A 144,179-nucleotide genomic window follows, 5' to 3' on the forward strand; every position below is an offset into this window, starting at 1 on the left:
CCTTTGGGGATCACTCCTTTTCCTCTGCTCCGGATTGAAGCAGTGGGTCCGTTGGCAGGGGAACTGTGGAGGTGGACTTCCCCACCTGGCCCAGCTGCATGTCTGTTCCACAGCTAAAGGGAGAAGGCACCATAGGATTTGTGCCCAGGGGAGGAGGACTTTACATAGCAAATAAAAACAGCATGACAGGTGAAGAGAGACTATGAAAGAAAAGAAAAAACTTTATATTTTGGTATCTTTAGTGGCACTTTTTCCTGCTTTTTAAAAAGTTCATAAAAGGCTGCCTTTGCTATTATTATTATTATTATTATTATTATAGCTGACACACAATGTTACATTAGTTCCAGGAGTATGGCATATGATTTAACATCTCTATATATTATGCTATGTTCACCATGAGTGTAGCTACCATCTGTCACCATGCAACACTATTATAATACCTCTGACTATATTCCCTATGCTGGACCTTTTATTCCTGTGATTTATTTATTCCATAACCAGAAGCCAAATCTCCCACTCCTCCTTCGCCCATTTTGCCCAGCTCCCCACTCTCCCCCCCACCCCAGCAATCACCAGCTTGTTTTCTGTATTTATAGATCTGCTTAACACTAGTTTGAAAAGATTTATGTGCCCCTATGTTTACTGCAGCATTATTTACAATAGTCAAGATATGGAAGCAGCCAAAGTGTCCATGGATAGACAAATGGATAAGGAATATGTGGCATATGTGTATATATACATATTTATCTGTATATCCATAGTATGTGAAATATAATGGAATATAATGCAACCATTAAAAAGAATAAAATCTTGCCATTTGTGACAATATGGATGGATCTAGAGGGTATTACATTAAGTGAAATAAGTCAGACAAATACCATATGATTTTACTCATATGTGGAATCTAAAAAATCAATTCTTCCTGCTTTTTGAACAAGATGCCTCACATTTTCAATTTACACTGGGCCTCACAAATTCACTTTATCTGAATCATCTCCTCTCATCCTCCCAAGTGTCTCCCATGCTTTTGAACTGATAGTCTGCAACTGTTTTTCAACTTTTTCAACCATGACTCTAGTAAGAAGTATGTTTTACATCATGATCCATACGTATAAATGAATCAAATGTTTCACTAAATAATACTGTTACTACAAATCATAAAGTAAAAACCTAAAGTTAATATCACATATATTTTATGAACACTTAAATATCATACCAAAAAATGCCAATAAATAGTATAAAAAATCAAAACATGGAGGAAAATGTGTTTAATGAACTTGGCAGCCCAGATCATAAGGGGACAAGAATACATGCAGAGCAAGAGCACTGCTGAGCCAGTTTCTAACTAGCTTCTTTTTTAAGCTAATCATAACCTAAACTGATTCCCACATAATTAATGGGGCACTTTCTGCGATTTGAAAAACACTATGTTAAAGCAACACTTTCATATCTCTGACCCCAAAGTCACGTAAAATGTTATTAAGTGTTCCACAGTTAAAGGGTTCAATGGGCAATAAATGTAGGATATGCTGCATATTCATTACCTTCCTAGACATTCACAATGCATACTACCATATTGTGGCCTCTGAGAAATCCCATAGTGGTAAGAAATATGTATGATTTTTTAAATTCAGTCTTTACCAACCAGTAGCATATAATCCTTCCTATGTAATTATTGGGTCAAAGAGAAAATAAAACCACAGTATGTGGATATTCAAGAGTGAGAATGACACTGTATCTCAGATTTTATAGAATAGGGTGGAAATTATCCTCAGATGTAAATCCATAGCCTTAATAGATTCTGTTATTTAAAAGTGGATTTTACAGTATTAAAAATTTAATGCAAGAAATTTGTCAGGAGATAGCAAAAATGATCCTGGGGAAATCAAGATGATAGACATCATAGAAAATCATAAATAAGTTAATTGAAAATAAGGAAAATAGAATTGTTCTAAAAAAATTAGACAAAACTTTACAAAATACAACTTTAGGAAGAGACGAAATACAAATAAATAGAAGTATAGTGGACAAAAAAAGAACACAGATATGTGGGTTTAACAATCCTGATGACATGGAGAATTTTCTGGAAACATAAAAAAGAGAGAAAATACAAACAGACCAATAACTGATAAAGTTCACAAGGAAGCACCTTCAAAGGAAGGCCGGAGCACCAAATAGTTTTGATGTAGGAAAGATGTTAGGGTTCGAAGCCGATGGCCAAAAAGAATTCTTGGGACATCTTTGGTGCAAAAAGGTGGTTTTATTAAAGCACAGGGATGGGACCTGTGGTCAGAGAGAACTGCACTGAGGCCCTGAGGAGTGGCCCATTATATACTTTCAAGTTGGGAAGGGGTTAGGTATAGTGTAAGTCTCTAAGGAATTTGGAAGCAAGTTTACCAGGACCTTGAGGGGGCTTGCTATTTTTGGGAAAAGATCAAAGATCATTTATTACCCTCTAATAAAACATGAGTCATGAGACCCTTCAGATGTATATCAGTGAGTCATATGCTTGGGGGATAATTGCCAACATGTATGTTGGGGGAGGGCAGAGATAAAGGAAGTTTCCAAAGGAATTTTTATATGTTAAAGTAGACTGACAGGATCCTTGAGGGTGGGGCTAAGATCACCTTTTGCCTTTAGCAAGTATAACCATGGAGGCAGCTGAGTTCCTAAGAGGAATATCACTCTGCCTGTTTCAAGGATTTGTGTAAGGGCTGTTAAGTAGTAAGGAAATTTAATAATTTTTCTTTTGCTTTGTTTCCCACATCAGTTTCACCAGCGAGTCCTTTTAAACTCTCAATTAGCTAATTTCTAATGCTTCATAAATTGCTCCAGGAACTAAGAAACAAACAGAAACAGGAACCTATTCAGTTTGTCTCATATAACTAGAATAAATCTGACACTAAATCTGACAAATACAGCTAAAATTCTATAGATATAGACCATGAGCACTTTTTTTAAAAAGCCAAAATGCGTAAATACGTTAAAGGAAAACCAAACTCAAAATGGAGTCACTTGTCCCTCATGACAGCAAACCAAGATTTAACAAGTTTCAATCTCTCCCAGGAATGTGACCTTGTAACAATCAATCTGAAATTTCCTGGTCAGCATTAGGGAGGTAATTTGCATGATAAAAACCTTTCTGTCCCCCCCACCCACCAAAAGAAGCTATCCTTGCCTGAAACAATCCTTTCTCTTGCTGACAACTTCCTTGCCTCACCCTTCTGGCCTATAAAAAACTTCCATTTTGTGCAAATCTTCAGAGCATCTCTCTACTTGCTAAATAAGATGTTGCCTGATTCCTGAATTGCTTAATAAAGCCAATTAGATCTTTAACTTAGTTAAATTTTGTTCTTTTAACACATATAAAGTCAAATGCAACAGAGTATTAAAATAATAACCTAGCATATCTGTAGTTAATTAGAGTTTGTTCCAAGTCTACAGGATTTAATTTATAGTGGGAAGTCTATAAATAGCAAGTCCTATCAATAGGTTAAATAAGAAAGCTCACCACTAAAAATGTTTTTAAAGCATTTTAATTAAGTTCAAATCCAACTCATGATTTTAAATATCAAAACCCTTTAAGACTGAGAATCAAAGGATATTTCCTTGATATCAAAAGTTCTTAACTTAGGGTTCTAGGGGGCCCATGAATAGCTTAGGGGGGTGACCCCATGAAATCCTATGCAAAATTGTGCCTGTGTATCTGCAAGTATGTTTTAAATCATTTATTTATTTATTTATTTTTAAAGATTTTCTTTATTTATTCATGAGAGACACAGAGAGAGGCAGAGACATAGGCAGAGGGAGAAGCAGGCTTCCTGTAGGGAGCCGTATGTGGGACTCCATCCTGGGACTCCAGGATCATGCCCTCAGCAGACGGCAGACATTCAACCGCTGAGCCACCTAGGCATCCCTGCAAGTATTTTTTAGAAGTAAAATTCATAATGTTGTGCCCAAGATTGCGAATCCGAGAAGCCACCAAAAAGCCGACACCGATGCAAACACACGAGGGTTTATTTACAAGCTCGAGCTTGGGTCCAAGTATACCCGACACAGCAGAGCAGGGACTTGGACCCCGAGGTGGGTTTCAGCTTAGTTTTTATAGGCTGGTCTAGGGGATCTTCAGAAGGGGCGGAGCAATTCTTCAAGTTCTGTTTACATTTTGATATGGGGCCTTCAAGGGCTGTTTTCTTCCTGTAACTGAAGTAAGGTAAAGTTCAGCTCTTATTCACAGGGGCCTGGGGTGGCTGTACTTGTGATAACGCTGAACTCAAAGTGGAATGGCCTTAATTTTCTCGGCCTCCACATTTCCCCCTCTCAGAGGAACCTAAGGAAGGACCCAATCATGGGTCCAGGTTGCTCTCAGAGTGAGCCAGGGGGAATGATTAAACCAGGATTCGAACCAAGCTTGTTGCTGTTCTCGCTCCCATTTACATTTCAGGGAAGAAGCAACATCTTACTTTTAAGGCAGCACATAACCATCCCCCCCCCCCACCCTTTGTTGTAAGAAGACTAAGTCTAATCCCCTTCTATTTTGAAAGACAACCTCAGACTAGGGAGCCTTGGAGGTGGGAAATAAGTGAGAACGGCGCAGTCTTAGCTTTAGGGGATGGTCCTTGTCCGGTTGGCTTTTCCATTCTGGAACAAAGTCCTTGAGAACGGCGTGTGCGTCAGCTGGCCGGACGTGGGTGTAGTGGACCCAGGGAGTAATCCTGTCGACCTTGAGAGCGGTGGGAGTGGTCAGGATCACGAGGTAGGGTCCCTTCCTTCCAGCGAGGTTGAAGGGTCTGGTGTTGGTATCTCCGCACATATACCCAGTCACCTGGCCGATATCGATGGGGGTCCGGGGGTGGCCCAGTCTCGTAGAGGGCCCTCAGCTTAGGCCACACCTGCTCATGGGTTCGTTGTAACATTTGGAGGGAGAAAAGAAGTTGGTGATCATCAAATTCAGCAAGCACCTCAGGTTTTAAATTGGGGATAACAGGTGGAGGAAGACCGAACATGATCTCATGATCTCATAGGGAGTCAGTCCCATCTTATATGGGGAGTTCCTCACCCTATACAGGGCGAAGGGGAGGAGTCACCCAGTCCCCGCCAGTCTCCAGGGCTAATTGAGTTAAGGTCTCCTTTAATGTTCTGTTCATCCTCTCTACCTGTCCTGGGCTCTGGGGCCTATATGCCCAATGTAATTTCCAATCTGCCCCAAGTACTAGTGCCACCCCCCGTGTTACCTAGAGACGAATCCTGGGCCATTTTCTGACCCAATCTTAACAGGAAAACCATACCTCGGTAAGAGGTCTTCCAGCAGTTTCTTGGTCACGGTCTGTGCTGTTTCATGTTTGGTGGGAAATGCCTCTGTCCATCTTGAAAAAGTATCTACAAACACTAGTAAATACCTGTATCCGTATTTTCCAGGTTTTACCTCAGTGAAGTCCACTTCCCAGTAGGCTCCTGGGCGGCACCCCCCCCCCCCCGGAGCCGGGTGCCTGGGTTAAATCCATGGGCGGTGGCATTAGTTAACTGGCATGCGCGGCAGCTCGCCACAATCTGTTCGATCTTTGCTCGAGAGTCTTTAATAGTGATCTTTGCATGTGTATGAGGTCTCCCATCTTCCTCGTTCCCATGTGAGTGCTCCGATGCATTCTGGATAGGACTCGCCGTCCTAGTTCCTCTGGCAGGATGATGCTGGAGTCTGCGGCCCTCCACCAGCCAAACAAGCACTGGGTCATGGGCAAGCGTTTGATCCAGTGTAAATCAGCATCAGTATAGTTGGGGGTGTCAGGCAGGGTCGGTGCCCCCGGAGCAGGTAGCGTGGTTGCTAAGACCTGGGTCACCAGAAGGGCTGCCTCCTTTGCTTTTAAATCGGCTCGCTGGTTTCCCCTGCTACTGGCGTGTCTGCCTTTTGGTGCCCCGGACAGTGGATGATGGCCAGGGCCTTGGGCAGCCGGAGGGCCTTTAGGAGTTCAAGAATCTTCCCTCTGCTGTCAGGAGCCCTCTCTCTCTGTAAAGGGCTCCGTGGATGTGAGCGGTGGCGAGGGCGGACCTGCTGTCGGCGTAGATGTTTATGCGTTTACCTTCCCCCATGGCCAGCGCCTTGGCCAGTGCGGTCAGTTCTGCCGGTTGAGCAGATGTTCCGGCTGCCAGTGGCCCCGCCCAGACGGTCTCCGTCTCCGTGGTTCCGGCTGCCCCCGCATGTCTGACTCCTTCTTGGACAAAACGGCTGCCGTCCGTGTACCAGGTGACGTCCCATTCGGCAGTGGCTGGTCCTGGAGATCAGCTCTGACTCCGTGCACCTGTGCCAAAATTTCTTGACAGTCATGCAGAGGGGGGGTCCCAGTCTGGGTTAGGGAGTAGCGTTGCCGGATTCAGGGTTGTTGGTGGCTTAAATAAAATTCTGGTGGGGTTTAGCAGCAGGTTCTGATAATGGGTCAGACGGGCATTGCTGATCCAGCGGTCTGGGGGCTGTTTGAGTACCCCTTCAATAGCATGTGGGGGGGGTAACATGAGTTCTTGCCCCATGGCCAGTTTGTCTGTATCCTTGACCATAGTGGCCACCGCAGCAATAATTTTTAAGCATGGGGGCCATCCAGCGGCCACCGTGTCCAGCTTTTTGGAGAGATAGGCTATGGGTCTCTTCCAGGGACCTAAGTACTGGACAAGGACCCCTTTTGCCACCCCATCTTTCTCGTCCACATACAGGTAGAAGGGCTTGGCTAGATCGGGCAACCCAAGAGCCAGGGCAGACAGTAAGGCCTGTTTAAGGTCATTGAAGGCTCTGTTCATGGCCTCTGTCCATTCAAAATTTTGCTGGTGCCTGGTGGCCGCTTGCACCCATGAAGTCTTGTTTGCCAATTTCCCTTGGGGTTGTAATACATCCGAATGTTGTGCCCCAGTGTCCACTAGGAATTCAACAGGTTGCCCCTCCACTTTAAGAGTTACCCTGGGCTCGGGGAGGGGTGCCGAACCCTGACTCCCCTAATTGTCCAGGTCCTCCATTTCCAAGATCTTGGCAGGGGCCTTAGATCTTTTGTTAGGGCAGCTTTTTACCCAGTGGCCCTCTTCTTCGCAATAAGCACATTGGTTTTTGTTCAGCTTAGGGTGCTCCCGAGGGGGACCAGGGCCATCCTCCTTACCGGTCCCTGAAGCCAGCTTCTTGAGGTGCCTCCGTCTTTCCTGTGGGCCGTCCATGGTTGTGGCCAGCAGGATCTTGGCCAGGTTTCGGGTCTGCCGGTCACTTAGTTTGGTTTGTTGTTCTTCCGGACTTTCTCTATTATTATAGACTCGTTCTGCCACTATCACTAAGTCCTGCAAGCTCTTCTCTCCCAGCCTCTCTACTCTTTGCAATTTCTTTTTAATGTCCGGAGCGGCCTGGTTAACAAAAGCCATGATAATTGCGGCCTTTGTTTCCGGGGCTTCTGGGTTCATAGGGGTGCACTGCCTAAAAGCCTCTATGACTCTCTCTAAGAAGGCTGCTGGACTCTCATCCTTACCCTGCCTCACATCATAGACCTTGGCCAGATTGGTCGGCTTGTGCGCGGCAGCCTGGAGACCTGCCCCTAGAGTCTGGCGGTGGACCCGGGGTCTCTCCTTACCTTCAGCTGAGTTGTAGTCCCAGGTGGGGCGGGATAAAGGGAAGGCAGCATTTATGAGGTCTGGGTTTTGAGTCGGCTGTCTGTCCTCTCCCAGGACAGACTTCCGGGCTTCCACCTGAATTCGTTCTCTCTCCTCGGTGGTGAAGAGAACCTGTAAGAGCTGTTGGCAGTCATCCCAAGTAGGCTGGTGGGTAAAGAGAACAGTATCTAAAAGCCCGATTAGATCTCTCGGATTATCAGAGACCTTTGCATTTGGGTTTTCCAATTATATAAATCACTGGTGGAGAACGGCCAATAGAACATTAGCTGTTTGCCAGTCTCATCGGGGGGCCCCATGGCGCGGAGAGGAAGGGCGGTGGAGTCGGCTGGCCCGGCATTCGGAGGTGGGGCCGTCCGGTGGGTCCGACTGCGTGTCCCCGCTGCTGGCCCGCGCACAGGGACTCCCTTGTCAGGGAGGGGTGGCGCCCCTTCTGCAGCCCCCGGTGTCTCCAATGGAGGGGCGGAGGCTGGAGGGGGTGCCCGGTAGGGCGGCAGGAAAATTAGGTCCTCCGGGGAGGAATCCTGGAAGACCGGATAAAGGGGCGCTTGGGGCGTAGAGTTGGTCTCCTTCTTGGCTTTCCGCAGGGCTAGAATCTCGGTGGGTCCTGCTTTGGGGGATAAAAATGGTTTTAGCCTAGGAGGGGGATTTTCGGTCATGTCCTGCCAGGCCAGGATGTAGGGCACCTGGTCAGGGTGGCCGTCCGGTTTGTCCCTGAAGATCACGGCCTTAACCTGGAAGATAATAGGTAGGTGGAAAGTTCCTTCTCGGGGCCGTCCCACGCCAAAGGTTGGCCATTCTGATATGCAATAGATTTGAAATCTCCATCTCCTTATGTAAACAGTTATGACAGTTAACAAAGACACAGTAACACAGACAAATGCACAGTTAACAAGGACATAGGAACACAGGCCAACGTTCCAGTGCGGCCGCAGAGACAAAACAGAAAGCAACCCGAAGGGCTGGCAGTCGGCCCTCCTTACAGATGAGGACCCCACCCTCCTTACAGGTGAGGACCCCGCCCTCCTTACAGGTGAGGACCCCCGTCCTCCTTACAGATGAGGACCCCGCCCTCCTTACAGGTGAGGACCCCGCCCTCCTTACAGGTGAGGACCCCGCCCTCCTTACAGGTGAGGACCTCCGTCCTCCTGGTGGGGGCAAGGGACGTCTCCTCAAGACCCCCGGTCGACAGCCCGCCAGCGCGTCCGCCTAAGCCAATGCCGACCTAATACAGATTGGAAGTCCTTCAGGTTAGAGCTCTCAGAAATATGCGCACAAAAGGTGGAAAAAATTGAGGGCACTCACCACGCGTGAAACCCTCCGGATGGGGTCCTGGAGGTTTCTTGGATCCCGGACGAGCCCCCAAATGTTGTGCCCAAGATTGCGAATCCAAGAAACCACCAAGAAGCTGACACCGATGCAAACACACGAGGGTTTATTTACAAGCTCGAGCTTGGGTCCAAGTATACCCGACACAGCGGAGCAGGGACCTGGACCCCGAGGTGGGTTTCAGCTTAGTTTTTATAGGCTGGTCTAGGGGACCTCCAGAAGGGGCGGAGGAATTTCTCAAGTTCTGTTTACATTTTGATATGGGGCTTTCAAGGGCGTAGAGCTCTGTTCTTATTCTAATAGGGGCTTCCTGCCCTTGGCTTGGGCTCTGTTCTCATTCTAATAGGGGCTTTCTAGGACGTTAAGCTGCAAGCTGTTTTCTTCCTGTAACTGAAGTCAGGTCAAGTTCAACTCTTATTCACAGGGGCCTGGGATGGCTGTACTTGTGATAACGCTGAACTCAAAAGTGGAATGGCCTTAATTTTCTCGGCCTCCACACATAAAACTGTCATCAGACCCTCAAAGGTGACCCCAAAAAACAAACAACCATTACTTTCTAGGACACTTTTTTAATCTCAATCCAATTGACTTTATACTCAACTGAAATAATGGGAGACATTTGTATCAATAGCAGAAACAAAATAATGATGTTCACTACCCACTGTTAATTTTAACATTGTAGAGGCTGCTTTTAGGCAAACAGGCTTGAGCAATGGAATACAGAAAGGGCTGGCAGCGACCCCCTGGCTGAATATGGACAGGCCCATCAGGCGATTCCTCATCAAGATATCCATAGGCCTTAACTGACCAATGGGCTACTTACAACCAGGCACAGTTACCAAAAAATAGGGAAGATTCCATGTGTTGCCATACCTCCTCATCTTCCCCCTTTAAAAACAGCCCCCACCCACTGCCTCATGGCAGACAGCCTCTTTGCTGTCCTGCCTGTCTGTCCCTCCCTTGTGCTGTATTAAATAAACTTCTATCTCCTTTATTCTGCCTCAGGTGAATTCTTTTTGCCACCCACACCCCTGGCTTACACCCAATCATTGCCCCACATTTGGGGACTCTTAACTGATAATGTTGGAAACCCCACTTAGACACCACAAACATGACTCTAGGAGCTCTGACCAAGGCAATAAATAATATGTAAAACAGAAATAAGAGCTATAACTACTGAAAGGAAGACACCACTTTATCACTATATAATGGGCTACCTGGACTCTAAGAAAATCATTTAAAAAATATTGGCCACACTAATCCACAAATTATGCAGGGTAGATCATCACAAAATATCTAGTTATCAGTTTGAAAATAGAATTGGAGCATCCCAACATAATAGTTGTTAAAACTTAAAATAACCAGGAATAAACTTAACATAAGTCTAAGAAATTCTGTGGAAGATTCCCAAGCATTGTTGAGATAACATTTTAAGGGCCTGAAAAACATACCATTTTCCTAGATGACAGATGATGATGCCTCTGTAGTATATAGCTGTCAATTCTTCCCCAATTAATTTAAAAGTCAAACAAAATTCCAATTAAAGTCCCAATGGGATTTGGTTTTGAATTTTTCAAAAAGACTTTTAAAGAACACCTAAATTAATAATAGGGAAAAAAATATAAAAACTATAGGGAGGGCACCTGGGTGGCTCAGTGTTTGAGAATCTGCCTTTGGCTCAGGTCGTGATCCCCTGGGTCCTAGAATGGAGTCCTGCATCCAACTCCCTGCAGTGAACCTGCTTCTCCCTCTGTCTCTGTCTCTGCCTCTCTCTGTGTCTCTCATGAGTAAATAAACAAAATATTTAAAAATAAATAAATAAAAATAAAAACTATAGGGAAAAACTTTTAACGCTAATAAAAAAAAAACACAAAGAGAATTGATAAATTATTTACCCTTTCAGATATTAAGACATTATAAAACTATAACAATTAGAACACTATGTTAGTGATAAAAGTGCAGACACATTCATCACCAAAAATAAACAACTAATCCAGAAGTTTCCTAGTATAATATGCATAATGAAGGATCACATGTCAAGAGGAAGGAACCACTTATTGAAGAATCTGATAATATTCTCATTATTTTGAAATAATAAGATTTTTTACCACTATTGAATACAGCATGCTAGATACAAAATAGATATTGCTAGTCTCATTTTACAGTCAATGAAATCGAGGTATAGGTTATCAGACTGAGTCAGTGGTCAAGCAAAATTGCAAATCCAGGTTGGCATGAGTCCAATGCAAAGCCAAATATATTTCATATGTATGGAAGAGTTTTATTTCTTTTAAAATGATATAGGCATCTACATTTCTGGTAAGATGGAGTAGACACATTTTCCTTTATTCTCCTGCTAAGTACAACCATAAACCTGGGGCATTATTCATATATATATATATATATATATATATATATATATATATATATATATAGTTTTTAGACACCAGAAGCTAGAGAGAAGACGAACCAGCTAGTGAACTTGGGACTCAAGGACCAACACAATAGAGAATTCCTTGAGTTTTCTTTTTGCCTTATATATCCCAATCTTCATACTGAACAGGCTCACAACAATAGATACAGACCCCCCCCAACCAAAAAAACCTGCATTCCCTACCCGAAGAACTAGGAAAGGAATAGCCAAGCAAGACAGAAAAGTTTTAGAGGATAACGTATCTACTCTAGGCAGACACTACAGAAAAATCTGCACCTCCGCTCCAACCCCCACCATTAAAAAAAAAAAACTAGAGGAGAGTCCAGACCTCCACCCCCACTAGACTATAAGGATGCACCCTAACTCCTATGGCAGATAGTGTCAGACAAAGCCTAGTGGAGGGTCAGAGCTTTCACCACCACTTGAGCAGAATGTTGGTAGAAGTATGGATGTTAGGGGCCCCTGGGTGGCTCAATGGTTGAGCATCTGCCTTTGGCTTATCCCAGGGTCCTGGGATCGAGTCCTGCATTGGACTCCCCACAGGGAGTCTACCTCTCCCTCTGCCTATGTCTCTGCCTCTCTTTGTCTCTCGTGAACAAATAAATAAATTCTTTTAAAAAAAGAAGTATGGTTGCTAAAGTTGCTGCGAGTGAGGACTGAGAAGGACATGAAACTTGAGAAAAGATGATTTTTGTTATATGGAGCAGAAAACTTAGCAAAGTTATACCAATGGTTGTGTGGAAAGTAGAACTTGGAAGTGATATTACAAGAACTTGCAAGGGATAGTAGAACTCAGACCTTTAGCTGAGGAGATTTCCCAACAAAATATTGAAGGTGTAGCCTGGTTTCTTCTTCTGTTTCCAGTAAAACGTAAGAGGAAAGAGATAAATTGAAGAAAGAACAGTTAAGCCAAAAGGACTCAGCACTTGATAATTCAGGAAATCCTCAGCTTTTCCAGATTGCAATGGATGTTAAAATTAGGAGATTCACTGTCAGGAAAGCATGCTCTGGAGAGGAGGCCAAAGGTGTGGCTGGAAGGGCTTTTACTAGTACTAGTACTTAAGAGATTGGGTGTGTAACTCCTGGATCCCCTCAACTATCTCAGCAGAAGCCAGGATATAGATGGATGATCCAGAAAATATCTGTGGATAACCTTCTTGTCTAAGGGTGTGAACCCCTGTGATGTGCCCAGGAAATTCACAAACTCTTTGAGAAGGTGACTGCTGCAGAAATACTACCAGCTTGGAATGAGTGTGGGAGAGACAGGACAAAATGAAAGAAAGCCATTGGACTCTCAAGACTCTACTACTCAACTGCAAAATGTACTATCCTTCAAGAAACAGTGAAGAAGGGATGCCTGGGTGGTTCAGTGCTTGAGCATCTGCCTTTGGCTCTGGATGTTATCCCGCATCGGGCATCCCTGGAGAGCCTGCTTCTCCCTATCCCTATATGTCTCTGTGTCTCTCATAAATAAATAAATAAAATTTTAAAAAGAAGAAGAAACAGTGAAGAAGAACTTCAAAGACAGACCCCTAAGTTCAGAGGGCAGAGCTTTGGGCCCAGATATCAGAGCTATAGCATAGTGAGACAAGAGCCACAGGCCCAGGGGACGATGCCTCAAACCACTGAAGATTATTCCCAGCCCTTAAAGCTTAATGAGATTTGTGCTGGCTGATTTTTGAAGTTCCTTGGGACCAGTGACCTCTTTCTTTCTTCCATCTCTTCTCTTATCTATAGGAATGGGACTATCTATAACTGTTGTCCTATGCCTATCCCACTATCGTACTTGGGGATCAGACAATTTGTTCTTTAGTTATACAGGTCCAGAGATGGAGAGGAATTTTGCCCCAGGATGAAGCATATCCAGAATCTCACTCATACCTGAATTAGATTATTTAGATAATGAGATTTGGGTTTTTTGAGCTGGTGATATTTATATGAGATTTTTCAATTTCAAGTGAATGCTATAATAGGTTGAGGCTTTTAGGAATGTTGATATGGGGTGAATGTATTTTGCACGTGGGATAGATATTAAACTTTGAAGGGTAGAGGGCAGGCTGTAGTGAATTGAATGGTGGCTCCCAGCAATCTTATAAATGTTAATCCCCAGAGTTTATAAATGTTACTTATGTAAAACAAAGACTTTGCAAGTGTGATTAAATTAAGGATTCTGAGATGGGGAGATTGTCCTAGATTATCTGGATGGGCCCTAAATGAAATCACATGTATCTTTAAAAAATGAAGGCAAAGAAAGACTTGATAAGACACACAGAAAAGAAGGTGATGTAATGATGGAGCAGAGAGAGAGATCTGAAGATGCTGGCTTTACAGATTGGAGCTATATGGCAACAAGCCAGGGAACACTTACAGCCACCAGAAACTGGAAGATTCTCCCCCAGGGCCTCCAGAGAGAGCACAGCCCTGCTAACATCTTGATTTCAGCTGAGTGAAAGTGATCTCCTACTTCTGACTTTCAGAACTGTGGGTGAATAGATTTCTATTGTTCTAAGCAACCAAGTTTGTGGTAATTTTTTCACAAATTTCACAAGAAACGAATACACTTGGTGAGAATGTGTGCTCTCACTACCCTTATTCAACATAGTGCTGAAAATCCAAGCCAGCACAATAGGGCAAGAAAAGGTAATAAAACGGACACAGAGGGGCACCTGGTGGCTCAGTGGTTGAGCATCTGCCTTCAGCTCAGCTCAGGTCATGATCCTGGGGTCCTAAGATTGAGTCCCGCATCAGGCTCCTGCAGGGTGCCTGCTTCTCCCTCTGCCTATGTCTTTGTCTCTCTGTGTCTCTCATGAATAAATAGATAAAATGTTTTTAAAAATAAAAAGCAAAAAAAGAATAAAAGGCATACAGATTGGAAAGGAAGAAATAAAACTCCCTATTTGCAGATGACATGGCAATCTATGTAGAAAATAAGGAATCTACAAAAAAAATCTAAGAATAAGTCAGTTCAACAAGGTCACAGGATACGTGATCAACATACAAAACTCAATTGTGTTTCCATATATTAGGAATGAACACATAGACACAAAATTTAAAACACAACACCATTTGCAATTGCCAAAAAAAATGAAATATTTAGGTGTAAATATAGATAAATAAGTACAGAACTTGGATACTGAAAACTACAAAATTTATTTAAAACAAAAATCTAAATATATGGAGACATACACTCTGTTTGTAAACTGAGAGACTCAGCATAGTAAAGAGGTCAATTCTCCCCAAGTTGGTAGGCAGGCTTAAAGCAATTTCTATCAAAAATCCAGCAAGATTTTTTTTTGTAGATATTGACAAGAATGGTCTAAAATGTGTATGGAAATACAAAAGATCCAGAATAGCTAAAGCAACTTTGAAAAGGAAGAATAAACTGGGAAATGTCACTCTAGCCAATTGCAAGACATTATATAGCTACAGTAGTCAAGACTGTGTGGTAGTAGCAGAGGGATAGACACATAGATCAATGGAGCAAGAGAAAATCTAGCCACATACAAGTAGAGAGATCTTGTGCACCCCTCATCTGTTTTTATCTGGGTGACAATTCATATCTAGAGTAAAGAACTCTCAAAACTCAACAGTTTAAAATTTTTATTCTTTTAAAGAATAAAGAAGGGGAAGAAGGCATGAGGAGACATTTCATCAAAGAAGATATATAGATGTTGAATAGACATGTGAAATGATATTCAACATCACTAGCCTTTCAGGAAGTGCAAAATAAGACCATGATGAGATATCACTGCAAACCTATTAGATACCTAAAATAAATAATAATGAAATGCCAAATGCTGGCAAAAATGTAGAGAAACTGTATCTCTCACACATTGTTGACAGGAATACAAAATGGCACAGCCACTATGGAAAACAGTTTGGCAGTTTCTTAAAAAATAAAAAAAAGGCGGGGGGGGGGGATGCCTGGGTGGCTCAGTGGTTGAGCTTCTGCCTTTGGCTCAGGGATTGATCCCAGGAGTCCCACATCGGGCTTCCTGCATGGAGCCTGCTTCTCCCTCTGCCTGCGTCTCTGCCTCTCTCTCTCTCTCTCTCTGTGTCCCTCATGAATAAATAAATAGAATCTTAACAAAAAAAAAAAAAAAAGAAGGAAGAAGCAAACACAACTACCATATAGTCCAGCAATTCACTCCTGGACATTTATCCCAGAGAAATGGAAATTTATATTCACACAAAAACCTGTACACAAATGTTTATAGCAGTTTTAATACTACTAAACAAAAACTGGAGACAACCCAAATATCTTTCAAGGGTGACCAATTAAACTGTAGCGCATTCATGCTATGGAGTACTACTCAGTAATGCAAAGGAACAAACTATTGATACATACAACAACTTGGATGGACTCTAGAGTGTTATGTTGAGTGAAAAAAGCCAATCTCAAAAGGTCTCATACTGTATGATGCCATTTACATAACATTCTCAAAATGATAAAATTATGGAGAAACAGATTAGTGGTTGCCAGGGTTAGGGACAGAAATATAACTATAAAGGAGTAGCAGGAGAGAGAGCGTTGTGGTGATGGAACAGTTTTGTATCTTGATTACAGTGGTGGTCACACAAAATCTACATATGATAAAATTACAGATCCATACACACATACATTGTACCAATGCCAATTCCCTGGTTTTCGTACTATACTGTAGTTACGTAAAATGTAACTATTGGAGGAAACTGGGTGAAGGGGGCACAGGATCTCTCTATGCCATCTTTGCGATTTTTTGTGAATTAAGAATTAATTCAAAATTAAAAGATTCTTAAAAAGGAAAAAACACAGAAATCAATGAAGAAACAATGTAGTATATCCATGCAATGGAATACTACTCAGTGATAAAATGGAATATACCAGTATGCACAACAGCATGTATGAATCTCAAAAACATCAGGCTAAATGAAATACACTTTACACAGAGGATTGTATTTTGCTTGATTCCATGTAAATGAAGTTCTAGAATAAGAAAAATTAGCCTATGGTGAAAAAAAACCAGAACAGTGGTATTTGGGAGGTGGAGATGCACTGGAAAGGGGCATGAAGAAGTTTTTGGAATTATAATAATAGTATTCTGTATCTTGATAAGGGTTTGGGTTACACAGGTGTATAAAACAAGAACTCAATAAATGATACTGAGATAATTCATGATTCTTACATAAAGATAAAAGTAGATCCCAACACAAAAATTATTTCCTGATGGAATAAATACCTAAATAAATCTTTTAACTTTTAGAAGTTAATATAGGAGAATATATTTATAAATTTGGGGCAAGGAGGAAGTTCTTGATAATGACATAAAAAAGAGAAACAAGAAAGAAAAACCAAGGGAGACTGGGTGGCTCAGTGGTTGAGCATCTGCCTTTGGTTCAGGTGGTGATCTCAGGGTTCTGGAATTGAGTCCCACATTGGGCTCCCTGCAGGGAGCCTGCTACTCCATCTGCCTGTGTCTCTGCCTCTCTCTGTGTGTCTCCCATGAACAAAGAAATAAAATCTTAAAAAAAAAATTTATGAAGTTTAAAGACTCACCATAAACACAGTGAAATATAAGCCACAGTTTGGTAGGAGATTTTTTTCAGCACACATATCTAACAAAAGATTAGTATCCAGAATACAGCTGATCCTTGAACAACATGGGGATTGGGGCACCAGCCCCCCCCCCCACACAGTTGAAAATCAGCATCTAACTTTTGATTCTCCAAAAACTTAACTACTCATAGCCTACTGCCTTCCTGATAGCATAAGCAGTAAATTAACACGTTTTGTATGTTCTGTGTATTATATACTGTACTCTCACAATAAAGTAAGCTAGAGAAAAGACAGTGTTTTTCAGAAAATCATTAAGAAAATAAACTTACTGTACTGTATTTATGGGGGGAAAAACCCACATATAAACGGACCCACACAGTTCAAGCCCATATTGTTTGAGGGACAACTGTATATATAAAGAACTCCTCAACCAATTAACCAGTGAAATAGAAAAATGGGCACAAGATATAAATAGATCATTTGAAGAGGAAGAAGCTGATATGGCTAACGAACATCTGAGACGATCCATCAAGACAATAGTATTGAGGACAATAAAAGCTAAAAAGAGTGAGACAGTGTTTCACACTCCTCATGTTGGAAAAAAAAATGTCCGATAACTTCAAGAGTTGTGAAGATGGAAGGGAAGGAAAACACAATTTTGTGCTTGTTAAGACAAGAAGCTCATACCTCATGACCTGACAATTCCACTTCCAAGTGTTTAACCTAGAGCAACTCATGTATGTGAATAGACAGAAATGAGAATGTTCTTTGCAGCAGTGCTTGAAGTAGCAAGAAATGAAAACCATCTGTTAGCATTTGACACAATCAATCATTCCCTCTTTCTAGAAACATTTCTCTCATTTGACTTCCAAATCTCTTGGCTTTCCTATTATCTCACTAGCTGCTCCTTTTCATTGCTGGATCCTCCTCTTCCTGACCTCTGCAGTTTAGAGTGTCCTAGAGGTTATTTGATACCTATTCTCTACTTGATCTTATAGATAATGTTGGCTATTTATTTATTTATTTATTTATTTTTATTTAAATATTCTACTTATTTATTCATGAGAGACACAGAGAGAGACAGAGACATAAGCAGAGGGAGAAGAAGGCTCCCTGCGGGGAGCCTGATGTGGGACTTGATCCCAGGACCCCGGGATCATGACCTGAGCCGAAGGCAGATGCTCAACCACTGAGCCACTCAGATGCCCCTTGGCTTTTCTTTTTTAAAAAAGAGTTATTGGGCAGCCCCGGTGGTGCAGCGGTTTAGTGCCGCCTGCAGCCCAGGGCGTGATCCTGGAGACCCTGGATCGAGCCCCACTTTAGGTTCTCTGCATGGAGCCTGCTTCTCCCTCTGCGTGTGTCTCTACCTCTCTCTCTCTCTCTCTGCATCTCTATGAATGAATAAATAAAAATCCTTAAAAATAATATTAAAAAAATAAAAAAGATTTATTTATTTATTTATTTATTTATTTATTTATTTATTAGGAGAGAGAATGAAGGGAGAGGGGCAGAAGTAGAGGGAGAGAAAGCCTTAAGCAGATTCTGCACTGGGCATAAAGTCCGAGGTGAGGCTCAGTCTCACAACCCTGAGATCAGGACCTGAGCTGAAACCAAGAGTTGGATGCTTAACCTACTGAGCCTTGATAATTTTGGCTTTTAAACACAATCACCAATCACCAGCCTGGACTTCTCCCCTGACTTTGACTTGGATATCTCACTGCCAATACATCATCAATTAGCTATCAGATTGACAGTGTGACTTGTTAACATGTCCAGAACCAAAGTTATCATTTCCCTTCACTCTCCAGTCCTCCCCCAGGCTTTCCCATTTTAGTAAATGACATTCCCATTCACCCAGTTGCTCAGGATAAAATCTTGGAGTTAAACTTGAGTCTTCTCTTTTGCACACATCCTTGATATTTTTCTTCCCTTCACAATCTCCATTGAGTCCTGATTCAAACCATAATCGCCTCTTATCTGGACTGCTGTAACTACTTCCTTCCTGTCTCCTAATTTCTCCTCTAGCTCTCCTACAGTCTGTCCTCCCCTGGCAAGCATAGTGAACTCAGAAACATGTAGGCTCTCTGTGGCCAGGGAGGGCCTATGACTTCCTTATATGTGGTTCAAAATCCAAACTCTGCTGACCACTGAACTCTCTGAGTTCATCTCCTATGTAACACCCCACCCAAGGTCACAATGCTCCAGACACACCGGCTTTCTTGCTGTTCCCTGAATACGCCAAGATTATGCCTACCTTAGGGACTTTGCATTTGATGTCCCATCTGCCATGGATGTGGGTTATTGACTCCGTAGTACCCTGCTGAAAATCCTGGAATAATTCCCATGTGCTTCTACAGACTATGAGATCTCAATAGAGAAGGAATTTGGAGTGACAAGAGCCCTCCATAATGTTCTGAATCTTGCATCTAGAACAACACTCATCTTTGACTTAAAATGTGCTTCTGCATATGCATGTCCTAGAAAACTCATGGTTAGGGCAGGGAATGAATCCAAAGTCAAGATCAAACCCCAGGCATGGCCTCTGTATACGGAATGGAAATTCACACAATGCAGCATTAAAGAAGCTTTTCTTTCATCTATTTCAAGCTTTAATTTAAATTCCAGTTAGTATTAGTTTCAGGTATAGAATTTAGTGATCCATCACTTACATACAACAACCAGTGCTCCTCACAAGTGCCCTCCTGAGTACCCATCACCCATCTAGCCCTTCACCCACGCACCTCCCTTCCAGCATCCCTCATTTTGTTCTCTATAGTTAAAAGTCTGTTTTCTGGTTTGCCTCTCCCCCCCCCCCCACGTTCATCTGTTTTGTTTCTTAAATTGCACATATAAGTGAAATCATATCATATTTGTCTTTCCCTGTCTGATGTATTTCACTTAGCAAAATACACTCTAGTTCCATCCATATTCTTGCAAAGCAAATGATTTCATTCTTTTTCATGGCTGAGTACTATTCCACTGTGTGTATATACCACATCTTCTTTCTCCATTCATCAGTTTATGGACATTTCAGCTCTTTTCACAATTTGAGTATTGTTGATAATGCTGCTATAAACATCGGGGTGCATGTGCCCCTTCAAATCTGTATTTTTGTATCCTTTGGGTAAACACCTAGTAGTATAATTGCTGGATCCTAGGGTAGTTCTATTTTTAACTTTTTAAGGAATATCCATACGGTTTTCCAGAGTGGTTGCACCAGTTTACATTCCCACCAACAGTGTAAGAGGGTTCCTCTTTCTCCACATCCTTGCCAACACCTATTGTTTCATGTGTTGTTAAATTTAATTATTCTGACAAGAGTGAGTTATATCTCATTGTAGTTTTGGTTTGTATTTTCCTGATGATGAGTGATGTTGAGCATCTTTTCATGTGTCTGTTGGTCATCTGGATGCCTTGTTTGGAAAAATGTCTATTCATGTCTTCTGCCCATTTCTTAACTGGATTATTTGTTTTTGGGGTGTTGAGTTTTATAAGTTCTTTATATATTTTGGATACTAATCCTTTATCAGATATGTCATTTACAAATATCTTCTTCCATTCTGAAGGTTACCTTTTAGTTTTGTTGATTGTTTCCTTTGCTGTGGAGGAGCTTTTCATCTTGATGACGTTCCAGTTGTTCATTTCTGCTTTTGTTTCCCTTGCTCCAGAGACCTGTCTAGTAAGAAGTTGCTGTGGCCAATGTCAAAGAGGTTACTGCCTGCATTCTCCTCTAGGATTTGGATGGCTAACTGTCTCAAATTTATGTTTTTCATCCATTTTGAATTTATTTTTGTGTATGGTGTAAGAAAGTGGTCCAGTTTCATTCTTTTACATGTGGCTATACAGTTTTCCCAACACCTTTGTTGAACAGACTGTCTTTTTTCCATTGGATATTCTTTCCTGCTCTGTTGAAGATTAGTTGACCATATAGTTGTGGGTTCATTTCTGGGTTTTCTGTTCTGTTCCATTGATCTGTCTGTTTTTGTCCCAGTACCATACTGTCTTGATCACTATGGCTTTGTAATATAACCAGAAGTATGATGTCTTCAGCTTTGTTTTGGTTTTTCAAAGGTGCTTTGGCTATTTGGGAGCTTTTGTGGTTCCGTACAAATTTTAGGATTGTTTGCTTTGGCTCTGTGAAAAATACTGGTGGTCTTTTAATAAGGATTGCATTAAATGTGTAGATTGCTTTGGGTAGTATAGACATTTTAACAATATTTGTTCTTCTAATCCCTGAGCATGGAATGTTTTTCCACTGTTTTGTTTCATCTTCAGTTTCCTTCATAAGTGTTTTATGGTTTCAGAGTACAGATCTTTTACCTCTTTGGCTAGCCTTATTCCTAGATATCTTATGGGTTTTGGTACAATTGTATATGGAGTCAATCCTTTGATTTCTCCTTTTTTTTTAAGGATACCTTTTTTTAAAAGAATTTATTTATTTATTTATTTATTTATTTATTTATTTATTTGAGGGAGAGAGCACAAGCAGGGGCAGCGGCAGAGGGAAAGGGAGAAGCAGATTCTCCACTGAGCACGGAGCCCGATGCAGGACTTAATCTCAGGGCCCCGGGATCATGACCTGAGCTGAAGGCAGATGCTCAACCACTGAGCCACCCAGGTGCCCCTACCCCCCTTATTTCTCTTTCTGAAGAAGCTTTTCTTTCAGAAAGACAGACCTGGCCGGGAATTGGACTATGTCCCTGTAGGTATAGGGCCAAGAATCAAGGTGTATCCCTATTTAAGAATTAAGGTGTCTCCCTATATCAGTTTGCTGGGGCTACCATAACTAAGTAGTACAGACTGGCTGGCTTAAAGAACAGACATTTATTTTCACACAGTTCTGGAGGCTGGAAGTCCAAGATCAAGGTACCGACAGGATTATTTCTTTTGTCTTCAGAGACCTCTCCATTTGGCTTGTAGATAGCCATTTTCTCCCTGTGTCTTCACATGTCTTCATTCCTCTGTGCCTGTGCCCTAATCTCTTTTTATACCCACACCAGGCATATTGGAATAGGGTCTACCCTACTGATCTCACTTAACCTAATTACCTCTTCAAAGACCTGATATATACATACAGTCACATTTTGAGGTACTGAGTATTAGAACTTGAACATATAAATTTTGGGGAACTCAAAGCCAAAGCACTTACCACATTTTCCTTTGCGCTGCAGAGAATCTGAAACATTCCAAAGAAAGTGTCCTTTTCCCCACATTCATGTCTTTGTTGACACTAAGAGGTAGGGAAACAGCAAATGATGAAGGAGACCATGTCCAGGAGCTCCTGCTCGGGGCCCACATGATGGGGTATGGGGAAATTCCCTTGGAGGAGCTGGAAGCCATGAGCAGGGGCAGGAACCCCAGTGCAGCGCGGCTGTGGAAACAACTCAGCCTTCAGCCATGTGAACCCAAGCCTCCCTCCCCACTATGTGCCAGAGCAAGGAGACCAGAAAGGAAGGGGGTCATGTGATCTAAATTCATTTATTCTTTTAAAATATTTATTGAACACCTATCATGTGCAGGACAGTGTACTGTTCTGGGATATTTAAGGAACAAAACAGACAAGATCCCTGCCTGGCCTGTGATGAAGAAGAGAGCCAATGATGAAATAAATATAAATGTGGGTAGTGGAAGAACAATGTAGAAAAAACAAACTCAAATAAGGGAATAAAGAGTGAATAAGGGATGATATTTAAGTCATAGTGATGAAAAGAAGTCTCCCTAAGGGGGTCACTTTGGGAGAGATCTGAATGAAGTGCCAGAGTAAGCCACCTAGGGGTCATAGGGAAGCTTCCTGACGCAGAGAGAGAGAGGCAGGGAGACGAGAAAGGATTTCCAAAAGATTTATATTCATCCTCAGAGAGTATCACCTAGGTTTTGTGTCAGACACAGAGATCGGCTCCTTAGACCCCCTTCAAGGAATAACTTGCTGTCCAGTTCTCAAGAATGTAGTTAACTTACAGCTTCCACCAGTTTGCTTCATCAAGGTTCACCTCGGCTTTCAAAGTGAGGTCATACCTTTCTCAGGGTATGACTGTCATTGTTCCCAGTCAGTGACTAAGGAGGTGGTAGCTGAGGGCACATTCTTCTTGGGCAGCCCCCAGCAACTGACCACAGCGCAAGGCGGTAGTAACAAGCCCTGCCATCTCCAACCAATGCAAGATTCCCAGAGTTGGCACTCTTTGCCCCCAGAGCTCTCCACTGGACTGAGAGAGGTCTCACCACAGTCTGATGGCTTCCCCTGCCCAATTCTGCTTCCTCCTTTCCCTTGCACAGGTGCTACTCCCCAGTGGAACATCTGCACTGCTAACTCAGTCTAACAAACTAGTCTCAGCATCTGTTTCCAGGCAACAGCAATCTGTGACAGCTTTAAAGTAGAACATTTTTCCCTAAATTCAGAGCAGTCTATGAGAGCAAGATGTTGACTGGAAATTTCATCCAAGACCATAAGGTGATAGCTACCATACTCAAAGCAAGTTGTGAGAACCTGTCAAATCACCACGTTGTGCTCTTGAAACTAAGATAATAATGTATATCAATTATACTTCAATTAAAAAAAAATGAGCTGTGGGATTTCAAGATAGGTTCTGAAGATCAGTTCAATGATTCACCTTCACTGAGGGCACAGGAGAGTTGGGTTGTTGGAGATTAAGAGAAGGAGGATTTTAGATAGGATTTTTCTAGAGGTAACTGTGTTCTGAGTACATCCCCAAAAGCAAAGTCGGGGATGCCTGTTCTTCACCTCAAGCCTGTGAAAGGTTTCAACAGGACCATGTAGAGTGTTTGAAATATGCCCCTGGAACTTGGAGAAGACACAATAGCCTGGTGTCCAATTCATGATAAAAAAGCTCTCGCAGGGGGCACGTGAAGGCATCTGCCTTTGGATCAGGTCGTGATCACAGGATCCTGGGATTGAGCCCCACATCAGGTTGCCTGCTCACAAGGGAGCCTGCTTCTCCCTCTCCATCTGCTCCTCCACCTGCCTGTGCTCTCCCTCACTCTCTCAAATAAATAAAATCTTAAAAAAAAAAAAAAAACCTCTCACAGGAGAGAGATTTGGTAGGTGGGAAGAGTTTGCTGTGTTGGGGGTAGCCCACATTCCTAGAATTTGCAGACACAGAGAATGGCATTGGAGAAATTATGTGATCTGGAACTATTTAAATCTTGCCCACGAGGACCCCCAAGAGGGGCAATAAAACCTTTGCAGGGAGAATCTAACGTCACTGGATTGTAGAGTAGAAGGGGATGCAGACACAGGAAAATGTGTTACTCACATATGGAAAGTACCATTAAATGTCTTCATTGGGACCTCTAAAGAGCCCCCACCCCCACGGCGCAGAGGAGTCAGATTTTAAAGCCCACCAGCCAAGTTTGGAAGACCTTAGTTAAAAGCTCCAGTGATTTAGAGAGAGGCCAGCCTGGAGGGATGTTTACTTGCTTTTCCTATTTGCTGCCATGCCCGCACTCCACACTAGGTGGTATGTTTTTTATTAGGATCTCACCAATGCAGGATATACGCATTTAACGCACTTACTAAAATAAAGCCACATTTTCAAGTGATGACATTGCCTAGAACTCATCCTGTCTCATAAACACCTAGAAGGTAAGTAGAGGAGGTAAAGGGCCAGAAAACACAGACCATCACCAGACACCATTGACATCACTGCTTACCATCTTCCCAAACCAAGGCCTCATTAGTCAGGTCAGCAAATCTCTGGACAGTTGTAACTCTGAAAAATTACTATGCCTTGATGAAACCCAATTGCATTTTGATCACAGTTGGGGGTTTAGGGAAGTGTGAAAAGCATCTCATTTCTTCTCAAAGACACATATCCCCCTTTCTTTAACCGCAGCTGCTTTGGGAAATACTTTAAAAGCCTATTCATCCCTGGCTCTGAAAGCAGCACCCTTTCCAGACAACCACTCAGCTCTCCTTCTCCATCCCTCACTGATTTAACAAGCTAAGGATGTCTGAACTTGGCCTTACTACCAATGGGATCTGATGGTTTACCTCAAGGAGCAACAGCTGCCTTATGAAGTGCCACATCTCCTTTTCCTCACGTTGTGAAATCTTTTTGCCAAATCTATATGGCCCATGACTAATGGAAGTGACATAGAGTGCAAAGTTCTTTCCAATCACAAATTGTAGTTGGGCCAACCTTACAGGTGATAATAAGCCATGTTAGGAGCACGTACCTGTAACCATTAGCTAGGGGATCCCCACACAGTTTATGTATCTGATAGTTCAGGCCTTCAAGGACCTGGCTGAGGCAGCCCACTTCACTCCAACTCTTTCTCTTCCAAAAAGAGTCAAGGCACAGAACCCAGCTTTGCTCCTCCATGGCAAAAATCTGCCACTTTTGACTGTGTCCCAAGAAAGGAAAGGAAACAGCAGTTTGAAAATGTTTGGGGAATGAGAAGATTTCTGAAAAAAAAAAAAAAGTACTGAAGGCCCATCTGAGCCTGACTGACGGTCTGCTGCTAAGGATCACAACCCAGCCAACCTTGGCGACTTTGCAGGGCCTTGCAAATAGATGACTGATCTAATGCAGACCACAGAAGTCTTTTCTAAGACAGTTAGGGGACACAAATTAAAAGAAGCCAGAAGGATTGTTCCCAGTCCTAGGCTCTCAGGGGCTATTGACATTTGCTCCACTGATTGGAACATAACCTCTGTGGCTCATGTGATTTCACATTTTGCTTGGTGTTGGTCATCTGGTTTTGATCACAAGACAAGCAGAGTAAGCAGCTATAGCTGGATTGAAATAAGCCCTCCACCCCTCATGGAAAACTAAGCAAAATCATACTCTATGACAGCATCACTAATTACCACATCCTGCTGGGAAAGAAAACATAGCCTAGGCCTCAATTCCCCATTCAGAGCTTTTCTTATTACATGATGAATCAGGCAATCTAAGAAGTTCACAGGAAGACTGGTTAGGTGGAGACCATATTAGCATTTCCAAGGGGAGAGTGTGTGAGGAACACTAGCCTGTGAAAGTTTCTGCTATAATGCATCCCTTGTTCGAAAAATTGTAGGAAACAATGGAACAATGAGAGCACCACAAGTAAACCTACACATATATTGTCAATTAATTTACAACAAAGGAGCCAAGAATATACAACAGGGAAAGAACAGTCTCTTCAATAAATGGTGCTGGGAAAACTGGACAGCCACATGCAAAAGAATGGAACTGGATCACTTTCTTACATCATACACCAAAATAAACTCAAATTGGATTAAATACTTGAATGTAAGACCCGAAACCACAAAACTCCTGGAAGAAAACGTAGGTGGTAAGCCCTTTGACATAGGTCTTAGAGATGATTTTTTTTTAATCTGATACCAAAAGCAAAAATAAACAAATGGGACTATATCAAATTAAAGGCTTCTGCACAGAAAAAAAATCAAGAAAATGAAAAGGCAACTTACAGACTGGGAGAAGAGAATTGCAAATCATACATCTGATAAAGGGCTAATATCCAAAATATATAAAGAACTCATACAACTCAATAGCAAAAAATCAAATAATTCAATCAAAAATGGGCAGAGGATCTGAATAGACATTTTTCCAAGGAGGACATCCAGATGGTCCACAGGTACAAGAAAGGATGCTCAACATCATTAATCATCAAGGAAATGCAAATCAAAGCCCCAACAAGATACCACCTCATACCTGCCAGAATGACTAGTATCAAAAAGACAAGGAATAACAAGTGTTGGCAAGAATGTGGAGAAAAGGGAATTTTTGTACACTGTACTCTGTTGGTGGGGATGTAAATTGGTGCAATCAATATGAAAAACAGTATGGAATTTCCTCAAAAAATTAAAAATAGAACTATCATATAATTCTGCAATTCCACTTCTGGATATTTATCTAAAGAAAACGAAAACACTAACTTGAAAAGATACATACACTTTCATGTTCATTGCAGCATTATTTACAGTAGCCAAGATATGGAAACAACCCAAGTGTCTGTCCATTGATGGATGAAAGGATTGAGAAATTGATACAGATATAGATATAGATATAGATATAGGTAGATATAGATATAGGTAGATATAGATAGATATAGCTATAGATACAGATATAGGTATAGATAGCTCACAATATCTATATATCTAGATATCTATCTAAATATTATTCAGCCACAATAAAAAATGAAATCTTGCCAGTGGAACAACATGGATGAATCTCAAGGGCATTATGCTAAGTGAAATAAGTCAGACAAAGAAAGACAAATACTGTATGATCTCTCTTACATATGAAATCTTAAAAAATGAACAAACAAAATTAAAAAAACAAGAAACCAAGCTAATAGATACAAAGAACAGATTGGTGGTTGCAAGAGGTGGAGGTGGGGAGTGGGAGAAATGGTTAAACTGGGACTTTTTTAGTTTAAATAAACTAAACTTTTTAAAACTTTTTAAATTATAGGAAACACTTCATACTATTTTCTTCTCTTGGCATTTCATAAAACAGTTTGACATCTCAAGAGCTCTAAAAAGCCTTGCAGTTAAACACAACAGAAACAAAAAAACACACTTATGCAACCATAAAAGTCTTTATTCTGTTTTTAAAAAATTTTTATTTCAGTATAATTGACACACAATGTTACATTGGTTTCAGGTGTATGAAATGGCGGTTCAACATCTCTATATGTCATGCTTTGCTAACCACAAGTGTAGCTACCATCTGTCACCATACAACACTATATGTATTATGCTTGTAAAACCTACGAGCATTCTTGCTGATTTATTTCTACAGACCCCCCAAAAAAACCACTTCAAGAAACACTGAACCACATCCATGTGTGCCCCAAATACATGTTTAGTTAGGTTACTAGTCCTCCCAGCATTCCCATCCCAAGATCTGCATTCACTGACACCGAACTCATCGATTTACCTCTTTTGGCCTCAGTTAAAATGGCATAGGAAATTAACCTAGTCTAGATAATTACCAAAATTGCTTCCAAGTTATAGTTCTATGATTCCTTCTGCTATATTGAGTAGCCTTAGTCTTCAGCCTGACACTGAAGGATTAAAAGCTCTCCTTTAGCAATTCCCTAGGTGCCTACTGTGGTATACATTGTTGCCTTCTCATCTTAGCAGACACTGTGGACACCCAGCTCACACACCCTTGGCACCTCCTTCATTCCCATACTTGCTACTTAACTGATGGCTTCCAACTTCAAACACGGCAATGCTTTGCCCGAGGCCTTGCTTTGAAGATCACTGTCCACTCAACCTGTGTGGGGCAGGCTAGAAGTACCATGAAGCTCATATCCCTCAGAGCCCTCCATCAATCACTGATAAGAATGTGCCACATGTGCCATGTGTCCGGAAATACCCCCAACCCCTTGCTCTTCCATTGGAATAACTTGCGTGCAGTCCAGTGTCTCTCAGAATTCCCCAGGGGATTGAACCCCAGCTGTCCACAGTAGTAACTGACCTGATAAGGCCCTCTTTACTGACTTCTTTCATTTCCCTATTTTTCCAGCTCCTTCCTCCCCTACCAGTATTTCATGGGATCACCTCCCAAATAATCTACTTGCACTCAAATCCTCAGAGTTTATTTCTGGGGAACTCAAACCAAGACGCTTGTCAGCATTTATGCTGAATGCTCCACGTTCTTCCTCCTCAATCATGCTTTCTTTCGGTTTACTGTCTACCCTGCCAGAAAATGTATTCCTATCTACATCTCTGAAGATCAAGCCAAGCCAACCATGGTAATCTCAGTCCTCTTCCCAGTGATGAAGTAGGATTTGATCTGATTCTAGCCAATGAGATCTGAAGGGAGAATTCTGAGAAATTGTTCTTTGCTCCAAAAAAGGAGACATCCCCTATTCTTTTTTTTTTTTTTTTGACAACCCCTATTCTTCCACAGGAAGTCGCCATGTCAGAATGTGATGCCCAAAACTGAAGCCAGCCTGAAAGGAAAACTGACTCCCCTAATACACAAAGTGGAGAGACGGCAAGATCCTGTCTCCTTGATGACATATTTGGGCAGCCAGAGCCCACTGAACCTCTGGACTTCTTACATGAGATAATAGATTTTGTAATATTTAGACCAATTTCAGTAGGAAAATTCTGTCACTTGCAGTTAAAGATACTCCTATCTGATATACCTCCCAAAGCTCTCAGGGAGCCAAACTAAAATGTCTTGTTTTGAAAACATGCCACTTGAAAAATCAAATCATGGATAATTTTTAGCAGATATCTTAATAATAGGGACTGGTTCAACAGCTTATGGCACATTCCATACACCCATGGAAAATCCTCTAAGAAAATTGTTTAATGACACAGAAAATTACTTCAGTGTATTTTTAAAGTGAAAAAGCAAGTATGGTATAAAAGCCCTGAAAAATATTAATGTTAATACTCAGAACTGTTAAGACTTACCTTATTTTTTTTTCATCTTTCAAGTTTTCTATTAAGAAGGTGCATTGTGGAGTGCCTGGGTGGCTCAGTCAGTTAGGTATCAGACTCTGGATTTCAGCTCAGGTCATGAGCTTGGTGTCATGGGGTCATGAGGTCGAGCCCCATGTCAGGCTCTGCACTGGGTGTGGAGCCTGCTTGGGATTCTCTGGCTTCCTCTGTCCCTCCCACTCCACTCACACGTGCCCCTCACTCGCTCTCACTCTCTCTCTTTCTTTCAAAAATACATAAATAAGTAAAAGAAGATGCATCGCTTTTATATTTGTTTAAAGATCTTATTTATTTGAGAGGGAACACAAGTGGGGGAGGGGCAAAGAGAAAGGGAGAATCAGACTTCCTGCTGAGCAGGGAACCTGATGTAAGGCTTGATCCCAGGACCCTGGGATTATGACCTCAGCTGAAGGCAGACACTTAACTGATATTTGTTTTTTTAAAGATGGTATTTGAAAAAAATAACCTAGGGTACTTCAAGTGTCCTTTTTTCTCTTTCTTTCTCTCAGGGAAAGGACCACTTTTCCATCATCAAAGGACATACCTAGAGGCAGGAAGTGGCCAGGACTATGTTTAAAAAAATCAGCTTCATGAACTGTTCAGGGCACAGTTGTCAAGGAGACCATAAAAGGTAACCATTTCTCTTGCTACAGAGTGTTATGGGCAATGTGAGAAGGCTTCCCCCGGCCTGATAGGCAAATCCAGGTTTGCCTTCCTGCCTAAGTCACTCACCACTGGGAACATGACAGGTACAAACCAGCCTCCTGACTTCAGAAGAAGTGGCAGTGTTTGAGGAACATCTTCTACAAGCTAACTTACTGGCGAGGAAATAAGGGTTTTTTGCAGGATGGAAAAAAAAATCCAAAAGGGAAGCCAGAATAAGAAAGCAGAAAGAAAGTAAAACCAGCATCACAAGGAGAAGAATAACATAGAATTAAGAGGGAAGCGAAATTAGAAGCCTGGTTGCTGGCAACCTCTCCTATGGTGAGTCCTGGACATCTGAAGTTGCTGACACTTCATGACAACATACGGGTCTTCGCAAGCATCGATAGCTCATCCAGTGGTGTCTGCTGTGTAGAGTGGGCAGGACATAGGCTAGTCCCACATGGCCAATTCAGAAGTATACCATGCTGCCATGTGTATGTTGCCAAAATATGTGGAAAACCTTGTGAGAACCCAACGCCACTTATGCACACCTGGGGATACAAATTAGACTCACTGAAACCACCAGTACAAACTCAAGCCACATCTTGAGAAGTTGTGTGGTAGAGTAGATGCTGCACTGTGTTATGCTTTGGAAGAGGGGAGTTCAAGTCTCAGGTCTGGTAGTACCAGCTATGTGACTGCTTGCCCATTAAACATCTCTAAACCCCTGTTTCCTCCATCTATAAAATTATTATTGTTATTATTACTATTATTATTAAATAGCTTTGCAGCCTACTTCACAAGTTGGTTATAAGAATCTAGTGGAATAATAAATGTGAAAGTGCTTTATAAAGCTACAGAAGTCTCCACAATGTAAAGTATTATTAGTGATGTGAAAGTCCTGGTTAGGAAAATTAGAAAGTAGAGAACTAGGGACTAGAAAGATGCTCAGGGGCAATTTTTTAACCATGTTCATCTAAAAAAGAACCACAAGAGAACAGATCTACCCCTTGGTGCAGATGGTGCTGACAAAAAAAAAAAAAAAAGCTGAACCTTTTGGGGTTGCCATCTTTTATATCAAGGGGGACAATTTTCAAATATTAAAAAGTAGGGCTAATATTGTTGAGGAATAATGAAAACTCACATGATCTAAAGGAATTAGATCTTTTCCTTGGGACTTTATGCTGAACAAATTATTTCTGACCCAACTTAGATGTTGGATCCCAGGACCAATGTCAGGACAGCACAGAAAAATCACGTTTCTGACAGTGGGGTCTTCTAGGAGGCAGACTCAGAGGTGCAGTTGGGAGTGCAAGAGATTTATTGATAGGAGATGCTTGGGAAAGATAAGGGGAGAGGAAGCAGTTTGGGGCAGGGAGAGCCTCAAACCGTGATGCAGATCTGACAAAGCCTCCACCAACCCAACAGGGAGCTCTGGAAGCAAGAGTCCTCATTAAAGGTGTCCATTGATGGGCAGAGATGGACAGACCCTACTGCCTCTGCCATTGGCTCCAGCCATTGGCTGGGGGTCCCCAGGAATAGCGTGGCCTCAGCTCAAAAGATGGGCCCTGAAATGCAAACACTTGGAAAGTATCAGCTAACTGCGCTCCTTGTGGTTGATGCACACTTTCTTTCATGAAATGTTATATATAAAGCAGCATCTTGAATGGTGGAGCTGTCAGGAGACCGAAGATGTTTAGACATACTGTGGATTTTTAAAGGTAGCCTCTGCAGAGTGTAGACTGGACTATTGAGAGAGACAATAGAGATCACTAGAGGCTAGTAGAGGTTTGCCAAGAAAATGCCATGATAGCTCATCTCACTTCCTATTTTTAGCATTATAAGTCTGGCACACCAGGAGAATGTTGATGATATAGCATCACTGGATTTCAGTAAGATATTTATCAAAATCGTTTTTATAGCCTTATCACTGATATAGAAGTATGGGCAATACTTCAGTTGGGCAAATTCTGTTATTTTAAAGCTATCATATCCACAGAGATCAATTGATAAGACCTGTTAGCAGCTAATATTTTAAATTCAAAGGTCCAAAACCAGGCCTTCTATCTTCTTCCAACACTAACTCTCCTTCCTGATTCCCAGTTTCTGTCAATAGTATTCTATTTTCCTAGACAGCCAGATTTGAAAGCTCTGAGCTTCCATGGATTCTTGCTACCCCTTCATTCTTTTCACTGACTCAGTTTCCAAGTCAGGCTGACTATACTTCTTCTTATCTCTTACATTCATCCCTTTGTTTTCATTCCTACTGCTATGTCCCCTGGCCCTGGGCAACATTTCGTCAAAGCGACCCCATGTCCTGTCCTGCTAAGTGTTCTCCACATATTAATCCATCATATGCCACCCACATTGACCTTTTCTGCCACTCAAAGCCATTGACTTGCTAGCCAAGGCTCCTTTGTCCATGCCCCTCCTCGAACCATTTATTTGCCCACATGTCCTACCCCTAAGATCAGACAAATCGAAGTTCTGCCCTTACTGTGCCTCTTCCTGTTTGTCAGCTGCCTCGCAGATTTCCTCAATGCTGAACTACACATTTAAAAAAAATCTTCCAATGCTTCTAAAATCAGGAAGTACCTTATATCTAAGATCAGAAGAAACTGTCTGCCTCAGAAGTAAAAGAGAGGCTACGAAAGGGCAACTGAGAATTCTGCAAAGTGTAGAAGGGACCAATTCTTCTAATTGTCATTGCAACTGTACTTTAACTTTGGATCACTAATTTTTACTCACAATGAGGCAGCATATGCTAGAAACTGCTCTTGATGCTTGAGGCAAAAGAGATAAAAATCTCTACCCTGGTGAAACATACATCACGAGGGACTGCTGCCAGGTTCTAAAAAATCTATCTGTCACTGGGTCTGGTTGAGTTTTAAGAAAAGCTCTTTAACTTCGAGTGACAAATAACTCAATTGGGGGGGGGGAATTAAACTAAGGTTCCAACCAAATAGTACATGTAGACAAAACCCATTATACTTCATGTGACAGAAAAAAGAAAAAAAAAACATTTGGAGATGGTAAACTGTGCTTTGGTACCCCTGGATTTCCCTCTTTCTGCCCCTCACCCCCCCCAATCAAAGAGTTAGTCCCTTTCTTATTTTCTCGGGAGGAGAATATGGCAGGTTAAAAAATAAACACAACCTAAGAAAGAGGGAATCTGGGCTCCACCTCTTGGTAGTGCCAGGAATGCAGGAGAAAGGGAGCAGCAGAACCCCAAAAAGGAAATGGCACTCGACATACATCTCCAGGTATGTGGTGGCTAGCCTTGTAGGCTGCAGCATGTGTCCCAAGTGGAGCTTGAAGGTCCCGAGAAAGAACTGGAACTGGACAGGAACAGGCCACGTGGAAAGGAAACACTGGCACCAAATATTCCCATCCAGTGGCTGCATGTTAAATAAATCTCCCAAAATGAATTTCCAGAACAGAAAACAAGAACTCAAGAAATAATCATGCTAAGATTTCTCACCACTCCAGGATGGAGGGCTCAAAATAGAAATGAAGTCATAAAAATGTAAAGTTACATGTCTTACACATCTAGATGTACAGACTGAAAACTTTACCTACTCTACTTGCCATGTCATGAAATTAAAGGTGCCAAAGAGACCAAGAATCATGAGAACAGGATGACAAGTAGCAAATCACTTGGAACACTTGAGGAGAAGAGCAAGTCAGGAAAATCTTCAGACTCGGAATGTGAAAAACACACTCAGAATTTGGTGATGATTCTAAAAAGGAAAGTAGCATATATTAAAAATTCCAGAGATAATTTAGATCACTTTTTAATGGATGCTTGACGTAGTGTTTCTTGTATTTTTTCCTGTAAAAGCTGCTATTTAAGTTTATGGTGGCTCTTACAATTCTTGGCATTTTGGAAATGAGAAAAAAATTGTTTTTCATCATTTTAAGGAGTTTCAGCTGTCAAAATCTTATCCATCAGCAACCGAAATGTCAAAAATAAGGGCTTTGTTAAATAAATCGTGCTACATCTATATAATGGAATGCAGTACTTATAAATGGTCTCATGGAAGAATATGTAATGGCATGAGAAAATGTTAACATTAAGTTCTTAAAAAAGAAAACTTTGTGCAGTGTCAGCCCTCTAACCCCAAAGGTTATGTTTTAATCTAATAGCCAAATGACACACCTGAGATCCCATCTCATACACCTCATATGGGAGGTCTACAAGTGCTACAGTGATCAACTGTCCAAGTTTTCCCAAGATTAAGGGGTTTCCTTGCATGCCCAGGGCTAACCCCAGGACAGTCCTCGGCATACTGAGAAAGCTGGTAACCCTAATCGGTGCTCTTCCTAATGTCTCAGGAGTTGAGTCAAGTCCTCTCTGCAACAACTCTCTGCTGCACTGGCCATGAGCAATTTCCCTGGGCTCTTGGCTCCCTCACTGCAGAGCCCACCTATAGGACGTAAAATAAGGCCATAAGGCAACAGGACCATAAATATTTTTGCTAAATCACATTGGACATGGAACACCATTCCCAATACTTTGTCCAAGGCTCTGTAGTTAGTCCTGCACATTTTTCAGCATTTCTATACTTTTTATGAACACAGTGGATAAAGACCTACTTGCAAATACTGTAAATGACAAGAAATGAGTATTAACCAACTCTCAAATCCACAATATCTCTAAGACTGAAACTAAAGCCAAGCCCAAGATACAGGGAGGGACCTCAGCTGAATAAGAAGTTTCCTGGTCATGTTCCCTTCATCGACAACAATTTGGTATCCACTCACAGACAGAAGTGCCTTTGTGGGAGCTATGGATTCCAGCACCAGACACCAAAAGACTCAGGAGAAGTGTCGCCCACCCACAGAACAGGCAAGAGGCATACAGACCTCAGTCCTGGCTATGGATCCTTCAGTAACCTGTGGACTGGCTTTCCAGGCCCTCTTGGCCACATCCCAAGATTCCCTAGAAAACACTGTCTGAGACATTCACCCACAGATGACAGAGATTTTGTGGAACTCCTGTTTTCCAGCTGAGAAGTTCCAGCATACTGGTAGACCAAAAAACAAGTTTGGAATCACTGCAGAGAGTAAGAGGAAGAGTTCTACTTTACCTGCATCACCCCTCTTCTGAGGCAATACAACATGGGCCAAAAGGATCTCAGCCTGTGACTTTTCCCACAGGGGAAAATAAGAGCATATGAGTGAGCATCCAGATTGCCCAGTTGTGTGAGACACTGCCGAAGAGGCTCTTTTCACCCTCACCCCATCCAGATTACTGAATAGTGAGCTGCATTATTGAGGGGTGGGGAAGGTTTAGGAGAGCAACAGATAGGACTCTTGGAGAGTATTAAAAGGATACAGATCCTACTAACTGCATCATTGACTCCATCAAGAAGCCTGCCTATGAGCCACTAGGGGCACCTCAACCTCAAATCTTTCCAATTGACCATGGTACCACCAGCACTCCTTGAATCTCACCCACACATGCCTCCACCCTGTGACTGGCTGCTTGTGCATGCTTCTGATGGTGACAAGAGCAAGATTTGGCAGGTGACCAGTGAGCACATGTAGAAAACTGACCCAAAACTGTGGGCCGGGAAAAGACCACAAACTTGAGGTTTAGTGCTGCCTTTGGGGGAAAAAAAGTGAGGCTGTCAACACTCTCTTTGGTGCTTTGCAAGATGAAAAGAAGACATACCAGTTTAAGAATTCTGCTACAAGAGGGAGCAAGGAGTGTGGAGAAGGTGTATCCATCCATACAAGCTTCAGAATCCCTAGCGAGGTTGACAGAAGGTATTTCTCTCCCAAAAGCAGTTAGTGAAGACTGGAGAAGAGGACTGCTACTCCAAATGCGAAGACAGTGATGCAAAACTTCAAGGAACATCAAAAATCAGGAAAGCATGACACCAACAAAGGATCACAAAATCTTCCAGTAACTCATCCCAAAGACATGGAGATCTGCAATTTACCCAGTGAAGAATTCAAAACAGCTGTATTAAGGAAACTCACTAAGGTACAAGAAAACCAGAATGACAACTCAATGAAATAAAAACAACACATGAACAAAACAAGAAATTTAACAAAGTGATAGAAATCATTAAAAAATTCTAAAGTTGAAGAACATAATGAATGAAATGAGGGAAAAATGGACTGGAGAGCATCAACAACAGAGTGGATTAAACAGAAGAAAAAAATAATTTAGAAGACAGGAACCTTGAGGGGTACCTAGATGGCTCAGTCGGTTAAGCATCTAACTCTAGATTTTGGCTCAGGTCATGATCCCAGGATCATAGGATTGAACCCTGAGTTGGGCTCTGACTCAGCAGGGAGTCTGCTTGAGATTCTCTCCCTCTCCTTCTGCCCCTCCCCTCGTTCTCTCTCTCCCTTTCTCTCTCTAAAATAAATAAATAAGTCTTTAAAAAAAGACAGAGGCCTTGAAATAATCCAGTTAGAGAAGAGCAAAGAACAAAGAATGAAAAACAGGATCTATGAGATATTATAAAAAGAAACCATTTGCAAATGATCATAGTTTCATAAAGAAGAGAGGGAGTGGGGGCCAGAAGGCTTATTTAAAGAAATAACATCCAAATCACGGGAAGTTAATGAAGTTCATATGTCACCAAACAAACTCAGAGAGATCCTCTACAAGACATAATCAAATTTTGAAAAATCAGAGAAAAAGAATTTTAAAAACAGAATGAAAAAATACGTTTATAACCTAAAAAGAAACACCCAAAAAGCTATTAGTAGGTTTTGCAGCTATAAAAATATACAAACACTGGTAAAGGTAAGCATGCAGTCAAATTCAGAATACTCTAGTGCTGTAATATAATGGTGTATTAGCCAATTAACGAATATAAAGATTGAAAGACAGAGCACTAAAATAACTGTAACTAAGGCAAGGTGGCCCTCAGGACCTCAATACTGTGTGAGGTCTCATGATGACCATCATTCAGGCTCCCTGGACAGTGGCAGCATGAAGAAAGTTGCTGGCCTTAGGATGATGGCCTGGTGGGTGAAGATGGGCCCTGTTCAGCAGGCTGGGAAGGCTCCATGCCTGAGGGTAGGAGTGAGCTGTGCACATGACTGCTGCATGACTCGACATCCAGACTCCTTTGGATCAGTCCCTGAGTCAGGACCATGAAGGGATAGACCAAACCAAAATTTTAATTAATTAATTGATTAGTTAATTAATTAATTAATTATAGCCACAACAATTATTAATGGATAAATAACATAAAAAGATAAATTTTGACATCAAAAACATAAAAGGAGGGATGCCTGGGTTGCTCAGTCAGTTAAGCACCTGACTCTTGATTTTGGCTTAGGTTGTGATCTCAGGGTCTTGAAATCAAGCCCTGCCCCTCCTCTGCTCTCTCTCTCTCTCACTTTCTTTCTCAAATAAATAAATAAATATCTTTAAAAACATAAAAGGAGGGAGTAAAAGAGTAGTTTTTGAATGTGATCAAAGTTACATTGTTATTGGCATAAAATAGACTGTTATATCAATAAGATGTTTTATGCAAACCTCATAATAACCACAAAACAAAAACTCACATACAGTAGATTCACAAAACATAAAGAGAAAGAGAATCAAAGATACCACTACGGAAAATCATACATTTACAAAGGATGGCAGCAGGGGATCTCTGGGCAGCTCAGCGGTTTTGTGCCTGCCTTTGGCCCAGGGCGCCATCCTGGAGTCCCGGGATCAAGTCCCACATCAGGCTCCCAGCATGGAGCCTGCTTCTCCCTCCTCCTGTGTCTCTGCCTCTCTCTCTCTCTCTCTCTCTCTCTCTCTCATAAATAAATAAATAAATCTTTTAAAAAAGAACAAAGGATGGCAGCAAGAAGGGAAAAAAGAACATGGAAACTTCAAAACATCCAAAAGAAATGAATAAAGCAGCATCAATAACTCCTAACCTATAAATAATTATTCCAAATAAAAAGTGATTAAATTCTCCAACCGAAAGAAATAGGATGGCTGAAAGGGGGGGGGGGGACAAGAATCAACTATATGATGCAAACAGGTGACTATTCAGCCTTAAGGACACAAATAGGTTCAAAGTGAAGGGATGGAAAAAGAAATTCCATGCATGAGGAAAACAGACAGCAGAGTAGCTATACCTACATCAGACAAGTAAGTCGAAAATGGTAACAAGACTAAAGAAGGTCATTATATAATGATAGAGGGATCAATTCATCAATAAGATATAATGATCATAAATATGTATGCACCCAACATCAGAGTACCTAAATATATCAAGCAAATACTAACAGATCTGAAGGGAGAAATAGAAAACAATACAATAACTGTAGGGGACTTCAATGCCCCACTTTTTGCAATGGCTAGATTATACAGAGAAAATCAACAAGAAAATGTTGGATTTGAACCATATATCAGACCAAATGGACCTAACAGACATTTATAGAACATTCCATTCAACAGCAGCAGTATATGCATTCTTCTCAATAGCACATGGACCATTTTCCAAGATAAATCACATAATAGGACACAAAACAAGTCTTGGCAAATTTAAGAAGGTTGAAATCATACCAAGTATCTTCTTTAACCACATGGTAAAAAAGCTATAAATCAACAACAAAAGGAATGCTGGAAAATTTACAAGCATGCAGAAACTAAACAACACACTTCTTAAAAACCAATGGGTCCAAGAAGAAATCAAAAGGGAAATCCAAAAAAATTCAAAACAAATAAAAATGGAAATACAACATACCAAAACCTATGGGATACTGCAAAAGCAGTTTTGGGGGGACTTTTATAGCAATAAATGCATATAGATCTCAAATGAATAACCTAACTTTGCACCTCAAGGTACTAGAAAAAAGAAGAACAAAGTCCTAAGTTAGTAGAAGGGAGGAAACAACAAAGATCAGAGCAAAAATAAATGAAATAGACACTAGACAATAAATAAGATCAGTGAAACTAAGCTAAGTTTTTGAAAAGATAAAATTTACAAACCTTTAACAAGAAATGAGAAAAAAAGAGAGAAGACTCAAATAAATAAATCATAAACAAAGAGACATTTCATTGATACCACAGATATGCAGAGGATCAAAAGACAATACTTTGAACAATTATACACCAATATAGAAGAATTTGAACAACCCAGAAGAAATGGATAAATTCCTGGAAACAAAAAGAAAAAGAGAGAGAGAGAAACTATAAGAGACTCTTGGGGGCACCTGGGTGGCTCAGCTGGTTAAGCATCTGCCTTCAGCTCAGGTCATGATCCTGGAGTCCTGGGATTGAGCCCTGTGTCGGGGTCCCTGCTCAATGGGGAGTCTGCTTCTCCCTCTCCCTCTGCCCTTCTGCCCCACCCCTGTTCATCATTGATGCTATCTTTCTCTCTCTCTCAAATAAGTAAACTCTTTTTAAAAAAAAAACATAAAAGACTCTTAACAAGAGAGAATAAACTAAGGGTTGATGGAGGGAAGTGGGTGGGGTATGGGCTAGATGGGTAATGGGTATTAAAGAGGGCACTTGTGATGTGAGTAGAATTTAAATAAAAATTTGAGAAGAAAAAAAAATTCCTACACACATACAACCTACCAAGCCTCAAACAGGAAGAAATAGAAAATGTGAACAGACCAATAACAAGTAAAGATACTGAATCAGTAATCAAAAACCTCCCAACCCAGGAAAAATCAGGAGCAGATGGCTGGTGAATTCTGCCAAACATTTCAAAGAGAATTAATACCAACCCTTCTCAAACTCTTCCAAAAACTTGAAGAGAAAGAAATGCTCCCAAACTCATTTCATGAGGCCCTCAGGATTGATTCCAAAGCCAGATAAGGACACTACAAGAAAAGAAAACTACAGGTCAATATCACTGATGAATATGGATGCAAAATCTCTCAGCAAAATATTAGCAAACCAAATTTAACAACATATTATAAGGGTCACATATCATGATAAAGTGGGATTTATCCCTGGGATGCAAGCATGTTTCAACATACACAGATCAGTAAATGTCATACACAACACTAACAGATGAAAGATAAAAATCACGATGATCACCATAGATGCAGAAAAAGCATTTGACATAATACTGCATCATTTCATGATAAATATGTTCAACAATTTGAATATATAAGGAACATACTTCAATATAATAAAGGTCACATATGACAAGCTAACAGCTAACATCATACTCAACAAGTGTGAAAGTTTGAAAGCTTTCCCTTTAAGATCAAGAATAGCACAAGGGTACTCATTCTCACCACTCCTATTCAGCATAATACTGGAAGTCCTAGCCAGAGCAATCAGGCAAGAAAAAGAAATAAAAAGTATCCTAAGTTGAAAAAAAAAAGTAAAATTATCTTTGTTTGCAGATGATATGATCTTACATATAGAAAATTCTAAAGGCTCCAACAACAACAGGAAAAAAACATTTGAACTAATCAACAAATTCAGTAGAATTACAGGATTCAAAACCAACATACAAAAACCAGTTGCATTTCTATACATTAACAATGAAATAACTGAAAAAGAAATAAAGAAAACAACCCCATTCACAATGGTATCAAAAGCAAAATTAATACAGTATATGTTAATTAAATTCAATTTAAATTTAAAAATTTTTAAAGAAGAAATATAAAAATAATAAATTTAACTGAGGAAGTAAAAGATCTGTATGCTGAAAACTGTAAGACTTTCTCTGAAAAATATTGAAGAATACACAAATAGATGGAAGATATCCCATGTTTATGGATTGGAAGAATTAATAGGGTTAAAATGTCCAGACTACCCAAAGCCATCTATGATTCAATGCAATCCCTATCAAAATTCCAATGCATTTTTCATCAAAAATTAAAAGAAAATCCTAGTATTAGTATGGAACCAAAAAAAAAAAAAAAAAAAAAGACTCCAAATAGCCCAAAACAATCCTGAGAAAGAACAAAGCTAGAGGCATCACACTTCCTGATTTCAAACTATACTGCAAAACTATAGTAATCAGAAGAATATGGTTCTGGCATAAAGACAGACAATAGAACAGAATCAAGAGCCCAGAAATAAACCCATGCATATAAGATCAATTAATTTACCACAAAGAGCCAAGAATATGCAATGAGGAAAGGACAGTCCCTTTAATATATGGTGTTGAAAAAACTGGACAGTCATGTGCAAAAGCATGAAGATGGATCACTGTCTTATACCACACACAGAAATCAACTCAAAATGGATTAAAGACATTAGCATAAGAGTGAAACCATAAAACTTCTAGAAGAAAACATAGGTGGTAAGCTCCTTTAGATCAGTTGTCAATGATTTGTTGGATTGACACCAAACACAAAGGCAACAAAAGCAAAAATAAACAAGTGGAACTACATCAAACCAAAAAGCTTTGGTTTGCCAAACAGCAAAGGAAACCACTAACAAAATAAAAAGACAACCTATGGAATGGGAAAAAATATTTTCAGATCATATATCTGATAAAGGGTCAATATGCAAAATATACAAAGAATTCACACAGCTCAGTAGCAAAAAAACAAAATCTGAATAAAAAATGGGCAGAGTATCTGAATGGACACTTTTCCAAAAAAGCCATAAAGATGGCCAGCAGATACATGAAAAGGTGCTCGACATCACTCATCATTAGGAAAATGCAAATCAAAATCACAATGAGATCTTAAAATGGAGATCAATTAAGTATATCATTGGTTCTCAGCATGCATCAGAATCACTAAAGCACAGATTATGGGGCCCCACCACACAGTTTAAGCTCAGTAGGTCTAGGGTAAGGCCCAAGAATTTCCATTTCTAGTAAGTCCCCAGATAAAGCTTGTCTTAAGACCATACTTTGATAACCACTGAGTAAGAACATTGTCGGAGGGTATACCTAATGGAAAGGCAAATGTTCTGGAAGCATTATGATAGGAGAAAATGTTCAAAGAACTGGATACATTTAGCTTAATATGAGTTATATGGTAACTTGCTACCCATATTTGAAGGCTTATGTGGCAGGACAAGTGGACTTGTGATAGTTTGAGAGGCAAAAGTGAAGCAAAAACTAATTAGAAATTACGAAGAGGCAAATTTGAGCTCAATACAAGGACATGCTTTCTGTTAGAATCATTCAAAAATAGAATTGGTAAGTTTCAAAAAAAATCAGAAAATTGATTTGTATGTATGGATATCTTTATGACTGTATGTATCCTTTATTAAAACCTGTAATATTAATATATACCAAAAGTTTAGCAGTGCTTATCTTTTGGTGGAGGTAGGACAGATTTTTTCTTTTGGTTATTTGTATTATCTAATTTTACCACAATAAATATGGATTATTTATGTCATAAAATACTAAGAGCTAAAAAATGAAATAGACTGTTTTGCAGGATAGTTAGGTGGCTCCCTGTTACCTAAAGTAATAAGGCAGAAGCTAGTGAAAAATCTTATTAAGTACTTAGAGAAGTGATTCTCAAACTTTAAAAATACATCAGAATCTCCTGCAGGGCTTTTTAAAATACAGAGTCCTAGGCCCCACTCTCAGGGTTTCTGATTCAGTGGGTCTGGGTTTGAGCCAGAGAATTTGCTTTTCTAACAAGGTTTCAGTCATGTGGTTGCTGCTGGTCTGGAGGCCATAATTTGAGTAGCTCTGGTGTGGCAGGCATTCTTCTAAAATGGCTCCCAATGATTCCCATCTTCTGGTATCCATGCCCTTAAATAATCCTCTTCTTTTATGTGTGAGCTGGACCTAATGACTTGCTTCTAACAAATAAAATGCAACAATAGTGATGGAACATCACTACTGAGATTAGGCTATAAAAGACTGTGAGGGACTTCTGCTTCCAGAATGATGTATAGAAGTGCATTTCCCTATCACTCCTACTAAGTGCAACTAAAAATTCTAGACATCATAAGTAAATCAAACATAAGAAGACACTTTAAAGTGGAAAGGAGAAGACAGGAAGACCCATTAGCTAGGAAGTTGGGACCTGAAGAATGACATGGTGGTGAGCTCCCTGTATTTTCTTATTGCTTCATACATTCAAGACTTGGTACCAGAGAAGCCAATGACCTAGAAAGGCCAATTGAAAGAGATTTTTTTTAAGCCCCAACAGATCAATATCTCTTAGCCAAAGGACTAGGAAAAGGCAACCTAGAAAGACAGAAAAAACTGTGACCTTATCCCCACCAGCAAGGCCAAGAGGAGAACCTACATTTCCACTCTTGCCAGTCTATAATGGGGTACCCCAACTTCCCTCCTCCATTGGGGTGATGTCATAGAAGGTCAAGTGGGGAGCCAAGACTTTCATGCCCAGCAGGCAATAACAAGGCATACTCACTCTCCCTTCACCATCAGTGGAGACCATGTGGGGAATCTGGACTTCAATCCACACCCAGTGGTAATGAAGTACCTACTTTGTCTCCCTGACAGGGCTGTATCAGAGGGCTTAGTAAAGAATCAGGACTTTTACCACCATCCAGTGGTAATAAGGCCATCATCCCCCTGTAGTATCAGTGGAGACCACAATAGAGAGTAATAATGGGGCACTTGTGACTCCCAGCCAGGGTGAAATTAGTAGAGGCCTAGTGGAGATCAGGAGCTCCCATAGCTCCTCAGAAGCAAAAGGAGATCCTCCTTCCCAGGTGTCAACAACGGCTGAGTGGGAGCTTGAACTTCCCTCTGGAAGTAATGAGGTGGCTCTCTCCCCACTAGTCCCTTTCCGATGCTATGTCAGAATGTCAGCTAAAACATAAGATTTTTTTTTTTTATTTATGATAGTCACAGAGAGAGAGAGAGAGAGAGAGAGAGAGAGAGGCAGAGACACAGGCAGAGGGAGAAGCAGGCTCCATGCACTGGGAGCCCGACGTGGGATTCGATCCCGGGTCTCCAGGATCGCGCCCTGGGCCAAAGGCAGGCGCCAAACCGCTGCGCCACCCAGGGATCCCCCATAAGATTTAAATAAGATCTTGACTCTCATAACATAATGTCAAAAATGTTCAGATTTCAGTTGAAAATCACTCATCATACCAAAAACTAGGAAAAGTTCAACTTGAATGAAAAAAGATAATCAACAGATGCCAACACCAATATGACAAAGATGTTGAAATTATCTAACCAAGATTTTAAAGCGGCCATCATAAAAATACTTCAGTGATCAATTACTAAAACATCTGGCACAAATTCAAAAAATAGACTGAGTAAAGAAATATAAACCCCGATAAAAAGAAATAAGATACAAAGAACAAAATGGAAATTTTAAACTGAAAAATAGACTGAAATTAAGACTTAACAGAATGGAGAAGTCAAAGAAAATAATTGGTAAACTTGAAGAAACACAAAACATAATAAAAATTACCCAATCTGACAAGAGAGAAAATATGCTAAAAGAAAAATAAACTTGGCCTCAGTGACCTATGGAAATACAACAAAATATCTAACATATGTGTCATCAGATTGTTGGTAGGAGAAGAGAAGAAGGGAGGGGTTGAAAAAAATATTTAAATAAATAATGGCTGAAAAGTTTTTAAATTTCACAAGAGACGTAAACATACACATTCAAGAACTTGAGTGAATTACGAACAGAATAAACCCAAAGAAATTCACCCCAAGAGACAAAAGTTCCCAAAACTAAACACGAAGAAAAAATACTGAAAGCAGCCAGAGACTAACCTATAGGCAAAAAAATAATGAGTCAAAGTGGATCTCTCTATTAGAAATGATATGAGCCAAAAGGAAATGGAACATTTTCAAAGTGCTAAAAGAAAAAGAATTGTCATCTCAGAATTATATATCTACAGAAAATATCCTGCAAGAACAAAGGGCAAATAAAACATTTTCAGATGAAGGAAAACTAAGAGAATTTGTCACTAGCAGACTCACCCTAAAAGAATAACTGAAGGAAATGCTCTAAGCAGAAAGGAAATGACAAAAGATGGGGGCACCTGGGAGGCTCAGTGGTTGAGCATCTGCCTTCAGCTCAGGTCATGATCTCAGGGTTCTAGGATTGAGTCCCACATCAGGCCCCTCACAGGGAACCTGCTTCTCCCTCTGCCTATGTCTCTGCCTCTCTCTGGGTCTCTCATGAATAAATAAATAAAATCTTTTTTAAAAAAGGAAATGACAAAAGAAATCTTATATCATCAAGAAGGAAGAAAAAGCAATGGAAACAGGGAAACAGTAACAGTATGGGTGAATACAACATACTTTCCTTTTCCTCTTAAGTTGTCTAAAATACGATTTTTTATAAATTTTGTTTTAAGTTTTATTTATTTATGATAGTCACAGAGAGAGAGAGAGAGAGGCAGAGACACAGGCAGAGGGAGAAGCAGGCTCCATGCACCGGGAGCCCGATGTGGGATTCGATCCCAGGTCTCCGGGATCGCGCCCTGGGCCAAAGGCAGGCCAAACCGCTGTGCCACCCAGGGATCCCAAAAATACGATTTTTTAAATGAAAATTATACCACCATCTGGTGGGGCCCTAAATGTATATAGAGGGAATATTTAAGACAATATAAGTGGGAGAGACTAAAGAGTTAAGATTTCTACGCTTCTACACTTACATTTCTACACTTTATTTATTTATTTTTAAAGATTTTATTTATTTATTCATGAGAGACAGAGAAAGAGAGAGAGAGAGAGAGAGGCAGAGACAGGCAGAGGGAGAAATAGGCTCCATGCAAGGAGCCTGACATAGGACTCGATCCCGGGTCTCTAGGATCAGGCCCTGGGCCCAAGGCAGTGCTAAACCGCTGAGCCACCTGGGCTGCCCGTCTACACTTCATTTAAACTCGTCAGCTGTTGACACTACTAAACTGGGATAAGTGGCGCATATATAATGTAATACCTGGAACAACTACTACTAATAAAGCTATGAAAGAGATACACTTTAAAAATACTACAGATAACTCAAAGTGGGAGTCTAAAGTGTTCAAGTGGTAGGACAAACAAAACAGAGAGAACAAATAAAAGTAACATTGAATGGCACACTTAAGCCCTAACTTTTCAATATTTGCATTAAACGTTATAGATCTAAAAGTACTAATTAAAAGACAGGGATTGGCATATGTATTAAAAATAAAACAAAACGTAATCCAACAATACTGTCTACAAGAAACACATTTAAAATATAACAATAGAATTAGGTTGGAAGTAAAGGATGGAAAAACATATACCATAGAAACATTAATCAAAAGAAAATGGGAATAGCTGTATTAATATCATATTAAGTAGACTTCAGGGCAAGGAAAATTATCAAGGACATAGAGGGACATTACATAGTGATAAAAGGGTCAATTCATCATAAAGACATAAATGTGTCCACCAAACAAGATGGCTATAAAATATGTGAAGCAAAAACTGATAAAATGGAAAGAAAAAATTTTTTTAATTCACAATTATAGTCAATCCACAACTGATAAGCAACGAAATAGAAAATCACCAAAGATATAGAAGAACCAACAACACTGTCAACCAGCAAGACCCAGTCAACATTTATACAACACTCTGCCCATCAAGAGCAAAGTGCACATTCTTTGCAAGAGCTCATGAAACATACACCAAGACAGACTACATCCTGGACCATAAACAAACCTATACAAATTTGAAATAAAAAAATTGATACCAAGGACACCTGGGTGGATCAGTCAGTTAAACCTCTGACTTCTACTGAGGTCATGGTCTCTGGGTCCTGGGATCGAGCTCCGAGTTGGGCCCCTTGCTCAGCAGGGGAGTCTGCTTGTCCTTCTCCCTCTCCTTGTGCCCCTCCCCCTTCGTGTGTACATAAAAAAATCTTTAAAAAATACTAAAATCATATGGAATGTGTTTTCAGACTGCAGTGGAATCAAACTAAAAGTCAATTTCAGAAAGAAAAACATCGAAACACTTAGAAACTAAGCAACACACATTGAAATAATTCATGTGTCAGAGAAGAAGCCTCAAGGAAAAAATTTTAAAGTACATCGAACTGACTGCAAATAAAAATACAACGTATCAAATTTTGTGGGATACAGTTAATAAAGTGTCAAAAGATAAATTCATAATGTAAAATGCTTACATTAAAATGAGGAAAGTTGTCAAATCATCTAAGATCCTGTCTCAAGAAACTAAAAAATGAAGAGCACCATAAATCCAAAGCCAGCAGAAGGAAAGAAATAATAAAGATAAGACCAGGAATCAATGAAATTGAAAATAGAAAAACAAAAAAGCAACTCACAGTAAACATGTAAAACCCAAATCTTAAAATATAATACCATTTATAGGACTCGAATCTTGGAATATACAAAATACTGATGAAAGGAAGAAATAAAACTCCCTATTTGAGGATGACATGATAATCTACATAGAAAATACCAAGGAATCTACAAATAATCTCTTAGAACTAATAAATAGTTTCAACACGGTCATAGGATATAAGATCAACATACAAAACTCAATTATATTTCTATATAATTGCAATGAACACCTAGGCACCAAAATTTAAAACACAGCACCATTTACAAATGTTCCTTCAAAACTACAATACTTAAGCATAAGTCTAAAATAATGTACCAGACTTAGATCTGAAAACTACAAAATGCTGATGAAAGAAATAAAAGATTCAAATAAATAGACATAAATGTTTACGCAACTGAAGACCCAGCTTAATAAAGATGTCAATTCTCCCCAAACTAACATACAGATTTAACTCAACCCCTATCAAAATTGCAGCAAGTTTTTTGTAGATATAGATTATTCTAAAATTTATATAGAAAGACAAGTGAACTAAAATAGCTAGAATAATTTTTTAAAAAGAAGAAAAAAGTTGTGGGTATCAGTCTACCCAATTTCAAGACGTAGTCTATAGCTACTGTTATCAAGATTGTGTAATACTGACAGAGAAACACATAGGTCAATAGAATGGAATTGAGAATCCAGACAGAGCTGCTTACAATTACAGATAAGTGATTTTTGACAAAGGTACAAGAGCAATTCGATGGAAGAAGGGTAGTCTTTTTAATAAATGGTGCTGGAGCAGTTGGATATCCATTGGTAAAAATATGAACCTTGCTTGACCTAACCACATCTTACACAAAAACTGATTCAAAATGGGCCATAGGCTTAAATGTAAGATATAAAACTTTTATAAGAAATCATAGAAGAAGGGCACCTGAGTGGCTCAGTCAGTTGAGTGTCTGTCTTTGGCTCCGGTCATGATCTTAGCGTTCTGAGATAGAGCCCCACGTGGAGCTCCCTGCTCAGTGGGGAGTCTGCTTCTCCCTCTCCCTCTACCCCTTGCCCCTGCTTATGCTCTCTCTTAAATAAATAAATAAATAAATAAATAAATAAATAAATAAATAAATCCTTTTTTTTAAAAAAAAAAAGGAAATTATAGGAGAAAAGTCTCTGGGATCTAGGTTTGGGTGAAGAGTTCTTATACTTGACACTAAAAGCATGATTCATAAAAGGAAAAATTGACAACAGGGCAGCATCAAAATTAAAAATGTTGGGCAGCCCGGGTGGCTCAGTGGTTTAGTGCCGCCTGCAGCCCAGGGCCTGATCCTGGAGACCCAGGATCGAGTCCCATGTCGGGCTCCCTGCATGGAGCCTGCTCCTCCCTCTGCCTGTGTCTCTGCCTCTCTCAGTCACTCTCTCCCTCTCTCTCTCTCCCTCTCTCTCTCTCTCTCTCACCCTGTCTCTCATGAATAAATAAATAAAATCTTTAAAAAAAATTAAAAATGTTGACTCTGTGAAAGACCCTGTTCAGAAGATGAAAGACAAGTCACCACTTGGGAGAAAATATTTGCAAGCCACATATACAACACAGAACTAGTATCTAGAATATATGAGGAATTCCTGCAACTCTAGAATCAAAAACAAACAACCAAACATTTCCCTGAGAAGGACAGACAGTGAGCTTAAAAGCACTCGTTTAGTCATCAGAGAATTGTCATTAGTCCACTCTTCCTGCCAATCTTTAACAAAATTCCCCAATTCTCCCTAGACCATCCTGGCCCCCTCTTATCTGGTTCCCCCTCCCCCCGGCCACACACACACCCCTCTCTTATCCCAAGCCTGCCTGCCCCAACTTGGTCCTCATTTGCTCTCTCTATTCCTAAATTAGCACACCCTTCCACTTGGTGCTGTGGCTCTTATCTTGCTGTCAGGATGAAGGCAACTGTGTGGCAGTAAATGCCACCAGGTCAGGCTGGCCATGGAGAAGTGCGGCGGGGTGCTAAAGGAAAGAGGGACTTGCGGGCAGAGGAGGTAGAGACAGACACAGCTGTGGGCACGCAGAAGAATCTTTCTGGTGCTCCCTCAGCACCTCAGAGGCCACCAGATTCTTTCCCCTCCCTTCTCTGGTCTGTAAGAGGAGCTGAGATACGAACTAACTTACATTTTTTCTATACCCGAAGCAGTCAAAAGGTTTTGCTCTTCGAATCAGTGTTCAGTGTGCCACCTAATAGCCAGCAAACTGACCTTGAGTTATTTCCCAGCCAAATGGAATCAAAGTGGGGCTGGTATGGTTAGTCAAGAGGCAGGCCAAAGTATCCACTGCAGAGGGGGGAGGTTGGTGTGTGTGTGTGTGTGTGTGTGTGTGTGAGATCCATAAGGACAGATGTGCCCAGAGCTGAAACAGTAGAGGGTGGAGGACTTCAGGATCCTTTGAAACTCCCAGGTGGAATCCAGGTTGGACACACATCCTGCATGGACCTTTCCTGCCCAGCCAGGATATCCTGTGTTTGTCGAAAGGACTGCGCAGGGAAGCCCTGACCATTGTCCTTCCCGAAATCTGCCAGTCAGCCCTTCCCCAGCGTGTGGCAGCCGCCCCAGACAGAGGAAGAGTAACTCTGGAAACGGTGTTATCAGCATCCTCCATGGACTTCCTCACCTCCTCTCCAGCCCCATTAGCCCCAAGCTCCTTAGCATCCTCAAACAGAAAGTGGGGAAGCTGGGATGGGGTCAGCGTCCTGAAGCCGGCCCCCTCTCTTTTGCCAAGACCTACCTCTGCGCAGCCCTGAGTGGGCAGCTGAAGGCTGCAGCTGGAATCCCGAGCGAGAGATGGAGCCCCAGCTGGGGCCTAAGGCTGCCAGCCTCTGGCCAGGCCGGCCTGGCCTGCTGCTGTGGGTCTCAGCCCTGAGCTGTTCTTTCTCCTCGCTGGCTTCTCCCTCTCCTTCTCTGGTGCCCCGAATCAGAACCAGCTACAATTCTGGAAGGACTTTCCTCGGTCTTGATAAATGCAATGCCTGCATCGGGACATCAATTTGCAAGAAGTTCTTTAAAGAAGAAATCAGGTCAGAATCTCCATTAGATAACTCGGAGGGGCAAAATCCGGTTCCCTTCACGTGAGGATGTCCAGGAGTTTGATGAAAATGAATCGGGATGTAATTAATGGGTGGGAGCTGATGCAAAGTCATTTAATCATAGTGGTGATGGGTTGAGGTTGGGGTGGGGAGGGGTTGAGGTATGAAGCCGAATTCTAACCCTAAATGCTAAATCCAAAGTTTTCTTTTGAAGTGGGAGCTGAAAGTGTTCTTTTCTATGAATGGAGTAGCCCAGGATTATTGAGGTTACCAAGTTCATTTCTCATAAAAAGAGGGAAATAAAATTAATTAGAAGGCCTACCAAGTGCCCGACATTTTACTCTTTTTATTCACTCTGCATCACCATCCTGGAGTTAATGTTATACACTCATTACTCAGACAGTGAACATGACAAGATTAAGTGACTTGTCCCAGGTCACCACCTAGTAAGTGGCAGATCCGGGACTCAAACCAGGGCAGTTTGCTCCAAAGTTTCTGAACAAATTTTCTGATCAGAGGAAAACCTAACTTTGGTAAATGGTGATTCACATGGATCTCACCAAAGGATGGTATCGCAGTCTGGAATTAAACCTGTCAACACATAGTCAATGAGTCTTGACCACAGCCAAGACCTGGCAGGTGCTCTAGTGACATTGTTATAACTCTGGCCATTGCCCTCGAGGAGTTCGGGAGGAGGGAGCCATGTTAACAATAATAAGATAATTTGTTTATATAACAATAATAAGACCTGGTCTGATGCAGGCCAGAAGTGAAATGTAAAGGACCTCCAGGAGCTCCACGGAGGGGAATATTAATTCCAAATGGGGACCAGCGAAGGCATTCAGAGCAATGCCTTTAAAGAATGACCTGAAATTTGGGAGAAGGGCTTAAGGTAGAAGGACCAGCTAAAGCAATGGCCCAGAGTGCGGAAAGAGGCAAAAAGCACTTAGTGGCTAGAGCATGGGGCCCATGTGGAGGCGTGGCAGAAGGAGGAGATTGGAAGAGGCAGATGGGGCAGGCGTCTTGAAAGCCATGCCAAGGATTTGAGACCCTCACCTGTGGGCCAGTGGTTCCACACCTCTTTGATACCAAAGACCCTTTGTAATAGGCTGTTTCTCCTCAGCCTTCCTCAGGGACCTATCTTAGGCATGTAAGATTTGGTGACCAAGCAAACAGCATTAATTTACAATAATTGATTTCCAATCTGTATTAACCTAAGATGTATTTGATTATCCAACTAAGTTTCTAAACAGATATAATGAATAGAAAGTATGAGTCAAAAATGTGGAACTTTTGCTAGATGGTAGATATCGTATTGATGTGGACTTTCCTCGTTAGACGTTTTTTTAAGTATTTCAAATGGTGAAAAGTTGAAAGACCTTCTCAACTGGGGAACCTCTATTTCAGGCAATGGTGAAGGAGTTTGGTGGGGTAGAGACACGATGAAATTTGTGTTTTGGAAGGATCTCCTGGAAAGTAGTGTGTAGGAAGGGGCGCCTGGGTGGTTCAGTCCATTAAGCATCTGCCTTCCGCTCAGGTCATGATCTTAGATGATCTCAGGATCCTGGGATCAAGCCCTGCATTGGGATCCCTGCTCAGTGGGGAATCTACTTCTTCCTTTCTTTCTGCCCCTCCCTCTGCTCATACTCTTTCTCAAATGAATGAATAAAACATTTTTTTAAATAATAATAATTTTTAAAAAGGAAATCAGTGTGGCAGGATGGACTGGTTGATGCTGGCAGGGGCGGCCAGATCATCCTTCCTAGTCCAGGAGAAAGGTCAGTGGGAGCAAAGCAGGGCAGGAAGGATGCCAGTCAGTTCAGCTAGAGAGTCGTTTTGCTGACCAACTCAACCCGACGGAAAGTAAAGATGGAAATGTTGAAAGTGAACGCAAGATTTCCCGCCTAAGAAATGGGGTGGAGAGGACCAAGAACATGGGTGAAATGGGGCGGATTCCTCAGAGAAAGGAAGCAGGGAGAATATGGACATATTTTCCAAGGAGGGTGAACATTATGGAATTCGACAGAAGGAGAGTTCTGGGTTCACATCCTCCTCGAGGTAACTAAACAAGAGTGTATGGATCTTACATTTGACTCTTCGCCAAGTGGCAATAAATGAAGGTTTTTCTCACCAGGCAGGTATTGGCCAAATCCAGGAAACATTTCCCCAAATAGGTTTGTGTTCCCATTCGAGTTCAGGATATTACCTCAGCTCCCTCAGAATTTATTTTCCATGTGCGCCTGAAAGGGACGTGTGCAGATACAAGCAGGAAAGCACCGGGAGGGCCAGGTTGGGGTTTAGGGCTCTCCCTGTTGAGAACGCACATTCCTGAAGCTCAAAGCAGCAGAGAGAGGCAGTGAGTGGGTCTGGGAACCTGCACTTGTTTATAGTTCTTTACAGAGTCAGCAACTGTTTCCTTATTTCAAAAGTCCTATCTGTTTATTTTAGAATTTTCAAGAAATACCAGAGAAAGCACAAAATGAAAATCATGTATAATTCCTCCACCAAGAGACACCTTGGTGTATATCCTCACCACCTTTTTCCTAAGTATGGATTTAAAATTTTTTTCAACAAAAATGTGATCATAGTGTGTATACTTTCCTGTACATTTTCATGTAACAATATGTCAGGAACACCTTTCCACATTAGTAACTGTTCTTTGACATCAGCCATAGAAACGTTTTTCTACATATGTCTCCTTTGGCAAGGGAAACAAAAGTAAAATTAAACTACTGGGACTGCACCAAAATAAAAGGCCTTTGCCCAGCGAAGGAAGCCATCAACAAAACAAAAAGGCAACCCACCAAATGGGAGAAGACAGTTGCAAATGACACATCCACAATTTTATTTCTAATGGCTTTGTGGTATTAGATTGCATTGATCAGCCACAATTTATAAAACTAATCCACTACTGTGAGACAACTAGGTTTTTTCTTCTTTTCAGTATTATAAGCAGTGTTATGTTTGAACATCCTTGTTGCTAGATTTTTGTGTGCATCAATCATAAATTCCTATGACAAACTCCCAAAAGTGGAATTTCTGGGTCACAAAATGTAGCACAGTTTTAGAAGATTTTATATATGTACATATCTCCAAATGGAGACTTCTTCTTTTTTTTTAAGATTTTATCTATTTATTCATGAGAGACACAGAAAGAGAGAGACAGAGACAGAGACACAGGCAGAGGGAGAAGCAGGCTCCATGCACCAGGAGCCCGATGTGGGATTAGATCCCGAGACTCCAGGATCACGCCCTGGGCTGAAGGCAGGCGCTAAACCACTGGGCCGCCCAGGGATCCCCCCAAATGGAGATGTCTACCCATAGTGCTCACTTCTTGCACACTCACAAATATTTCATATTACTACTATTTTTAATTTGTATTTCTTCTGAATTGAAGACTTTTTTCAAGCTTATTGGCCATTTCTATTTCTTGTTTGCTAAACTGTCCACAAGTTCATATCCGTTGCCTAAGAGTTTGTTCATCTTGTTCACCACCAAATATTTTCTCACTTCTACAAATGACTGTGATGATACCTTAGGGAAAAGCCCAGCCCAAACTCTCAGATGTTTGGCCAAAATGCTATAACCAGGGAAACATTAGCATTCCAGGAGAGGACCTCAGTAAGGATTGGACAATACTTGTTTGTCTGGCAGCAGAGAGGGAGTCTGGGAAGCTGAAGACACGTAATTGGTAGATGAATGTCATCTTTCCTTCTATCCTTTATCTTCTCTGGCAAGAATGCTAAAGATAAACTGATGCTTCCCATACCCAGCCTATAACCTTTAAACATTTCAGTGTTTTCAGTACCAGTTTTCCCATGCATTCCTTGTTGACTTTCAAATCCTGAATGAAAAAGTTAAGGGAAACCAGAGAAAAAGAGTAAACCTGATTGACATAGTCTTCCTACTAAAAACATACCTAACTGTGAAATCCTAAGTGATCACACCAACTGGCAAGATCTACCAGGAACTTATTGATCGGTATTTGTGTATGTGAAGGTAACAGGTTGGGGAGAAAGGTGGAGGTGGGGGTTATTCTGATCAGAGTCACTCCTAGGGATACCTGGGTTCTCACCAAGACAGGTGCTTTACCTCACCTTCTGTACTGTATTCACTTGACCTTACATCCCCACCTCCCACTCCCAAAGTCTTAAAGGATGTTTATTTTTTTAACGGCACTTAATTTTTATTTTTTCAAAATTTTATTTAAATTAAATTAATTAAGATATAATGTATTACTGGTTTCAGAGGTAGAGGTCAGTGATTCATTCATCAGTCTTACATAATACCCAGGATTCTAGGCACCTGGGTGGCTCAGTGGTTGAGCATCTACCGTTGGCTCAGGTCATGGTCCTGGGGTCCTGGAATCGAGTCCCACATCAGGCTCCCCTTGAAGAGCTTGCTTCTTCCTCTGCCTATGTCTCTACCTCTCTCTCTGGGTCTCTCATGAATAATAATAATAATAATAATAAAAAACCCAGTGCTCATTATATCACATGCCCTCCTTAATGTCTACCACCCAGTACCCCATGCCCCCACCCCATCCCCTCCAGCAAAAATCAGTTTGATTCCTATTATGAAGAGTCTCTTATGGTTTGCCTCCCTCTCTGATTCAGTCTAGTTCTATCCACGTCGTTGCAAATGGCAAGATTTCTTTCTTTGATGGCTGAGTAATATTCCATTGTGCATATATATATATATATATATATATATATATATATATATATACTGCATCTTCTTTATCCATTCATCAGTTGTTGGACATCTGAGTTCTTTCCGTATTTTGGCAATTATGGACATTGCTGCTATAAACATTGGGGTGCGTGTGCCCCTTCAAATCATTATTTTTGTATCCTTTCGATAAATACCTAGTAGTGCAATTGCTAAGTCATAGGGTAGTTCTGTTTTTAACTTTTTTGAGGAAACTCCATACTGTTTTCCAGAGTGGCTGCATCAGCTTGCATTCCCATCAACAGTGTAAAAGTTTCCCTTAAAGGATGTTTAAATACTTCTGAGTAGTAGAGGGCTCACAGTAAAATAAGTAAATCATTAGACCTGATTTTGCCTTCTCTTCTCCCTTGCCCTTGTCTGTCTCTTTCATTTCAGAATATGATAGTAAGTATTGCTTTAACTCACATCCTTGAATCAATTCAGAGGCCTCAAGATCTGTAGGGCCCCAGAGCTAATGGCAAAAGCATCCACGTACACATTCAATCATCCACACATGCACCCATCCATCCATTTACCAATTCATTCAGGCATCCATCCGTGCATTCTTCACTCTGCAGCCAGCCAGCCAGCCCTCCATGTATCCCTCCACTCACTTATCATTCATCTATACATCCAAATAACCATCCATCCATCCGTCTATTCATCCATCCAACTAAAATGCATCGAGCACTAACTTGGCACCAAGCAAGCTGCTAAGCACTGAGTGATCATGTTGAAGGAAGCCCAGTCCCAGCCTTGAGGAGTTTACTTTCCACCGGGAAAACAGTGATTACACTGGGAAGGTGGAAGGAAGTATCTCAGACAAAGGGATGGGCACATGACAAGGTGAGTGGAGGTTCAGAGGCCCAAAACGATGTGGCTTTAGCCGAGAATGATCAGTGGTTTGGTGAGAACAAAGCAAGATTATAAGGGGAGCAGCAGGAGATTGGCCCAGAAAGGACGCTGTGAACTGCTCTAAGTAGTGAGAGCTTTGGGGAAGACGCTAGATATTTTAAGGGTCTTGGCAGAGCTGAGGAATGGAGAAGAGGAAAGAGAGGTGAGAAATATTTAGGAAGGCATGTCTACAGACTGTTTGGATGTAAGCATGAGGAGCATGCATGAACAAAGAGTGTTCCATTCTCATTGCGACACTGTCACTCCCCCCACACCTCCACTCTGTCCTTCATGTTGAGGGGCTGTGGCCAATTGGACCACATGACCTTTTTGCTTGCTTCCACCTCTGGAAACTATGATACTTATTGTTCATCTCTCGAACTAACAAGGAGTTTGGCCAGCCTCACTTTGAACATGCCCATGATCTCAGTTCAGAAGGAATATTAGAATACTCTGTTTGGCAATTTTCCAAATTCTAGGATTTTAACATTTTAGTGAAAAAAGAGCAGGGTTCATTTTCTCACCGACACCTTTCTGCTCGATAAAGTAGGTAATCAAAGTTGTCAGCACACACATTTTTTTCCATTCAATACCATAAATTTATTACCACTTTGAGTCGGGGAGAAGTGGCCTGTAAATCTGTGTATTTGTGCTCAGTCAGTTTTTATGGGATGCCTTGAGCCACCTCTGAATGTGCACCAGGCATCCGTTACAGGTCACCTCTCATTTCAGACCCTGTTAGCAACCCCTAATAATGTTATCTGTTCCCCAAAATGAAGTCATAAAAAGGATGTCAGGGGACCAGGAAATGGCAAAGTGCTTGAAATTGCAAGCTCTGGAGACTTGAATGCCACTTCCTCCAATCTCTGGTTGTATGACTTTGGACAAATTACTTAACTTCTCTGTGCCTCAGTTTCCTCACCTGTATGGTTACGAATAGTACTGACTTCACCAGTTTGCTGCCAGGTTTAACTGAATACTACCCACGAAGCCTCGAGCAAAGTGACTGGTGTGCTTAAGTGTTTCATACACTCGTTGCTACGATCAGTATCTAAGAGAGCTACCTATTATAAATTCTCAGTCACAGGCCTTCCAGGGGGTTGAACCCCCATGAGCAAGAGCAGTTATAAGAAACAAGCAGACAGGTCTGCCTCAGGGTCCTCTGCCCTTCCTTAACCCCTCAGAGGGGAGGATCATTTCCATGAAAATGCCCTGAAATGGACTCACTGCTAGTTTATAATGATTCATCTTTTTAAATAGATTTGTGGCAATGTCTTTGAACAGAATTCTTTGGGCCTACTTCTACTGCACTTTGAATAGTACTGCTGCATTCTGGAAGGTGCTAATTGACAGTTTCTGCTGGAGTACCTTCTCTGAGAAGCTTGCAGTCTCTTAGAGTGAAGTGGTGTCATTTAAGTGAGAAAACAAACCAGTGGAGCCTTCAGGGCCAATCCAAATGCTAATTCTTCCAAAAGTCATGATCATGAGGTGGTCCCATAATGCCCAAAAATAAGAAGTTAAAGATTCTTCCTTAAATATAGAACACATCTTACTTAGAAGCTGAATTTTATTCATCAGGAAAGTAAACGTTACCTTACCAATCTTTCATACATAAATCAGAAGACTCCCCATTCTTCCCTAATGGAAATGTTGGCACGCAGCCAGAAGAATGGAGAAAAGGCTCAAGGTGGCGCCCAGAAGACCAGCAAGTGGTCATAGACCAGTGCTGCTCCCCTGGGGAGGATTAAGGACCGAGCAGGCTGTTGTGTGGAATTATACACCTCTTGGATCCCAGGGGGCTTTGAATTTGGTGACCATTTAGCAGCCACTGTTCCCTGTGACTTGGTTGGTACAGATGTCTTAAATCTTTGGACAGAAAGGAAAATTGATGGGGCTGTGTAGGGTGAAGTATGGAGAGGCAGAGCTCCGCCAGAAGCCTCTTCTCGAACTATGGTTCCAAGACCCAGCCATTTGAGGGTGGGCTGTTTCTAGAACCAGGGTAGAGAAGGGGAAAGATCATGGGCTCTGCTGACATAGGGCCCTGCGTTTGCCTCTCTGCTTGGCAACATATTGTTGGAGCTTAGGCAAGGTCCTTAAGCTTTATAGGCCTCAGTTTCTCCATCTGTAAAGTGGGGACAGGGTATGAGGAGAATCTAAGGTACCAGCATGTGTAAAGCTGCTGTCTGTACAAGGAGAAGAAGCCAGAAAGCCATGGCTAGCCCTGCTGTGCCAGCTGCATGACAAGGATCAAGTTTGTGTCTGGCTTGTATCTCCCTCACCTTTTGTGACATCAAAGGTTTACTTCCCTGAGTTTGGGGAAACAAAAATTGTCTTCTCTCCGAAAGAGTCTGGAACGCCCCAGGCTAAGGAGGAGAAATGGGACAGACGGGATGCTGTCCCCTGTCTCCTTGTCCCTCAAGGCTCTGCTGGCTCTGGCAGTACAGCTGGTCCCTCCTTGTCCGCCCCCCCCCACACACACACCCAGACTTCATCCCTCCAGCTCCAGCCAGATCCTAAAAGGGTTCTTCTTCCAGGTTTGACAGCTGGCTGGCCTCCCACCTCGAACTGCCTCCCGACTACTTGCCTTCTTACCCTGCAAATTACTCAGATGATTCCAAAACCTGGCGCCCTGTGGAGGTCTCCAGGCTGGTGAGCAAACAGCAAAGCGACATCTCAGACAGGAGAATCTGCGCCTCTGCGGCAGCCCCGAAGACCTGCAGCATCGAGCGCATCCTGCGGAAAACCGGGAGGTTCCAGAAGTGGCTGCAGGCCAAGCGCCTCACACCGGACCTGGTGCAGGTGAGTGTGCCGCCCAGGGCCGGAGACAAGGAGGCGGGGGTGGAGGGAGGTGTCTCTTCTCGTCTCACCAGCTCCAAGTAGGGAAAAACAGTCACCGTTTGTCTGCAGTGGGACCAAACAATGTCACGGAGCAGGGTGGCTTGTGACAAGACGGTAACTAGACGGCTTCGATGATAGGGACCCTTCCCCTTGTCACCCATCGGTCTCGGCAGCTATTCGGGAAACAGGTTCCTGCTGCTCCCTCTGTTCTCAGGAACTGATGGGAGGACCCTCCCCAACCCTCCCCCTGCCGGGGTTTTGGTTCACCTGCGGCCTTCTCGGGGGACCCTTGCCAACCTCCCAACTGTGTCCTCTCTTGGAAGCTCTCACATACACCCCGCGTCACCATCCAGAGAGCCCACTTGGAAAATCAGCTCCCTCATCAGTTTCCCAGCACGGAGAAGAACTAATCCTGAGTCATGGGAGAGGCGGCCTCTGATAATACAGCCCCCCCCTTCCCACCTGAGGGCTCCCACTCCCTCCCACGAGGAGGCGGCCTCCGGAACTTGAGCACATCACTGGTGCATCGTATCCTGCATTCATCCCCACTACCCCGGCTTCTTCCTCCAGACCAGCACAACCACCTACCTCCACACACACACCCCCGCTGGGCCCCTTCTGCTGAAGACGCCCCCTCAGAGGACTGGGGAGTGACTCATCTGCAACAGAAGTGGAAAGGAGAGGCTCACCCAGCCTCCCTGCCGTGACAAGGTTGGAGGGCTTGAACTGGCCCTCTGGGTGGGTGGGGGTGCTGAGGCTGCTTCTTGCACTCCCCAGGCCACAAGCCCCCTGCGCATGGACTTCTGAGCGCCCAGACCTTCCCTGGGCCTCTGCAAGATGAGGGGCACAGAGCAAAGATATCTCATCCATGTCACAGGGCCATCTGGCTTTGCTCTCAGGTGATGGGAAACTGCTTTGCCATCAGGAGGAATTGAGCTGCCGGTAACAGGGCTGCCATCTGACACCGAGCCTTCCAGTGGGAACCCTTTGCACTCTACCCTCTATGAATGTCTCGGCCATGGCGTGGGAGAGAATGAGCCAGGGGAAGTCACGCTGGGCCCAGGCCGGGGAGGTGGTGGCAGGATCCAACATACGGGTCTTGGAGTTGGTGCAGGAGACCTGAAGTGGAGGCCCAGGTGGAAAGAACCCCAGTGGGGGCTGCTCAACACTTGGCAGTGTCCAACAACACAGGGCAGATAACAAAGCCCTCGCCATGGTCCACACCGTAGGTGTGATCCCTCTGTCACCTCTCTTTGTGCATCTGCAGAATGACCCTCTGCACACTGGCCTCGGTACCTGCCACAGGCCATTTGCAGGCTGGCCGCAGCACAGGAAGAACCAATATGAGACCTTTTCTGCTTTGCCTCAAATATGTGCTCAGCAACAAATAGAAGTCCGCGGGAAGAGCAAAACAAGATACACAAGGAATTGTTTCAGAACCGCTTGAAAATCCCATCACCTCTTTCCGCCCCCATCATTATCAGGTCCCATGCCGAAGGACACAGTTCCCTGCAGACACTGGTTCTAGACGAGCTCTACTTGAGAGCTGGACAACATACCAAAGGACATCCTGGTGTTCAGGATATCCTTGAGATCCCACAGAAAGTGGCCGGCCTGACATGAGGCTTTGAAATCAGGAAGGCTCCCTCTTTCCTTCAGCTTCTAGAGATTTCCATAATAACAACACAGTGGGGATTATCCCAGCGGGCCTGGCAAGGCCAATGGCAACCTGCTCCATACATCTAGTGTCACCTACCATGATGAGTGGTACAGACCAAAGATCTCTGGGACCTGCCTAGACACTATGCCTGAGTCCCGGCTCCACCACTAAATTCTGTGGCAACACGAGGAAGAGCAGAGACCCAGGAAGACCCTCTGGTCAACAAGTTTCAACATTGTGCTTTATCTTGGGGACACAGAGATAAATCTGACACAAGCTCCACTTCCAAGAGCCTGTGGCCCACTAGCGAGGACAGGTCAGAGCACAAACCACCACAACGCAACATAGTGCATGTTATGATGACACTCGGTAAGGGAAGAAAGGACAACCTATTGATTGGGTCCTTCACTCATTAACCAGTTGACCCTGCATGCAAGCCCAGGACTTTCTCACTCTGCCCCGACGTCCCTCCACCCAAACTGGGTTGTGGGGAAGAGGGCTTGTGAACCATCCATAAGAGCCTCCCGGCTCTCCTATTCTTTGACGTGGTATGACTGCTTCACTTATTATCGAACAAATCCTGATGGTGCCTACTATCAGCAGGTGTTGTGCCGTGTGCCTTGATGTCCTATTTCTCCAAGGGTGGCAAATAGTGCCTGCTCTACCTGAGTCGGGCATCCTCACGATCTTACACAGAGGAAGATGCTTTAGAAGAAGCCCATCGCCACAGACATGCATGGCAACGTTATTGTAACAAGAGGAGCCCTTTCGTCGGTGTGTTGTGCTAAAATTTGCTCAACCGAATTTGTCCTCTCGCATGAACATGCAGCCAAAAAAGCTATCTTTCTTTCTGCCAGAAACAGATCCATTAACAACACCCCGTTAAGACACATCCAAAGCCACAACAATTTCACTTTTCTGCTGACTCAGCTTTTCATCCCCACCAGAGGTTTTTCCTTTCCTTATAAAACAAACAAACAAAAAACAACCGCAGAAAAATATCAGCATTTTATAAATGCTGAACAAACCCCATGTTTTCTCTATCTACCAAAGCCCAAGGTTATTGGCATCCCATTTGGCACCACCTCCTCCCTCTCTTATCCTCCTTTCCAGAGACACTTTGCCCTTAGGATTCCACAGAATGCCCTCGGTGTTCTGCAGCCTTTCCCTCCAAGGCCTCATCCCTCATCCAGGCAGCACCCAAACTCCTGCACTTCTCTTCTTAGCGAAAACTCGCCTCCCAGACAGTTTCAAATGGATCCATCATCACCAAAGGTGGTGGGGTTGGGGATAGGGGGTGGCGGCTAGGAACTCACCTACTCTTCCCAAGAGACTTGAAAAATGAGCGTTCAGGGACACCTGGGCAGCTCAGTGGTTGAGCGTCTGCCTTCGGCTCAGGTCATGATCCCAGGGTCTGGGATCAAGCCCCACATTGGGCTCCCCGCGGGAAGCCTGCTTCTCCCTCTGCCTGAGTCTCTGCCGCCCTCTCCATGTCTCTCCTGAATAAATAAATAAAATCTTAAAAAGAAAGAAAGAAAGAAAAGTGAGTGTTCAGGCAAAAACTTGAACCTTCACAGCAGCACTCTTCACAAGAGCCAATAGGTGGAAGCGACCCACACATCCCTCAACTGAGGCATGAATAAACAAAACATGTTATATCCATACAGTGGAATATTATTTGACCGTAAAAAAGAATGAGGTACTGCCTACTACAACATGGATGAGCCTGAGAACCATTAAGCTAAGTGAGGGGAGCCAGGTGCTAAAAGACAAATATTGGAGGATTCCATTTATAGGAAATATCTAGAAGAGGTAAATCCATAGATACAGAAAGCAGATTAGCGGTTGCCAGGAGCTGAGGGGGAGAATTAAGAGTGAATGTTTAATGGGTACCGGGTTTTTCTTTTGGGGGTGATGGAAAAATTCTGGAGTTAGAGAGTAGTGACAGTTGTACAACCTTGTGAGTATACAAAAAGCCATTGAATTACATAACCTTAAAATGGTTAGAATGGTCAATTGTATGGTATGTGAATTTCACCTCAACTTAAAAAATAAAAAAGGAAGAATAAGCCCCAAAGAAATTGCACCAATCCTGTGATTTCATTCCCTAGAAGACCCGAGACATGATGGGCAGCTAATCCAATAATTTAATTCATGCCAAGATGTGAACAGCTAATAGCATTTCACTGTTAGCCCTCCAAGAAACCATTTGTGTGTAAAGCCGATATGGTAATACTCGTACTCCTCCAGCCCCTGACTATCTTGCACCTTCCTGATACATCCCTGCATTCTTCTCCCCTGCCCACAAAATCCAGATGTGCCCCCCCCCCCTCCGACCAGAATCCTTCTTGGTGATGTTCTGAGCAAGTAGCCCATTTCTGGGTGATGGTTCATGATATCTGCCCGCCCCGGGAATTCTCTAGATCATGACTTGAATGGTGTTCTCTGATTTTCTCAAAAGCCACTTTCCGACAGGGATGTGAGCCAAGACCCTCCAGAGTGTGCGTCTGTGTGTGTGTGTGCTGGTGCATGTGTGGGGAAAGAGAGAGGGGCCATGAGAAACACAGATTCGCTCAGAGAACTGGCAAGGGAGAGAGAGAAACAGTCAAAGAAATGAAAGAAAATTTAAGACAGGGGACATGTGAACAGCATGGGGCCCTCAGAACCTTGACTATGAGTTCTGCTTCTGAATAAATAAAGTCAGCTTGGATGAAAAGCCCTAGTGGCCACCATCAGAGGCTGAGCCAGGGAGTCCGTGGCTTCCTCTCCTGCAGGACCAAGTGCTGCTTTGTATTAAGGACACTCTCGAAATAAGTCAGTCAGAGAAGGACAAACATTATATGGTCTCATTCATTTGGGGAATATAAAAAATAGTGAAAGGGAATAAAGGGTAAAGGAGAGAAAATGGGTGGGAAATATCAGAGAGGGTGACAGAACATGAGAGACTCCTAACTCTGGGAAACGAAGAAGGGGTGGTAGAAGGGGAGGTGGAAGGGGGATTGGGGTGACTGGGTGACGGGCACTGAGGGGGACACTTGACAGGATGACCACTGGATGATATGCTATATGTTGGCAAATCGAAATCAGAAGAAGAAGAAGAAGAAGAAGAAGAAGAAGAAGAAGAAGACGACACTCTCTTGAGCCAGGGAGGCAGCGAGGGACCAGAAATCAGCCAGAGGGTGAAACAATGCAGTGTGTGTGTGTGTGTGTGTGTGTGTGTGTGTGTGACTTATGCTAATAAAACCCTGACTTTCCTCCTAAAAACTACATTATTCTGATGGGAATACCCTACAGCCTAAATTACTAGCCCACAGATAGAAGCAGAGCCAAGAACACCACCCAGTTTATTACGATTGCTTGTTCGAAAAACCACAAAGAAGGCTTCCTCTGCTATTATGCCAAACGCAAAGAGGCAGCAACCCTCGGCGGTGCGTGGCTAATCGGAGGAAAACACATATCCCCCATCCCCTCAACTACCAGCTGCTTCTGACAATGTTCTAAACACAGACCCTATTTTTCCCTGGCGTGGGAACGGATTCCATGGACGGAAGGCCTTTTATCCCACTAGATGGCAGTAGAGAGTGTTCAGGCAGCTTCCTTCAAACAAGGATGGCTGGCAATTTTACTTCCTCTGCTTCGGTTTTGTTTTTGTTTTTAAGAAAGAATTTTAAAAATACAAATAAAAATAAATAAAATGAAGAAAAGAGAGAGATAATGAAAGGCAATAAGCAAATTAAGCAAAATGCACGTTGACCATTTAACCAGGATAGGGTTGTAGAGGTAAATACTTAACTAAATTTCATTTTTGCTTGAATTTAATTCAATAATACTTAAGAGGGTGTTTGCAGGACCTATGCTAGGCCCCAGGCCCACACCTAAGGGTGTGGAGACAAGGTCCCTGCACTCTGGGAGATGACACCCCGCTGGGGCAGGGACCCATTGTGATAGGAGACAGGGTATGATAATGTGTATGCATGAAGATGAAAATCTTGTATGAGAGTCACAGCTAGTTTTCAGACAATAAATATTTTAACCTCTCACAAGCTACCAGGTCAAGGACCCTTCTTCCAAAAAGCTACATTTGTTTTTAGTTTTTTTTGTGTGTTTTTTTTAAGAACATGTCCAGCTTGATGCTGGAAAAAGAAAAGCAGCTAATGGGTGGCCATTCCATTTTCATATTGATCTAATATGGGAGTCAACGAAGAAATGAGCATTAATGGAAAAGGAAATGTGAGCTACGGAAAGTGCCTGGCCAGTCCCACATAGGCCAGCATTCCCAGAACATCAGCACACACCCTCTGGCTAAACCGTCTTTGGAGATAAGAGGTCCTTCTAGGGTACACTGTGATCGTGAGTCCCTGCTCCCCATGACCCTTGGGAAGTAGTCACGGCGCTTTGTTCGTTGCCCATGGGAGTTTCAGGAGCCAACTGGAGCGAGATCACAGCCTGGATCTGAGCCCCGCCCAATCCACTTTCTCCTTCCAGTCACGGAAATTGGCAGTTGAAACAACGAGGACTTTGAATCATGGTATTTGTTGACGGTTACAACCACGAAGACTTCATCATCTCTGCATGTATGGAGAACACGAATTGTGATAGAGACTAAGCTATTAATTTCCAGGCCTCTGTTTCATCAGAGGCTCATAGAAAAGGGACGAACAGATTGCTCAGCCTGTCTCCTAAAATGAATCCTAAATTATTCCTGATGGACCATGAGTGAAAAGAAGACAGTGAGAGGTGTTCCCCACCGTGGTTGGGCAATTAAAGAGGCAAGAAAAGACTCCGGAAAGGTAGACGTGAGATGAGTCCCCAGAGGTTCCTTCCTGATGAGCTCAAATGCAGAATAGAGAAAGCCTGCAGCCCAGGCATAGCTGAAGGCTGGGCAGCCGTCAAGAGGGACCAGCCAAAGCAGGCTCTGCTATCACACGTGCTGAGCTTTCCCTGAACTTGGATGTTGGCCAGCCAAACCCGTTCTTAAATAAACCAAGCCTCCTTTGTTCTTGCTATGATTTCTTCCTTTGCTATTTCAGTATCCCTATTTTGTAATCTGCTAGAACAAATGCTTTTGCTTGGTTCAGAGGCCTGAGCATTGGCTGTGCCTCTGCATACATCCACATAATATGAAGTCCACAGAGGTTAAACTATATAGTCTATAACAGACATCTATAAGGACATTCATTCGAAAAAAAAAAAGAATGATGAAACTTATATATTGCTTGTGTTCTAGAAACAGTTTCTTGGACCACAAAACCTCTCACCAAATTTTAAAAAGTAGAAATACCACAGACCACTTTCTCTGATTAAAAGGCAATAGCATTAGACAGTAACGGTAATCAAACAAGAGAGGAGAAAAAAGAACCCTACCAAAGTCTGGAATTTGCTTTTGAGCCACAAAGCAAATAACTGAAATTGTAATTGTATCAAGAAAAGAACAATAACAAGAACTCTGTATACCCCCAATCTATGATTTAACCTTTGCCAAATCACTACTCGGAGGGAAACTGGAAGCCAGTCCAGTGTCGTATTAGGCGGCTGTCAGTACAAGTCTGGTCATTGATATGGAGAAATAATACACAAAAAGGTATAAAAGTGAGGAATGAATGTCACTGCGGTCCTGACTCAGGGCCACCTATTGTTTCACCTAACAATAAAAAAATGTCCAGTTTTGCTAGCCCTTTTCCCTAAGGGTCTTCCATTCTATGGAAGACTTGATTTGTAAGCCTTTTCAGTGAATTAAGTGCAAAATAAATGTATTTATCCCTGATTTATATATTATACGGCAAACCACAGAGCAATGTAGCAACCTGTGAAACATCAAGATAGATTTCTACCCACTGAACCATACATGTGTCATAGACTCTTGGAGTTGAATAAACTTGAAAGCTTACCAATGGAAACTCTCGAAATATTTGCATCCTTCATCTTACCATACAAAAAGGGGAACTCACCACCTTCAGAAGATAGCCTATTCCTTCTTTGAACAGAAAAAATCATCAGAAAGTTCATCTCAAATCTGGCTTCTTGTAGCTTTCACTCATTTAAATTATTAAATTCTTTTTACTCCTTGGCATTGCGTATGACATTTCCCCCTCCCATATGTTTGCCCCCTCGATTCTGGCTTCCTAGTCTAGGTAATCCCCAATTCCCTTTTCCATCCAGGTCATTCCTCTCAAATCAATGCATATTAAACATTGTGGCAGCTAAAACCCTTGCTACAGCCAGATTTTAGTTTTCAAGAACAGAGCCTTTTATTTATTCTGTTAAATATGATCTTCTTTTAAATCCATTACTCTAAGAGCCTGTCATCTTGATTCTGTTCCTTATTGTAGTCACTATCTTCCCAACTACATATCACCATCTTGTGTTGATGAACACAATTTTTATCTAGGTCCTAGTCATAAATAAAAATGTTAAACAGAACAGGGAGAAAGAGAAAGTATTCTTTCTCTATGGGGATTAATCTGTTAAGTCTCATTACTGTTGAATGCCTCACTAAAGTCTATATATTCCATTTCTCAAATTAAAAATCAAATAATCAAGTCAGAGAAAAAAAGTGAAGTTAGTTTAAAATGATTTGATTAAATCAATCTTATATCGTAAAAGATAGCTATTTTCAAAGGTTTTAAATCAAAGGAGAAATTATATACTTAAATGCAAAGATCTTAAGTGTACAGCTAGGTAAAGTTTCGCATGTGTTCACCCATGTAACCATGATCCACATCAAGATCGTGAACATTTCCAACCCCTCAGAAGGCTCTTTCATGTCACCTCCCTAAAAAGAGCCCCCGCCAAAGGTAACCAACGGTTCTATTTTCTTGAGACTTTCCCGGGTTTAGCACTGAAAGACCCACATCCCAGGAAACCTCTCAATCCCAAGCAAAGTGGAACCATTGATCACCCTATCCGCTCCAATGGTAGCCACTGTTCTGACTTAAATCACCATGAATTAGTTTTGCCTGGTTTTAAACTTCATTTAAATGAAATAGCACGGTATATACTCAGCATGGTGTCATGCTAATTATCCATGTTGTTGCATGAATCAGTAGTTGGGGGGTTTTTCATCACAGTATAATATTCCGCTGTGTGATGATGTCACTATTCATTCCACTGTTGATGAACATTTGGGTTGTATTTATCTTGGGCGATTGCAAATGAAAGCTGCTACAAACATTCTTATATATGTCAATTGGCGAACATAAACAGACTTATGGAAGTAAAGTATCATGCTGATGATAGCATGTACATAGGGACTCATTTTAGTAGATATTGCCGGTTTTCCAAAGTAGTTGTACTGATTTCCTCCTATAAGCAAAGAAAGAAGGAGTTCCATTGTTCCACATTTCCATCAACACTTAAAATCATTAGCTTTTCTTTTCTTGTCCTCCTGGTGGATGTCTGGCAGTAATTCATTGTATGATTTGAATTGGTATTTTTCTCAAGACTAATAATATAGAGACTCTCTTCACATACTTTTTGGCTGCTTTGGTTTCATCTTTTGTAAAATGCTGAGTTAACTTGTCCATTTTTTTACTGGGTCATCTGCCTTTCTTACTGTTTGTAAAAGTTACATTTATATTCTAAGTTAAGAGCTCTTTGTTGGATATATGTCATATTACAAATGTCTTTTCCCAATCCACACCTTGGCATTTCACTTTTCACTCTCTTGTTTTTTTAAAGAATTTTATTTATTTATTTATTCATTCATTCATTCATTCATTCATTCATGAAAGACACACAGAGAGAGAAGCAGAGACCTAGGCAGAGAGAGAAGCAGGCTCCATGCAGGAAGCCTGATGTGGGACTCGATCCCGGGACTCCAGGATCACACCCTGGGCCAAAGGCAGGCGCACAACCACTAAGCCACCCAGGTGCCCCCCTTTTCACTCTCTTAATAGTATCTTTTGATGAACTGAAATTCTTCATTTCAATGTAGTCCATTTATTCACTGTTTAAGATTAATGGCTTTAGTGTCCTGATTATCCCATGGTCATAAAAATATTCCTTTGTTTACTTCTAGAAGCTTCCATGAATTATCTCTCATACATAGCCCACTAATCATATGCTCTGATGTGCCCAGTTTGGTGTTAAATCCAATCAGTAAGTTCTTAATTTCGGATACTGTCTTTTGTATTTCTAAATGTAATCTGTTTTTTTTAAATAGATTCCAATTCTCTGTTGAAATTCTCTCTTAATTTTTCCTCTTTTCCCTTAAAAATCTTAATCCAAGTTACTTTGACTTCCATACTTGCTAACTCTGGATTATCTCTTCTTCTCCTTCTGCTTCTGCTGGTTGTTTTCCTTTTTCTTGATAGCCAATTAGTTTTTCTTGCTTCTTCACATTTTTTTGGTTAATTTTTTATTGTACACTGGATTTTAAGGATAATACATGGTAGAGGTTCTGAAATACATTATCTTCCTCTAAAGATTGCTTTCATTCTACCAGCCAATTACATTGCTCACAGATTACCAAAATCCAGCGTTTCCCAATCTCAGAGCTATGAACATTTTGGGTCAGATTATTCTTTGTTGGGAGGATGAAGGTGAGGCTGTCCTGTGCATTGTAAGATGGTTAGCGGCATCCTTGGGCCCCACCCACTAAACACCAGTAGCATCACAACCTCCAATTGTGACAATTCAAAATGTCTCCGGCTGTTGCAAATCATCTCGTATGGAGCAAAATTGCCCCCCCCCCCCCCGCCCCAGTTGAGAACCACTGCCTTAATCCTGTTGAGGCTTGGTATTAGACTTTGTTCATGTAGATCTTCAGTGCTGCTCTTACTCCTGGGACATGGTCCTTGCTGGTAGGACATGATCCTTACTACTGGAGTGTGGACTTTCTGAGGTCCCATTCAAAGCCCAGCGTGCTAAGATGTCTGGCTCAGGCTCCGGCCTCCATCTTGCCAGCAGTATGCAGCCTCTGAAATCTCTTTTCAGGAATACAGCCTTCTACTGTGGGTCTCTGCTACGCCTGGAGTCCCACTTGCTTCCATGCAGCTTAGGAGTTGGCAAAAGACTTGACAGGCACTTTTACATGTATTTGAGGGGCTCCTTCTCTGTAGCTCTCTCCTTGATAGGACCCTGCCTCCAAATACCAGCTACTCTGGAAGCCCCATAGTGTTTCCTTTACCCAGCAAGACTTTGCGCTGCAGCTTGGAAAATGCCCTTGAGGGATAAATAGTATGAATATGGGGCTTGGCTCATGTGCATTCTTTTTCTCAACAACCATTGCCCTGTGCTGGTCGTGGTCCAATGCCCACAAACCGTAATTCTATGTATTTCATCCAGGTTTTAGAGCTATTTTATGACAGAGAGATAAATCTGATAGCAATTGCTCTGCCATGGCCAGAACTAGGAATCTCAGAATAATCTACTTTCCAGGAGACAAAAAAAAACTGGTCCCGTTGCACTCATATTATCCAAATACTAAATACAGCTATTAAAGCCATCTTTCCGGCTTTTGAGAATCTCACCTTACTCTTAAAGGATTCGGCATTTTGGATACTATTTCAAGGCTGAAGGAAGTGCAGGGAATTCCTGTGGCTCACAGCCTGGCAAAAATGCGAGGAACCAAGCCTGGTGTGAGAGACAGAGAAGAACGCGACTTAATAACACACTTACAGCAGAGCAGAAAGACACTTTCTCCAGAGTACATGGCCTTGGTTTCTGTTCTTCTGGTCTTTGCTTCTCCGATCAGCAAGGTGCTGCTTGAGGGCAGGGACTGCTTCTTATTCATCAGTGTCTTCCCTCACAGGTGTCTGACATGGAGTAAACACCTCACAAATATTTGGGAAATGAAGAAGTGATAGAATGAGTGCAAGGATGGGACATCATTCATCACTCACTGTTCATGGCTTCTGGGTGACTCTCAATCCCTACCAGTGCTAACTACCTGGGCAGCTCTGGAGGCCATTGGATTTCAGAGTCTCTGAAAGTCCTGACTTTCCCCAAAAGAACATTGTTACTGGCTTGACCCAGGTGTTAACAAGTCTGAAAGCATCATGGTTCCCGCTCCTTGGAATATGACTCTTTTCTTTAAAAAAAAAAAAAATTTATTTACTCATGAGAGACACAGAGAGACAGAGACATAGGCAGAGGGAGAAGCAGGCTCCCCAAGGGGAGCCTAATGCAGGACTCGATCCCAGGACCCTGGGATCACGACCTGATCTGAAAGCAAATGCTCAACCATGAGCTACTCAGGTGCCCCCGAATATGACTCTTGATACAAAAGATATCTAACGGATTCGAGTGAGGAGGGATGGTGACGCAGTCATCCATTAACATTCTCTAGAGCTTTATCTCGCCACTGTTACCTTGGAAAAGAGACAACTAAAGCATTTTGATCCAGGGCAGGGGAGGAAGAAGTAGATGGAGAGCCTCTTGCTCAGAAGAAGAAGGGGTGACTCCTCCAAGGGGGTTGCCTGATAAACTGGGCCAAGCACTTCTGAGGACCGTACTTCAAAGGGAAAGTGAGGCACCAAAAGACCAATTGCCCTCCCATCACTATTTCTCCTGGGGTCAGCAGTGCCTCTCTATCGAGAGGTTCTGGGAAGGTCAGTGGTCCAGGGTGACCTTGCATCTAGGGGCCCCCAAAATGGCACTGGATGTGGTAGAGACCTTTTGCCCACCATCATTCAGATTCAGCAGGTGCTCATTTACATGTGGTACTTTCCAATTCTGGTGACGAGACAGCAGAAGCACATATGCTTTTGGTAGGGAGTGGAGTTTCTAAAACATAAATGACTTTTTTGTATTAACCAACAAATACAACTACCTTCTAGTATTTTGAAATTGGTGTCTTCTTTTCATCCTAAAACGACAGTCCTTTGCGAGGGCTCTGGGTCTAGGGAACTCTATATATGAAGCCACCTGATTTTTATATGGCCACATGGCTGCAGTGATATGGGAAAAGTCACAGGGCTCACCCCATTCTTAACATTCATTGTTTTGGGGTCCATCTGATCTCTCTGTCCTCCCTGAAGTCCCTGTAGTGAACAATCTGTGGCCTCCCCTTTTAGTTACATGTTTAAACTTAATACCTCAAGCCCTCGAGGCTCTGGAGGCCATCTTGCCTGAGCACATTTTCCCACAGGAAGTCCCCGTGACAGATCTTCCCTCTGCGTAGACCTCCCAGCTGTGCACAGAGAAGTCTTCCAACCAAGTCCTTCTACACAGAACCCTCGGCACTTCCCCGTCCACTGATGTGGCAGGGCACCACTTCTGGCCTGCTTCAGAGAGCCCTGTGACCTGCCTCCTCTTCCCCACCTGTGCTTTCCGAGACACATCCTCACCCCGGCCACCTGCCACCACCAATCCACTCCTCCCCCGCCCCCTCCAAAAAAAACCCAGGTCCCCTTCCTGTTCCATTTTTAAATTTTATTTTTAACCATCAAAGTAACATATATTCATTATAAAAAAAATGTCTAAAGTCTCTATATTTGAAAACCCATAAGCCCCTCCCCGCCTCTGGTTATCTCTCAAATAAAAATGTCTTTAAAAAATAATAAAAGAATTAAACCCATAAGGAGATAAAGGGGGAAAAAAATCACTTACGACCTACTGCCCTCCCGGAGGCAACCACGGCAAACACATTAGAGCTCTTCCTTCTAGTCTCTTTTCTAGCCGTATTAACTTAATTAAAAATAAGTTGGGGTGACAAAACATGAGAGACACTTAACTCTGGGAAATGAACAAGGGGTAGTGGAAGGGGAGGTGGGCAGGGGGTTGGGGTGACTGGGTGATAGGCACTGAGGGGGACATTTGGCGGGATGAACACTGGGTGTTATGCTATATGTTGGCAAATTGAACTCTAATAAAAAAATAAGTTGGAAGAATTATAAGGTGAATAAGTCGAATTTAACCATATGAAAAATTCAATATATGTAATGTTGCTCGTTCCTCTGTCACTTAGTATAGCATCACGTATTCTCCCCTATGTCATTAGCGAAGAGAAAAGTTGCCATGAGAGACACAAAGAAAGGCCAAGGTGACAAGGCAGCTTTGTCAGGTGTCACTTTGGCTGGGCTGAGCTACATTTCCCAGAATTCCCTTTCCTGTTAGCTTCCATTTCCAGGAGGCTACAGAAAGATTTCACTGGGAGTTACGGAGGGCAGAAGGGAAGCAGCGACCACGTTGTAGCTCCCACACAGCGTGCCCTCTGCTGGCTCCCCTTGCCCAGGTGAGGCTGCAGCTGGGCCTGTGGCTGTTCTCTCTTCCTCCCTGGAGCCTCGTTCAGCTTCTCTGACTCCTGGGCTACCTTTCACTCCACACCAAAGGACCCGGGCTTCTGCAGGTCACCATAACATCAAGCTCAAGGGCAATAAGATCTGACAAGGGTTGCAGTCCATCCTCGTGGGCTCCAGTCTGTGCCTGTGGGTACAGCCTTGTCCTTGGTCTTCCCTCGCCTTGCCTTCCCTGTTCTTGTCTGCCCTCCCAACAGCCTGCCTGTGGACTTCATCACAGAGGGGCTGGTGAGAAGAAGCCTGGCAGCCCCTCCCCCCAGGCAAGCACAAGGCTACTTTGAAGGTTTTCCTGACAACCTGGACTCTGTCTGACCTTCCCTGGACCACAGGACCTTTGCACAGCAGCTCCTACGGAAGGTTCTGCAAGCTTACGTGCACAACTGAGTTGTCAGAAGCACTGGCGTCCTTCTTCTGATTAAACAAGAAAGGTGGGGGTTGGGGAGCCCAGCAGCCCATAACATGAAATGGCCCAGTGGAGAATTATGACCGGCCTTGGCATACCTGATTCAAAATGACAGACCTTGAAATCACGTGTCCCGTCCCTCCCAACTATCGGCTCAATTGCCTGCCACAAAGATTATTCCATCTGCCACAGTGAAAATCTTGGAGTAGCTCACAAATTCCGCAATGGCAAGGCTGGGCGCCCCAGAATGGCAGAAGATGGAGGAGAAGGTGGGAAGAGAGAAAGAAAGAGACTCCAGCAGGAGGACGAAACGAGCCACCCCTCCCATAGGCACGGTCATCCAAGACGTTGGCTACCCCCATGGGAGAGAGGCCGTGACTGCTACCCAGTGAGCTCTGGCTGCCGGAGTTTTGACAGCAAGGAGCACAGGGCGGCAAGGAAAGGAGTGGCCCTGACCACAGCTTCTGCTCACACAGCTCCCATAAGTGACACTGTGGGGGATTCAGCGAAGGTGGTCACCTGCGCAACCACAGCAGATGCACGTCTTCTGAAAGCAAACAGCCACTTGGAACTTATTCAGGGATCAGAAGTTTCAGGGATCAGAAACCACGTGGCAACAATGAAAGTTAAAGGGGGGATGGTGTGGTGCTGGAAGTCCATCCATCTGGACCTTATGGAAACCAGGAGGTCCTAAGGCACCTACTCAGCCCATCTCCGCCTGCGGGGCGGCATTGTTGCTCAGCCTTGTTTTTTTCTGGATGTCTGCCCCATCACCGTCTCGGCGGGCCGGATCTCCCTGTGCGGTCATGCTCCCGGCTCCTCCCCAATGCGACAGGACATTACCCTTCCTGGACGGGCCACCAGCTGCCCGGCTCAGCCTCCTGGGAGTGGGGGTCGGAGCAGACACCCCGAGTGAGTGCGCTGAGCAAGGACTTGCTTGTTAAGGACCTCCTGGACGCCCACACCGGACTGGGAGCTGAGGAGGTTACAGAAGTGTTGTTATTCAACGTCCCTGTCCACAAGGTACCAGAGAGCTGAGGAGGGATCCAGCACACACAGCGCGAGGACCAGACTCCAGGAGAGGGAAGGAAACGAGGGCATGGAGAGGCCAGGAGAGCTGCTTAGAGGACGCGTGAGCTGAGCGGGACACGAAGGATGGGCTGGGGGAAATGTCCCTGGCAGATCCTCCGAAGAATAAAAGAAAAGCATGCCGGGCAAGGATGGAGAAGTGAGAATAAGGTGTAAGTGTAGAAAGTAGTAAGTGTCAAGTCCCACGACCACGGTCTGTGTCCACAGCAGTGGGTGGCACTGCAATGGCAGGCCCAGGAGGCAGGAGTTCTCAAACCTGAGCCCGCATAGGAATCTTCTGGAGGGCTCGTTAACACAGGCATGGCTGGGCCCCAGGTTCCAGGGGTTCTGATTCAGCAGGTCTGGCGCAGGGACTAAGAATTTGCGTTTCTTTTTTTTTTAAGATATTATTTATTCATGAGAGACACACAGAGAGGCAGAGACACAGGCAGAGGGAGAAGCAGGCTCCCTGCGAGGAGCCCAATGTGGGACTCGATCCCAGGACCCCAGGACCATCACCCAAGCCGAAGGCAGACGCTCAACCACTGAGCCACCCAGGCCTCCCAAAATTTGCATTTCTAAAAGAAAAGTGACTTGAGAATGGGGGATCTATCCACAAATGGGCTTAAAAGTAGCAGGCAGGGGAGATGGACAGGGATACACAGTGGGGCCCTGGGGGGGCTGTATAGCAAAAGTGAGGCAGGGCTGTACACACACCACACCTGCTGGTGAAGAGAGGGGGGACAGGACACAACCAAAAGGCTCTGCACCTGCTACAGGGGGGAAGGCAGTTCTTGGGGAAGCGAGGACGCCTGGGATCCAGGCCCTGTACTTGAGGCCCAGGACGACCAAGGAGCGAAAGCAAACAGAAGCCCTGCCCAAGGAAAGGACGTCACCCAGAGTTTGAGGCCCTGCTTTACATGGAAGCCAGAGCTCTGCCAGAACCGGGCCTTCCTGTGCCGGGGAAACATCTGATAGCCGTCACCCTGCTCCGTGCCACCAAACCTGTTTCTTTCCTTTTCTTTCTTTTTTTTTTTTTTCAATTGAATGTTGTGTTCCTGTCTACACAACCTTCCCGGGTATGTTACCCACTCAGAGGTGATCCAAAGCAAACCAAATTCTGGACCTGCTCCTGGCTCATTTCCTGTCCCTGCTTCTCCCCTTCAAGCAAACGGTAGCAGAGACAAACCTCCTACTGGGGGGATGGGGTGTACAATAAATCCACCACCTCATGGATTTCAAAGCCAAAATGAAATGATGAGAGGGCCAACTATACTGTGCGAAGTTCCCTCCATTCTCTGTGCCAATTACAGTGAGTGGCTGAGGATGAGCTGTGCCTGTAAAGGAACATAACTGAGAATTATGAGGACATTTTTAAATGTCTAAAATTTGGAGCCCAACATAGGGCTTGAACTCATGACCCTGAGATCAAGACCGAAGCTGAGGATCATGAGTCGGACACTTAACTGACTGAGCCTCCCAGGCACCCCTAGATGCCTAAACTTTTTGAGTCATCCAAATGGTTTCTCCCAAATAATCACTGCGGCAACCAGCACTTGCAGAATGAAAAGTTAACAAACCAAGAAGCCTCTAGTTGGGTCCGGCTTCCAGGTGAAAAAACAATCAGAAAGCATTTCAGTAAAAGGGGGTGGTGGTGGAAATCCGTGTACTGGAGGAGGAAAGAACTGCGAGCTATGTCTCATCATAACAAAAACCAAATGGATTTTCCTGGTTTTGAATACAATGCAGCTTGAAGAAACATTCTGTAACTTTGGACTTAATTATCCAGAACAACCAGCACAGTCAGTGAGTCATCATTGTTTTAATTACGACACACTGATTAACTCTGATACATAATTAACCTAAACCCTGCTTCGTAAGCATATTTAACAACTGAATCATGTAACAGGTGTTGGGATGTGTAACCAGAAAGTCAACTCGGAGGTTTATTAGCACTCAAACTTTCTCTTTCTCCCTGGGTGCCAGGAGGGCTTGATGACAGTAAATTCACTAAGAGTGACACTCATTTGTTCAAGATTTCCCTCAGCCCTCCAAATCCAGCCGGTCAGGGCAACTTTCTCACTGGAAAAGCTGACTTCCATCCATCCTTCCCCCTAGTACATACGCCTATTCATGCATCCCCACACAGAACCCTGGCAGTAGCCTCTGTGGGCAGTAACAGGAGCTTGTATTCACTTTCACACTGTACGACTCTATATTGTTTGAATGTCTGACAGTGAACATGCACAGAGTGCACAGGATGGCCCACTTTGGAAGCCTCTTCCTCCAAGTGCATGGAAAAAAGTGCACCGGTTAACCCTTCTGTATGAACAGTGCGGGCCCGATCCGTTGATGGGAAAGATAGTGGTGATCCTTGAAAAGGTTAAAAGGGGAAATAAATGGGGACCCCTGAGTGGTTCAGCAGTGGAGCATCTGCCTTCCGCTCAGGTCATGATCCCAGGGTCCTGGGACTGAGCCCAGCATCAGGCTCTCTGCTCAGAGGGGACTCTGCTTTTCCCTCTCCCTCTGCCCCTCCTCTCTCTCTCTCTCTCTCTCTCGAACAAATAAAATCTTTAAAAAGGGGGAGAATAAATAAAAAGGGGGGGATAAAGTGACTTGAGTTAGCACGTCTGCTGTATTTAGCACGTGTGTCATAATTTGTGAACATAAAATATTTGTTTGCCTTATTTTAATATCTGTAAAGCCTTCGAAGAACAGATTCTGAGAAGTGAAAACTAATTCTCATTTCAGTGTGAAGCTCTCCATTGGCCAGTTGACTATGCCCTTGGCAAGAGAGGTGAGCCCTGAATCCAACTGTGCCTTCAGCGATCTTCACAACCTCAGATTGCTGACTTCTAATCTTTAAGAGAAGAGCCACCCTTCTTGCCCTTAGATTGTCTTTCTGAGAGAAGTTAGGGTTCTTTCTTCTCCACATTTATTTCCATTGGAGCAAGTGCTCAGATATGTTCAGTCATGGTAAATCTTTGTCTTCTGAGCAATATTTGCTCTTGGGCAACAGCCCAAGTCATCCAGAAACAAGTGGGACGATTAATATGGGAAATGAGCTCGGGGCTAGGATGGCTCTAAGGGGCCCCGGCATTGAGGACTTAAAAGAGATCCACGTGCACACACACATTGTCTTCCTGAATCCTCCTGCCATTCCTGTGAGGTAGAAGAGGCACCATCACCTCCTTTTACAAGAGGAAGAAACTAAGTCTCAGTGGGGCCCAGATTCCAATCCAAACTCTTTGCCCTTCCCTGGTGCCTCAAGGAGGTCACCTTTCTGTGGGTTGCTGGGCTGCTTGGCTTCCCTGGGGTTCAGGAGCAAAGACTCAGCAAACCCACTCTCTCTGGCCTACAGCTGGGCCTGGAAGCTCCTGGAACCTGAGGCAACTCTGCCATCCAGCAACCATGCATTTAGCACTTCAGTCTCTCCTGGCCCCCATTCACCCTGGCTCGTGGCATCTCTGCTTCTTTCCACAGCTCTGCCCCATCTCCTCTTTCTCAGATGGATCCCACATCTAAACTCCAAAAGAAAGAAAAATCGGCTTAATTCTTCACTGATACCCCATTTGCACCAGGCCCCCTATCCCATTAAAGATGGCCTCGCCCTGTTTGGCTAAGCCATGGAAGGGGAGGCCTCAGCTACACAGGGATATAGGGCATGGAGAGTACCATGTTGCTTAGAAGACAAATCTATAGCATGGCAGTGATGACGCTAATACTGATGACAATGATTTGTGCCATTTACTGAATGCAAAACACACGCCTCTCACCATGCCAAGCCTTTTGCACGCACATTCTGCAAGGCTTGTAAACTGGCTCTGTGCTCCATTCTCACAGAGATGGCGGAACAGGCAGTAGTGCGGAATCTAAACAATTTCTTCAGTCTTTCTACCATGTGAAGAAGGACAACATAGCAGCGTGACTTCTGGCACTATTTCCCGGCCAAAATAAACAAAGGGTCAATCCTAGTATCTTCACCCAACTCTGACCCAACACAAGAAGCATAAAAGTGGAGGCATCTAGAAGTCCAGTTCTCCTTCTGGTCCTGTTCCCCTGGGTTACAGCTTGAAGCCTCTTCTTGCTCCACCTAGGCATGAACACTCTTATCTCTAGCTTCTAGAAAAGAACAAGCATCTAACTCTTTTACATTGTAAGTCCCTGCAACGGAGTCACAAAATCGTTTGTCTAGACAATTTACCATCGATGCTTCTGTTCTGGTAAGAACCCTTTGTGTGAGGACACTGTTGGTGGCTGGTGATGTTTTTTGAGCCAACACACTCGAGAATGTGGGTAAAAAGCCAACCGAAGGTCAAACAGCACATTGGGGAAGTTACGGTCTTGTGTATTCCGCTTTCACTAGAAGCTTCAAAAGTAAAAGCAGGGATCCCTGGGTGGCGCAGCGGTTTATCGCCTGCCTTTGGCCCAGGGCGTGATCCTGGAGACCCAGGATCGAATCCCACATCGGGCTCCCGGTGCATGGAGCCTGCTCCTCCCTCTGCCTGTGTCTCTGCCTCTCTCTCTCTCTGTGTGTGACTATCATAAATAAATAAAAATTTAAAAAAATTAGAAAAAAAAGTGAAAGCAAATCTAGATTTTGATCTCGATTGCTGTCATTTCCGCAATGAACGAGTGCTTGTCCTTTAGCGCCAGTTTACAATCTGTGTGTAACGTATCTTATGTGTTATATTAATATATTAAATACAATGTTAATAATTTATCAGTTAATATTAGTTAATGGGATGTAAACATTAATATGTAAATATTTTGCATAATGTATAATTATATATAACATAATATTTTATATGTGTATATATATACATATATAGGTGTATGCGTATATATACATACATATAAGCAGCTTTATTTCAAGGAATTGGCTTATGCGATCATGGAGGCTGCCAAGACCCAGATCCAGGGACTTCCAGGCAGGCCGGGAAGTGGAGTCCCCTGGGAGGGAACTGACGGTACAATCCACAGGCAGAATTTCTTCCTCCTCAGGGAAACCTTAGCTTTGCTCTTAAGGCCCTTCAACTGGTTGGATGAGGCCCACCCACTTTATCAAGGATCATCTCCTTTCCCTTATGTCACCTGACTGTAGTTGTTAACCACATCTACAAAATATCTTCACAGCAACACCTGGATTTTTTTTTTAAGATTTTATTTATTTATTCATGAGAGACACACAGAGAGAGGCAGAGACACAGGCAGAGGGAGAAGCAGGCTCCCTGCAGGGAGGCTGATGTGGGACTTGATCCCAGGAGCCCAGGATCACGCCCTGAGCCAAAGGCAGATGCTTAACCACTGAGCCAGCCAGGTGCCCCAACACCTGGACTCATGTTTGACTGAATAACTGGGCGCTATAGCCTGGCCAAATTGACACACAAAACATCATCCTACCCATTAAATTTTGTTGACTGATGTACAAATTGTTAGGGATCGTGGAGGAGGAGTGTGACCATCGCTCTCTGTACCCGCCTGCCACAGAAAGGCCCCTGTCGGGTGGCAGTAGAGCAGAGCAAAAGCCCAGTCGCTAGCACCATACTGTGAAGACTCTGATCTGCTGGCTGGTTCCCCAAGAGATTGGGAAATTAGAAGGATGAGGAATCCCGGCCGGCGTGGGAGGGGAGGGGAAACAGGGGACCAGGATTTGGTTTTCCTTCTGCCTCTTGTTGGAAGGTGCTGATTTAAGCTTGCTGCCCATGTTTGCAGAAGGGAGTAGTGACTTAGAAGCTCCAGAGCAGTGGGCCATTCCCAAAAAGGGTGTTATTTGGCTTCGGAATGAATCATGATTTTATTGAACAAATGTTTACTGTCCCAGTTCTGTTTGCCATTGGCCAATATAACTGTGGGCTTGCCCTTGGCCAGCACACACCAAACAGAACGAGATGGAGTCCCACTGTGTGAGCGGGACCTTGAGCAGCAGCTGCCTCCAGCATAAAGGGGGTGGGGGTACAAGGCAGTTTTAAAGCCTTTTCTGACTATAGTTCAAGAGGTGGCCCAGAACCCTCTCTGCAAGTATATCAGTTACCGATTGCTGTGTAACAAACAGCTTCAAAACTCAGCGGCTTAAAACAACAACAATCATTGGCTTTGCTCATAAATATGCAATTTGGGCAGGGCTCAGAGGGGAAGGCTCACCAAGTTCCACGAGGCATCAGCTGGGGTGGCTCACTGCAGCACCAGAGGAGCCATATTTCCAAGATGGCTCTGTCACGTGGCTGGCAAGTTGGGGCTGGCTGTCAGCCAGGCTCTCCACTGGGGTGAGGATTGGGGATCTTGCTATCTCTCCATGTGGCTTCCTTATGGCATGGTGGCTGGATACAAGAGAGAGCCAAGGAGAAACTGAATCATCTTTCATGGCCAAGACTCACGGGTCATGTAGCACCACTCCTAGAAACGTGCCAGTCCCTAGACTCAAGTCACCAAGGCCAGTCCGTATTCCAGGGGAGGGGAATTAGACTTCACTCCTTGATGGGAGGAGTGTCAAAGAGTTGTAAACACATTTTAAAACCACCTCATGAAAATAAATAAATAAATAAATAAATAAATAAATAAATAAATAAAATAAATAAAATAAATAAATAAATAAATAAAACCACCTCATGGGGTGCCTGGGTAGCTTAGTCAGTTAAGCATCTGCCTTTGGCTCAAGTCATGATCTCAGGGTCCTGGGATTGAACCTCACATCAGGCTCCCTCTGCACCCCTCTCCCGCTAGTGCTCACTCTCAAATAAATGAATAAATAAATGTTTAAAAAATAAAATAAAGCCACTTCAGCAAATGATACCTCTGGTGTCCACCTTCATATGGGGTACTACATCTGACACCTCCGTTTTCCTTGCCCCCATCCCTCATCCAGCCAATCACCAAGGCTTACAAATTCTACCACCAACAAATATATTTTTTTTAATTGTTATTTATTTATGATAGTCACACAGAGAGTGAGAGAGAGAGGCAGAGATACAGGCAGAGGGAGAAGCAGGCTCCATGCACCGGGACCCCGACGTGGGACTCGATCCCGGGTCTCCAGGATCGCGCCCTGGGCCAAAGGCAGGCGCCAAACTGCTGCGCCACCCAGGGATCCCATACCACCAACAAATATCTTTAAATCTTTTCACTCTCTCATCTCACACCAGGATCACTGCATCTTCCCAACTTTCCTGCCTCCATTCTTTTCTTCCTGTGACATGTAGGATTAGGTTCAGTTGCATATGACAAAAAAAATCCAAATAACAGTAGCTTAAACAAGATCAAAATATATGTCTCTTTTACATAAAAGAACTGATACATAGCTGTCCAGGGCTGATGTAGTGGCTCTGTGATTCCCGGGAATCCAGGCTACTTTCATTTTGCTGCTCTACAACACTTAGTGTGCCCTGGTCCAAAATAGCTGCCTAAGCACCAGCCATTGTTTCCACATTCCAGCCAGGGGAGGGGGGAAAAAGAATGAAGATAGATACATCCTCTCCCTTTTAAGGATCCTTCTAAAAAATTTCTACTTATATTTCATTGATCATACCTAGTCACATTATGACACCTAGCTGCAAAAGAAGCTGAGAATGTCATCTTTATTCTGGGCAGCCATATGCCTCACTAACATCCAGGAGTCTGGAACTAGCAGTCTTGGACACATTCCCCTGAATCCATACACTGTGCTGCACCCAGAATCATTTTCCTAAAATGCGTATGAATATAGCACTCTCCTGTTCAAGGCCTTCAGTGGCTCCCCATCCCTTCTGGATAAAATTAAAATTCCTTAAAATGACTCCACTGTTCCGGCTATCTGGGCTTCTTCTCTGTCAGCTATTATAAGCGATATTTCACCTTTAAGCAGTACTAAGCTATTTGCAGTCTAGCATAGTCTCTCTCATCTCAAGGTTTACACAAGGTGTCCCTTCTGTATAGCATCCTCTCCCACCCTCTTTACGGGCTCACTCTGCCCACGCTTCAGACCTCAGCCTGGACATCACTCTCCTCCAAGAAGATTCGGAGGGGCCCGTGGACACGTTGTCATTTCATTTAGAATCAGAAGGATAAAGTGAACTCCTAGGTCCAAGAAAATGTTGGGATTTATCAATATCAATAGTACCTACCTCACTAGGTTCTTGTAAGAGGTGAACAAAAGAAGACGCTACATTTGAGGGGGCTTAGAAGAGTTCCTGTCGAATAATAAGTGCTCAGTAATTATCACCTATTATTGTTGTTGTCGTTATGGCCAGTTGGAATCCTGCCTCTTCCAGAGGTATTGTCACTTGAGAGTTGGTTCTCACAGAAGAGAAAAGATTACTTACCTCCCTCGGTCCCCAATGATTATCTGTAATGGTGGCATTTCAACCTGCCTGGGAAAGACTATCAGAAGCAAAGAGCTGTTCTTGAAGCTTCAAATCACCTTCTATGGTCTCCACCTGGGTAGTCTATGCGGCCAGAGGTATAAAGGGGCAGGACTTATTACAGGGGAAACTGCGTGGACATTCACATCTAATGGATCAACATCCAAGTCTAACTGTCCTAGCTCGGGCTCCTATAACAGAGAACCACAGACTAAGCGGGTTAAAGAAGAGAAGACTATTTCTCACTCTCCTGGAGGCTGGGAAGTTCAAGATCAAGGTGCCAGCCAGTTGGTTCCTAGGGAAGCTCTCTTCCTGGTTTGCAGACAGCTGCCTTCTCATTGTATCCTCACGTGGTGCTCTCATGTTTCTTCCCATAAAGGCACTCATCCCATCGTGAGGGCTCCACCCTCCTGGTCCAGCTACTTCCCCAAGGCCCCACCTCCTGAAACCATCGCCCTGGGGATTGCGGTTTTCAACATACGAATGGAGGGGGGCAGGGGAACAAACACGCAGTCCATACCAGGTTCAAATCCCGAATCCAACCCTTACCTACACTCCGCAGACTTCCAATTCCTCGGTTGCAAAAGGAGGCTCATAATGGCACCTACATCGTGGGTGCCCAGGAGGATTAAATGAGCTACTGCATGGGAAATCCACAGCCCAGTGCCTGGCACATGGTGGGTTCGTGCCCTCTCCTCCCATCTATATGCACTCCCAAAGGATGGAGCACACATGAATTGGACACTCACAGACTCAGAGGTGCAAGCATGGAATGTTCTTTAATTTTCTCTCCCTGAGCTCAGCTCCTATGCCCTCACCCCTCTGGGGAGTACGAAGTGCCATCCAAACACTTCCAGGCCACCTTGGCCACATTTCATCACTTCAGAATTTGGACCAGCCCCCTCCCTACCTGGGGCTCCCTGGGTACCCCGGCCATGGTGGTTCAACAAGCATCCACACTGGCTTCTGCCAGTTGGTTCCGATCCTTGTCTGGGAGCGTATGTGGCCATGGTCTAGCTGTGACCCTGTGGTAGAGTGGCCAGCTCTCTCGGGTTCCCGATTGTAGCTCCAAAAACTCCATGTCCCAGGAAACCCTCAGTCCCGGGCAAAGCGGGATGGTTGAGCATCCTACCCCGAGAGCCTATGCATGCCCTCGGCGACCTCCACGACGCTCAAGACTTCTCAAGGCGCCCAGTGGCCCTTCCACACTCTGGGGTTCTGGCTGGGGAGATGGACGGCGCCAGGCTCGGGGGTCCAGGGCTCTGGAGACTAGCCCTCGCCACCTACCCCAGGCTCGCAAACACCATCTCCAGATACCTTCGGGCACACTTTCTGCCCTGGGTCTTGTGTTCTTGGAAGCCAGGCTCTAGAACTGCGAAACCCTCTTCTCATCCACAAAGCCTGACTCCTGCTGTCAGGGCGATTACTGGCTGTCACCACCATTCTCTGAGCTGGGACTTGAAACTTTGTCAATTTAATAAGAGTGGGTAGCATTGCTTACGCCTTGCCAGACACCCTTCTAGTATTTTACATCTAGTAGCTTTTGAGATCCCTGTGATCTTTTAGTGTGCTGTTACTGGCACCCTCGCTTTAAACTGTAACCCTCAAGGGATCCCTGGGTGGCTCAGCAGTTGAGGGTCTGCCTTTGGCCCAGTGCGTGATCCCAGGGTCCTGGAATCAAGTCCTGCATCGGGCTCCCCGCGGGAGCCTGCTTCTCCCTCTGCCTGTGTCTCTGCCAATATCTCTGTCTCTCTCATGAATAAATAAATAAAACATTTAAAAATAAGTAAATAAACTGTAACCCCAAGTTCAGAAAGACTCGTAAGAAACTTTTCCAAGTTCACACGGCTAGCTGGTAGGGATGGAGCTGGGGCTGAATTCTGGCTCACTGGGGCCCAGGGCCCTATGTTTAATCATGTTTCTTTTATTCTATTAGTAAGTTGGGTTCATTGTCTTCATTCAGTGTGCAGAGAAAGGTACAGGGGCGGGATGGAAGGTCGTGGAAAATAAACATAGGTTCATACCTCCCGATTTTATCCCGAGAAGAACAAAGCGGCACACATGAAGATGCTCAGGTGTAGCATCCCAACTGCGATGACGGTGTCGTGATGTGGTGGGAGGTGCCGAAAAGGTCAGTGGCAGAGGGCTGATCTGATTGATTCGGCCCGAGCCTGGCTCTCGGTGGAGAGGCAGAGTGGGGGTGCGAGGGTGGTGGAGACGCAGGTGCTCCAATGCTTTGAGTGCTTGCTGGGCTGCACCACCTGCCCAGTGCCCGCTTATCCTGCCCCTAGGATGGCTCAGTCCATTCCCCTTGGCCCTTGGGATCTCGTCCCGAGCCCCCAGCTCGTGCCTGCACAGCCTTACACTCCACCCTCGGATTGTGCTCAGAATCCCCCTTCCTGGCCTGAGGTCTCTTCCCAACAAGGTCCATCTTGTTCGCCAACCCTGGTGTCCCCCCCGCCAGCAGGGGCTGCTTGTGTCCCGTCCTGACACCCCCCGCAAGAGCTCAGCCTCCTCTCCCGCTCCGGGGTCTCTCCCCGCCCCCCTGCAGGGCCTGCCCAGCCCCTTCCTGCGCTGCCCGTCGCAGCGACTCCTGGACCGCGTGGTCCGGCGCTACGCCGAGGTGGCCGACGCTGGCAGCATCTTCATGGACCACTTCACTGACCGCGACAAGCTCCGTCTGCTCTACACGCTGGCTGTCAACGCTCATCCCATCCTCCTGCAGGTACGGAGCGACCCTCGCCCAGGGAGGGGGGCTCATGTCGGGCTCCAGGGGCGCCTTCCCCTTTCCACAAGCCTCGGGGCCACCACCTGGAGATGGGCACTGCAGCCATCCCTAGAAAGGAGAAAAAGATGGAAGTAACCTAGATGTCCATCGGGAGGGGAATGGTCAAACAAATGAGGATGCACCAGAACCTGGGGATGCACTGGTCAACGAGGCCATCATGATGGGATTTTTTTCCCCCACATCCTAAGGGTCAGGGAGCTCCCAGTGTGGGCTCAAAGGAAACTAGAAAATGGGAGGAAAGATCGGGTAAAGGAGGAGGGCAAGAGAGGAGAGAGAAAGAGGAGGAGGAGAAGGAGGAATAACGGGAGGGGGAAGAAAAGAGAAGGAAAGGGGAGAGAGAAAGTGCAAGTAGAGGAGGAAGATGCCACAAGGAAGACACTTAGTATTTACTATCACAAGTCATCATGTGATTATTAATTTCATCATTTCAATTTAATTTTAAATATCATTATATATGTAATATACATAATCACTAATCTTTGATATACGGGATGTCTGGGTGGCTCAGCGATTGAGCATCTGCCTTTAGCTCAAGGAGTCATCCTAGAGTCCTGAGATCGAGTCCCACATTGGACTTTCTGCATGGAGCCTGCTTCTCCCTCTCCTCTGCCTGTGTCTCTGCCTCTCCCTCTCTCTCTCATGAATAAATAAATAAAATCCTTAAAAATAATAATAATCATCGATATACTAATTGTTATGTTACATATTTTATTCTATATTATTAATTAACTGATATAACTATCTTATATATAATTTCATTATTCACTAGATATAATTATATGATGTTTAATTATATAATTATATATAATTAATTATATATTATCAGTTGTTATATATAACTATATAATATATAATCAATATATATTAATTATTATATAGAACATATGTAATATATAATATAATATATCAAATGATATATAATAATCAGATTATAATATATTATAGTAATCAGATTATAATATATCATAAATATAGTGTATATACTACATAGCATATATTAAAGATTATAAATAATTAATATCATCAATAATTATATATACTGTCATATATTAATATGTATTATTACATATAATAATATAATGACTATATTATATACTATAATACCATTATATATTTAATAATATATTAATAATATGATGTGATCTATAATTATTGATGCATTAATATATAACTTCTGTGTGATTAATGCATATTTATTAGTATATGAGTAATTAATATATATTGATATATAATCAACGAGGTGCTCTTACTTATTGAGCACCTGCTATGTACTGGGTGTTGTGTTGAATGTTTTACATCTCGACAACCCCACAGAAATATTATTATGTCCCCTTTTCCAGATGAGGTCCGTGGGGCTCAGAGACGTGAGGTGACTTGAGCACAGTCATATAGCTCATGTCAGCAATGGGACCCAAACCCCGAGGTGTCCGAATGCAAGGTCCACACTCCAAAACGTGCCTCGTAACCACGGCATTTTAAACCCTAGAGAAGGAGAAGGAATTGCTGGGGGGGGGGGGGGCGGCGGGGGTTCCCATCTCCGTTTCCCAATCCATTCTCCGTTTCCCATTGTTTCCCATCGCTCTGAGCTCAGTGGTGGCAGCAGAGTCCCCAGAGGCCCGGGCCAGAACCCTCCACCCATCCTGGGCCCCACCCGGGGGGAGCCTGGATCTGCCACCGTCCTGCATCCAGGGCACTTCATGGGAGAGGTCCCCGGTGGGCAGGGGAAGCAAGGGAAGGTTCTTCCCAGCAGGCGGGTGGGTTAAAAAGGGCAGAAGACCAGAGCAAATTGTTAGAGAGGGGGATAACTTCTTTTAAAAAAAAAAAAAAAAATAGAAGGAACGTAAGGAAAAAACAGTGGCATTTCTAGTTTCTGTCGTTTCCCCCGGTCCAAGGACACAGCGTGCTAGATACCGCTGCTTCAAGAAGCCGTCAAGGGAGGAGCAGCCAGGTTCCGACCCTCCTCTCGCGGTCACGAATCCTCGCGCGCCGCGCTCCTAGGAGGGGCCGGAGGGGCCGGAGGGGCCGGAGGGGCGCCGGCAGCGCGGCGGGGCCTCCCTAGATCAGGGCTGGGTAGGCAGCGGCCCATCCCCTGGTCCTACCCTCAGGGCCTCTTCTAGGCGGGGGGGGGGGGGGGGCGCTGTGGAATCCCAAATACCAGTCATATTTGTTGGACTCTTCAACTCTTACGATAAACACATTCCCCCGAATCCTGAATCCCGTGGAAAATCACCCTCGCTCCAGATGCGCTGCATGGAATTGGGAGCTTCCTTTAATGAACCCCTTCATGAACCGTGGCATGAGGGGCGCCCGGGGGGCTCAGCGGCTGAGAGTCTGCCTTCGGCCCAGGGCGTGAGCCCGGAGATCCGGGCGAGTCCCGCATGCGGCTCCCTGCGAGTGCCTCTGCCTCTGCCTCTGCCTCTGCCTCTGCCTCTGCCTCTGTCTCTCTCTCTCATGAATAAATAAATCAGATCTTAAAAAGGTGGACAAACGATGGCATGAAGGGGGCGCGGGGCACCGGCGGAGCCCAAGAGGTCAAGAGAGCCGGAGAGGCCGAGGCTAAGGCAGCGGGGGCAGCAGGGGGCGCCGGCGGGCCTCCCGGCTCACCGTCTGCCACGGCCGTCGCCGCCCCAGGTCTTCCCGGGGGCCGAGGGCTGGCCGCTGCCCAAGTACCTGGGCTCCTGCGGCCGGCTCGTGGTCAGCGCCGGCACCAGCCCGCTGCGCGACTTCTACGCGGCGGCCCCGGACCAGGCGGCCGACCTGGCCTACCAGCTGCTCGGGGTCCTGGAGTCCCTGCGGAGCAACGACCTCAACTACTTCTTCTACTTCACCCACGTCCACGCGGCCACGTTTGGCATCTTTGACAACGGGCATCTGTTCATCCGGGACGCCAGCGCGTTGGGCGTCATCGACAAGCAGGAAGGTACCAGGGGAGGTCAGGGCGACAGGAGCCAGGGAGGGGGTGACCGGGCGGGCGTGGGGGGTGGGCCTTGGCGGTCTGCGCGTGTCACCGTGGGAGCCGCCCAAGTTCCGGCGTCAGCCGTCACGTAAAACGTCCCCCTCGCTCTTTGGAGTCTGTGCTCCGGGGCAGCGTCCGAAGGGGAAGTGGACTCGGCCTTGCCCGGGGGGCCTCAGGGCGCTGCCGTGCTCAGTGCAGTCCGCGGGCCCGGACACCCGCTCCCGGTGCTCCTCCTCCGAGCCTTCCCGACGCTTCTAGCCTTCATCTGAAACTTCCAGAACTGGCTGCCGTCCATTTTGGCACCTTTGCTTTCTCTAGCGTCGTCAAACTAAAAACGGGTGGCATCGAATGTGGTATATGAGGGAAATCAGGGTTGGCGCCGCGCGCACTGGCTCGGCGGGTTCTAGAACCCTTTGAGCATCCCACCGCCTCTAGCGGTGACAAACTTTCTGAGCCCAATCACGGGACACAGGGTTTTCTTCTCTGATCCCCAATTTTGCTGACATGACAAGGCCTCTAGTTAAATCACACTGGCTGGTTTCCAGAGTTGCCTTGATTAAGAAGAATCCAGTCAGAAGGAACGAGGCTGATTCCAGAATATCGGGGCTACGGAGACCACTGCACCTGAGAGCCCCACTGCACCCCGCTGAATGCATATTCTGCAGCGCCTGTTGTTTCTCCCAACTTTGTAGTCCAGGAGGGCAAATGAGACCGGCAATTTCCTGCCCTCACTCACTCCCTAATAATAAATGACAGAGGGCAGCCCGGGTGGCTCAGCGGTTTAGCGCCGCCTTCAGCCCAGGGTGTGATCCTGGAGACCCGGGATCAAGTCCCACGTCGGGCTCCCGGTGCATGGGGCCTGCTTCTCCCTCTGCCTATGGCTCTGCCTGCCTGGTTCTCTCTCTCTCTCTCTTTCTGTCTCTCATGGATAATAACATCTTTTAAAAATATAAAAATAAAAAAATAAATGAGAGAATCACGGTGTGGATGAGAGCCCTACAATTACAAGGCCGACTCCGGCAGTGATCCGTGTATTTTCCATGCCCGAGCTTCTCCTTCCATAGCACAGAGTCCCTCCCATGTTGTTCCCGGCGGGGACTACTGTGTCCCCAAGCTCTGAATCTCCTGATGAGGGCACCCGGGTAGCTCACTCAGTTGGGCCCCTTCTGCCTTTGGCTTAGGTCATGATCTCAGGATCCTGGAATGGAGCCCCAGGTGGGGTTCCCTGCTCAGCGGAGACTCTGCTTCTCCCTCTCCCTCTGCCCCTCCTCCTGTTCATGCTCACTCGCTCTCTCTCACTCTCTCTCTCTCTCTGTCATGTAAATAAAAATCTTTCTTAAAAATCAAAAAAATTATAATAAATCTCTTGGTGATCAGAGATGCTAGGACACCAAACATTCACCCCGCAATTCTAATTAGTGGTCCACCCCCGACCCCCACCCCCGGCAAGAAGCCCAGGTTGTAGGGCACGTAACATTGTCCATCTCTCTCCCAGGTAGCCCAGCGGCCGCCGGGGCAGCAGAGACTGAAGACGTCTTTAGCTGCCTGGTCTCCGGCTGCCAGGCCGAGCTGCCCTCCTGCTACACCGTCCCGGAGAAGCAGAGCCTGGTGCTCGTTTGCCGGCAGCTGCTGCCTCAACTTCTCCAGGGGAAGTTCCCCTCCCCGGTGCAGGACGAGATAGACGCTGCGCTGGCACAGTGTGGGGACGATGCCCGCCCAGACTCCGAAGTCCTGGGGGCCGCCCGCCGGCTGAAGGACCTCTTGAGGCCCCTGAGAACCTGTGACCCCAGATTCGCCTATCGCTACCCAGACTGCAAGTATAATGATAAGTTCTGAGGGGCTGGAGCCTTGCGGGCCTCCGGGGACAGCATCCTTGGCCCTCCCTGGCCGAGGCGGGTCGCTGCAAGGTTGACAGGAGCAGCTCTGTGCTTAGACATTCGGAGAACTGCCCCTTCATCTTCCCCGGGGAACTGAGCGACACCCCGACAAACAGGGGAGCCGTGGCGGCCCCTGCGGCCACAGCGTCACCGAGAAGAGGCTGGACGCTCGATGGGCCTCCCTGAGCCTCGGGGTCCTCTGTCCTCCACCGGACTCTCGAGTTAGTGAAAGAAGACAGGGCTGTGAAGGGCCAGGACGCGTGCAGGTGGTTACGAAGAGTGTTCCAGAAGTCTGCACAGACAGGACTAATGGGACAGAGCCGTGGCGGTGGAGGCTGGCGTGGAGGGAAGGGAGTGGGGAGGTGAGGCCTCTGGCCAGGACGCTGTCACACTCAAACCCAAGGGTCTGCCTTCCGGCCCCCTGCGCCCTAGCACTAGCCCTCCTGCCCTGCTCCCCACAGCGCAGGGGTGCAGGAGACCGAAGGCCGAGGAAGTGCATGGACAGGTCCACACTCTGGGTGCCCGGCGTCCCATGCGCTCGTGTGAGGCACCCCGTGGTGTGGTTAGAGAAGAGACCAGCGGTGGGCTGGGGGCCAGTGTGTTCGTCCGGGACCTCCGAGAAGCAGGCGTTACGACAGGGTGAGACGGGCAAGGATCGTATTAAAGAAGATGCCTGCATGCAATGGGGGAAGGAGGTGCTGCCGGTCTGAGGCCCGGTGAGGGAGAGCAGGTCAGTGGGAGCATTCTAAGACTGGCGTCTGCGCTACCTACAGGAAGCTTCTACAGGCCTGTCAGGGTGTCCTGGAGGCCAGGCCAGCCACCAGAGGAACCCCGAGCCTTCCAAGGCTGGATGGCCTGGTGCACTCAGTGGTTGGCAGGGAACGCCCACGGGAAGCACCGCTCCGGCCTCATGGCACAGATGGATTTCAGAGTGGGGTGCAGGGCCTGCAGCCAGCTCTGCTCTCCCGTGCAGGACATGGCAGCCGCAGCCAGGGCCCCAGGCCAGCCCTGTCCTCCCTGCCGCCTCCACTGCAGGAGTGGAAGGAGTCTGAGAATTTTCATTCAAACTTGGCCTTACAGGTCATTATGTCGGTATTTTGTCAAGGTCAGCCAACAGAACGGATTTTATTCAACAGTTTGCTAGTTGTTTGGTATCAAAGGTACCTTGATTCCTTATTTAGCCATATGAGATGTGGGCCTCCGTGTGGATTCTTGCCATGGCCCATCAAGTCATAGTGGGGGGAGAGGGTTGTGGACCTTTGTCCAGCCTCCCTGTCAGCCCTCTCCCCTTAGGGACCTCCCAGGTGGCCTCCTCTCTTCTCCCTCAGAATCACCACTTTTAGGTCAGAATGCCTGACTTAACAGGCCTCATATTGCAGACGGGGTAACTGAGACCCAGGAGGAAGAACGACTTGCTGAGAGAGCCCACGATCCTCTTGCCTTGCCCTTTGGCTACTGATTCGCACCCTGTCCTACCCAGTTTGAGTCCCTTCACTCACATTTAAAGAGGGGCCCAGAAGAGTCCTATTCCCTTGTCCACTAGGTTGCTTGTCTTTGGGGTTTGCCTTTTGACTGCTCCAGACACTACCCCTGGGCCAACCATGATAGTGAGGATGGCAGGCCAAGATTCTGGAAGGGCGGGCTTGGGCTGCCTGAGAGTCTTTGAGACTGTTGCCTTCTGGCTGGGTCTGGAGAGGCGAGGATTGACCAACCTTTCCCAACACCTTGCTTTCAGCCCAGTGAAACTGATTTTTGACTTCCGGCCTTCAGAACGATGGGAGGAAACATTTTTAGTGGTTTAAGCCACCCATCTTGTAGTAATTTGTTATGGCAGCCCCAAGAAACTGACACACACCCCCAACCCCCAACTCCGTCTTAGTGTCTGCTTCGAGAGAACCCAACCAGCAATATTCCCCAACTTCAAGCTATAGTGATGGCTTCAAAGGCCAGACCCAACCGTGAGGGAGTGTGTTTTGCCTCTGTACCCAGGGCTGCGGCTCAGATGATTCCATTTCTCCACTTACTAAGTCCCACGCCTCATTTAAGATCCTGTCTGAGTCCTACTTTGACCTAGAGCGTTTCCTGACAGGCTGGCCTCAGTGAGCCCTTTCTGAATCCCATCTCTGTACCCCTGAATCATAGGTTTGTGCTCATTTAAGGCTAATCCTAACGGTATTCCAGAGAGATCTGTGTCCCATCCTGCCATCCAGCCTCGGGCAGCCTCAGGATGGTGGTGGAGTGGGCCCTTTGGGTTTCTCCACAACAACCTGACTGGGCACAGAGCAAGTGCTCAAAAAGTGTTCTTGCTATGATGAGTACATCCTTTAGCCCTTTTTGCTTGGTGTTTGTCACATACCATGTGCTCTAGGCTCAATGTTTGTGTCTCCCCAGAATTCTTTCGTAGGGGATCCTAACCCACTGTGTGATGCTATTAGGAGCTGGGGCCTTTGGGAGGTGATTGGCTTGTGAAGGTGGAGTCCTCATATATGGGATTAGTGCTCTTCTAATCCCAGAGAGTCTCCTTGCTCCTTCTGCCACGTGAGGACACAGGGAGCAGATGGCCATCTATGAGCCGGCAAGAGGGCTCTCTCTCAACACCAAATCTGCCGGCGCCTTGATCTCAGACTTTCGGGCCCTCAGAACTGTGAGAAATAAATGTCTGTTGCGTATAAGCCCCCCCGTCTATGGTATTTTGTTATAACAGCCCCAACAGACTGAGACATTTTGCTGGCCATATGCAGGACAGAGCTGCTTCCTTGAGAGTTTTGCTAGCTACTGCCTTTTTACCTGCAGAACCAGCGACATCTTTTGCAGGGTCTCGTGCAAAATGAAAATGTGGAGCCTCCTGTTCTTAAGATTCGCCAGACAACAGAGCATAAAATGAAGCACAAGCCCCGTGAGACTGTGCAGCTTGCATGCCGGTGAAGCCGGCCTTGGGTGCCTGAGAAGTCCAATTTTTAACCTTGGCAGAGAGTGTTCCTGGGGTTTGCTGGGGTCTCCTTTGACCTCCACCACTAAGGGGATTGGGTGTGGGACCAGAGGTGATATACAAAGCCCTTAACAACCACCATGGCAAAGGAACCAATTTACAAGAACGCACTCCACCCACTGCAGCCATGATGTGGGCATAACCAGAGCCTGGAGGCCAAGTCTAACTCTTGGAATGAGGAAACTGGTTCAAGCAATTCTCTCAAAGTGACAATTTTTAGGTCTCTGGCTTCCCAGTCCTTCCCTGTAGCATCTGACTTCCTCTCGTCAGTGGTTCCATGAGCCTAAACATCTCCTCTAGGGTTAAAAAGTAAAGTTTGTTAAATAAATAAATGAATTTTGTTGGATTTGTATTCTTTTTGGAAAGATCTACATACAGCCCTGGAATCAGACAGACCTAGTGTCAAGTAATGATTCTGCTGATTCCTCTGCAACCTGGGCAAGTTGCTTAACCTCTTTGAGCCTCCCTAAAATGGAAAGGAAAGGATTTACCCTTGCAGAGTTACTGTCCTATTTCAATAATACAATGTCTCTCAAGAGCCTGGCACATAGAGGCATTCCGTATTCAAAGGCAAATACAGGGCAAGAACAGAGGGTCTCCTGGCAAAAAGCGTTCTTCACACAGCCCAGGAGAGTGCCACAGCCCCTGGGAGGCCCTCTGATCCCTGTCCCAAGACTCTACTCCAGCCCAGAGGACCTGTAAGGATGCTGCAGGCTGGTAGACAGTCTGACTGGGGCCAGTGTTAATCCCCTCCTGCTAACCAGACTCCGGGTTGATCATGAATGACAGTTGGGCAGCCACGATATTCACCTCCCCCAGCCCAGCCTTCCACTACACTCAGAAGGGAATCCTCCTCAAGCAGGTAATGTTGGGAGCCTTGGGAAGTCCATCCATGCTCAGTATTAAAGAGAAATGTGGACGCCATCGTGGTCCATTGAAAGCTGTTGTTCCTTTGCCTATGTACAGTGATGTGGCTTTTCTGGCCACTTCAGGCCTGTTGCCCACAGATACTGGTGCAGCTGGGCCCAGGTGCACACAAGTATACTCCTCGTCTGTCTGCAGCTCTTCACGGCACTAAGAACAGTTGCAGTTGCAAGACATATGGGAGGGTCAACGGCCAGGCAGGGGGCCGTGAATTTGCAGATACAATGACCCTCCAAAAGGCAACTTAGAGGAGCAGGCCAGCAGAGGGGAGCTGGGCAACCAGTTCAAGTGGCCTGCCCAGTGTAGGTCTTTGTAGGAGCAGACAAGGAGAGGGAGCATTCCCATCCCACTAGGGTGTCAGATCCTGCACCAGCCCCTCTCGCAAAAGTCAGCACATCAAAGTTACTTATTGCAGTGTTGTTTGTGATTAAAAATACTGGAAACAACTTTAGTGTCCGTACATGGAAGACTGGTTGAGTAAACCGTGGTATCTCCACACAATGGAGTGCTATGCAGCTTTGCAAACGAATGAGTAAGATTTCTCTGAACTGATATGGAATGATCTGCAAGATATACAGCTAAATGAGAAAAAATAAAAGCAAAACACACACACATTTAGAGGATGCTAAAGAAAGAAAGAGTATAGGGATGCCTGGGTTGCTCAGCGGTTGAGCACCTGCCTTCAGCTCAGGGCGTGATCCCTCGGTCCCGGGATCGAGTCCCACATTGGGCTCCCTGCACGGAGCCTGCTTCTCCCTCTGCCTGTGTCTCTGCCTCTCTCTGTGTCTCTCATGAATAAATAAATAAAATCTTTTTAAAAAAGAAAGAGTATAAGAAACATTTATGCATCTGCTCATTTGTAATACAAATATACATTACGTAAATATGTGTGTGTGTGTGTGTGTGTGTGTGTGTGTGTGTGTATGTGTATTCACGGAGAGACAGAGAATAAACCAGAAGCTAATAAGATTGGTTACCTACAGGGAGTAGTGGCAATGGGGCAGAAAGAAGGGAGGAATGGGAATGGAGGTAGGGATAGGTAGAGGATGAACCCTCTCCGAGTATACCTTTTTGTATAAATGTGACTCTTAGGGGGCACCTGGGTGGCTCAGTTGGTTAAAGATCTGACTCTTGATTTCAGCTCAGGTCATGATCTCAGGGTTGTGAGATGGAGTCCCACATTGGGTTCCTCGCTCAGCATGGAGTCTCCTTAGATTCTCTCTCTCTCTGCCTCTGTCTCTCCCTCAGCTCCTTCTTTCTCTCAAAATAAATAAAATATTTTTAAAAATATGGCCCTTAGAACCATGGGGATTCTTCACACAAACCACAAATAAATAATTAAAATCCACCAGGATGTGGGTTGCACTAAGATATAATACAAATGACAACGAGTGGACTTAACTGTGTTACAAATGAATAAGATAACCACACCGAAGAACTAGAGTAAGTAACTTGAAAAGTAAGCATTTTGACTACAACAGTACAAAGCAGTATAAGGCTAAAGACAAAAAGAACTGCACACACAACTTAAAATGGTTCATTTTGTGCTATAGAATTTAACTTCCATTTAGAAAAAGAGAAGAGACAAAGAACCAAGCACAAAAAAATTGTGCTCTGGTTAGTAAATATTTTTCCCATGGGGATGTGGGTTAGCTATTCCAAAATTATTTTAACTGTTAACCAAATAAGTAAATACATTGTGGATAATGAGAGACAGGCTCTTACCATTGGAGAAAGGAGTTACAAGCAAGGAAAGAGGGAAGGCAAACTTGAACCCTTCAAGGGTTCAATTCCAGTTCTGGAGTGGGAGGTATCACTAAAAACACGGGATTTTTGCTATATATACACAAATGGATAGATATAGAAACAACAATGTGAGTGTTAGAAATATATTTCCCAGCTCTGTCTCTGAGAAGGCCTATAAGCAGTGACACCCCCACTACTTGGTGTCCAGGTCTTGGTTTTTTCCAGTAAAAGAAACAAGAGCTCTTTAGAGAAATGGCTGATTCCAAAACTAAGAAAGCAAAAAATGAGTCTGGAATAATCTTGTGTTGCCAAAAAGAAAAGAAAAGCTCAAAATGGGGGCAGCCCCGGTGGCCCAGCGGTTTAGCACCACCTTCAGCCCCAGGGTGTGATCCTGGAGACCCAGGATCGAGTCCCATGTCAGGCTCCCTACGTGGAGCCTGTTTCTCCCTCTGCCTGTGTCTCTGCCTCTCTCTCTCTCTCTCTCTCTCATGAATAAATAAATAAAATCTTTAATAAATAAATAACAGAAATGCTCAAAACGTTGGGGGCATGTCAAAGGGACACAGAAGCCAACTTCAATCAGGTTCAGCCTTAGCAGTGATAGGTCACATAGACATCGTGTGCCCCCAACATGATGCCCTGAGAAGGGCACAGCAACACATCTGCAGTATTCTTGCCCAAAATACAAAACCTCAATGGGATCATGAGATAAGATCCAACAAATTGAAGGATATCTTGCAACTGACCATGAAAGACGAGGAAGGACCAGAGAATTATCACAGATTGGAGGAACCTAAGGGAACATGAGCACTACACGTAATGTGGGATCCCCGATTGGATCATGGCTCAGAAAAAGGACATCAGTGGTGTTAATACCCACCAGCCAAGAGTTACCAGGAATGTACTCACAAGTTGAGCACATTGGGTTTATGGCTTATGGCAATGAAGAGGGACGGAATGCACACCATGGACCAACATAAGGTGTCTCAGTAAGAGGGGGTCAGAAAGGACTTGTTGGGGGATTAGAGCTTGTTCAGAGTTTGGGGAGGGTTCAAGGAAGTGGGGCTTTCCTCTGGGTTGGATGCTGTCAAGCAGTGGTGGTAAATCCATGACTGTACACCTCCATCAATCTTATCTCTAGGGCAGGGGGAATGAAGCAGGCTAACACTGTAGTTAGTAAAGCAGCGGTCACTCATCGTAGCCAGGATGGGCGGGGAGGGGGGGTTGTTCCGTTATTTTTGGTTAAACAAAGCTCATGTTGTTTTTTTGTGTTCAGACGTGAGTACAGAGTGGCCTTGTTTTATCTGATTCATTGTGGGCACAGAGTGGCCTTGTTTGACGTTCGTGGTCTGAGCAATTGTTTCTGTTCAAGGAGAACGTGGAGGCCCAGGGATGAGGGCCAGGCCAGCTCTGAACACCACCAAGGGGAAAGTCTGACAAAGCCAGACCAGTTCCCAGCTAGCGGGGGCTTCCCCTCTCTTTCTCGGTGGAATGTTCAGTAACATCCCGGGTAGGTCTCTTCCATTAGCACATAGGATTTCATCAATGTTAATTTCTTAGTTTTAATAATTACACTATGATTGGTAAGATGGTAACATTGGGGGAAATCAGATGGGAATTCTATATACTTGTTTGGAACTTTCACAGAAGTCGAAAATAATTCTAACATAAAATGTAAAAAAAAAAGCAACTCTGTGAATGAAGCAGAAATTGGTTTGGCACCTGGTGAGGAAGCTGGCTTGCCTAGTGGAGCTGTGCTGTATAAAACAAAAGAAATATCTCGAAACATGAAAGCGTTACCTGTGTGGTAAGATGGTCCTGACTATGAAAAACACAACACGGAAACTGAGTTGGATTAAAAGGAAGACTCAGATCTCCCATTTGGGGCTTACTCTAGGGCAATGCTCATGGAGTAGAAGCATTCTCATGGCTACTGCTCTTTCTCTGCTCTTAGCTCTCTCTCTTAGCCAATTTGCCCAAGCGAATGTGCCCATACTCGAGCCAGGGCTGCCCCTGCCACACTGGAAGCAGTAGAGACCTGGGTCTCACGTACTCACTTCTGATCCCCTCTCTCCTACACACACACCACAGTGTCTCATGTAGAGAGAGCATGTAGCAGAAGTTAAAAACCCCCCTTCACCCGCTTGTACTCCTTTCTATTTAGTTGAATCCACCTTTCTGCTTCACCCCCCTATCTGGAGCTTTTCTCTGAAAACTCATTCTCAAGGGGGAATATGTGCTGAAAATGAGTTCACATTCCCCTTGTTAAAACAACACGTATTTTTAACATTTTTTTTATTTATGATATTCACACACAGAGAGAGAGAGAAAGAGAGGCAGAGACACAGGCAGAGGGAGAAGCAGGCTCCATGCACCGGAAGCCCGACGTGGGATTCGATCCCGGGTCTCCAGGATCGCGCCCTGGGCCAAAGGCAGGCGCCAAACCGCTGCGCCACCCAGGGATCCCAACAACACGTATTTTTATATTTTATTTGTTTTCATAATCCAACCCAAGGCAGAGAAAAATTCAAGTCATGGAAAGTAGGTGAAAATATCATCTTATTGAAAATTAATTTGGCAACATTCATCAAGAGCCTCCAAAAGGATTGTGTACTCGATCCAAGAATTTCACTTCGGGGATGCTACCCAAAGGAAGTAATCAAGAATGCAGAGAAATTTATGCACAGACTGTTAAAAATCACAATTGAATACTCGTAACCTCTACAAAAATGACAGTAAGTCGAACTTTTAATAAGTATAGACTATCACCCAGGAAGAAATGAGAGGAGAAAAATAGAAACAAAATTTGGAAAGCTGGAAAGCAAATAACTTCACAGGACCAAAAGAACAGAATCCTAAACTGGCAGCAAAGAATACTGGGAACCACCACCATTTACACCACAAAATCTCTCAAGAAGTTGAGGAATCCGTGGCACTAGATCCTTCAGTAAGTGAGGGGGAAGGCTGAGATAAGGATGAGTCCTAAAGGCCATTTGAAGAAGCAAATGGTCAGTCAGAGGAAGACAAGTACCATGTGATCTCACTCATATGTGGAATTTAAGAAACAAAACAATTGGACATAAGGTAAAGGAAGAAAAAATAAAAGATGAAAAGAGAGAGGGAGGCAAACCATAAGGGACTATTAACTGTAGGAAACAAACTGAGGGTCACTGGAGGGGAAGGGAGGTAAATGGGGGGCAGGGTCCCCGGGTGATGGGCATTAAAGGGGCACGTGATGTAATGAGCACTGGGCTGGGCGTTATATGCAACTCATGAGTCATTGAATTCTACCCTTGAAACTAATCATACACTGTATGTTAACTAAATTGAATTTAAATAAAAAAAAAAAAGAAGTAGCAAATGGAACCTGATCCCTCTGCCCACCCCACCCCCACCCCAGGCATGACCTTCAGAGTCAGGTAATGGCCAGGTGACAGCCCTCCAAGATCCAACAAAAGATCAGAAACTCCTTCCCCAGAGAGAGTAAGTCAAAGAGTCTTCAGGGACAGCACAGAGATTAGAACAGGAGGTCACAGTGAAGACTGGGGAATCCAGGGCACATGTGCACAACGGATGCTCCGTGCCCTGCCCTGTACTGGCAGCCTGTCCTTCCACCCCCCACCTCAGGCAGGAGATCAGACCAATGAGCCCCCAGGGAAAAAGCTAAAAAATCCTGATGTCGGAAGCTCCTCAACCACCTCACTCAGGTCTCTGAAAGGAAGATCACAGCCAGCAATCCCCACTGGGTGTCCAGAGCACCTGGTTATCTCTTTAGTTTCCCACTCCCTTTCTTTTTCCTTTTTTTAAAAATATTTTTTAAAAGAGGGATCCCTCTTTTTCCTTTTTTTTTCTAATATTGTTTTGAGATAATTTCAGGTTTTCAGAAAAGATGAAAGAAAAGTACAAATAATTTCCATATACCCTATATCAGTATTCTCAATTGGTTACTTCTTTCCATGTTTGCTTTATCATTTTCTCCCTCTTCATTTCTCTCTCCTTCCCTCCCTCCCTGTCTCTCCTCTTGCATCTCTCTCTCTGTCTCTCTCCCCCTTCCCCACTCCCCAACCATCTTTTTTCTGAACCTTTGTAGGATAAGTTGCAGATATGCTCCTAAAAACTTCAGAGTTTATATCCTAAAAGTAAAATAAAGGCTTACATAACCACAGTACAATTCTCAAAATCAGGAGATTAACATTGATACAACATTGTTATCTGACTGCAGCCATTATTCAAATTTTTCTAATTTCTCCAGTGATGTCCTTCATAGAAATTTTTTTCTGGCCCAGGATACAATTCAGAATCATATATTGCATTTAGTTGGCATGTCTCTCATCTCCTGAATTATCTGGAACAATCCTCAGCCTGTGTGTGTGTGTGTGTGTGTTTCATCAGCTTGTCATCTTTGAAGAGGAGAGGATGATTATTTTGTAGAATTTCCCTCAACTTGAGTTTGTTGTTCTCTATCAGAAAGCACATGAGGTCAGTTTGTCCCATTATTCGTGATGTTCACTTGGTCAACTTGAGGCCTACCAGGTCTCAGCACTGTAAATTTAATCTGTAATTGGAGAATAAATTCCTTGAGATTGTGTAAATATCCTGTACTCTCCAAAATTCCTCCCACTTGTTTTAGCATCCATTGATGATTTTGCCTAAATCAAGTGTTACTATGGTGGTTGCCAAATGCTGACTTTTTAAAAAATTCTATTATTCCTTTTACATGTATTAGTAGGCATTCTATTGTAAAACAAAGGAACTTTTCTTCTTCCCTACTAACTTATTAATACATTTATATAAATATGGACTCATAGATTCTTATTTTCTTTTTTTTTAAAGATTTTATTTATTTATCCATGAGAGACACAGAGAGAGAGAGAGAGGCAGAGACACAGGCAGAGGGAGAAACCAGGCTCCATGCAGGGAACCTGACATGGGACTCGATCCTGGGTCTCCAGGATCACACTCTAGGCCGAAGGCAGCACTAAACCACTGAGCCACCCGGGCTGCCTGGATTCTTTTTTTTTTTTTTGCTTTCATATCTCCATTATGCCCAGAATAATACTGGAAGGATTTATATTTTGTTCAATGGGTTATAATTTATTATTATCACATATTTTGGTGCTCCAAATTTTCCCAGGGTTGAGCAGTAGAAAAATTCCTAGGAAGTAGAGCAAAAAGTCAGACTAAAAATGAGGGAAAAAATTAATTATGGAATTAGTCCAGGAGATCCAATATCCAACAAGAGTTCCAAAGAGAACACACCCACACACAGACACAGATACATATGTAAACATAGACACCACACAGCGACATAAACACAGACACAAAGACGCATACAGACACAGACACACATAACCAAACAGATACTGATATAGACATGGAGATATATATGTGCACACAGTCACATAGACACACAAACAGAAACACACAAATAGACGCACATTTATCAACAAGACAATTAAATTTCCCAGAATGAAACATCATTAGTGTTTACATTGGAAGGACTTCGGGAGGGCCCATTACCATGCACGAGTGTTTAAAGCCCTAGGGACAAAGGAAAGACAGTACAAGTTTCAGGAGGCTGGGGCTGGGGCAAATGGTCACATAAAAAGGGTCAGAAGTTAGAATAGCCTCAAATTTCTCACAAGCTTAGAAGCCAGAAGATAAAAACTTCAAAATTCTGAAAGAAAATTATTTTCCACCTTCAAGTCTCTGCCCAAAATTATCAATTAGTCCTATATCCAAACTATGAATTTCAGACATTCAAATTCTAGAAGTTTCTATTTTCAAGCCTCCTGTCTTAAGAAGCTATGGGAGGATGTGTTCTACCAAAGAGTGCAATAGACCAAGATAAAGGAGACCTGAAGTGTAGGAAACAAGGGCTCCAGCATAGGAGATTGGGGGAAAAGAGTCTCTGATGCCAGGAGACAGCTGTGCACCAGGCATGGGACCACCCAATCCACAGGGGAGCAGGCCAGAAGGCTTCAGCCATTCTGTCAGAAAGATGCAACTCCTGCTAATCTGAAGCACCTGAGTGTTTGGAGAGAAGATTTAGACCACTGGTGAAGACTCTGAATTTGAGTTAACAATAAATACATAGAGAAACAAGCAAAAGAATGAACAGAATTAAGAACTTCTGAGAAAATTGTAAGTTATTCAGGAAAGGAAAAGTGAGCATTGTATACTTGTGGCTCATCTTTGAATGGCATTTACATAGATATAGTTACCTAAACACTGGTAAGGTCATCAGATTAGGTGCAAGATGGAGTCACTCATGCTAAGCCCTGTGTCAGCAAATCAAAATTTAACTAAATTTCTATGCTTAACTCTCCTGGGAATCAAAGGCCTAGATCAACCAAACAGCCCTTAGCCTCTCAGCATAAGCTTCAAGACTTCCTTTTTTTGGGGCGCCTGGGTGGCTCAGTTGGATAAGCACCCAACTCTTGATTTTGGCTCAGGTCATGACCTCAGTGCTGTGAGATGGAGCCCTGTGTTGGGCTGCACACTGCCCATGGAGCCTGCTTAAGATTCTCTCTCTCCTGAGGTGTCTGGGTGGCTCAGTTGGTTAAGCACCTGACTCTTGGTTTCAGCTCAGGTCATGATCTCAGGTCCTAGGATCGAGTCCCATGTCCAGGTCCCTGCTCAATGGGGAGTCCTCTTCTCTCCCTTTCCCTCTGGCCCTCCCCCTACTTTTCTCTCTCTCTCTCAAATAAATAAATCTTTAAAAATATATATATATTTTCTCTCCTTCTCCCTCTGTCCCTACCCCCCAGTTGCATAAGCGCTCTCTCTCTCTCTCTAAAACAAAACAAAAAACAAAACAAAACAAAAACCCTAAAACCAACTTCCCTTTTCGCTGTATATCTAAGCAGCAAATGCTCAGTATAACTCCCTTTTTCCTGGTCACTTTGGTTTTTAAAAATATCTTGCTTTGTACAGTTCTTTGGAGATCCTTTCTATCTGCTAGATGGATACTGCCTAATTCATGAATCACTGAATAAAGCCTACCAGACCAGTAAATTGTCTGTGGAATATTTTCTTTTAGCAACACTAAATATTGATTTAATGAGAATGATGGCATATCTACATTGGGAGTATGGGAAGAGAGTGCATGGGAAGAGGGGGCCAGGGAGAAGAAAAATAAAGCTAAAAAATAAATCTTCATCTTCCACAGTGCAGATTCAATGATGCTTACAACAGAAAAATCAAGAGCATCTATTCAAACCTGTTATTTAGAGAAGTTATAGCAGGCAAAAGAACTAGCTAAAAGATGTTGTTGCCTGTGGGCAAGGCAAATAGAGGGAAAAGGGTGAGGGCAGCTGGTTTTTATAACAAACCCTGCAGCACTATATGACTCTCTGAACTATATAAATCTATAACTTCTCCCAAAGTTTTTAAAAATATTTTATTTCTTTATTTGAGAGACCAAGAGAGACAGAGCACAAGTGAGGGAACAGAGAGAGGGAGACAGAGAGAGAGAGAGAGAGAGAGAGAGAGAGAATCTCAAGCAGACTCCATGGTGAGCACAGAGCATGACATGGCATTTGATCCCAGGACCCTGAGATCATGACCTGAGCCCAAACCAAGAGTTGGATGCTTAACTGACTGAGCCACCCAGGCACCCTCAAAAGGTTTTTTTTTAATGCAACACCACAAAATGTTAAATAAAAGAAACAGAAGATTTATGCACTAAAATTATAACCATACCATTATTTTAAATAGCAAAGAGTTGTATATAATTTAAATTCCCAAGAGCAGAGAAATGGCTAAGTAATTTGGGTTGCGCCCACACAATTATATACGTCACTAAATTAAAGTACTGTTTATGGAGAAGTTACAACGCCATGAGAAAATGCCTATGAACCAATGCTCAGTGAAACCAACAGATCACTACATGTGTTGAGTGATCTGTATGTGTTGAGCTTTTTCTGGTTTTGTTTGTGTTTTTTCTTTTTCTTTCAATAAATAAAGGTTTGTGTATAAATAATTCTGGAAGTAAAGATACTGAAAAATAGCAGTGGTTGGATTTAGATAATAGGGCTTTGGTTTCTTTAAAAATCATTTCTACTTCTCTATATTTAACAAAATATTCTTTGGGAACTTCAAGAAAAGATCTAATAATAATGCCAAATGTGTGTTCATTGTAGAAAAATTGAAATATTAACATGGACCAAGAAGAAAATAGAAATCATCTAGATGTATTGCTTTTATTATGAAAAAATGGAGACATTTTTAAAGAGGAGGGATTTTTCTCGCTTTCCACAGTCTGGCCAGCCAAGCTTCCGAGTCTTGGCCTTAACTTTGAGACAGACTTCATCCGAGGCACCAGGATTTGCTATTTTCTTGAACTGAGATAAAAACTTATTTTTAAAAAGTCTGAACCAGTTTTGATGAATATTTCAAGTTAAGTCCCAGGAATTAAAAACAAATCAACACAAAGTTTCAGAAGAATTCCAGAAACTGGGTGACTAACAATGAAAGTTGGAAAAAAAATCATTTCCACATTTATCATCCTTTTTGTTTTATATGCTACAGTCCTAAATCTGCAGCCTGCTTTCTCTCAGATTCCATTTGAGTTGTGTGCTGCTCCTTGGAGTCCTGAGTTATGTGGGGGAAACATAGTTCTTATGGCCTTCATGGCCTCAGAGAAAAAGAGGGTATCAATACATAAATAATTTTTGTCTACGTTGCATGTGCATAATTTTTGGCTGCTGTTATGGTAAGAGTAATTGTCCACCCAAGTGCCCACAGTAGAGCTTTCCATGGACAAATGCATGAACGCTATATGTTGGAAGTCAGAAGAGCCATCCCTTTGAGATTAGGAGGAGACTGAGCCCAGCACAGAACTTCACTGTGAGTTTGGGATGCACTCTGGCCCTTCAGTAAAGCAGTCTTGGCCTCCAACTGTTTTACTATTTCTTTGCCTTTTTTTAAGTCGCCATTTCTCTTCCTGTTTGGCAGCAAAAGTGTGGGATTAATGCCCACTCTGTTTCACTCTGGAAACTGTCTCAACTGGCTCTGTGACGATCCTTGAAGCAGCTGCCAAAAGGTTAAGAGGCTGAATGGAGTTGGCAAAAGCTCCTGTAATTTTTACAAAATTATGTGTCTTCCCAGAAGGAGTGTGCGATAACCATTTCTAGAGGCTGAGGAGCACTGGCCTGGTAGAGCCAGATCGTGACCTTGAGGTCAAATCAAGCCTAGCCCCTTGGGCCAGCTTCACAGCAGGCACCCTTGGGAAGCAGACCAGAACACTGGCTCCATTAACAGGCCACCACACTGCCACTGCCTGCCTCCCCTCCGCAGAGGACACGCGGACATGGCACTTCCTGCTAGTCTCGTTTTGTACTTTACTGGGTTTGTTGATGACTTCATTTCCAGATTCTCACCCCTGTTCTTTCTTTTCTTCTTCCTTTTTTTTTTTTTTTTTAAGTTGGCTCCACCCCCAACACTGGGCTTGAACTCACAACCCTGAGATCAGGCCCTGAGATCAAGAGTGGGACACTCTAACAACAGAGCCACACAGGCGCCCCACTTCTTCCTATTTTTAAAAAATTATTTGGGATCCCTGGGTGGCGCAGCAGTTTGGCGCCTGCCTTTGGCCCAGGGCGTGATCCTGGAGACCCTGGATCGAATCCCACGTCGGGCTCCCGGTGCATGGAGCCTGCTTCTCCCTCTGCCTGTGTCTCTGCCTCTCTCTCTCTCTCTCTCTCTCTCTCTCTGTGACTATCATAAATAAATAAAAATTAAAAAAATTATTTTATTTATTTATTCATGAGAGACACAGAGAGAAGCAGAGACATAGGCAAAGGGAGAAGTAGGCTCCCTGCGGGGGCCTAACACAGGACTCGATCCCAGGACCCCAGGATCATGCCCTGAGCCAAAGGCAGATACTCAACCACTGAGCCACCCAGGCGCCCCTACTTCTTCCTATTTTAACTGAGGTATAACTTAGACACCAAAAAGGCACACACCTTCAGTGTACAGTTTCATGTGTTTTCCAGCTATATACACTCATGAGAGTACCTTCAAGTTATAGAACATTTTCATTCCCCAAGAAACAGCCTCCATATAACTTTCCATTCAATACTGAACCCCACCCACCTGCAGTGAAGTGAACCATGATTCTGGGTTCTCTTCACCATAGATTTGGTTTGCTTATTTTTGAAATTCACATAAATGGATTCGCACGGTATTTACTCCTTTGCCTCCAGCTTCCATCACTCAACATGTTTTTGAGATTTATCCATGTCATATGTATTTGTACTTTGTTTCTTGCTATTGCTGAGTAGACTTCCATCATGTGGAGGTATGTATGGTTTATCCATTAATCCACCTGGGGACATTGGGTTGTTGCTAGCTTGCAGCTATTACAAATAAAGCTGTTATGAATGTTCTTGTATATATTTTCATGTGACATATCTACACTCCTGTTTTACTGAAGAATCCATTTCTCTGGGGGAGGACCAAGGCAATTAAGCATGGGGTCTGAAGGCTTCATCACAAGCAACAGGAATTTGGAGGGATGGCCTCATCTCCAGAGGCCTGGCTCACAGATAAATTTCAAGCATCAAAGAAGCTGTCCCAATTTTGCCCAATTCAGGAAACTGTTCAGTGCTTTGAACGGTCCAAAGAGGGATGTGTCTGATGGCAATGAAACACAATAGCAATGAAAGCCATGACTGGACTCAAGTTTTTTTTTTAAGGTTTTGTTTATTTATTCATGAGAGACATACACAGAGAGAGAGAGGCAGAGACACAGGCAGAGGGAGAAGCAGGCTCCATGCAGGGAGCCCGATGTGGGACTCGATCCTAGGACTCCAGGATCACACCCTGGGCTGAAGGCAGGCACTAAACCACTGAGCCATCCAGGGATCCCCTCAAGTTTTTATTTTTAATTAACATTTTGTGCTTGGCTGAGTTTCTTCAGACTCTGGCCTGACAAATCTAATGTAAATGACTTGGATGCCATCTGTGTGGTTTGAACTACGTTGTCATGAATGACTGTCATATTCATTCATCCCTTAGCTGTCCTATGGCACTCAGGAGGGGTTGGTAGTGATGAGTCTAGAAAAAAAGACTAATGATTCCACCCCGTGGAGACCAAGGAAACTGATCTGGTCTCCTTTGTAGAATTTATGATGGTAAAGAGGGTTCCCTGTGGTTATGATGATATGTTTGCCCTGCCCCTATTTCCAACTCCTAAGGGTAATTGCACCTCATTTCCTGTAGCAGATTTGTTGAGTCTTTACTGTGTGCCAGGAAACGTTATGACTTTGTGATGGAGGAGATGCTGCTTGCATTTACTTCTCACAAGAGCCTTGGGATAGAATTCTTTTCATGGGTGAGGAAAGCATGGCTTAAAGAAGACAGGAGTCATAGTCAGCTTGAGCTGCTATAACAAAATACTGCAGATCAGGAGCCTTAAACAACAGAAATTTATTTCTCACCATTCTGGAGGCTGAAAAGTCAGAGATCAGGGCACCAGCATGGTCGGGTTCTGGTTAGAGTTCTCTTCCTTGCTTGCAGACAACTGCCTTCTGGCTGTGTTCTCACATGCCAGGGAGCAAGCTCTCTGATGTCTCTTCTTATAAAGGTACTAATTCAATCATAAAGCCCCATCCTCATGACCTCATCTAAATCTAATTACCTCCCAAAGTCCCCACCTCCAAATAACATCACATTAGAGGTTAGAACTCCAACATTTGAATTTGGGGGTGGGGCAGGAGGAGAAACAGCTCAGTGCACAGTGTAAGTTGCTCCATGGACACACTCTAGTTAAGCAGGAAACTTGGGATTTGAGCCTAGGTCTGACTCTAAATTCCATGCACTTAACCGTCATGCTATACTTCTTTGGTGACATCAGGACCTTTGTTCACTCTCATATCCTACCATCAACCGTTAGGATGGGTTCTGGCCAGGCAGATCCTGCGTGCCAGGCCATAAGGGCAGATTGCAGAGGCAATAACCACCAACCTGAATGTCCCACCAGACTCTTAGCTCAAGTCCACCCCTGCATTGGCTTTTTCCCCTGGTTGGTATTCTTGAGGCCTAACCATCCTTCAAAATCCAGCTGAGGACTACCTCCTGCTAGAGGCTCTTCCTGTTGATATTGCCTCTCCGTAGTCCCACTCCTAGTAAGCACTTCTTGACTTTATTATTCAGATTGTTCGATCAGCCTGTTTCCTATCTTATTTACAGTCTCTATAAAACATTTTGCTGTGTCATATATGACTGTTAGTAACTTACTGTTTTATTTCTCCAAGGACCAGATCCCACAACTACATGAGACAGGTAAATCATAGTAACTTTACTAGGGTAAAGCTTACTTTGGTTAAGTTAGATACCAAAATGAATAATAAGTGCAGAGATGGTCATTCATCCATTAAGCCAACATTTATTAGTAACTTACGATGTACCACTGACCAGAACACATACTTTGTGTGGGGTGGATTTAATTGTATTTTAACAGACACTCATTGAATACCTACTAAGTGCTAAGTACCAGGAATTCAAAGATGACTATGAGAGAAGCAAGGTCAAGGTCATTGATAGAATAGAAAGATCAGAGTCTGTGAAGGGAAAGGGGGGAAGATAGGGCAAGAAATTCGGAAGGAGCACAGCCTGCCAAGAGATTTAATGACACATCAGTATGTTAAAATTTTATTCTTAAAGCCATGGGAAATGTGAGTAGAATTGGAAAGAGGGATGTTATAATAGATTCAGAATTTTAGGAAGAGGTGAGTGATGTCATTCTGTATGAGAGGTGTTAGGTGAGGCAGGGAAATCTTCATTGCAAGTGAAAGGGAAGATCCGAACTATGTTGATTTAATGAGAATGCAGGAAAGGCGGAGAAGTGCCAGAGAGTGCACATTTGAGGGCCTTGATTAGTACATGGGGGAGATAATAGAAGATCACTGCTCATGCAAGGAGATTTAGCCGCTTGAAAGAGGCTAATAACCTGGATCCCTATCTCGCATCTTAGATAAACACACTGGTGAATTATAAAACTGAATGTGGGCAAAAGTTTGAAGCCTTTAGAATATAATATAGGAAAACATCTTCATGACATGAAACCAAGGAAAGTTTCCTTAAACAAGACACAAAAAGCAGTAACCATAAAGCACAAAATTAATACATTTGACTACATTAAAATTAAGGATTTTTATTCATCAAAGGACGCCATAAAGAGACAAGCCACAGAGTGGGAGAATATATTTGCAACACATTCATTGACAAAGGACTCACACTAAGGATATGTAAAGAATACTGACATATGAATGAAGGGAAAAAAAACCACTCAGTATAAAAATGGGCAAAGCATTGAAATAGCCATTTCAAAAAAGAAGAAATCAAAGTAAACAATAAACATGAAAAACTGTCCAACCTCCTTGTTAAAGAGGGAATACAAATGAATACCATGATGATATACCACTATACACATATTGACAAACATTAGAAGTCTGATAATACCAAATATTGGGGAGGATGTGCAGCAAAGGTAACTTAAAACTGATAATTGCAAACTTGTACCGACTTTTTGGAAAATGGTTTAGCATATTCTGATAAAAATGATGATACAGTTACCTTATGATCCACTAGTTCTACTCTTGAGTATATACTAAATTCACACTTATATTCACCTCAACTCATGGCAAGGTCCTCATGGTTGCCATCCTTGTATTTTGCTCTAGGCTTTGAAGTATTTCTTCTGCTTGAGTTTTCAGGCCACCAAGTTTCCTACATTGTATCTCAATACTGACCTTTCTTATCTTCTAATTAGCTACTGAATTGAGCACTTGGGAAGTCACACGGACTCAGAAAATATTTTGCACTACAGGTGACTCTTCCTGTGTTCATATTTTTGACTCAAGTGGCTATCTTGAGCAAGTTCAACTGGACATGTGTTATCCTTGTTCTGATTGATCTTCTTTCTCTACTTTCTTGGACCCCCTCGGATGTGCTAGTTCTACTTGGGGCTGAGGTCCAGTTATTAAAGTACAAGGGAAGTAGGCCCCAAAGTGTTGGAAGACAAAGTGGTCTCACCCTTCAGGAGCTCCCCATAGCAATAGGCAGGCTACCAGTACCTCTACTGAAGGCCAGGAGAAAACCTTTCTACCCTCAGGCCTCCTCACATTTGCCAGACTCAGGCATGGGAGGGAGATGTCACAGTCCACCCTTTAAGCTCCTGTTGGTCTCTTGGAAGCCCAGACAATGAAACTCACCTGAGGGGATCTAATATCAGTTCTCCTTCCCCCAACCTTGACTTCCATGCCTTGGTGGCCTGAAATGCTTTCCAGTAACTGTCTCGTTCTAATCCCCTCCCTGGGGCTATCTCATTCTGGTTTTCAAGGCTTAACCAGTCCACCTAGGAGAAATTTCCATCCAAATTCTTCCTGCTGCGACTACCATGAGGATTACAACCTCACATACCCCCCAACTATCAGTTCTAGAAGCAGACCAGATTTGGGTTGCTAACCACATCAAGTTTGTTATCTTTACAGAATTCTAACTTCATATTTTTCTCAAAAGGCAAAATCCTTATACCAAAACCTGTCCAATGATAGCAAAAGAAAAAAGGAAAGAAAAAAGAAAACCATAAACTAATCTAGTATCTAGAAATGCACAAATGTCAAATGAAATGTTTTCAGTTGAATTCAGTGGCATGTTAAGAAAAATGGTATACCTATTTGATCGCCAATTTCAAAGTCTCTATTCAAAAGTATAGATGTCCTCTCTGGTCTCTCATAAGGCTGCTTGAAGATTAAGTCATGAGGTCATGTTCTTAATACTAGGAGATTTCTTCCCCACCAGACTGCATGGGTAGACTTCTCATCTTTATGGTTTTTCAGAAGAAAAACATGTAATTCAAGCCATTCGCTACTTCAAGAAGTGTAATATGGTATATGAAAAAGACAAAGGTCCAATGGAAGGTTATGGTGGACCTTTTGTTTCTTCTGGGAATTATTGCAGGCTTCTCATTCAGCCTCTAGAGGGCAGACAGAAAGAAGAAATCACATTTTTCTTTTCTCTTGTACCCCAGTTGTCACTCATCTCAGCAGTTTCAATGTTATTGTTTCTTCAGACTTGGAAAACAGCCCTTCAAAATGGCCCTGGCCTGGGAGGGGAGTAGGGAGTGAGGAAAAAATAAAGGAAAAACTTCAGGGGAATTGAACTGTCCCGAGGTGGCAGATACATGTCACAAATGGATGGAACAAGACTGTGACAAGAGAATCTAACTATATTACAAATATATGACAAAAGCTCACAGAGGGGTGGAGATAAAAGGAGCAGGAGTTCTCATCACAAGGAGAAAAGCTGTTTTCTTCTCTTTTTATTGCACCTATATAAGAAGATGAACCTATTATAATCTTTTCACAACATATATAAATCAAACCATCATGTTATACACCTTAAACTTTTACAATGGTGTATGTCAATTATTTCTCAACAAAACTGGAAAAATAAAGGAGCTGATCAAAGTAACTTCAGAAAACCATGTTTTAATTAGATACTCAAAGACTATAGACAAAGAGAACCATTCATAAATATTGTATTCCAGTTTGTAAGTTTTTTTTTTTCTCACAGGGCTGTAGGATAGCAATTCTGAAACTATTTTACATGTATTATAATGTTGAACAAATAAGTAAATAAATTGTAGATAATAGGAGCCATGGTACCAGAGTAGTTACAAATAAACAAAGGGGAGAAGTATAGAAAGCTAAATTGAACTCTGTGGTGCTGGATTCAAGTCACAGATATCAGAATGAACTCACATTTATGTATTTATGTATGTAATTACATATTTACCATAGATGAAAAAATGTGGAAGATTGGGATGGCAAGGCATGGTTTTAATTTTTTTATGTTTATTTATTTATTTGAGAGAGAGAGAGAAAGAGAGAGAGCACAAGTGCAGGGAGGGGCAGAGGGAGAAATAGACTACCTGCTAAGCAGGGAGCCTGACGTGGGGCTTGATCCCAGGACCCTGGGATCATGACCTGAGCTGAAGGCAGATGTTTAATCGACTGAGCCACTAGGCGCTCCTTGATTTTTACTTTTTTTGCATCCGTTTCCTTGTATCTTTTTATGTGAGTGAACTCATGTTTATTTTAATATATGATGCAGATAGAAACATAATTATGGATATATGTGTATTCATGTATTAGCATACATACATACATTTTCTAGTTCTGTCCTTTTAGAGGGGCTAGAAACAGTGACATTCCAGTAGCAATGAGCATACCCATCACCCAGGTCTTGGTTTCTAACACCATTCTTCAATAAAAGGAATCAGGGATCTTAGGAGTCTAGGGCAGAGTAAATACAAGATGAGCCTGGAGCCTTTCGTGGTGCCAAAAATCTCAGAAGTGCTGTAAAAAAAAATTCAAGGAAACTTGTCAAAAGAACACAAGAGCCAACTTGAATGGGCTCCCAATGGCCAAAGCTGGAACAATTTGAGCAAAAAAATAAATAACAATATTATTGGATTATAACTACAAAATAAGGTAAATATTCATAAGTTAATACCTATATAAATGACTGAATAAATAAATGGGGGAGAAGGGACAAATAGTCCTTATAGAAGAATTAATCCTTATAGAAGAATTCCAAGTAATATACACATTGATACTATCTCCTCTAGGAGTTGGAGATTAATTCCCTCCTCTTGAGTGTGGTCTGGACTTAGTGACTTGCCTGGAAATAATAGAGTATGGAAAGAGAAAATATTAACTTTATGGTAGAAGAAACATGTGGACGCCATCCTAACCAAATGATTAAGGTAAAAATCTCCAGTGATCATGCTATGTGATGGCATCCCCCCACACACATGATATGGTGAAAAGGCACTTTACCTCTATAGTGTTTTTCCCCCAAACCCATAATTCAAATCTAATCATGAGAAAACATCATATAAATTCAAATCGAGATTCTACAAAATACATGAACAATATCCCTCAATAGTATGCCTTAGTATATAATTTAAATTTCTTAAAAATAAGCAGGGTGGTGGTTAATTTTTTGTGTCAACTTGGCTGGGCCACAGTGTCCAGATATTTGGTCAAACACAATTCTTGGATGTTTTCTGTGAGGGTGTTTCTTGGATGAGATTAACATTTAAATTGATGGACTTTGAGTAGATTAGCTTCCAGGATGTGAGTAGATCTCATCCAATCAGTTGAAGGTCTTTTTTTTTTATGATTTTATTTATTTATTCATGAGAGACAGAGAGAGAGGCAGAGACTCAGGCAGAGGGAGAAGCAGGCTCCATGCAGGGAGCCCAACGTGGGACTCGATCCTGGGTCTCCAGGATCACGCCCTGGGCTGAAGGCAGGCACTCAACTGCTGAGCCGCTCAGGCATCCTGGTTGAAGGTCTTAATAGAACAAAGACTGACCTCCCCAAGCAAGAAGGAATTCTGTCAAGTACATGAACTACAACTCCCCCTGGGTCCCCAGCCTACTGGCCTGCAGATTTAAGACTTACCAAGCCTCCATAATAGTGTGTGCTAGCACTTTAAAATAAATCAGTCCCCTCCTTCTCCATATATATGTATATTGTTTTTATCAATAATTCTGGGGGATCCCTGGGTGGCGCAGCGGTTTGGCGCCTGCCTTTGGCCCAGGGCGCGATCCTGGAGACCTAGGATCGAATCCCACGTCGGGCTCTCGGTGCATGGAGCCTGCTTCTCCCTCTGCCTGTGTCTCTGCCTCTCCCTCTCTCTGTGTGACTATCATAAATTAAATAATAATAATAATAATAATAATTCTGGCAATACATCAGCATCTTCATGGTTATGTCGAGAATACAAAATTCAAAAGACACACAACTAAAGGGTAGACAGAGAAAAGTCTTCCTCCCACCTCTAGCCCCAAACTAGTTTGTTATCCCTGGAGGCTCTTTAAGTAGCCAGTTTCTTATCTTTTTAGAGCTTCACAGTAGAGTCAAAAGTTTTAAGGTCATTAAAAAACAAACAAACAAACAAGGAAAGACTGAAAAATTGTCACAGATCAGAAGAGGCTAAGGAGACATGTTGACTGAATATAATGTAGTATCTTGGATTGGATCCTAGAACAGCAAAGGGATACTAGTGGAACTGGTGAAATCTGAATAGCCTGGAGTTCAGTTAGTAGAACTGTACCAATGTTAATTTCTTAGTTTTAAAAAGATACCATGGCTATGTAAGATGTTAACATTAGAGAAAACTGGGTGAAGGGTATAAAAGAACTATCTGTACTACCTTTGCAACTTTTCTGAAAAATCTAAAATTATTCCAAAATAAAAATTTTAATAAAAGATAAGTAGTCCAGACATTTGTTTATAGACCAAAATGGAATAGATGCACTACTTTCTATTCCTGGCAAGGAATATTTCTATTCCTTCCACTGAGTGAAGACTGAAACTGAATATTACACACACACACACACACACACACAAATATAAGAGGACTTTAAAAAAAGTAGAGAAAAGGTTGCTGATCAGCCAGACGCCTAGGACCCCAAAGAATGACATGGCAGTGAGTTCTATGGGTTTTATTTTGGCTTCATATATCCTGGACTATTTATTGCAGAAGCTGGCATCCTACAAATGGCAAAAGGCACAGACAAAAGACCATATACCCCTATTTTTTTTTTTTTAAAAAGCCTGCTGGGTACTTTTTTTCTTGCCTTATGGTAATGACCAAAATCTTACCTACAGTTATGAAATAAAAGTGGTGAGAGTGGATGTACTTGTCTTTTCCCTGATCTTGGGAAAGCACTCAGTCTTTCATCATTCATTGTGATGGTGGCTGTGGGTTTTTCATAGATGCCCTTTGTCAGGTTGAAGAAGATCCTTCTAAACAAGTTTGTTGAGATTTTATTTTATCTTCCATGAATGGTTTTTTGTCAGATGCTATCTTGGCTACTATATTGAGATGATCCTGTGGTTTTTGACTTCTCTTAATAAGGTATATTAGTTGATGTTTGGATGTTAAACTAACTTTGCATTCCCGGAATAAATTCCACTTAGCCACGATGCATACTCTTTTTTATATGTTGTTGGATTCAGTTTACTAATATTTTCTTAAACATTATTGGTCTGTGATCTTTCTTGTGATATCTTTTTTTTTTTTTCTTGTGATATCTTTGTCTGGCTTTGGTGTTGGGGTAATATTGTTCTCATAGAATTAGTTGAAAAAAGTGCCCCCTCCTTTATCGTATGAACAAGTTTGTGAAAGAATGACATTAGTAATTTAAATATTTGAGAAAACTTGCCAATACAGATATCTGGACTGATGGTTTCTTTATGGGAAGCATTTTTTTTTTTTATGGGAAGCATTTTTATTACTACTTTAATCTCTTTACCTCCTATAAGTCTATTTAGCTTTTTTTTTTTTTTTTGGTAAGACCTTTATTGAGACATAATTCATAAGCAAGCCCTAAAATTTACCAATTTGAAGTGTACAATTTAGTATATTCACAGAGGTATGCAACTATTACTACGACCAATTTTAGAATATTTGCATCACTTCCGAAAGAAACCCTGAACCCTTTAGTTTTACCCTCCTCCTCAATCCTTCCCCTGCTCCAGGCAACCACTAATCTACTTTGTCTCTGTATGTTTGCATATTTGGGGCATTTTATATGGACTCATACAATATGAGGTCTTTTGGGACTGGTTTCTTATACTTAGTATAATGTTTTCAAGGTTCATCCCTGCTGTACAATGTATCAATACCTCATTCCTTTTTAGGGTCAAATACTATTCCATTATATAGATGTACAACTTTTATTTATCCATTCATTAGTTGAAGAACATTTGGTTGTTTCCATTTTTTGGCTATTATGAATAATAGTACTGTAAATATTTGTATGCAAGTCTTTGTGTGGACATATATTTTCATTTCTTTTGAGTACATTCCCAAGATTAGATTCTACCTCTACATGAGTTCATTCTGATAACTTGTACCCAAGACACCCAAGTTGTTTAATTCACTAGCATAAAGTTGTTTATAACATTCTTTTATGATCATTTCAATTTTTGTAAGATCAATGGAATACTCTCTTTTATCTCTGATATTCGTCATTTGTGTCTTCTTGTTTCTTGACCAGTCTAAGTTAAGGTTTATCAATTTTGTTGATCTTTTAAAGAAACTATTCTTTATTTCATTGGTTAATTCTATTCTTTTTGTTTAGTTTCAAGTGATTCAGAAAGGCAAAAAGAAAATACACAAATAATACACCTCCCACACACATATATGCAAAGAGAGATAATGACAAAGCAACTGTGGTAAAGTATAAGCAACTGGTGAATCTGAATGAATAAGACCTTTGTTCTAACCTTTTAACTTTTCTGTAAGTTGAAAATAATATCAAAATATTATATAACATTAAAATAAAAAGTCATTAAAAATGAGTATTTTTCCTACCCCAAATCAAACTGCACTACAGCAGCTCTAAGAGGAGGGAGGGAGACAGAGCAGGGGAGGACGAGGAGGTGTGGTAGACTCAAGGAAGACATGCCCAAGGCAGCCTTCCATAGTCTTCTTACATGCCAACACAGCACAAAGAGTCCCAGAAGTCGTTTTCATGAAGCCGAGAGCAGTGTGGATGGGGCCCTGAGGACTGGCAACAGTAGAGAGAAAGACCTGGTGTCCAGGATGAAAAACAAGTCTGTGTGGCCTAAGGACAGGAGATAAAGGGGAATGAGGCATATTGGCAGATGCTTGCATTGACAGAGTGACATCCCTTCCCCAAGCCTTGGTGCCACACAAACCCCATGCAGAACTGAGATGCAACCCTGAGGAGGGGTTCAAATCCTGAATTGACTATAACTGCCTCTGTCAGTTAGTGAATGAGGCTCTAAATAGAAATTATAGAAAAAAGTTATATTTCTTTTTTTAAAAATTTATATTTCTTATGCACACCTTTCCTGGCCTGAGAAATGCATACCTGCTACACACACACACACACACACACACACACACACACTAACACTAATCAAAAAAATTTGGAGTAGCTATATTAATATCATGCAGAGTAGATTTCAGAACAAGGAAATTATCAGCAATTAAGAGGAACATTACATAATGATAAAAGATCAATTCTCCAACCAACCATCCTAAACACTGATGCATCTATAGAGCCCCAAAATACATAAAACAAAACACAATAGAATTTAAAGGAAAAATGCACAAAATTCACTTATACTTGGGAGACATCAACATTCCTCTCTCTGTAATCAATTGGGCAAGTAGACAAAATCTCCAAATATATAAAAGATCCAAACAATCCTACCAACCAACATAACCTAATTGGCATTTAAAAACCACTCCATCCAATAACAGCAGAATAGGTATCAGAAAGATCTTAATGGGGAGTGGGGTGGGGGTGTATCTAGGTGGCTCAGTTGAGCATCCAACTCTTGATTTTAGCTCCGGTCATAGTCTCATGGTTGTGAGATCCAGCCCTGCAACAGACTCCCCGCTCAGTGGAGAGTCTGCTTGAGATTCTCTCTCTTTCCCTCCCTGCCTCTGCTCCTCACCCCTGCTCCCATGCTCTCTCTCAAAAAGAAAGAGAAAGAAAGAAAGAAAGAAAGAAAGAAAGAAAGAAAGAAAGAAAGAGAGAGAGAAAGGAAGGAAGGAAGGAAGGAAGGAAGGAAGGAAGGAAGGAAGGAAGGAAGGAAGGAAGGAAGGAAGGAAGGAAAAAAGAAAGAAAGAAAGAAAGAAAGAAAGAAAGAAAGAAAGAAAGAAAGAAAGAAAGAAAGAAAGAAGAAAGAAAGAAAGGAAAGAAAGAGGAGAAAGCAAGCCATCCAGCCAGCCAGCTTTAAAAAAAAAAAAAAATAAAGAAAAGAAAGAAAAGAAAAGAAAGGAAAAGAAAAAAGAAAAGAAAAGATCTTAATAGGAAACTAAGAAGCTTAGAACAAAGTGGATCAGAACACTCATTTACCCTTACATATTGAACATCATCACTTGAATGTCCAGAATGTATTGTTAGACATTCTGGGGACAGTCCATTCTTGAATCCTGGATTCTCTCAATTTAACTGCACTTTGAAAAGAGACTTCAATGGCCACCAGACTGCCCCCCAACTTAACATCATTCTGAGGTCTTAAGAATAAACCTAGCTGATGCAAGTTGAGGCTAGTTGTCAATATTATATTAGAAATAACAGAGTGTGAATATTTAGCACTGTGTGGAGGTATTAAGCAGCACAATCAAATAAAACAGAGGCATAAAAATAGGAAGGGAGGAGGCAAAACTATATTTATTGTTGGTAAGATACCTGAAAAACTCTAGAGAATCAATGCTAAAAGCAATACAAATAATAAGTTTAGGATGGTAACAATAGAAAAGTAACATACAAAAATCAATAGCCTTTATATATCAAACAATTATCATTTCTAAAATATAGAAGAGAAAATTCCATTTGCAACGGCAGTGAAGGAAAGATATTGAACAATCATAAAAATTGAAAGGAAGATAATTCTGTTATTAAAAAGCAGAGACTTCTAATAAAGATAGAGTAACAAGACTGCTTACCCTCTTGCCTTAAACAAGTAATACCTGAACAAAATATTTGACGCAATGGTTTTCAGGACCTCAGAAATCAGGTATCGACACAACACTAACCAACTAATGAAAGGGAAATGAATGAAGTGATCCCTACAATTGCCCCAGCTTCTTGCTTGGAGTTTCCAGGCTGCAGCCTAGAGGGAGGAAACCAATGCTTTCCCTGAGTTGAAGTGATGGAGTTGAGAATTCAAGGAAGCCAAGACAGCTAAAAATTCAGAGCCAAACAGTAAATAGAAACGCACAGAACAATATCTTTGAAGATTTGCCTAGGATTCCTTTCAAGTCTTCAAGAATCAGCATGAGTGTGAAGAAACTTCTTGAGGACGAGAAGGGTAAGGGAGAGATGGACCACTCAAAAAGACTGGAAGGAGGAGTCTCTGGAACTAACTTGGCCAATAATAATAGTTCCTGTTCCCACCAATTGGAAGGGAAAAACCTCACAAATCACATGGCATCAGGTAGAGTATTCAGAATGGTTCTGCCTTAGCAGTAGGACAAAATTAGAGCTTACCTGAACACTGCTGTGGTCTCACCTAACAAAGCTTCAAAGACCTGAAAGGTTCAAACTGTTTCCAAGTAACTTAAGTGCATCCCAGAACAAGCCCAAGAGTATTTATAGAAGTAAAATAATATCTGGAACCCAACAAGATACAATTTACACTGTCTGGCAAATAAAGACTTATCAGGCATGCAAAGAAACACGAGAATATGACTCATAATTAAAAGAAAAATCCATCAAAATAGGCCTAGATGTGACACAGATAATAGAATGAGTAGACAAAGACATTCAAAGAGTTATTAAACTATATTACATATGTTTAAGAAAGGAGAAAAAAAGCAAGAGACATGGAAGATATCAAGATCCATATCAAACTTCTAGTAATAAAAATTACAATGTCTGAAATGTAAAAAAAAATTAGATGGGATTAAGAACAAATTAGACACCGTGGAAGTGAAGTTTAGTGAAATCAAAGATAGCAATAAAAACAATTATAAATGAAACCCAGAAACAAAAAAATTAAAAAAAATAACTGAACAGATGATCAGTGAGCTATGGGACAATTTCAAGTAGCCTAACCTATTCATAATTGGAAGACTCAAAAAACAATATTTAAAGCAATAATGGCCAGTTTTCCAAATTTGATGAAAACTGTCATTCCACAGATTTAGGATACTCAAAGAACACCAAGCCAAAGATATATGAAGAAAATTACACTAAGACATTCATAATCAAATTGCTTAAAACTAGGGGAAAAAATAAAATCTTAAAATCAGCCAGAGAAAAATTTTAACAATGTATGTGGGGTTTATAATATATGTAGATTGAAAATATGTGAGAAAAATAGAAGTATGCTGTTGTGAGGCTATTAAGCTATATGTAAAGTAGTAGAATATCACGTGAAGGTAGACTGAGAAGTAAAGGATCTATAACATCAAAGCAACTATTAAAATAACTATTAACTAATAAAGCAACTATTAAAATAACAGGGGCGCCTGGGTGGCTCAGTGGTTGAGCATCTGCCTTTGGCTCAGGGCGTGATCCCAGGGTCCTGGGGTTGAGTCCTGCATTAGGCTCCCTACAGGGAAGACTGCTTCTCCCTCTGCCTATGTCTCTGCCTTTCTGTGTGTCTCATGAATGAATAAATCTCTAAATAAATAAATAAATAAATAAATAACGCAACAAAGAGCTATAACTAGTAAGCCAACAAAGGTTATAAAATAGAATCATAAAAAATAGTCTAAAAGAAGACAGAAAAAGAGGAAAAAGAGAACAAAGCACAGGCAGTACAAATAAAAAACAATGAGCAAGGTGGTAGATTTAAAACAAATCATACCAGTAAGCATACTAAATAAAATGGTCTAGACAACCTGTGGTAAGTAGAAGACTGCCCTCCCGCCCCACCTCACCCCCCCTTCCCGCCTCAAGGTGAAACTCTTTGAATATATTATCTTACATGGCAAAAAGGACTTTGCCGATGTGATGAAGGGCATGAATTTGAGATAGGATATTATCCTGGAATATCCAAGTGGGCCCAACCTCGGAGTCCTTAAAAGCAGAGAATAACAACAGGGTCAATTCATCAAGAGAACATAAGAGTACTAAATGCTTGTGCACCTAATAACCAAGCCTCAAAATAAATAAGGTAAAATCTGAGAGAAATGTATAGAAAAATAGACAAATCCACAATTTTGGTTGTAGATATCAGCACCATTCTCTTAATAATTGATAAAACTAACAGAAAGTCAGTATAGAAATAGACTTGAATAACACTATCGACCAATTTGTCCTGTCACAGAAAATTCCATTCAGCAGCAGAATACACATTCTTTTCAAGCACACATAACTCTTTTACCAAGGGCTGTAGTCTAGGCCCTAAAGTCTCAATAAGTTTTAAAGGATTCAAGACATATAAAATATAGTCTCAGATTACAGTGGAATCAAATTAAGGGGAAATCAGAAAGTATTTTGAAATGAATGAAGATGAAAATACATTCTATCCAAGTTTATAGAAGGCACCTTGTACAGGAAAAGGTTAAGTCAGTAGGCCTAGGTTGATCAAATCCTGTACATTACCAAGAAAAACTTTTAGCTAGTCCCTGGGAACTGCATGCTGAGCTCTTGGAATGTTCTGTTAAGATTATTTTTGTACGTCTGAGGTCTTTGACCATTCTGTGTCAGTTTGACCAGATAGTTTACGCTGCTAATGTGATTTATAGTGAGCACCTGCATTTGCTCTAGAGGTCTGGAGTCTGACTAGCTGAGGTCAGTCATGCAGGTGCTAGCCCCCAATAAAAATCGTGGTACTGCCCTAGTTGGCAATACTTCATATGTCACATGTTGTTGCTGGAAGAATTAAGCATGTCTTGGGAAACTCCACTGGTTGGGGAGGGTACCCAGAAGCTTGAGCCTGGTTTCCCCCATACTTCTCCTTGTATGCCTTTTCCCTTTGCTGATTTTAATCTTTATCTTTTACTGTAATAAACTATAAACATGCATGAAACAATATCTGAGCCCTGTGGCTCTTGATAGTGAATTAGCAAGTCTAAGACTAGTCTTGGGGGACCCCCTGACACATCGCTAAAGCATTCATTAGATGGAAATTTATAGGACTAAATGCCTATACTAGAATTTCTCAAATCAACAACCTCAACTTCCACCTAAAGAAACTATAATGAAAACAGCTAAAGAAACCTGACATAAGCAGAAGGAAGGAAAACAATATAGATGAGAGAGAAAAATCAATGACAAAACAAAAAACAAAAAAACAAAAAAACCACCAGAAATACAATAGGAAAAAAATCAAGAAATCAAAAGTTGGGGGCAGCCTGGGTGGCTCAGCGGTTTAGCGCTGCCTTCAGCCCAGGGCCTGATCCTGGAGACCCGGGATCAAGTCCCATGTCAGGCTCCCTGCATGGAGCCTGCTTCTCCCTCGGCTTGTGTCTCAGCCTCTCTTTGTCTCTGTGTCTCTCATGAATAAATAAAATCTTAAAAAAAAAAAAAAAAGAACCCAAAAGTTGGTTGTTTGAAAAGATTAAGAAAATTCGTAAACCTCATGGGGGTGGGGGAAAGACACGATTCCCTAATACCAGGAATGATATAAAATTATAGATTTCTAGGATAAATGACTTGAAAGACACAAACTATAAAAGCTCACTCCAGAAGAAACAGATAATCCGGGCAGCCCATATATACTAAAGAAATTGATTTTGTAGCCAAAAACTTTCCCACAAAGAAAACTCCAGACCCAGATGGCTTTATTGATGAATTCTATCTAATATTTTTAGGAAGAAATAATACCAATTTTACACAACCTTTTCAAGAGAACTGAAGAGGGAGAAAATACTTCCCAACTCATTCTCCTAAGGCCAATATTACTCTGATAATAAACCCAGACAAAAGCATTACTGGAAAACAAAACCACTGACCAGTATCCCTCATGAATACAGATCCAAAAATTCTCAGCAAACTTTCGGCAACAACATATAACCCAACAATACATAAAATAATAAAACATGAGCAATTGGTCTTTATTTCAGGAGTAAAAGATTAATATTTAAAAATCAAACAATGGGGCAGCCCCGGTGGCTCAGCGGTTTAGTGCTGCCTTCAACCCAGGGTGTGATCCTGGAGACCTGGAATCGAGTCCCACATTGGGCTCCCTGCATGGCGCCTGTTTCTCCCTCTGCCTGTATCTCTGCTGATCTCTCTCTCTCTCTCATAAAATCTTTTAAAAAAAATCAACCAATGTAATTCATCAAATTAGCAGACTAAAAAAGAAAAACCATGTAATCATCTCAATGAACAAAGAAAACTCATTTTATAAAATTCAACAGAAATTCCTGATAAAAAATCTCAGCAAACTAGCAACAGAGGGGGACATTCTCAACCTGATAGAGGGCATCTATGAAAAACCTTCAGTTGACATCATACCTACTTTTCCCTAAACCTGAGAATAGGCAAGGATGTCTGTTCTAGCCACTTCAATTCAACATTGTACTAGAGGTTCAAACCAGTGCAAAAAGGGAAGAAAAAGGAAAAAAGAAAAAAAAAAAGGCATCCATACTGGGAAGGAAGCATTAAAACTGTCGTTATTCTCAGGTAACATGAATTTTTTATGAAGAAACCCTTTTTTTTCTTTTCCTACAGAAGAGCTACTAAGACTAATAAATGACCTTAGCAAGGTAGCAGGATACATGGTCAGTATTCAGTAACTGATTTAGTTCTATAAACGAGCCATCCACATAGAAAAGGAAATTAAAAATTTAAAAACCTACAACTCACAATAGCATTAAAAATATCACACTTCAGGACATGAAGGCCTTTTAACCAAAAAGTACAAAACAGAAAAAATACAGATCTGAGTCAATGGTGAAATATGCCTTTTTCATGGGTCAGAAAACTCAATACTGTTAAGATGTCAATTCTCCACAAATGGATCTACAGATTAAATGTAATCTCAGTCAAAATTCCAGCAGGATTTTCTGGGAGAAATTGGCAAGCTAATTCTAAAATTAATCTAGAAATGCAAAAGACCTAGAATAGACAAATCAACTTTGAGAAATAACAAAGTTGGAAAACCTACACTACCTGAAAGACTTCATAGAGCACAAAAATTAATTTGTGATGATTTACAGACCTAAATGTGAAACTATAAGGACCCTAGTAGAAAACATAGGAGAGTATCTTTGAGACCAAGGTTAGGTAAAGGTTTCCTAGACGGTACATAAAAAACACTAACCATATAAAAATAGATAAATTAGACTTTATCAAAATTAAGAATGTCTACTCATCAAGACACCATTAAGAATATGAAAAAGCAAATCACAGGCTGGGAAAAATATTTGTAATATGAATATTTGACAAATGGCATGTAAGTAGATCATATAAGAAACTCTACAAATAATGAAAAGACAACCCAATTTAAAATGAGCAAAACATCTACTCACTTCATAAACGTATATAGATGATCAGTATACACATGCAAGACATTCAACATGAGTCATCACAAAGATGCGAATTTATAACCATAATCAGATACCATGCACTGACTAGAATGGCTAAGATTTTGAAAACTAACAACACTAAATATCCGAGGATTCAGAGCAACCAGAGTTCTCAGATATTGATGGTGGAAGTATAAACTGGTACCACCACTTTGGAAAAATGTCTAACAATTGCTTATAAAGTTAAATATAGACCTACCTTATGATCTAGCCATATTTATTCTTAGTAACAAATTTTGGAAACCCAAATGTCAATCAGCAGGAGAATGGATAAACATACTGTGTTATAGTCATACAAGAAAATATTACTCAACAATAAAAAAGGAACTACTGATACAGTCATCAACATAGATGAATTTCAAAAACATGCTAAGTGAAATAAGTCAAATACAAAAAAAAAGCCATTTTGCACACTTCCATTTTTATGAAGTTTAAGAACAATAAAACTAATCCTGGTATAGAAATCAGAAAAGTGGTTGCCTGGGGTTGGGGGCAGCAAGGGAAGAAGAGAACAGAATAGAAAAGGACATGAGAACTTTCTAGGGCAATGACAATGCATAACTCTTGATTGGAATATAATGGACACATTTGCCAAAAATCGTCAAATTGTACACTTAAGATCCATTAAGCTTACTGTATTATGTAACCATATCTCAAAAAAGATCAGGTTTAAAAAATGGACAAATAGTCCTTAAATATATGAAAAATCGCTCAACCTTAGTAATTAAAGAATTGCAAATTAAAACTACCCTAAGGAGAGAAAATGAGTGGGAAATATCAGTGAGGGTGACAGAATGTGAGACTCCTAACTCTGGGAAATGTACAAGGGGTGGTGGAAGGGGAGGTGGGCAGGGGGTTGGGGTGACCAGGTGGCACTGAGGGGGGGGCACTTGACGGGTTGAGCACTGGGTGATATGCTATATGTTGACAAATTGAACTCCAATAAAAAATTAAATAAATAAATAAATAAATAAATAAAATAAAATAAGACAAAACTATCCTAAGATTCCATTTTCACCTATTGTATTTGCAAAACCCCAAATGCTCCATGATACAGTCTACTGGCAAGGCTGTAAGGAGAAAAAGTCTTGTTCATACATTGCTAGGTTGAGTACAACACAGTATAGCTAGGAAGGGCAATACTGAGCGAAACTATACACGCACTTACCTTGTGGCCCAGTTATCTATGACTTTACCCTGAAAATATACTTCCACAAATATAAAACAACGTATACATAAGGCCATTGAGACACTATTTGAAATAGCAAAAGATTGGAAACATCTCCCAAATGTCCATCGAGATGATACATGCAAATGATGGAGCACCATGAACTGGTAAGGATTTTTAGGATATATTCAGTGGGGGAAAAAATCAAGGTGCCAAAATGTGCATACATCATGCTACATACATATTGTGTATAAAAGGGAAATAAAACTATACGTTCCAATTTATTTACTTTTGGCAAAAGAAACACAAAAGATATGAGCTAATGAATTAAAAAATGGTTACCTATAGGTGGTGGGTGGAGACAATTTGAAGGTTCTTATAGGGATGGGAAAAAGATTTCACTGACAATACGTTTTAATATAGTTTTGTACTTTTAGCCATGTAAATGTTTTATGTTTTGAAACACAGTTAAGTCAAAAGAAAGGGAGAGAGAGGTGGAGAGGGGGCTAGGCTAAATGGAGCCTGAGGCAAGGCTAAAACGCAAGTTTCAGAGAGCTAGCATTGCACTTCAGTGTTAACTAGTAGATTACCCACTGTTCACACACAGCCCTTCAGTGGGTTTTATTCATGAAACTTGAGGAGACTAGCCTTATCTGATGGAAAAAATAGAGATGGTCTTAGAGAGGTATTCTAATTCATGGACTGTGAGCCCCATCTGATTTAGAATGATTTATGTCAGGACAATTTATAGGCTGATCAATATTTAAAAACCATCCAGGTTTTGTATACAGTTGTATTTTCAAGTCTTTGGCACTTTTTAATTTTTCCTTTTTACTGAAATTTTTGATGTACCAGTATCACATATATTTTTGAACTTCCCCGCCTCCCCCCTCCAATTATTCTGTACCCTAACCCAGAAAATCTTGTTGATCAGAGTTGAGTACCGACTTCCATTTATTAAACATAGAATCCTTTCCATGTGCACATCTCAAAATTTGCATCCGAGTACATTTAATGAAAGATAATGACATTTAAATCACATATATCAAGTTTTCTAAAGATAACATTCTCATCTACTTTCACTCTGCCAAATGTATTATTCTACACAAAATGGAGAGCTAAAGAATGCTTAGCTACAATTAACTCTATAAGCCTACAAAATCAGTGTTTGCTTTCTCCTCCTTTCTCCCCTTAACACTTAATAGATATTGTGTCTAACCACCTGGGGAAGTAGGTGTGGTTTAGAGTATTACTTTATGTTAATCATACCTTTAATCTATTTGATGTCATCATATACTTACACACATATGGTTATAATGTAAATACCTTAGATAGTCCTTAAGTTCATCAGGAATCTTCCTGTTGTTCAAATCAAGACATGTTTAATCAGTTGGGAGTAAACTACCTGGCATGGAATGGTTTTAAAATCCTGAGAGAAGGGACTCTATTTTTTCCAGGTTGGCACACTTAGAAATCATGTACTGAATATGTTAAATCAGATTCCCAGCTTAAACTGACTAGTAAATAAATGGTAGTCAGACCAAGTTTAGAAAAAATTTCCATTAACCATTATATCGAAAATATTCTATTTACGCACTTTGTTACAGTTTATTCAAGTGCCATTATTTGACTTAAGGACCAGAACAACTCAGTAGCCACCACTAAGACTTAACAGGACTTTCCCCTGCCTCTATCATTTCCACTTCCTAAAATCCATTGCTTGTATCTTCCCCCGATCATTCACTATCTTTTCCAACCACAATTGTGGATCCTAATGCACCATAAATCCATGCTTCCTTTCCAACATTCTAAGAGCGCAAAAATCTAGGAGTATTATGTTGGGAGGTCAATACTACTTCCAAATGCTTCTGAAGACCAACTTAAATACTATGCCATACATCCCAGCTTGCCCAGGAGAGACACATTTTATGGCTGCTGCTTTGTCCCAGTAAGTACTAATTGTGCCCCCTTTTGATCTCAAAAGGGTTCTGGTTTGGACTGTAAAAGATACAGTTGACCTAATTATAGGTCATCAAATTTGAAGACCTCTTTCATTTGTTAAAGAAATATTCAGAATGAAAAGTTTCTTTCAAGCATGACTACAGAGTAATTACTCAGCAATTCCTACTTCTTTGCAGTGGGAGGTAGAATACCACTTCTCTGGAGTTGGATTTCCCATCGCCAGTTAGAATCTTGGCTTGAACCCTTGACCACAAACCTTGGGGGAAGTTGTATGATCTATTTGCCTCAGTGAGATGGGGAAGTTAAGAGGGTCACTGAAAAGAATGTATATTAAGTACTTAGCACTGTGCTTTGGACAGGTAAGTCAGTAAATGGTAGGTTGTCTGTAGACTATGCTAAACAAATACCATCATGTCCCTGTTCAACTAAAAAGATCTTCCTTTCAAAAACAAAATACCACATGGACTGCTTCACAATATATATACAAAATATTTAGCATTGGTGATCTGTTTGCCAGTCAAAGACCAATATAATTTCATACTTAGGGATCCTGGAGATGGGACAACCCCCAACTCCCCTCCCCTCAAATTCAATACCTTTTCCCATCCACAGCAGTTAGGTTGTTGTTCCACTGAAGGTGTTCTGGCAAATATCACCAATCATCTTCTGAAAGCCCAAAGAAATCCCTGTAATCCTCATCTTTGCAGCATGGTGTGGTTATTTTTCAAAAGCTCTAATTGGTCCAACATCACCCTGGCTGGTTTAGCTTTCGTCTCCTTTGCAATCTCCTTTTCTCTTATATGCTGACATTCCTTAGTGGGTATTTGGTCTACCTCTCTTCACCACAGTTCCTGGATCCTCTTAATCATCTCTTCTGGCTCTAAGCACCACCTCAATGAACAGCAAATACATGGTTCCAGACCAGGCCTCTCCTAATTCCAACTACTTAGATGCCCCCGACAAGCAGTTCATGATTTTCTGCCTCCAGAACTGAACTTCCATATCTCCCATTCTCGTTAGAAGTACGTCATCTAATGGGTCCCGTGGAACTTACTTTTTGTCTTCCCAATCTGTACTTTTTCCAACCTCACAACATCCAAAGCTCAAATCCAAATCCTCGCTCTTCTTTAAATTTCTCTGCTTTGGAGATATCCCTCTGGCAGCAACATACAGGATAGATGGAGTGTGTTAAAGCAGGCAGGAAGACTACTGCAAATTCAGTGTTCTATTGTTTAGATGCCACGGACTGTTCCATATTTACAGGGTAAAGCTTAAGCACCTCTCATGGCAGAGGAAGCTTTCCACATGTCAGTGCCTTCCTACTCTTTCTTTCAGCACTCCTCCAACCCCTTAGCCAAAGTTCCCAAATCCTCTTGGTTCGGGAGGGTGTGATATAAACCCCTGAAATGGCCCCAATATCCCCCTTGTTACCTTTTCTAGGTTTTGCCTGATGTATCACATGAATCTCCCATATTAGATGTGTGTGTGGACAGAGGACAGGGATCACATCTTAGATTTGCTTTTAAAGGATGCTCAATAAGTATACTGACTAAATCAAAATACACATGACAATAATTTAAAGATTTAATGACTAGGTTCTAAGAAGCAGACACTTCATTTCAGTTAAATTCATAGTATTATATGATCTTAAGTTGAAATTGTGAAGGCTGTGTCGATTGACTACTTTTGAAAACTGACTTCAGTTTTATTTCAAAATGAAGCCACCACATTTAAAAAAGAAATTGATTTAACACAACATAGGTTAAAAAAGCAAGTTGAACTGCTCTACTGATGGGTATAAGGTATAGGATTTCCTGTTTAACTGATGACAATGAGAAAAGATGATTCAGTTCCCACTATCTGGATCTTCATCTGCTTTTTTATACATTTGGTAATTAGCTTCTTTCTCTAAACAATGTCATCATAATATGATGCAAACCTGTTTTGTTATTAAGGCATCTGGATAAAGTGTGCTTTTAATGGGATTAATCTATACATGGAGTAGTAAAAAGAAAAAAAATGATTCTATTTCTTCTGAAATGTGAAAAATGTAAATTATAAAGGATATTAAATTGATGAAGAGAAAGCAGTTTACACTGCTTTTATCTAGTTATACTCCAGAGTAATGTTGATATGTTTGATTTCTCTCCTATCCTCTACCCAAAGATTAAGCTGAACAAGTATTATTCTTGACATAACTTGCAAGTATGTACTGGTGAAACAGCACTAAATTACTCTTATGTGTCAGACAACCTATATTAATCTTGGCAATAAACTATCTTGATATAACCATAGGAAATAAGACACTGTGTCAGTAACATAAACTAAAACTGGTTAAGCAACATTTAGGCATAGCTTTAGCATTCTTATAATCTTTGCTTCTGGATAGTTGGCTTGCAATTTTTATTTGCAAAAATGTCTGTCTTGAGTTATTTCAAAAATATTTAGTGGTTACACATCCTAAGCAGCACTTACACAAGTACTCTTGCTCCTTAACTAAAATAGATTTTAAGTATTTCCTTCTTAAGTTATAAATGAGAGATGATTGCTGCTAGTAGATATTCAATATTTACCAAATTAACTAATTAAATAAAGTATCTCCATGCTTTCAAGCCTTCAAACTGTTTCTAGGAGGACAACATACTCCAAAACTATCTGAACAAGAATACTTGATTAATGCAATCAGTACGGCATTTCACTAGATAAGATTATAAATTCTCTTTAGTCATAAATAGAACTCCATTTCTAGCATTCTCTATGTTTCTTCACTAAAGCTTCCTAGAAAATCTTATAAAGAACAGTGTGATAAAAGAGATAAAATGCAAGGTACCATTATCATAAAATGAAATACCATTATTAATTAGAAGTGACTTGTTAATGCTAATATAGCTTGCTATATTTTTACCAGTGACAGGGATTTGTAGACTCTCCCCCCTTTACCCCAATCATGTCATGCAAGCAGAAAAGCATGAAATTTCAAAATTGCCTAACATTAAAAAATAAGTCTCTTAATTTATTTGCATTCTAAAATAGAGCCCTTCATCTGAAACTTTCTTCCATATAAAACTCTACTTAGTGATGTACAAGATTTATCAAGCCCATGTAACATTCCCTTTAAAACCTTAAGTTCAATCACTATTTGTTTTCTACTATTATACTACGTTTTGGCAGCAATTGTTTATTGGTCTATCATTGCAGTTATTGCAACTTAACAATAAACCAGTCTGACATTTTAAGTCTTGAAGATACATACCATATATATTTCTTTAAAAATAATCATACTTTTGTAAGCAATAGTTTACAGTAGACACCTCAAAAATCTACCATAGATGTGAAACTTAAAACGAGAAAAATTTAAGTTCTAAATCTTTATACATATATATCCAGATTTCTATATATATTATATATACATACATAAGTATATATAAAATATATATAGTCAGATTTGAAAAATGAACAAAAACTGGGCACTGTACATAAAGTCTTTTTAAAACTCAAACAATAGAAAACTCTTTAAACATTAAACAATTTTAATAAAAGTTTCTGTACAATGCTAAGCAGTTTTATTTACACATAGAAAATGTAATAGGAGTAGTGTTTGAAATTACAGAACTCCTTAAAATTTCAATGGCAGGTAAATCTGGAAAAAATAACAGCATTCCATTCACAAATATTTTCAAGCAATAAATATGTATTTATAAATAGTGTAAATTTACATCAAGATTAGAAACAAAAATCACAAATCTGAAGTTTATTCCTTAGTCTATGTGCAATCCATTATCTTTGTGACTTGGCTGTTAATTTTTAAACATTTTATTTACGAACCAAAAGTGTAATAACCATCATGGTTTCAAAACAAGACAGAAAAACATAAAAGCAGTAAAAAAGTTCCTTACCTAACTTTTCACATTAAAAAAAAGTTGACCAAAGAAAGACTTAAAATTGCTAACTACCTTACAAAGAAATGACTGGCTAGGCTAGTATTTTTTTCCAAGGAAAATTGTGAAGGGGAAAAGATAGATGAAAACCAATTCATCAGCCCAGAAATAGAGAAATATAAAAGAGGTTGTTTTCAAGTCAGTAGTCTGTATGATGTTGCCAGTTTTGTCAGATATATACAAAACATGGAATTTATTATTATTATTTTTTTTGTCTGAAGTACAGCTGATCAGCTTTGTGAGAGTCCTGGATTAGGAGCAGTGCTCTCCCCTGTCCAGTTGGTTGACACTTCGCACTTGGAAGGTTGCATAGACACAGTTTTCAGCCAGCAGCCTTACGAGATAGCTACAAAAACCAGTGGTGCAGAACTGAGTTACTTCCTGAATAGCAGAAAAGGTCTCATTTAATGTCCATGGAACAATATCAAGATGAGGAGGATGGTAATGGAGGAGCCTGAAAATAAAAGGTGTGTTACTTTGGTATACACAACTGTTAATAGTGTTCCCGAGTTCAAAGCTAAACATCGTCTGCTTATGAAGGTAGGGAAAGTAACAATTCTCAAGAAAGTTTAAAAGCCTGCTACACAATGTGAACTTGTAACGTCCCTGTACTGTTTCCCTGGTGGCCAGTTTTCCTAAGGGTCTGAGACCATTATTCTACTCAGTGTGCCTACATTTTTCTGTACTTCACCAATTAGTCAAAAACTCTTAGGATGTTATTAGGGTGACCACTTTTCAGACTGCTTCCAAAATAAAAAAGGCTTGTGGAAAATGATTTTCACAAATCAATTATAATTTCATTAGTGACTGGCTTCAGAAGCTATCTCAATGAGACAATATATCATGTTTAACACAGCCCAGATGATTTTCTTCTTCAAGCAATCTTAAAGACCATTTAAGTGAAAATAGGAGCTAAAATTTTAGTAATTCAGTTTCTAATCACATACGTAGAGAAAACTACTGGAAAAAATCAACAATTCATAAATTATATCTGTGTTTCTATTCATGAAACTATTGATGTACTAAAGTGAAATGCTTCCCCCTAAGCATCTGCTGTTTAAAGATTAAAAACTGTATAATATTTGTAAGTATACTTGAATTTCATTAAGGTTATATAATGTACCAGGAAGTTACGCTCCATCAAATATTCCTATGAGGTTAATACTTCTGACAAGGACAAAATTTTAAATACATATAATTAGCTCTAAAAGCAGAAGTCTATTTAAGACCACACTTACTAATTCATTTTGTGGACACTAATAACCTATGTACACATTTTATCAACTGAAATCAAATGGCATAAAGGATATGATAGTGTTCTAAAAGCACAGAAAGATTCTGTAATGTAATTATGGTGACATTAGTTAGGCTTTGACTCGCCCAGGAAGAAAAGTGAAAATGAAATACGCCATTTCATGGGAATAAATACTTGGAAGTGAAGGAGGGGGGGATGATATGAATTTTCCTCATGCAATATCTAACAAGCAAAAGGAAAATTTAAATATTTCATTACCTCCTACTTATCAGGTGGCAGAACAAACACTGCTGCTTCCCTATCCAGCTAAGTATGTACTCACATGCTGATTTCACTTACTAATGTAAATTGGTCATAGACTTGCATCAGGTCCTCCATTTTATACTGTTCTAGCACCACAAAATTTTCCAGGTTTCCACTTGTTTTTCGTGCACAGTCTTGGCAATGCACTATGTAGGTCTTTCGAGAATTGCTCTCATTTGTGACAAAAAGCAGATCAAAAACCTCCACCTATTTTATGCAAGAAAAAAAGAGTAATAGTGATAGTGGTATTTATTTATTGTACTGTTTTAGTATAATCACAGACTTCTACTTTACATGGAATTGTGGACAGTGATCTCTGGTTAAGAGTAGGTACTAAGACAAATACGGCCATGTTGGAGAATCTTTAATAGGCCAGCTTTCTATTGCACCAAACCCAAACACATGGGTGGTAATGGATATTCAGGGAACTGACTTAAAGGAATGGCATACTCTTTACAACCACTGGCAAAAGCCTAATTTAAAAGTTAGTCAAGGTCAGCTTTTTTTTTTTTTTAAGATTTTATTTATTTATTCATGAGAGACACAGAGACAGGCAAAAGGAGAAGCAGGCTTTCCTGCGGGGAGGACTGATGTGGGACTCAATCCCAGGACCCCAGGATCACGCCCTGAATCAAAGGCAGACACTCAACCGCTGAGCCACCCAGGCGCCTGGTAGGTCAGCCTATTTTTGTTTTAAATCCAAAACAATGGCATATAGTCAGAAGAAAGGGATCGTTATTTTCTGTTTACTTATGTTACAATACTCATCATGGAGCACTGTGTGTGGGTATCAGTCTTCTTTCATAGACGGAGCTCCTCAAAGATGAAGACTACATTTTACTCACTTTTGCAACTCCAGAGCATGTCGCAGTGCTTAGACAATCCTCAAAACACACTTATTAAATAGTATATAATCTGATTATTTTACAGTTGAGGAAACTGACAGGTAAGTGACAGTGAGTGTTCAGCTATAAGCCTCGTGTTAAGGAATAGGAGTACACGCAAAAGGTATATTCATGAGTATAGCATGATTTTAGAAATAATAGCTCTACCTTTTACAGAAAGATTGATGAGCTGTTATGGTTCAGGTGGAAAAAGAAGTAACAGTGTAGAGGTAGGAGTCATTCTGAAAAGCTTATACATTCTTTTTTTTTTTTTTTTTTTTTTTAAGGTGTAACACACCTAACCAGACTCTAGCTGATCTCCCAAAGATTAACTTTGGCCAGGTTGCACAACATTAGAAGAGATGGATTCAACCATTTCAAAGAATAGTCAATGTCAGAATACAGAATTTCAAGGTTTGGAATGGATCATTAATATCTCTGGCTTTGGCATATCCTTGCATTTATTCAATGACAGAAAACTCTCATGACCTCATTATCTTCTTTGTACAATGTGTTAATTCAAAATCCCAGCATTCATCATTTTACCATTACTATCAACGGGCAACAACATGAACCTAGTCACCTGAGCTAGAAAATTTGTGAGCAGTCTTCAACCTGTCCCTTACTTCTACTACGTAATAGGCTGTCTGGTAACAAAATTTTATCTTCTAAATATTTTTGAATTCCTCTCCTTCTTTAATATCCCCACTGCAATCTCACATAGGCCTTCAGATAACAACTCTTTCTTAAAACCACTGCAATAGCTTCCTATCTCCATTCTGTCCAATCACATTTCTCTTTCATTTTTTTTTTTTTAAAGATTTCACATTTCTCTTTCAAACACATATCTAATGTGGCTGCCTGCTCAATATCTTTTGATGGCTTCAATGACCTCAGAATAAATATCAAGTTCCTTAAAATCATTTGAGATGTTCTGCAACAGTTTCCTACCACCTACACTTGTAAGTAGAATTTGCATAGTCCATGTTCCAGCCACACCAGACTACTTATGCTTGTCTGAATAAGTCATTTCATTTCCCATGTTGTGCCTACAGCTCAAAACAACATTCACTCCACTTCTAATTCTCATCATATTTTAGCCCACTGAAGTCATACTCATCCTTCCAGGATGGACTTAAATGTTAATACTTTTGTAAATCTTATGCCAACACTAGAAGGGAATATTAGGTTATTTTTCCCCTTAGTGTTATCATAACAGTAAGACAACTCTGTATTCACCAGTCCATGTACATTACAATTAGTTGTTTATAATTTGTCTTCTCCAAGTAGAATGTAAGCTCCTTCAGAACAGGTACTATATTTTATTTGTTTCTGCTTCTCTTGCAAACTTTGGCCACAGAAGATTGACCAATGTATAATGAACTGCACCAGAGAGGTGTGAGCACTGATCTGCCTGGGGCTACATCGAACTACATCCAGTTTACTGTCATCTGCCTACATCTGGATTATTCCCAGTTTAAAATCTCAAGACTAAATTTCTTGATGATTATCGTTTGTTAAATATCTACCAGATAAATGACTGTTGTAATTACTTTTAGAGTTAATTCATTGTTAGTGAAATAGCAGGTCATAAGATTAAATTTTAATATAATAGCAAAGTAACAAGAAAATAACAAGACTGAACACAATGTCAATTTCAGGAAGATGCAAGACATAGGAGTTTAAATATATTTTAAATAAAAGTAACTAAGTAGAAAACAAAAGTAGAGAGGTAAGAAGCTTTATAAAACAACCCTGGATAACAATAGTTACTTACCTCACAAATGCTACAGTAATGCGCTGGTTCTTCTTTTGTCCGCCCATGCCATATAATCTCTTTTCCTGCAGCAATGAGAGCTTCCCTCAATGTCTGACATTGCTTCAGAGTTCTCAGAAGACAATACCTATTATGGAGGAAAAATTATTTGTGACCAGCAACAGAATACTGTATATCAAGATATACTCCTAGAGACTTGGTTCTAGCCATCTGTGACTTTATCTTTATTTTTTTTTTGGTCAATTTTCCAGATTTTCTCTTATTTAAAAAATAAGGCCAATGCTCAGGCGAGTCTGACGATAACAATATGAGATCATTTAAAGCTGAAAATTAATTGATATCTGAATATCAAAATACAGTGATTTTAATATAAAAAACCTGAATCCTTGCTTAAATAGTAGTTGCTAATTTGGCTCTTATTTGGGCAAGTCATTTAACCTCTTTGGGAGTCAATGTCCTTATCCTTGATATAAGGGGTCTAAATTCCAGATCTCAACTGCTATGATTCTATTAAGGCAGGAAGGCACATTATTTCTGTCAGCACTACCTATTACTCATGAATAGCATCACCTGTACAGCTGCTTTTGAAACTTGAGTCTATACAAAGAAAACCAGTTATAGATTTAATTGCTATACGACACAAAATTGGATTCATTATAGTGCTAAAGAAAAAAGACATAACTTGATTTTAACTTGAGGCTAATATAGTAGAATCTTTCATTTATATTAACACAAGTGAACTCTTCTTATAATTTATACCTTTTCTAAATTCATACTTATGATGCTAACAATATATTGAATTCTCACAATTCGTGATTTTCCTAGTTTGCTGTCATTACTTGGACTTGTCTGCTAAAGTCTCTTACTCTCCTGTGAATTAGTGGCTCAGGTTCTCCATTTGAAAGAGAGGTTGGACTAGATGATCTTTAAGGCACTTTTCAGCTCTAAAATGCGGACAATGAAAATATCCTAAATGAAAAGGAAATGAGTTTAGCAACTGACTGCTGTTTGAGAGCAAAAGTTTTTGTTTTATTCACTGCCTAGGACAGTGCCTGGCATATATAGTAGGTGCTCAATAAACATTTGATTACTTAACAAGTAAAATTTAAAGCATGATAATAACATATTTCCTTGCTCTTTCCTAAGTTACAAGTTAAAGAAGTATCATTACTTATTCCGAACCCATGTAAATTAAGCCAAGATAAAAAGATAACTGAAAATATCCCTAAACTTGTTAATTAGCAAACCTTAAACAATAGCAACTTTATAGCAACTTTACAGTTATAAGACAGATCCTTTCAGTATCCTAGTCAAAGTATTTCACTCTTAATTTGGCTTAGGCTATTTCTGTGTTTAACTTATTCAAAAACAAAATAATGTGTTAGATTGTAGTTTGCAAGTCAAAGGTAGGGCTGCAGTTATGTGTGTGTTTGTGTGTGTGTATGTATGTGTGAAAATGTGTCGAGGAGGTAGCAAGTAAAAAGTCAGATCATGGTAAAAAGAGAGGATAGAATTCTAGACTATGCTGCCAGCTCTTGAACAGTACCTGCTCCTCCCCTTTTCCCCTTCCCATGTTACATGCACAACTCCCCTCTGAAGCTACCAATCTAACTAAACAAGTTTCCCAATCAGGGTTTCAAAAGAAGGTCTTTTTCACAGGAAAGTAATGCCTAAAACTTTGCAGATACCTTTGGAAGATTTGCAGACTCCACTATGCTCTCATGTGAGAAAATAGACAAGGAAAATAATAAAATAATAATAATAAAATAATACAATAAAGTACATAAATAATAAAAAATAAGAAACAGGAAGCATGGTATTAGGTGCTTCAGACATGTTATGCCATGAAGGCCTCTTACCAGCCTTGTGTCAGAGACACTCTCATCTCCATCCTACCAATGACCAAACTAGGGTTCAGGGAAGCTAAATTTGTCTGATGTCATAAAGCTAATTTTTAAGTGGCTGGGCTAGGGGTTTGTGAAAACAAAATTTTAAGCCTCCCCTCTCACTATCTCACACTATACTTTCTTCTTTCTGGTCTTCCTATCTTTTACCTGCCTGCTCTCCCTCATCTCTTTTGAAGAGGAGATTCTTGAAGGTTAGTCAGCACCATTTGTTTTTGGGTTTCAAACACAGAGCCTCGGTTCTGTGAGCCTTACTCCACTCTACTCAGCGAATGAACTTTTATGTCCAATGCTACTAATTACTTTGGCAGTTAGATTGTAGTTAATAACTTATGGCTTGTTTGGTAGTTTTATGCAGAAAAAGGCAATTAGTATATATGTTTTCCTACAAAAAAATAAAGGGTTAGAGCTAGGGTTATATTAAGAGTAAATACTAAGCCTTGAGTATGCTGCTTCTGGAATCAGCTCCAGAATTTTTATTTTGTGAGATACTGGAATCTTAAATTTTAAAAACCGTCAGCTCAACTAATGTGATCTGACAACGAATAACCAAATTGTGGTTTCCCCTTTGGAAAAATCCAAAGGGGATTTTTCTTTAACAGTAAAAATTTTTGTTTTCTCTTTTTCAAAAGGTAGCAGTTGGAACAGAAGGAGAATTGAGAGAGACACAGGCTCTTTTGGAGTCTATAGCAATGAGCAGATTCTACAGAAAGGGTGTGATTCAACCAAAGGGCAGGGAAAAATAAATAGAAAATAAAAACATCTGGGGAAAGGATGACTAGGGAAGATACAGATATACTATTCAAGACTTAACAGTCATCTGGTTCTGCTTTGGTTAATCTCAGGCCTTGATTTTATGCGTAGACAACATTTGAGTATACCAAAGAGCTAAAAAATAGGAGTCATTTCCTCTTCATTTTAGCTTAGCTGAGTTTTAATAAATTTACCTTATAGCAATTAAGAATGCAACTTGTTAAAAACAAAACAATAAATCACTAGCAAAAAATATAAAAATGTAGAAGACAGAAGATGCTATTTTTAATAAATACATTTTAGGAACAAGGTCAGAAATTATTTCAGGAGCTAGACAAGCAGAGAATTCTGTGACTTTTAAGGATAAGTCTGGTTTAAAGGCCCTGTGTTTAGTTGTTTGGATGAAAAACGACACCAAAAGGCAGGGAGTATTAAAGACAGCTTTGGCTTGAAGACAACCACAAGGGAGAGGCTGACTAAGGACATGCTGTATTTGAAGTTACACAGTAGAATCTAATCCACCCAAAGACCCATCTGCAAACATGGAACCACAAGAGGGATGGAATTTTAGTGAACAGCTTTACACAGGGCATAGAAGTGCAAATATACTTGAAATATCAGAATAAGAAAACTGGAGACAACAGATGGACAAATGATCATGTACAATAATACAAATCAATACAATGGGCAAAAGATAAAGTATGCCATGAATGCTAAAAGGAAGGAGAGGCTCATCTTCAGTTGAGGAGAGATGGGAAATCACAGAAGTTTTCATAAAGAAGTTGGCAATTTAGATGTGAGCAAGAAGGGGAGGAGAGAGGAAGGCATTTTTCAAGCAGAGGGAATGCCAAAAACAAAGCTAGTATGGGGATCACTTAGGGAACAAACAACTGTTGCTACCAGATTTTAATTTTGGGATGGGGTTCCTGGGGCAGGAGAATAAAAGAATAAAGCCACAGTGATAGTACATTATGTCAAATTTAAGACAACACCAGGGACTACTCAGACATCCCCAGGGGCAGCTTGACTAAGTTTCCAAAGTTAGTTCCCAAATACCAGTGTGGAGGCAGATGAAACATGGGTTAACTTGATATAAGTCTTTATGGTAACAGTCTTAACCACTAAGAAGTAGATGGTCTACAAACTACAGTACACCAAGAGGTGTCCTGCCCTGACCAATCTCTCTTACTGAAAGAGCCATACAGGAAAAGTGAGCCAATGTGTGAGCCCTTGAAACACACTTGCCACCTGTCACTCAAGGGTTTCATTCCCCTATGACAACAGTGAGTGTCTGAATGTCAGTAAGACATTTTATTTCATTTAAACCAAACACATGGCTGAAAATCAAGGTCTCAGTCAATGATAAAAATGAGTATCTCAAAAATTTTAAACTCTTGGATGGAAAAATCAAGCATGAAAGCAAATGTTAACCATGAAGATGCAGAGTTTTAGAATTTTTAGATTTTTTTTTTTATTCAGTGTTCTCACAAAACACTATATATTTAACCCAGTGATGTTTTAGAAGATGCAGTCCCAGGACAAGAGTATTAGGATCTACACTAACTATGGACTGGTCTTTGTGGCTATACCCTCTTATTCAATTATTAGGCCAACTGGATATTACCAAAGAGCTGGCGCATACCTCACTTATTCATATAAAAATGGGAATCAAAGAGAAAAGGGAGTTAATACTTTAACATATATTCAAAACCTCTCTCTGTGCTTGTGATAAAGTTTATATTATGTAAATAGGGTAGTAATCTAAAATATGGACCCAAAAAAAGGAAAAGAAAAATTTTATTAGCTTTAAGAAATCTAATCTAGTCTAGGATGTCAGGGACTTGCTTGATCAGAGGATTCATATAGGCCACTGTGAAAGAGATTCTCAGGGTTCTTCCCATAGAGCTCTGAATTTACTTGTTAGAAACAGACTAGAAATCTTAGTCTCAGGTGATTTTTATGATCAGAGAAAGAAGAACCAGTGCAAACCTCTTCCTCTTACTTTTATAATGAAATTATAAACAATGTCTAAAATAATTTGTAGCATTATTCTTCAATGGACATCAATCAGTAAGATACCAACTTCATGAATCACATTTTTATGATAAAAGTCTTAAGAGACCACAGAAAGAAAACTGCAAGGGAGACAGATAGATAAGAGCAGATTATAGAGCTAGATTGCTTAGGTTCAAATCCCAGCTCCACACATACTTCATATTCTCTGTGCCTGTTTCCTCACTGCAAAAAGATGCAACTAATACTGCTATTATGAGAATTACATGTGGTATATTAAAGTGCTTAGATTAGTGCCTGGAAGTTAGTGATCAATATTTAAAATTCAACATGTTAAATTCTTTTTTTTTTTTTTTTTTTTTTTTTTTTTTTTTAAATTTTTTTTTATTTATGGTAGTCACAGAGAGAGAGAGAGAGAGAGAGAGGCAGAGACACAGGCAGAGGGAGAAGCAGGCTCCATGCCCCAGGAGCCCGACGTGGGATTCGATCCCGGGTCTCCAGGATCGCGCCCTGGGCCAAAGGCAGGCGCTAAACCGCTGCGCCACCCAGGGATCCCAACATGTTAAATTCTTGAACTGTGTTAGAGTAATTACATGATTACTAAACTGAAGTTTTTAAATTTTTTAAAAAAGGTTTTATTTTATTTATTTATTTGAGAGAGAGAGAGAGAGAGAGAGAGAGAGAGAACATGTGCACAAGCAGGGGGAAGTGGCAGGCAGAGGGAGAGGGAGAAATAGGCTCCCCACCAGGCAGGGAGCCAACATGGGGCTCAATCCCAGGACCCTGAGATCACGACCTGAGCCGAAGGCAGATGGCTTAACTGACTGAGCCACTCAGGAGCCCCTAAACTGAAGTTTTTTAATTTGAAAAGAGTTGTGCAATGAGTGCCAACTAAAAGTGCAACAATTACACCAAAAAGAACATAAGACAGATTATTTAAAAGGTGCTTAGTCTAGATTCCATTAGGTCAGGATTTCTCAATCAAGGTATTATTGTTATTTTGGGCTGGATAATTGTCTGTTGAGAGAGGCTGTCCTGTGCATTACAGGATGCTTAGCAGTATCCCTAGCTTCTTCCCACAAGATATCCATAGCACCCCTCCCATTCAAATATTGATGCTGCCCTATGTCCTCTGAGGAAGGTGCCAGGAGGAGGCAAAACTACCCACCATTGAGAACCACTGCACTATGTCCATGAGTATTATACTTGAAAAACAGAAGGTGACTGAGATGACTATAACTGATATTAGTATTAATAATTATAACTACAGCCACCATTTACTGAGTGCTTACCCTATGCTAGGACCCATATAATACTTAACAAAAGTTATATTAGAAAGATACAATTATTATTCCCCTTTTTCAGAAAAGAAAACAAAGACCAATAAGTTTGATAGTTTGCCTACGGTCCCCCTCCTACCAATAAATGGAGCAGCTGAAATTTGAAGGCAGACTGGACTCCAAACAACTACACATAGTGCTGCCCTCTCTGTATTTCACAGAGATAATAAATAGTATAGAACCTAAGACTTAGGAAAATTACAAAGGAAAGGCAAATAATGAACATATAATGATTACCTATACACAAAAGGCACAAAGAAAAGTACATAAAGCATTAATATTGTGCATATAAAATGGTACATTTAAAAATATCTCTAAAAACAGTGCATTGTAAGTGGTCATAAGTATGACAAAATGATTTGACAGGAACTTATTAAGTTTGTGGGAAGTGGTTTTCAATGGACTTGATACTACAGAAATTTTAGAAAATATATTTTCAAGTACTGGCTTATAAGGTATTAGTATTTTTAGAACATATAATTACCTAGCAGATTGCAGGGAGGTTAATAAGAGAATGTATATTCTGAAAATTAACCTTCTGTTCCTTAGCATACTACCTGATATGCTCCTCCTAAATCGGAGATTTCCTAAGATTGAACTTTTCAGAGGAAAATAGGATCTTTGGCATTCTGTTTTTGACATGTGAAAATGTACTGAACTACTTACCCTCACAGCGATTAAAGCGGAACTAACAAAATAGGTGGTGAAGAAACCAGAGTTTCCGACGTATTAAAAACATACTATCATTACATTAACTTGCTAATAGCCCAACATGATTGCAACAGTTTATATCATATTTGTTGGACTTGGCCTTATCTGCTATTGAGATTAAACCATTCAACTGCATCTAAAGGAATCTATGTATTATGAAAGCCTATTATCTACAGGGAAATCTAATCAGAATCAACAGTCTCCAGAGCTCACTTGCTACACTATTATTTGATTCCTTTTCAAGGGTCCTATTAAAAGGAATACTTCAATGCTAAAACATAATGAAAATATGAGTCTTATGAAAGTGAAGCTAAGAAGAGCCTTAGCACTCCACTACTCCAAATGTAGGCCAAAGAAATGTACCTCAAATATTTGAAAATGGGAATCATGAATTTTCAAACAATGAGGTTTCTCTTAGCTCTCAATCGACTAGTTTAAATTAAAACCAAGAGTAAAAACTGTATACTATGATGAAGATGGATAATCAGCAGCAATAATCTCCCCACCCTCAATTTTAGGTTTTAAAGTATCTTCATTCACTTAAGACTTACCTATGACATAATTTAAACTGGAATAGGATAGGGGTTTACTAAAACTAAGTATGTTCAATAGTTCTCAAAAATGTACAACCCAAATGAAATTCTGAGAAAACAAATCCAGAATGTAGAACTCTTGTGTAACACAAAGGTCTGCCCCTCTTCAAAAAAAAAAAAAGAAAGAGAGAGAGAGAGAGAGAGAGAGAGGAAGGAAGGAAGGAAGGAAGGAAGGAAGGAAGGAAGGAAGGAAGGAAGGAAGGAAGGAAATCATGTAAAAAAATTTCAGAGACTAAAGACACAATGACTACGTACTGAATACAATGTCAGCATAGGAGCTGGTAGGGCAGGGAGAGGTAAGAGCTATAAAAATACATTTCGGTGCAGTTGGGGAATTTCAAATGTAGATTGTATATTAGCTAATTCTTACATATGTTAAATAGTACTTTGGTTACATAAGAATATCCTTATTCTTAGATGCAGGTTGAAGCACTTGGGTCATGTCATAATGTTTGCAAATTACTTTTGCATATGACTCAGTCAAAAAACTGTGCATATGCATATGTGGAGACTGCTAAGTGAATGTGGCAAAAACTTATCTGTTGACTCTAGATGAGATTATACAGGCATTCACAGTACTAAACCTTTTTGGTAGATTTTTAAAATTACAAAATAAAAAGTTGGAGGAAAAAGTATAAACAAGTTTGGGAGTGGAGCATGCAGCAATGCATTACATGCAAATTTGATATATTTTAAAAGAGAGTAAGGTAGTATCAGAAAAACTGTCAACAGTTCAACGAGTTAAAGGAAAAGATCAATAATAGCCTTACATTTAAAGTCTTTCTCATTTCATTTCTTTGTGTGGGCACAGTTCTATTTTAAAAATAGCTAATGGTGGGAGCACTTGGGTGGCTCAGTGATTGAGCATCTGCCTTTGGCTCAGGTGGCGACCCTGGGACCCTGGGATAGAGTCCTGCATCAGGCTCCCAGCAAAGAGCCTGCTTGTCCCCCTGCCTATGTCTCTGCCTCTCTGTGTGTCTCACATGAATAAATAAATAAAATCTTAAAAAAAAAAAGCTAATGGTTCAGAAAACTTAACAGCTAACACCTTAGGAGGGCTACCTGTTAGTCAGCTGAAAGCTGTAACAAATGTGTATACCAGACTCCTTTTCTAAGCAATAGAGCCATATAGTCATCTGGCTACTAACAGAGATCCCCACTAAAACATCACAGGAGGAATTAAAGTTCTGCATGTCTAGAGTCAACCAAGCTAGGAATCACTTCCCACACCTAACTCATTTCCTTTTTTCTTCCTTGACCCCTAGTTTTCATTAACAAGCACAAATGTCCCACTACCTACCCAAGGCAAAGCCTCGGCAGTACAGATTTCCCTCTCACCTCCACCACCCAACGATCACCAAGTATAGTCTATTTTACCCTCTAACCTTTGTCCCTCCTCCTCTTGTCTGAATTGCAGCAACTACTTTCTCATTTATTCTACCAGATATGTCCTCCATTTATTGCTTCATCTTGCTGCCAAGTGAGCTAATATGCAAATTTGATTATTAAAAAGATATAAAATTCTCTTTTTTAGAGAGAAAGAGAGAGCGTGTGGAAGGAGAGAGCAGAGGGGGAGAGAGAGAATCTTAAGCAGGCTCCACGTCCAGCAGAGTTGGACACAGGGCTCGATCTCACAACCCAGAGATCATCACCTGCGCTGGAATCAAGAGTTGAACACTTAATCAACTGAGCCACCCAGGGGCCCCTAAAAGATTTAAAATTCTAAAGGCTTCCCACTGGCAATTGCTGCCAGTGTGAAGTCTACCTGAAATTTTTAGCAATAGAAGTTTAAATCCATACTCTTCAGCTAATATGAACAAGTAGGGCTTAAACCTGAAAAAAAAACTTAAAAAGTTTCGTATAA

General features: G+C 42.0%; 2 protein-coding genes and 2 long non-coding RNA genes across 13 annotated transcripts in view; 2 read left to right on the forward strand and 2 right to left on the reverse strand.

The window, feature by feature from the left end:
* Positions 1 to 3,995: 3,995 nt before the first annotated feature.
* Positions 3,996 to 49,448, reverse strand: LOC140628166 (uncharacterized). Its single transcript, XR_012026546.1, has 2 exons — positions 49,327 to 49,448; positions 3,996 to 4,892 (listed from the first exon to the last, which is right to left on the reverse strand). It is a non-coding gene; the product is annotated as an uncharacterized lncRNA (long non-coding RNA).
* A 267-nt stretch (positions 49,449 to 49,715) lies between these two features.
* Positions 49,716 to 94,741, forward strand: DIPK2B (divergent protein kinase domain 2B). Its single transcript, XM_072817243.1, has 5 exons — positions 49,716 to 50,224; positions 58,372 to 58,636; positions 84,933 to 85,106; positions 87,801 to 88,089; positions 89,621 to 94,741. Exons 1-5 carry the CDS (start codon positions 49,992 to 49,994, stop codon positions 89,959 to 89,961), a joined length of 1,302 nt encoding a protein of 433 aa, XP_072673344.1. The 5' UTR covers positions 49,716 to 49,991; the 3' UTR covers positions 89,962 to 94,741.
* Positions 94,742 to 130,006: 35,265 nt separating this feature from the next.
* The window catches only part of KDM6A (lysine demethylase 6A), a 213,688-nt gene continuing 199,515 nt past the window's right edge, over positions 130,007 to 144,179 (reverse strand). For 8 of the 10 annotated variants that reach the window (XM_072816709.1, XM_072816711.1, XM_072816712.1 and 5 more), the window contains 3 exons: positions 135,002 to 135,128; positions 132,377 to 132,547; positions 130,357 to 131,236 (listed from right to left, as the gene is read on the reverse strand). In XM_072816709.1, the coding sequence (XP_072672810.1) occupies positions 131,207 to 131,236; positions 132,377 to 132,547; positions 135,002 to 135,128 (328 nt within the window). In that variant the 3' untranslated portion in view covers positions 130,357 to 131,206. Of the gene's footprint in view, positions 131,237 to 132,376; positions 132,548 to 135,001; positions 135,129 to 144,179 lie in introns of those variants that run through there. The other 2 variants (XM_072816714.1, XR_012026460.1) reach the window with 2 other exon arrangements.
* Positions 136,968 to 144,179, forward strand: part of LOC140628003 (uncharacterized) — a 27,948-nt gene continuing 20,736 nt past the window's right edge. Inside the window, exon 1 of the long non-coding RNA XR_012026461.1 lies at positions 136,968 to 137,099. This is a non-coding gene — a long non-coding RNA (uncharacterized lncRNA). The remainder of the gene's footprint in view (positions 137,100 to 144,179) is intronic.

The sequence above is a fragment of the Canis lupus genome, chromosome X, assembly GCF_048164855.1.
Source record: "Canis lupus baileyi chromosome X, mCanLup2.hap1, whole genome shotgun sequence".
Lineage (NCBI taxonomy): Eukaryota > Metazoa > Chordata > Mammalia > Carnivora > Canidae > Canis > Canis lupus.

Bases quoted from the DNA above. Each gene is read 5' to 3' on its own strand.
- DIPK2B (XM_072817243.1), top strand. From the start codon at position 49,992: ATGGAGCCCCAGCTGGGGCCTAAGGCTGCCAGCCTCTGGCCAGGCCGG. The intron at 85,107-87,800 runs GTACGGAGCGAC...TCGCCGCCCCAG, and splicing joins CTCATCCCATCCTCCTGCAG to GTCTTCCCGGGGGCCGAGGG. The intron at 88,090-89,620 runs GTACCAGGGGAG...TCTCTCTCCCAG, and splicing joins CGTCATCGACAAGCAGGAAG to GTAGCCCAGCGGCCGCCGGG.